Genomic DNA, 110,096 nt, shown 5'->3' on the forward strand with positions numbered 1-110,096 from the left:
TAGTTACACCAATCATATTTGTTATAACAGTAGTGTAAATATTTAAAATAAAATATTTTTTGACTGTGAATCATTGGCCTGCTAGTGCAATTGAATTGCAGTTGCCTGCCAGCCAGCGTGTGTGCCAGGCCCACTTGCCAACTGGTGCCACCAATCATATTTGTTATAACATAGGGGGAGTAACAGGGATGAAAGTGCTAAGAATAGTACTACTTAACACAACCTAGTTACCATGGGTCCATGACCGCATGTTTTGTTATTATACTTTGTCAGGGTAATCATGCAGGCCATATAGACCTCCCTTGATAGGGGGAGTAACAGGGATTACAGTTCTAACAATAGTACTACTTAACACAACCTAGTTACCATGGGTCCCACACCGCATGTTTTGTTGTTATACTTTGTCAGGGTAATCATGCAGGCCATATAGAACTCCACCGAAAGGGGGAGTAAGAGGGATTAAACTGCTAAGAAAAGTTTTACTTAACACAACCTAGTTACCATGGGTCCCAGACCGCGTGTCTTGTTGTTATACTTTGTCATGGTAATCATGCAGGCCATATAGACCTCCACCGATAGGAGGAGTTACAGGGATGAAAGTGCTAAGAATAGTACTACTTTACACAACCTAGTTACCATGGGTCCCAGACCGCATGTTTAATTATTATACTTTGTCAGGGTAATTATATATCTAACAAATCTATCTATTTTTCTTCTATCGATTCTATCTAACTATCAATCTATGTATATCTATCTATCTATCTATCCTATCTATCTATCTCGTATCTGGACTGTTTTGAGACAGCCACTTGTGTTTTTGACAAATTTGAAGTAAGAGGACAGACCAATCATCTTCTTCCATCTCCCGGTTCCAAAAATGCAGGCCATATAGACCTCCCCCGATTGGGGGAGTAACAGGTTGTAGTAACAGGTTGTAGTAAACTGCTAAGAATAGTACTAATTAACACACCACGGGTCACAGACCGCATGTCTTATTGTTATACTCTGTCAGGGAAATTATATATATTTCAAATCTATCTATTTATCTATCAAATCGATCTAACTATCAAACGTATCTATGAAATGTATATTGCATCTATTGATCGATGTAATTCGTATTTATAGAATGTATATTACATATTTTGGTTGATGTAATTCGTATCTATCAAATGTATATTGCATCTTTGGATCGATAACATTCGTATCTATCAAATGGATATTGCATCTATTGATCGATGTAATTCGTATCTATCAAATGTATATTGCATCTATTGATCTATGTAATTTGTATCGATCATATGTATATTGCATCGATTGAGCTATGTAATCTATGTATCTATCTATCCAATCTATCTATCTCGTGGTTGTGCAAATGGACTGTTTGCGGTTGTTTGTGGTGCGTTACACTTGGAGTTTGGTCTGTCACTGTGAAGCGGCCGTGTTTGGGAAACATATCATTATATCATCAGTTGGTTCAAGCATACTTTTTAAAAAAATATACAATGCCATAGGAAATGAGAGCCTTGTTTTTAACAATGTTATATTTATGTTTATCATCACCAATCCACAATGATGATCTTATTATAATTATATGTACTCAGATGATGTCTTTGGTTTTTAGTATGGTCTGCTGAGGTTTTGGTATTTGCACTGAATTATGTCAGAGCTCAAGGTTGCCATACCAACCCTGCAGCAGACAGGTGCTAACACTTAATGACCATTAAGGTATGAACAATCCGATTGGTTAATCAATAGGTTTAGGTTTGTATAAAGCAAGTGTTATCTGAATGTGTTTTAATAATGTTTTAGCCTGAGGAAACAGCTTGTTTTAGCTGAGAAACGCGTCGCTTTTTAATAAAGATTTTTACAGAAATACACTTGCTTTTTGGACACCCTTTTTTATCATTTGTATGCTGCTAACTCTCTGGCACCTGAGAGGTATTTTGTTCTCATCTGGAGGGATCAGTCTACTGGGCGACTGTTTGGTTCCAGTCTGCAGTATATGCACCTGCTGGTGCTTTGAATCTTGTAAGTAAGATTGCTCAATCTACCACTCGCTTGTCTAAACGTTACTGGGCTATGGTTTGCATTTTTTGTGTTCATTCAGGAACCTGTTAATCACCACCATCAAGGACCACAATCTGACTCATGAAGTATACCAGTGAGCTGGACCACTGAGAGGCTCCAGTCTGCTTCATAAGCACCAATGGGTGCACCTTCTTTGTGAGTATTCAATCGCTATCTTGTGGATTTTAGTTTCTGTTATCTGGCTGTACTAGGCCATGTTTGGCGCCTCTGTGTTTTATCTTGTTTCAGTAACCCTTACACTACCTGATAGATACGACATCATAACTGATGTTTAAAAGCACGTTATTGCAAACAATTTAGGAATGTTAGGTCATTTAGGCCCTTTATGGTTTAAAAGCAGACTCTGCATCAACTATGTAATTTTCCATGGGAGTTTTGACATGGATCCCCCTCCAGCATGCCACAGTCCAGGTGTTAGTCCCCTTGAAACAACTTTTCCATCACTATTGTGGCCAGAAAGAGTCCTTGTAGATTTTAAAGTTTGCCTGCCTATTGAAGTCAATGGCGGTTCGCGCGGTTCGCCGGTTCGCAAACAATACCGGAAGTTCGAGTCCGCAGTTCGCGAACTGAAATTTTTAAGTTCGCGACATCACTATTCAGGACATGAATTTGCTGTATTCATGCATAAGGCTATGCCTTATGTACTGAAAAGGAGGACCTTATCTTATGTTGATGATGTTTTAATCAAAAGTACAGACTTTGAGAAACACATCACTGAACTTAAACACATCCTCAGCCAACTTAAAAGGTCAGGTGTCAAATTATCCCTACAAAAATCTCAATGGTGCCGCACTCGAGTAAAACTTCTTGGGACATGAAGTTACTTTTGAAGGGTTAAATCCTCAGAAGAAAACGGTGGAAGCTATAATAAATTCTAAGAACCCAACTAACTTAAAGGAATTGAGATCATTCCTGGGTATGACAAATTATTCTCGCAAATTTATTGATAATTATGCAGAATTAGCTAAACCACTGCTACTTCTTCTAAAGAAGGATGTGAAATGGCACTGGAGTGAGACTCAAGAGACAGCCATCAAGGAGCTGAAGAGAAAACTCACTCAAGCACCTTGCTTAGCGTACCATGAAGGTGGTAACCCTTTCTACTTAAAAACAGGTTACACAGATAAAAGCATGAGTGCTGTTTTATACCAAAAGCATGATAATTTAAGCAAAGTCATTGTATATGCGAGCCAAAAAAAATTCCGCAGCTATATACAGGGCGAGTAAATTATTGTAGAAACGGCCCACCAGCCTTTGCTATATCTGTAAAGTGAGAGAATAAGAGATGGAAATTTGTCTAATAGCTGCATAACAGCGCGGACTCTTTCCTTACAAGGCTAGCCTTTAGAAATTCGCTATATCAAAATAAAAAGAATCCAGTCGCACAGGGACTTGCTGAGTTCCACGACTGTACAGCTAAAGATCATGGGGAAGAGTTATCAGAAGATGATTTCCTGGAGGAACAATTGCTTCCCCCATATAAAATATACAATGAGGACCAATGTCAAACATTACCTTGGGTATATGTTGATGGTTGTTCTTACCATGCCACTATTGATAATGAGCGCAGATTAGTCGCTGGCATTGGTATAACTTGGGCAAATGGATTCCCAAACATTTCTGTAAGTTTCAACATTGGACCAAGATCAAGTCAAGTTGCAGAACTAACTGCTGTTCTGAAAACCATTGAGATGGCTATTGAACAGGATATTCATGAATTTGTGATCATTACTGACTCAAATTATGTGCGTGACAGTTTTGTTGAATACCTGCCAACTTGGAAAAGAAATGGCATGCAGAAAACTAACAACAAACCAATCAAACATGGCAAGTTGTTCTGTGAGATTGATAATCTAGTGGTGTCCAATGGGTTAACCATACACTGGAAGAAGACCAAGGGTCATTCCAGTTCTAGGTCCTGATAAAGAAGGCATTGATCTTGCGGATTGATTAGACAAACAAGGAGCCATAACTCAACTAACATCAACATCAACTATGTAATTTTCCATGGGAGTTTTGACATGGATCCCCCTCCAGCATGCCACAGTCCAGGTGTTAGTCCCCTTGAAACAACTTTTCCATCACTATTGTGGCCAGAAAGAGTCCTTGTAGATTTTAAAGTTCGCCTGCCTATTGAAGTCAATGGCGGTTCGCGAATAATACCGGAAGTTCGAGTCCGCCGTTCGTGAACCAAAATTTTTACGTTCGCGACATCACTATTCAGGACATGAATTTGCTGTATTCATGCATAAGGCTATGCCTTATGCACTGGAAAGGAGGACCTTATCTTATGTTGATGATGTTTTAATCAAAAGCACAGACTTTGAAAAACACATCACTGAAGTTAAACACGTCCTCAGCCAACTTAAAAGGTCAGGTGTCAAATTATCCTTACAAAAAGCTCAATAGTGCCGCACTCGAGTAAAACTTCTTGGGACATGAAGTTACTTTTGAAGGGTTAAATCCTCAGAAGAAAAAGGTGGAAGCTATAATTAATTCTAAGAACCCAACTAACTTAAAGGAATTGAGATTATTCCTGGGTATGACAAATTATTCTCGCAAATTTATTGATAATTATGCAGAATTAGCTAAACCACTGCTACTTCTTCTAAAGAAGGATGTGAAATGGCACTGGAGTGAGACTCAAGAGACAGCCATCAAGGAGCTGAAGAGAAAACTCACTCAAGCACCTTGCTTAGCGTACCATGAAGGTGGTAACCCTTTCTACTTAAAAACAGGTTACACAGATAAAAGCATAAGTGCTGTTTTATACCAAAAGCATGATAATTTAAGCAAAGTCACTGTTTATGCGAGCAAAAAAAAATTCCGCAGCTATATACAGGGCGAGTAAATTATTGTAGAAACGGCCCACCAGCCTTTGCTATATCTGCAAAGTGAGAGAATAAGATATGGAAATTTGTCTAATAGCCCGAATAACAGCGCAGACTCTTTCCTTACAAGGCTAGCCTTTAGAAATTCGCTATATCAAAATAAAAAGAATCCAGTTGCACAGGGACTTGCTGAGTTCCACGACTGTACAGCTAAAGATCATGGGGAAGAGTTATCAGAAGATGATTTCCTGGAGGAACAATTGCTTCCCCCATATAAAATATACAATGAGGACCAATGTCAAACATTACCTTGGGTATATGTTGATGGTTGTTCTTACCATGCCACTGTTGATAATGAGCGCAGATTAGTCGCTGGCATTGGTATAACTTGAGCAAATGGATTCCCAAACATTTCTGTTGGTTTCAACATTGGACCAAGATCAAGTCAAGTTGCAGAACTAACTGCTGTTCTGAAAACCATTGAGATGGCTATTGAACAGGATATTCATGAATTTGTGATAATTACTGACTCAAATTATGTGCGTGACAGTTTTGTTAAATACTTGCCAACTTGGAAAAGAAATGGCATGCAGAAAACTAACAACAAACCAATCAAACATGGCAAGTTGTTCTGTGAGATTGATAATCTAGTGGTGTCCAATGGGTTAACCATACACTGGAAGAAGACCAAGGGTCATTCCAGTTCTAGGTCCTGATAAAGAAGGCAATGATCTTGCGGATTCATTAGACAAACAAGGAGCCCTAACTGGAGAACTCCTTAATATCGACCACTTAATGGATGCAATTCATGTAGAAGCCATTGCCAGAAACCAGGCTAAACAACAGAGTGAGCCTAACTTGGTACAATGGAGTCAGGATTCTCCTAGTGAGGACCTGATCACTAGTTAAAAAGAAGACCCCCTTTGTAGGCATCTTCTATAAACATATAAAAGATCCTGAAAGGAACCCCATCTCAAAAGATGATTGTATTGGCAAGGAAGATCTTAGAATCTGAATGAAGTCCAGATCACAATTCAAGTTACAGGATGATTTGTTAATTAGAACCTCCAAAACTGGCATCCAGCAATGGGTGGTACCCACAAAGTTCAGAGGTCTCATGCTTCAACATGCCCATGATGCTCCCACATCTGGCCATCGTGGTGCCAAATTAACGTATGAAATATTGCGTGACTACACCTTTTGGCCGCATATGTTGAAGGATGTTCAAACCTACTGTCAAGGTTGTTTAATCTGTCCACAATTCCAACACACTGCACCAACGCATAGAGCGCCATTGCAGAAAAGGAGGATGGTAATGCCATGGTCAGATATACAAATTAATTTTATTGGTCCAGTAACTAGGTCATCAAGAGGTAACAAATACATGTTGACAGTGACATGCCTATTCACCAAATGGGTAGAGTGCTTCAGTGCACCTAACAATAGTGCTGAAATATGAACAGCATTGCTCATTAACAATGTGTTTTCCAGATTTGCTTTACCCCAGAGAATCTAATCTGATCGGGGAACCCACTTCACTAGCGAAGTGATGACCAAAATATGGAAAATACTAGGTGTCAAAAGAAAGCTCCATATTGCCTATGGAGCTGCCTTAAGTGGTGGTGTAGAGCGTTACAAGCAGTCCATTGTGAAAATCCTCAAAAAGTTTGTGAATGAGACAGATAAAGACTGGAATGTAAAATTACGTCTAGTCCTAATGGCATTAAGAGCAACTCCAAGTAGTGCTACTAAGATGTCACCTTTTGAATTGATGACTGGTAGAAGAATGGTTCTACCTCAGCATCTACTGTACTGTACATCAGACCAGAACTTGATAAACACTGCTAATACGCATCAATATGTGGAGAACCTAAGGAAACACCTGCAATATGCTTTTGCATTTGCTCAAAGGAACTTAGAGAAGGCTGCAACTGCCACTAAAACCTATTATGATCTCAAAACGTCCAGAAAGGATTATGAAATAAATGATAAATTTTATCTTTATAACTTTGGAAGAGATCAGGTTAAGGAGAAGAAATCTCATCCATCATGGAAGGGTTCTTTTGTCGTTACTGACAAAATATCTCCAGTTGCCTATAAAATTAGGATACCTAAAAATGATACTTTTATGGATAAATGGGTCCATATTAATCAGCTGCAAGCATGCCATCCTAGGTCCCAACTACAAGTCATAGAGGGAGAATGAAATATCATATCCCCAAATACATTAGACATATTGTAGTTTAAAGATGCATACTAATGAGCATAAGGGCTAAAAAAAATAAAATAAGGGACTTTCTTCATAGAAGGCTTTCTATGATGCATACTGTCAATACATTCACCAAGTACCACTGACTTTAAGCCAATTCAAATACATGTGTCCTACATCTATTTAAAATTGGAAGGGGGGATTATGTCACGGTATCTGTTAGTAACATGAAATAAACTACAGATATACCACATGATTTTATATTTTATTTTAGTTAATATCAAATTTGACATGACTTGTGTGGGCTATAGCCATAACAGACCAATCCCCCTTTTTCCTGATTAACAGAACATCTGAGAACAAAGGAATTGCTTTCAAAGATTTCCTGCCTAAGGTGTGAAGTTAAAGTTCCTATCAGATCACAAGCCAGAATGTCCTAATTATCCATTTCAAAGGAGACCTGGGTAAAGAATTTTTCCCTATCTAAAAAACCAGTCACTCTGTCTGTAAGGATAATGGAATATACAACCATTCTCAAAAGATGTAGCTCATCTCATCTAAGTGTTAAGTTGTCCCTGCTGAGATCTAATACACATACTCAGTTGAGAAGACATCTGAACTAAAGTTACCTACAGACATGTGGGAAAGCGTGGAGATGAGATGTCCCAGATCCTTGGGCTGTGGACATTGTATCTCAGGGTTACAAAACAGAATTCAAAACTTTTCCTCCCGGGGCAGATTTCACCTCTCAGGATTATCTGCAGACCAGGTAAAAAGAGAGGCATTCTTGAACTGCATTCAGGACCTTTTCTCCCTGAGAGTGATTGTTCAAGTTCCAGTAAGGGAACAGGGTCTAGGATTCTATTCAAATCTGTTTGTGGTTCCAAAAAAAGAGGGAACTTTTTGACCCATTTTAGACCGAAAGTGTCTCTACAAGTTTCTCAGAGTACTGTCCTTCAAAATGGAAACCATTCATTCCATTTTTCCTTTGGTCCAAGAGGGTCAGTTCATGACGACCATAGACCTGAAGGACACTTATCTTCATGTTCCCATCCACAGGGATCATCACAAATTCCTGAGCTTCGCCATTCTAGACAAACACTTTCAGTTTGTGGTGTCAGGGTATCTGTGAGTAACATGAAATAAACTACAGCTATACCACATGATTTGATATTTCATTTTAGTTCATATCAAATTTGACATGAATTGTGTGGGCTATAGCCATAACAGACCAACCCCCCTTTTTTGTGAAGTTAAAGTTCCTATCAGATTACAAGCCAGAATGTACCAATTATTCATTTCAAAGGAGGCCTGGGTAAGGAATTTTTCCCTATCTAAAAAACCAGTCACTCCGGATGTAAGGATAATAGAATATACAACCATTCTCAAAAGATGTAGCTCATCTCATCTAAGTGTTAGGTTATCCCTGCTGAGATCTAATACACATTCTCAGTTGAGAAGACATCTGAACTCAAGCTAACTACAGACATGTGGGAATTCTGTGACTAAGTCTTCATATAAAGTTATAGAGACAACATGTATATATATATATATATATATATATGTGTATGATATATATGTATTGATCTGAATTATACTATATTGGATAAATATCTGCTGCATTAATAGATGTATAAATGTTTGACATTTTTTAACAACATTATTTCTTTCATTTCAGACCTACATCTGGTTTTTCATGCATTTAAAATGATTAGAAACGTGAAATATACTGTATTCATTTAAGATACAATACAATGCCAGGATGTTGAATGCTATGATTCTGTGAAGAAGGATGGTTAACAGTGAGCTGCTTATTAATATGATTACTAGAAGTATAATCATATTTAATATTAAAATAATCAGAGATAATGACACTATATGGTCCCATATATGTTGGCCAGATAAGTTTATTAATACTGAAATTTATAGTAAATAAAATAAACATTTTATAGGTTAGATAATTGAACTGTAGCAACATTGATGGTGATTTCTGGTTGTCTGCTGCCACCTATAGCTCAAAAATGGTATTACAACCAAAAGGCATTTGGCTACTCAGGGAGGCGTTTCCAAAAATTATCTATGAGATGTTCAGATCCGAGGGCGAATCAGAGACAAGCACCGGTAAGGACCTATCAAAATCTTGTGGGAATGATTAAAGAAAAGGAGGAGGGATTCTTTATTTTTTTTTGGATATAGACCCATACACACAGGAGACAGAGACAAACATAGGCTTTGGTGCCAAGTATATTCTCTGCCATTTGGGGACACTTTCTTGAACAAAGATTAACAATTCTTGAGGTCTATACCTTTGCACATTTTGAGTAAACCCTCCATAGATGACCCACAAGAAACTCTGGAAGCTGAAACATTGATTTGGTTACTTGGGTAAAGTATAAGAAACTGTTAAGTATATATAATATTTAAATCCAAGGCATTCTAAGGAAATAGCTAGATTACAGCTGGTAAATTTAAAGAGCACGCTTTGTATTTTAAGATCTTATTCATAATCCTGTGTAGTTTAAAACTAGTCATATTTAGGTCTAAGTAGTTTGTTTGCTAAATAAAGGCCCTTTGTGTTGCATATTTCTAAGGCAGGCTTATTATTATAAGTAAATCCCTCTGGTGTGTATTAAGTTATTTGCTATATATATATGTTTTAGAATTTGCCTTATTGTAGATAAAAATAATTTATTTGCTAGACAGGGTTTTACACTCCAGATTTATAAGTCAGTCATTATAGTGAACTCTTTCAGAACTGTACATAAACTGGTTATTGTGATTAAATCCCTGGTAGTTATTAATTAAGCATAGTAAGTTGATAATCCATATTGGGCACTGAACTAGAGTTATTGGTTAATAACAGAAGATTCTAGTATTTTATTGTGGTATTTTAATGAGATTATTGTGAATAAGGTAAATTGTAAAGGTATATTTTTATGATATTTGTATAGAATATTATAACATCATAAGGGTATATCATTTGATTCATAATCTGGTTTCTATAAATATAATTCAATGTGTTTATAACTTTAACTTATTGTAAAGAACTTAAGAATAAATATTGATTTTAATTGTTTCGTATATGCATTTTAATTGGGGGTTATTTTAAAGAATAATTATTAAATAAATTGTATGAAAACCTGGTCATATACTGACAGTGGCTTTTCTGTTTGGCCTTGTCACAGCTCCCAGAATTTTCTCAAAGGTTCTGGAGGCTCTCTTGGCAATGATCAAGTGTTGGGGAATTGCAGTAGTGCCATACCTGAATGACATATTGGTTCAGGCGCAACAAGCAAACTCTCATACAGAGATTTGTTGTCTTTTCTATGTTCCCACGGTTGGAAAGTGAATCTGGAAAAGAGTTCCCTTGTTCCAGCTACAAGGGTGGTTTTCTTAGGGACCATAATAGATTCCCTATCTATGAAAATTCTTCTGACATGGGTCAGAAAATACAAAATTCTCTCCTCTTGCCTAAACGAAATTAGGTAATATAAATAAATTGGAAACTTGTTTAAAATTACAAGAACTTTTCCAATCATGAAAGTTTGATTTTGACTTGACTGTCCCTTTAAATAATACAAAGGGAATGGCAAGTGCTCACTTACAAAATAACTAAACACATGGCCAACAGACACACAGACAAGACATCTGTAATACAAGACACACAGACACTTGTTCTTTCTGCCTCAACAAGCAGAAACAAAGATTTTGATAAAAGGACTAAGTAGGCTGTACCAACCGCAATTGCAGATAAAAATAAATAAATAACAAAAACCGGTTTGGTGAAGCTGGATCCAGGCCAGACTGTGGAATTGTTTGTCTTTTAACATAAACATACAAACAATATAAAGAAAATGAACTATATGCAATGGGAGAAATATATTAAAGCAAAGCATCACTTCCATATCACTTTAATGGAAACAGCTTATATATTAATAATATATAGATTCCTATAAACAGAAGCAAATCAAAATATGATAGAGAGAAATATCAGCTGCTGGCCATGAATTGTGATTTTGTTTTTTAAAGGGACATAAAACCCAAAATGTTATAAAATTTTCTTAGTTTTCTTGTTAAAAGGGACATTCTAGTCAAAATTAAACTGTCATGATTCAGATAGAGCATGCAATTTTAAGCAACTTTCTAATTTACTCCTATTATCATTTTTTTCCGTTCTCTTTGTATCTTTATTTGAAAAAGCAAGAATGTAAGCCTAGAAGCTGGCTCATTTTTGGTTCAGAACCTGGGTAGCGCTTGCTGATTAATGTTTAAATGTAGCAACCAATCAGCAAGCACTACCCAGGTGCTGAAGCAAAAATGGACTGGCTCCTATGCTTACATTCTTGCTTTAGGAGTAAATTAGAAAGTTGCTTAAAATGTAATGCTCTATCTGAATCATGAAAGTTTAATGTTCACTAGACTATCCCTTTAACCTTTGTTAAAAAGCAGGAATGTAAGCTCAGAGGTGTGCATGTGTCTGCAGAACTGTATGGCAGCAACTTTGCAACAACTCTGCAGAGAATTCCAAAGGTTAAAGGGACATGAAACCCCAAAATAATTTTCTTTCATGATTCAGATACATTATACATTTTTAAACAACTTTCTATTTTACGTCTGTTTTCAATTTTGCTTCATTCTCTTGGTATCTTTTATTGAAGAAGCAACATTGCCCTCCTGGGAGCTAGCTAAAAAAAAATCTAAGCCAATGAAAATGGGCATACAACTTTAGCCACCAATCAGCAGCTAGCTCCAAGCTCCTCCGTTTATCTAGATATGCTTTTAAACCCAGGATTTAAATAAAATGAAGAAAATTTGATAATTGAAGTAAACTGGAAAGTTGTTTAAAATAGTATGTTTTATCTGAATCATGAAAGAAAAAAATTGGGGTTTCATGTCCCTTTAAACTGTCTTAAAGTGACATATCTCTGTATGTTAAAAACATATCTTGTTTCATGATATATTCCCAACTAAAAAAAAAAAGTTGGGAACAATTTCCTTTCTAGCTTTTACATATTGTGGGAATTTGTGTTTTAAAAATGGCTCTGTCTAAATTGCTCCTCCTTAACATACTTGTGTTCAGGTAAATGCCTTAAAGGAATGCTTCTGTAATCTCTTAACATCCCCTCCCAGAAATACAAGTTTAAAACAGTGTGTTAGATCTTACCTGGCTGCTCCTGAGATAAGCAGAGAAATAACTGAGGGAATACAGATTATCATATCTTTAATAAGGTAAGTGACATTCAATAGGCCACCTTGTCTTTATTTTGCTCAGATACAGTAATATATCCTGCAGACCATTAAACAATATAGAAAATGAATGTCTTTGTTAAAAATATGCTCCTTATATGAAGGGCTGTCAGTCAAAGAAAAACAGTGTTTTAGTAAGCAGAGCAAAATTTCATCATCCACTTAAAAATTAGATTAAATTATTTAATAGCCCTCTTGCTGCTCTGACAAAATCTGAGGAAATTCTTAAAAGAGTTTAGGTTAAGTCACATTACATTCTGAATAATTTTATCCACCCCAGCAAACCAATTCTATGTGTATATATATATATATATATATATATATATATATATATATATATATATACATATATATATATATATATATATATATATATACATATATGTGTGTGTGTGTGTTAAATGCTGTTAACCTCACTTCTACTGTATTTTATTAATGCAAGATTATTTTTTATTTATTTTGTGGTAATTTATAGCCAATTATGTGAAGAATGTGCTTCAGAAATGTAATTAATTGTTATTAAATGTATATGACTATAAAACAGAGGAAAAAGGATCCATTTTCATATGAAAAATAAATAAAATAAAATTAACAATTACTAGGTGCTCCCAAATTCCCTTTAATGTACACATACATTATATTTGCCTTTAGGGTTTAGCAGTTCTGTTTATATTTCAAAAAGGAATTACAAGATTAGATTTATCAAAGTATTAAATAATAAATCACAAAAAGTTTAATCGATTATGGGATGAAATTATACATAATCTTTTTTTTTAATGAGTCTTTTCAATTTCCATTGTATTACACTAAGAAACAAAGAGGCAGAAATAATATCAAACATACAGATCTGTGGCATTTCTCACATTTTTTGTCTTTATAAGTAAATGAAACGCAAGTCCTAACAGATCCAAACTATTTTGCATGTCTCAGCATATGACACACTGAGGCCATCAGCTACACTTATTTATGCAAAAAGTAAATACTCTAATTCAATGTATGCATTACTATCCTTAGCCTGCTATGACCAAATTTACATTGCAAGTGGTATTAATTTTTATACAGCTGATAACCATCAAAATGGCTGCCATAAAAAGGCACTCAGTCCAGCTGTTTACCAAACTGACAGATTTTCCTTTTTGCTTTGGACAGAGAATGTCAGCAGACAGCAGAAGGTTGTTTTCATCTCCCATTGAAGTTATTGGGAGCTGGAAAATAGTAATTTGCACACAGTTTATGTTAATAGATTTCGGCTTGTTGTATATGTTGTTATAGACTAAATTTTATATGCCAGTTCCCTTGAATTAAAGGAGCAAAATGTCCTTTACAACTGGTTTTTCAAAATGTGAATGCATTTAAAACATACAAAAGACACAGATATTCTATAAAACCATATGTATAATTAAGAATGACATTTTACGTATAGAAGGTACCTATGAATATGAATATTTACTGCATTAAAGGGACATGAAACCCAAAAAAAATCTTTTGTGATTTAGAAAAAACCTGCAATTTAAAAAAAAACTTTCTAATTTACTTCTGTTATCTAATTTGCTTAATTCTCTTGATATACTTTGCTGAAAAGCATGTCTAGATAGGCCCAGTAGCTGCTAATTGGTGGCTGCACATAGATGCCTCATGCTCACCCATGTGCATCGCTATTTCTTTAACAAAGGATATCTAAAGAATGAAGCAAATTAGATAATAAAAGTAAATTGGAATGTTGTTTAAAATTGTATTCTCTACCTGAATCATGAAATAAAAATGTTGAGTTTAGTGTCGCTTTAAATACTTTACTATTATATATTAAAGGAACAGTAAACAAAAAAACGTTATAATAAAACTTAATAATTAAAATAACATATTCCAAACTTACAATCATTCATAATTATTTTCATCAAATTACAGCCCCTACACAACCTCTGTGAATCGGTCGCACTATTGCTTTATTATAGAAGTGCGACACTGAACTTCACGCACTCTTGATGATCTGAATCATGCATTTGTTCTAGTTTAGCTCTAGCTGAAAATTCAGTTTCGACATAGCAGACCATCTATTTAGTTGCATGTGCAAGCACTCCTTCAAACAGTATTGAAACCACTTCAAAATATAATTGGTTATATATTACTCTACATTGCATTATCATTATTTTAAAAAATATTTGTAAGCCTTATTGTAAAACCATTAAAGGTATTTAAACATACAGTATATATATATATATATATATATATATATATATATATATATATATACATACATACATCGTCATATTTTAGCAGCCATATTAAAGATCCATGAGGTGTATATTTTATACTAATATAATATTTATTATGGCTGAGCACATCACGATTTACAGGTCAGATAGGTGTCACAGAGGAGGGTTATGATCACGTGCGCATTCATTCTGTCTTGGATCAGACAGCCAGAACGCTCCCATAAAGGAAAACGGGCGTGACACAGTTCATGTAGGCTGGAGTGAGTTAGTATTGAAAATGCCAAGGCTAGGGGGGCTGGCTGTAAAAAAATGATTGACAGGTCTAATAACGTAATACTATATTAAAAATAAAGCGTTTGCTTGTGTTGTGAAATAAAAAGTTATATTCAGTATACATTTTACATTAGTATAACAAGTTTATATGTCACTGTTTTCATAAATGTTTACCGGCACTTTAAAAGTTATAAATAATTATATAGGCGTCTCACATAGATTTAAATCAATTTGTTCATTAGATATTTGAAGAGCAGGCTTAGTCAATGGCAAGTGAGGGTTACAAAAGCATAACCAGTCTTTTAGACATCTTGCTAGCAAAAATTGCTGGACATTAAATTGACAGTCTACTCCAGAATGTTTTTTTTTGTTTAAAGAGATAGATATTCCCTTTATTATCCCTTCCCCAGTTTTGCATAACCAACACGGTTATATTAATACACTTTTACCTCTGTCGTTAAATTGTATCAACAGCCTTTGTAGACCGTCCCCTTATTTCAGTTCTTTTGACAGACTTGCATTTTAGAAAATCAGTGCTGACTCATAAATAACTCCACGGGACAAGCATGAACTAGCACTGTCTAGCTGCGAAAAACTGTCAAAATGCACTATAATAATAGTACATGAGCCTTGATAGGTTTAGCTTTCAACAAAGAATACCCAAAGAACAAAACACATTTGATGATAAAAGAAAATTGGAAAGTTGTTTAAAATTATACATGCCCTATTTGAATCACAAAAGTTTAATTTTGACTAGACTGTCCTTTTATGCGCAACTCCATTTTTCAATTAACAACTTACAACATTTTTCATGCAGTTGCAAAACAATGAGAAAGTGAGAAAACTGTTTAAAAATTGGAAATGGATAACACTTTACAAAACCAGATGATTTAACATTTTGCATTTGAACATTTACACCACTAATGTAAACTCGCCCTATGTGCATTAAAGGAACATGAAACACAAAACTTTTCTTTCAAAATTCAGATAGAGCATTCAATTAAAAAAGTAAAAATAAACAAATAAAATGTAACACTTTTATCATATTTCCTTTAGTGAAAAGTAGCTACGTAGACTCATGAGTAGGGATGGGCGAATGTTTTACAACATTCGAAAAATGAAACGGATTTTAAAACATTCGTTCATTTGTTTCAAATTTCTAATGTTTGCATAACATTCTAACATTTGTTAAATGTAATAGTAGTTCTAACGCTATCTTTAAATGTTAAATTCCATTTGAATTTTTTTAATTTGAATATTGCATAATTCAAATTGAATTATGTAATATTCAAATTATAAAAATTCAAAACAATAAATTTTCTAAGTATTTCTAATGCTATCTTTAAATGTAATATTCAAATTATGCAATATTAAAAATAGAAAAATTTGAATCTGTATATTTGTATCATTGTATTATGTATCAATTTACTAAATTCCCTACCATATGAACTATTGAAATTCTGAATAGTAATTGTTAAATCGAATGTTACATTCAAAATTTCTAATGTAGATATTCAATCTAATTATGAACACTTGAAAACAAAAGTAACTTTCGAAAACTGGAAATAACATTCAAATACCAAATTTTAGTGGATCAACATTCAATTGTTCAAAATGAATGTTCACAGGACTATTCGTTCTACCAAGTGAATTACACTTTCACCACATTCGCCCACCCTTACTTAACAATCATGTTCTGACTGGGAACTGAAATGCATGCAGCTTCCAAGCGGGACTTTACCTGTGTGTTTAACACCTTTGCAGGGGCAACACACCTAATAAGTTTTGACCAGAAAGGCATATATATCATGCTCTATCAATTAAGAGCATTTCATATTTGCATTAGAATGTAATTTTTAAATGTAGTATATGCTGTATAAAAAAAAAGAATTATTCATAGACAAAATAACTGGTTATTAATTAAAATTTAGGATAAATAAATTGTTTAAATTGCAAAACTATTTATATATTATCAGATCCACTGTAGCTGATGAATTGCAGATTCAATATAATACTCAGCTTTTCTAGACTAAGTTGCATTAATAAAACAGTCTGTTTAATTGTTGTAATAAAGCATTGTAATATGTATTATTCATCATTTTAAAATTATTTAACCTTTTATTTATTTTTATTTTGTTTGTGCAGGGTCGATTATTTCCTGTCACAGCCCCATAAGGGGGCTGTGGTCTCAACAGGAAAGCATATATATCTTGGTGTCATAAATCTTCTATAGAAACTTAAAGGGACAGTCTAGTCAAAATTAAACTTTCATAATTCAGATAGTACATGTAATTTTAATCAACTTTCCAATTTACTTTTATCATCAAATTTACTTTTTTCTCTTGGTATTCTTAGTTTAAACTAAACCTAGGTAGGCTCATATGCTAATTTCTAAGCCTTTGAGGGCTGCCTCTTATCACATGCTTTTTAAATTTCTTTTCAACACAAAGAGACTGAAAGTACACGTGGGCCATATAAATAACACTGTGTTCAGGCACAGAAAGTTATTTAAGATTTAGCACAACACAATGCTAAATGCAAGACAATAGATAATAAATAGTCACAGTCATGTGATCAGGGGGCTGGAAGAAGATTTTTAGATACAAGGTAATCACAGAGGTAAAAAGTATAATTAATATAACAGTGTTTTCCGTGCAAAACTGGGGAATGGGTAATAAAGGGATTATCTATCTTTTAAAACAATAACAATTCTATTGTAGGCTGTCCCTTTAAAGGGACATTAAACACTTATTAAATGCTAGATAGAATGATGCATTCAAAGAAAAGATTATTCTGAGAATAACATGTAGATTAATTTTTTTACAGTTTCATTAGCTGTTTAAATATTGACAAAATAAGTGTAAAGTTTTAGTATCTATAAAACAATGGGAGCTGCCATGTTGTAATTTAGGTTACCTTCTCTGCTGTGGCCAATTAGGGTCACTAGAGTGTACAGCCAATGGCTATGTGGAATATAACAGTGTTCTGCACTTTCATTTCAAACAGGAACTGAAAAGCTCACAATTTCAGAATGGAATTACAGGAAAGGGGTACAAAATAAATACTAAAAGTATGCTGCAGACTTTAAAAAAAAAATATGATTTATCATTTTATATTACCATTTCAACACGTTTAACCCCTTAACAACCAAGGACGTACAGGGTACGTTCTACAAAAACTGTCACTTAATGACCAAGGACGTACCCCTTTCAGGGTATTGCAGCGATGCCTCGATATTGAGGCATCGTGCAACACCCTTTTTTTTAACAACCAATGCAGAGAGAGCCACTCACTGCATCGACCAGTGATGGTGCCGATCATTGGTGGGTGGGAGCCATTGCAGGGAGGCGGGTGGGCGGCCCATCGCCGGAGGATATTCGTAGAGGGGGCGGGATCGCAAGTGGGGGAGCCGGGAGTGCGCACGGGCGCGGGCGCGGGAGCGCGCATGGGGGCAGGTGTAACCACTACACTATGGAACCTGCAAAGTAAAGGAAAGGAGGGGGGGATAATTGTTATCCAAGGGATCTGGGAAGGGGAGAGGGATAGGTTATTGAGGGGAGGCAGCTGCACTACAGAATTTTGTATTTTTTTTTACAAGAAAAAGCTAATTGTTTGGCAAACTGGATACTGGCAGACAACTGCCAGTACCCAAGATATATAATAGGTAGAGGAGGGGAGGGTTAGAGAGCTGTTTGGGGGGGATCAGGGAGGTTGGGAGCTAAAGGGGGATCCTATACTGCAGAATATATATATATTTTTTAAATAAATAAATAAAAAATAAAAAATAAAATAAAAAGTCTTTTATTTTAGTACTGGCAGACTTTCTGCCAGTACTTAAGATGGCGGGGACAATTTGCCGAAGGAGGGAGGGAAGAGAGCTGTTTGAGAGGGGTCAGGGAGAGATCAAGGGGCGGGATATGTCAGGTGGGATGCTAATCTCTACACTAAAGCTAAAATTAACCCTACAGGCTACCTAATTAACCCCTTCACTAATTACCAAAAAGCAATGCCAAAGCCATATACACTGTGTGCAGAATTATTAGGCAAATTAGTATTTTGACCACATCATCCTCTTTATGCATGTTGTCTTACTCCAAGCTGTATAGGCTCGAAAGCCTGCTACCAATTAAGCATATTAGGTGATGTGAATCTCTGTAATGAGAAGGGGTGTGGTCTAATGACATCAACACCCTATATCAGGTGTGCATAATTATTAGGCAACTTCCTTTCCTTTGGCAAAATGTGTCAAAAGAAGGACTTGACAGGCTCAGAAAAGTCAAAAATAGTGAGATATCTTGCAGAGGGATGCAGCACTCTTAAAATTGCAAAGCTTCTGAAGCGTGATCATCGAACAATCAAGCGTTTCATTCAAAATAGTCAACAGGGTCGCAAGAAGCGTGTGGAAAAACCAAGGCGCAAAATAACTGCCCATGAACTGAGAAAAGTCAAGCGTGCAGCTGCCAAGATGCCACTTGCCACCAGTTTGGCCATATTTCAGAGCTGCAACATCACTGGAGTGCCCAAAAGCACAAGGTGTGCAATACTCAGAGACATGACCAAGGTAAGAAAGGCTGAAAGACGACCACCACTGAACAAGACACACAAGCTGAAACGTCAAGACTGGGCCAAGAAATATCTCAAGACTGATTTTTCTAAGGTTTTATGGACTGATGAAATGAGAGTGAGTCTTGATGGGCCAGATGGATGGGCCCGTGGCTGGATTGGTAAAGGGCAGAGAGCTCCAGTCCGACTCAGACGCCAGCAAGGTGGAGGTGGAGTACTGGTTTGGGCTGGTATCATCAAAGATGAGCTTGTGGGGCCTTTTCGGGTTGAGGATGGAGTCAAGCTCAACTCCCAGTCCTACTGCCAGTTTCTGGAAGACACCTTCTTCAAGCAGTGGTACAGGAAGAAGTCTGCATCCTTCAAGAAAAACATGATTTTCATGCAGGACAATGCTCCATCACACGAGTCCAAGTACTCCACAGCGTGGATGGCAAGAAAGGGTATAAAAGAAGAAAATCTAATGACATGGCCTCCTTGTTCACCTGATCTGAACCCCATTGAGAACCTGTGGTCCATCATCAAATGTGAGATTTACAAGGAGGGAAAACAGTACACCTCTCTGAACAGTGTCTGGGAGGCTGTGGTTGCTGCTGCACGCAATGTTGATGGTGAACAGATCAAAACACTGACAGAATCCATGGATGGCAGGCTTTTGAGTGTCCTTGCAAAGAAAGGTGGCTATATTGTCACTGATTTGTTTTTGTTTTGTTTTTGAATGTCAGAAATGTATATTTGTGAATGTTGAGATGTTATATTGGTTTCACTGGTAAAAATAAATAATTGAAATGGGTATATATTTGTTTTTTGTTAAGTTGCCTAATAATTATGCACAGTAATAGTCACCTGCACACACAGATATCCCCCTAAAATAGCTATAACTAAAAACAAACTAAAAACTACTTCCAAAACTATTCAGCTTTGATATTAATGAGTTTTTTGGGTTCATTGAGAACATGGTTGTTGTTCAATAATAAAATTAATCCTCAAAAATACAACTTGCCTAATAATTCTGCACTCCCTGTATGTCTGCTATTTCTGAACAAAGGGAATCCCAGAGAAGCATTTACAACCATTTGTGCCATAATTGCACAAGCTGTTTGTAAATAATTTCAGTGAGAAACCTAAAGTTTGTGAAAAAGTGAACAATTTTTTTTATTTGATCGCATATGGCAGTGAAATGGTGGCATGAAATATATCTATGCCTAGATCAATACCTTGGGTTGTCTACTAAAAAAATATATACATGTCAAGGGATATTCAGGGATTCCTGACAGAAATCAGTGTTACAATGTAACTATCGCTAATTTTGAGAAAAAAAAATGGTTCGGAAATAGCAAAGTGCTACTTGTATTTATTGCGATATAACTTGAAAAAAAAGCAAAGAACATGTAAACATTGGGTATTTCTAAACTCAGGACAAAATTTTGAAACTATTTAGCATGGGTGTTTTTTGGTGGTTGTAGAAGTGTAACAGATTTTGGGGTCATTTTTTTCATCATATTTTATATTTTTTTTATAGTAAATTATAAGATATGATAAAAATAATGGTATCTTTAGAAAGTCCATTTAATGGCAAGTAAAAACGGTATATAATATGTGTGGGTACAGAAAATGAGTAAGAGGAAAATTACAGCTAAACACAAACACAACAGAAATGTAAAAATAGCCCTGGTCCCAAACAGTAAGACAATTGAAAAGTGCTGTGGTCACTAAGGGGTTAATGTTGCTTTAAGGATGGCTTTCTCTAGCATTCACTAAACGGTAACAGGAAATCTATGTCTTCCCATGCTCAGTAGAGGACAGAATGCACTATAGGTAATGGCTACAATAATAAGAAAACGTTTTAATTTAGCAACTAGTCAGTTTGTTTGCTATTTCTTTTTATGTTTACTTTGATTTAACATATTTTTTTACTAAGAGAGCACAGTTTCATATTCCTTCATATCCCTCAATTTTGTTAAATATTTTAAATGAAAGGACTATTCATTTGCTCATTGTAAGCTATAGAAAAATATCATATTGTATTATAATATTAAGATAACAGTAACTTCTGCTCTATTACAATTTTCTTTTTCTGTAGTACATATTTTGGAAGAGTTGATTAAGATCTAACATGCTTATTTTTCCATACAAAGCATCCCTAGTCAAAAAGGATGTTCTTCCTGGATTCATTCTGAAGGAATAGATGACTCCAGACTAGTCATCAGAAGCCATCCTGAATTATGCCCACAGGCCGAAATATTTAAATGAGATTTAAATGAGATGACTATAAGAGTCATTCACTGTCTGTTCATGCTTGTGAAATAATCAGTAAGTCATCACCCAGAATCTTTTACTTAAAGGGACAGTTTACTCAAAAAAATTCTCCCTTTTAATTTGTTCCCAATGATCCACTTTACCTGCTGGAGTGTATTAAATTGTTTACAAGTATTTCCATTAACACTATATTGGCATTTGAATTAGTTTATTTAGCCTGTGGTATCCCCACCCATTCTGAAAGTTTGTGGCTTTAAGGCCAAGCTGTGTTAACACAGCCAGTAGAGGAAATTACACTCCCAGTGAGTTATAGAAGAGATATGGTAATACAATGTTCATTTTCCATTGTTCTCTCTAAGTATTGGTGATTGGTTTATGGACAGATATAAGATAAAGAAGTAGGTACATGTACACAATGTGATAAAGTAATGAGATCTGGATTCTACCTACAAGCTCAACCCATTTTATTAGGTTGTGGCTTCAAAACACAAAATATGCTAATTCATATACACAAGTAAACCTTAAAAAGCAAATCTCATACATTTTATACTGTGCAGCTGGTAAAAAAGTAATTGGAAACACATTAAGGGAAAAACAATTTTATAGTATACTGCCCCTTTAAGCTGATGACTTTACTGCCTGATGATGTCTGATGATGTGCAAATGACTTCTAAAGTAGTTTGATGATATTCAAATGACTCCAGGATGGTCTCTAAAGTAATCCTGTTTGTTTTGGGAATGCCGTACTTTCAGGCAATAATGAAAAATATTTTGGCAAACTGGTAAAGTTGTTGAAATTTGATGAAGAGACAAACTTGGCAATGCACAATATAAAGACAGATAATGTTAAAACATATATCAAGCATATGAAAGAGCAGCACGTGTTAAAATATTTTAATATGTTGGTTGGTTTATGTTATCAAATTTTCTTTTTTTCTCTTGGTATGCTTTATTGAAGAACCCCAACATCTACAAATGGCGTGTACTAATCTTTTTTAAGGTAATGTTTGATTCCAAGTCACAGTCGCACTGTTGTGATTGTCACTAACAGTACTTATGTCTTAAAGGGAGAGGAAAAAAAAATATTTCATGATTTGGATAGAACATACAATTTTAAACAACTTTCCAATTTGCTTCATTCTCTTGTTATCCTTTGCTGAAGGAGCCATAATGCACTACTGGCAGCTAGCTGAGCACATTTAGTTAACCAATTACAAGAGACAAATGTGTGCAGACACCAATCAGCAGTTAGCTCCCACTAGTGTAGGACATGTACATATTCTTTTTCAACAAGGGATATCAAGAGAAGGATGTACATTTGAAAATAAGAAGTGAATTTAAGTGTCTTAAAATATGCTGTATCTGAATCATGCACGTTTAATTTTGACTTTCATATCCCTTTAATAACTAGCCTTTAAATTGGGTTTGAGTTTATTGCAATCCGATTCCATCCTCACCACTGCTAAACCATCTGAATGCCATAGTTAGTTTTTTCTTTTTTTTTAAAAAAAAAGCATAGTTTCCAGGCATGATCTGAAAACAAGACCAAGACTATAAGAAGAACTTATGATATCTTCTTATACTGGATTTTAACAGTAGCCGCTCACTCGCAACACAGTATCTGCATAGAATATGTTCAAATTAGATTGTGCTTTCATGACAGGGTTTTATAGGAAAGATGCATTTATGCACGTTCATGAAAGTGTGTTTTACAGCAATTGCGCCTACATTATTGAACTCACGTTTATAAAGGCTTGATCTAATTGACACATACACAAACATACTACATCAGTTGTAAATATATTTGTAAGTTTGGGTCATTTGTGTATACTTGTGTATACGCTCTAATACATTACCATTACAGGGACATAAAACAAGTTGGGATAGAGACAAAATATAATAATCTGTACTTTAATTACCTGCAAATGTATACTGCAGTGCCTCGCCATTAACCCTTTCTTTTAAGTTCCCAAATTGTACAGCTCTAACTCCCCCACACAATTCCTTTTATGGCTGTGTATCTATATCCACCTTAGCTGTGGTAGAATGCAAGACTGTAACACTCATTATCTGATGGAACTGCCTAGAAGCAAATAAACTGCTGTAAACTCAGTTGAAATACAATGTATGTGTTTCTGATGCTAAACATTGATAAGGGTGGGTGGATCAGTCTCCTCCAGACAGCTTAGCTATGTAACTAATTTTGCTTATTTTTGAAAATGATTTTAAAATACTTTCCAGCAATTTTTAAACATTTTTTTGTATGCAGACTATTTTTACTTAATTAGCCCTTTTAGGATATGCACAGATCTCAACATGTTTTATGGCAATTTAAAGGGACAGTAAACACCTTGTAATTACAAGATATTTCTGTTGTGCTGCTAAAGAATAACATATCAGCCAAATCTTAACGTTTTTAAAACAAATTAACATCCTTTTTACTGTAATTATTTTTCAATATTCAAACTCCACCTACCATTTGTCTTATTTGTAGGAGCCAATCTGGGCTTTAGTCAGCAGACTACAAGGCTAGCCACCGTCTTAAAGTCAGTATAAAATGAATTGTTTGCAGTTGTTTTCTCATAAAGCCAGATAGGAACAGAAATGTAGCATCGCTAGCCATAAGAAGTCAGCAGGTGCATTTCAAAATAAATATTGAAAATATATGCAAAGTTGCTTCATTATGCATATTTAAACATTTTATATAAACAATCTCACCGTGTTTACTGTCCCTTTAACATAAATTACATTTTTAAATTTGGTTTGACATGGTGTTCAAAAGCAACCTCACTATGGCCTAGATTTAGAGTTCGGCGGTAGCCGTCAAAACCAGCGTTAGAGGCTCCTAACGCTGGTTTTGGGCGCCCGCTGGTATTTGGAGTCAGTGATTAAAGGGTCTAACGCTCACTTTTCAGCCGCGACTTTTCCATACCGCAGATCCCCCTACGCCATTTGCGTAGCCTATCTTTTCAATGGGATCTTTCTAACGCTGGTATTTAGAGTCGTTTCTGCAGTGAGCGTTAGAGCTCTAACGACAAGATTCCAGCCGCCTGAAAATAGCAGGAGTTAAGAGCTTTCTGGCTAACGCCGGTTTATAAAGCTCTTAACTACTGTACCCTAAAGTACACTAACACCCATAAACTACCTATGTACCCCTAAACCGAGGTCCCCCCACATCGCCGACACTCGATTAAAATTTTTAACCCCTAATCTGCCGACCGCCACCTACGTTATACTTATGTACCCCTAATCTGCTGCCCCTAACACCGCCGACCCCTGTATTATATCTATTAACCCCTAACTTGCCCCCCACAACGTCGCCGCAAGCTACTTAAAATAATTAACCCCTAATCTTCCGACCGCAAATCGCCGCCACCTACGTTATCCCTATGTACCCCTAATCTGCTACCCCTAACATCGCCGACCCCTATATTATATTTATTAACCCCTAATCTGCCCCCCACAACGTCGCCGACACCTACCTACACTTATTAACCCCTAATCTGCCGAGCGGACCTGAGCGCTACTATAATAAAGTTATTAACCCCTAATCCGCCTCACTAACCCTATCATAAATAGTATTAACCCCTAATCTGCCCTCCCTAACATCGCCGACACCTACCTTCAATTATTAACCCCTAATCTGCCGACCGGAGCTCACCGCTATTCTAATAAATGTATTAACCCCTAAAGCTAAGTCTAACCCTAACACTAACACCCCCCTAAGTTAAATATAATTTTTATCTAACGAAATAAATTAACTCTTATTAAATAAATAATTCCTATTTAAAGCTAAATACTTACCTGTAAAATACATCCTAATATAGCTACAATATAAATTATAATTATATTATAGCTATTTTAGGATTAATATTTATTTTACAGGCAACTTTGTAATTATTTTAACCAGGTACAATAGCTATTAAATAGTTAAGAACTATTTAATAGTTACCTAGTTAAAATAATTACAAATTTACCTGTAAAATAAATCCTAACCTAAGATATAATTAAACCTAACACTACCCTATCAATAAAATAATTAAATAAACTACCTACAATTACCTACAATTAACCTAACACTACACTATCAATACATTAATTAAACACAATTGCTACAAATAAATAAAATTAAATAAACTATCTAAAGTACAAAAAATAAAAAAGAACTAAGTTACAGAAAATAATAAAATATTTACAAACATAAGAAAAATATTACAACAATTTTAAACTAATTACACCTACTCTAAGCCCCCTAATAAAATAACAAAGCCCCCCAAAATAAAAAATTCCCTACCCTATTCTAAAATACAAATATTACAAGCTCTTTTACCTTACCAGCCCTGAACAGGGCCCTTTGCGGGGCATGCCCCAAGAATTTCAGCTCTTTTGCCTGTAAAAAAAAACATACTATACCCCCCCCCCAACATTACAACCCACCACCCACATACCCCTAATCTAACCCAAACCCCCCTTAAATAAACCTAACACTACCCCCCTGATGATCTTCCTACCTTGTCTTCACCATGCCAGGTTCACCGATCCGTCCTGGCTCCAAGATCTTCATCCAAGCCAAGCGGGGGCTAGACATCCACTGAAGAAGTCCAGAAGAGGGTCCAAAGTCTTCCTCCTATCCGGCAAGAAGAGGACATCCGGACCGGCAAACATCTTCTCCAAGCGGCATCTTCTATCTTCTTCCATCCGATGACGACCGGCTCCATCTTGAAGACCTCCAGCGCGGATCCATCCTCTTCTTCCGACGACTAGACGACGAATGACGGTTCCTTTAAGGGACGTCATCCAAGATGGCGTCCCTCGAATTCCGATTGGCTGATAGGATTCTATCAGCCAATCGGAATTAAGGTAGGAATTTTCTGATTGGCTGATGGAATCAGCCAATCAGAATCAAGTTCAATCCGATTGGCTGATCCAATCAGCCAATCAGATTGAGCTCGCATTCTATTGGCTGATCGGAACAGCCAATAGAATGCGAGCTCAATCTGATTGGCTGATTGGATCAGCCAATCGGATTGAACTATATTCTGATTGGCTGATTCCATCAGCCAATCAGAAAATTCCTACCTTAATTCCGATTGGCTGATAGAATCCTATCAGCCAATCGGAATTCGAGGGACGCCATCTTGGATGACGTCCCTTAAAGGAACCGTCATTCGTCGTCTAGTCGTCGGAAGAAGAGGATGGATCCGCGCTGGAGGTCTTCAAGATGGAGCCGGTCGTCATCGGATGGAAGAAGATAGAAGATGCCGCTTGGAGAAGATGTTTGCCGGTCCGGATGTCCTCTTCTTGCCGGATAGGAGGAAGACTTTGGACCCTCTTCTGGACTTCTTCAGTGGATGTCTAGCCCCCGCTTGGCTTGGATGAAGATCTTGGAGCCAGGACGGATCGGTGAACCTGGCATGGTGAAGACAAGGTAGGAAGATCATCAGGGGGGTAGTGTTAGGTTTATTTAAGGGGGGTTTGGGTTAGATTAGGGGTATGTGGGTGGTGGGTTGTAATGTTGGGGGGGGGGTATAGTATGTTTTTTTTTACAGGCAAAAGAGCTGAAATTCTTGGGGCATGCCCCGCAAAGGGCCCTGTTCAGGGCTGGTAAGGTAAAAGAGCTTGTAATATTTGTATTTTAGAATAGGGTAGGGAATTTTTTATTTTGGGGGGCTTTGTTATTTTATTAGGGGGCTTAGAGTAGGTGTAATTAGTTTAAAATTGTTGTAATATTTTTCTTATGTTTGTAAATATTTTATTATTTTCTGTAACTTAGTTCTTTTTTATTTTTTGTACTTTAGATAGTTTATTTAATTTTATTTATTTGTAGCAATTGTGTTTAATTAATTTATTGATAGTGTATTGTTAGGTTAATTGTAGGTAATTGTAGGTAGTTTATTTAATTATTTTATTGATAGGGTAGTGTTAGGTTTAATTATATCTTAGGTTAGGATTTATTTTACAGGTAAATTTGTAATTATTTTAACTAGGTAACTATTAAATAGTTCTTAACTATTTAATAGCTATTGTACCTGGTTAAAATAATTACAAAGTTGCCTGTAAAATAAATATTAATCCTAAAATAGGTATAATATAATTATAATTTATATTGTAGCTATATTAGGATTTATTTTACAGGTAAGTATTTAGCTTTAAATAGGAATTATTTATTTAATAAGAGTTAATTTATTTCGTTAGATAAAAATTATATTTAACTTAGGGGGGTGTTAGTGTTAGGGTTAGACTTAGCTTTAGGGGTTAATACATTTATTAGAATAGCGGTGAGCTCCGGTCGGAAGATTAGGGGTTAATAATTGAAGGTAGGTGTCGGCGATGTTAGGGAGGGCAGATTAGGGGTTAATACTATTTATGATAGGGTTAGTGAGGCGGATTAGGGGTTAATAACTTTATTATAGTAGCGCTCAGGTCCGCTCGGCAGATTAGGGGTTAATAAGTGTAGGTAGGTGTCGGCGACGTTGTGGGGGGCAGATTAGGGGTTAATAAATATAACATAGGGGTCGGCGATGTTAGGGCAGCAGATTAGGGGTACATAGGGATAACGTAGGTGGCGGCGGTTTACGGAGCAGCAGATTAGGGGTTAAAAGTGTAATGCAGGGGTCAGCGATAGCGGGGGCGGCAGATTAGGGGTTAATAAGTGTAAGGTTAGGGGTGTTTAGACTCGGGGTACATGTTAGGGTGTTAGGTGCAGACTTAGGAGGTGTTTCCCCATAGGAAACAATGGGGCTGCGTTAGGAGCTGAACGCTGCTTTTTTGCAGGTGTTAGGTTTTTTTTCAGCTCAAACAGCCCCATTGTTTCCTATGGGAGAATCGTGCACGAGCACGTTTTTGATGCCGGCCGCGTCCGTAAGCAACTCTGGTATCGAGAGTTGCATTTGCGGTAAAAATGCTCTACGCTCCTTTTTTGGAGCCTAACGCAGCATTTGTTTGAACTCTCGATACCAGAGTTAAATTTATGGTGCGGCCAGAAAAAAACCCGCGGAGCGTTAACAGCCCTTTTACCGCCGAACTCTAAATCTAGCCGTATGTAAATAAATGCCTAAACCCATGATTATTTTTTAAAAAACAGTTTCATCATGTAGCCATGCAAAACATTAAACGCTAACTAAATGCTAGATAGAATTATTATTATTATTCTTTATTTATTTATAAAGCGCCAACAGATTCCGCAGCGCTGTCCATGGGTAACAAAGGTAAAAGGGACAGTACAATATGAGACACCAGACAAAATTTAACAAACAAATACAGGGGGAATTGGGAGCCCTGTTCCAGTGGGAACTTACAATCTAAATAATATAAAGCATTCAAAAAAAAGATTAGTTTGAGAATAACATGTAGATATATTTTTTAAAGTTTCATTAGCGGTTTAAATACTGAGAAAATAAGTGTAAAGTTTTAGTGTCTATAAAACAATGGGAGCTGTCATGTTGTAACTTAGGTTACCTTCTCTGCTGTGGCCAATTAGAGACAGTTATAAATAGGTCACTACAGTGTGCAGGCAATGAGGCCCATTTATCAAGCTCCGTATGGAGCTTGAGGGCCAGTGTTTCTGGCGAGGCTTCAGACTCGCCAGAAACACAAGTTATGGAGCAGCGGTCTAAAGACCGCTGCTCCATAACCCTGTCCGCCTGCTCTGATGAGGCGGACAGGAATCGCCGGAATTCAATCTGATCGAGTACGATCGGGTTGATTGACACCCCCAGCCGCGAGTCTGCAGGGGGCAGCATTGCACCAGCAGCTCACAAGAACTGCTGGTGCAATGCTGAATACGGAGAGCGTATTGCTCTCCGCATTCAGCGATGTCTGTCGGACCTCATCCGCACTTTCGGATCAGGTCCGACAGACATATGATAATTCGGCCTCAATGGCTGTGTGGAATATAACAGTGTTCTGTACTTCCATTTCTACTAGGAACTGAAAAGCTCGCAATTTCAGAATGGAATTACAGGAAAAGGGGACAAAATAAATAATGAAAGTATATTACAGAGTTGTTTTTATATATACACACTGTAAAAAAAATCCCGTTGTTTTTACAGAAAAAAAACTGGCAGCTGTGGTTGCCAGAATAATTCTGTAAAAATTACATTACAGTTTAAAACTGTAAAGTTATTTATATTTTTAAACTGTACATTTCACAGTTTAAAACTGTAGTAATTTACAAAAAAATACATCTTAATCTGGTAAATCCAACATCTTTTTTCTGTTGTTTCTACAAAAAAATGTCTGCCCTGATTGCCAGAATAATTCTGTAAAAAATACATTAAAAATGTAAACAACTTTACAATTTTAAACTGTACTGTAAACAGACGCCATTCCCTCCCCCTGCATCTCAGTCGCATTACGCGGAATGCAGAAAGTGCACACTGCACGTGCACACAAGCTCCATCAGGGGGGAATCTTCTGATTGCGCTTGCATATCAGGGAGGTGCACATGCATGGTGTGCACTTTATGCATTCCTGAAATGCGTCTGAAAAGCAGGGGGAGAAACCGGTGGCAGGTAAGTATATGCTTAAACATTGTTCTATTTAATTTTTTTCATTTTAATAATCAGATGTCTCATTCAGTTATTAAACTACTGAATGAGACAGTTGTCTCAATAGGTGTTTTTAAGTGATGCATGTCCCTTTAAAGAAAAATAGTGAAAGAAAGGGCAAGAAAGAGGAAAATACTTTTCTCCAAAAGTTGTCAGAGAACAATTAAGAGGTTATAATTTTATGACTAAAAGTTAGAATTTTTAACACTCTTAAAGGGACAGTCTAGGCCAAAATAAACTTTCATGATTCAGATAGAGCATGTAATTTTAAACAATTTTCCAATTTACTTTTATCACCAATTTTGCTTTGTTCTCTTGGTATTCTTAGTTGAAAGCTTAACCTAGGAGGTTCATATGCTAATTTCTTAGACCTTGAAGGCCACCTCTTTTCAGAATGCATTTTAACAGTTTTTCACCACTAGAGGGTGTTAGTTCACATATATCATATAGATAACACTGTGCTTGTGCACATGACGTTATCTGGGAGCAGGCACTGATTGGCTAGACTGCAAGTCTGTCAAAAGAACTGAAATAAAGGGGCAGTTTGCAGAGGCTTAGATACAAGATAATCACAGAGGTTAAAAGTATATTATTATAACTGTGTTGGTTATGCAAAACTGAGGAATGGGTAATAAAGGGATTATCTATCTTTTAAAACAATAAAAATTTCTGGTGTAGACTGTCCCTTTAAAGGATTACTGCATTTCTGTATTAGAATAAATTGAACAAATGTATATTCAAACAAGCTCTTTAAATTGAGGTACAGGAATGCAAATCATGAAATATAAGAGCAATAAACTCTTATTTTGTTTTGTCTAAAACCTTTATTGGTTCTTCAGCTTGAAGAAGTAGGCAGCTAATGAGCTGAAACAAATCTTCAAGCTATGAGTGGGGCACATGTCAAATCTTACTGACTTAAGTCCATATCCACAGTAAAGTAAGGGAGGAACCGCACTCTTCCACTACCCTCCAAGGTGCATCCAAGTCCAGGACTGGCAGGGTCCCCAAATATCAATAGCAAAATAGAAAGATGTAGGTAAGATAGACATACTTATTTGGACAAACATGGAGCAACGTTTCGACTCCCAATGGAAAAAGACTCCATTGAGAGTCAAAACATTGCTGCGTGTTTGTCAAAATAAATCTACCTATCTTACCTACATCGAGTGCCTAGATCATTGTATTTTGCTATTACGTTCATTGTCAGACATCACGCCACTCATGATCTGAAAGTTCCTGAATCAAGGTAAAAACTTTAGGGTTCACATGATGATATGATTTGTTTGTTTTCTCTACTTTTGTGACCTTTTCTGGGTTGATGGAAAAAAAACACCTTGGGAAATAGAAGAAAAACAGGTGACTGTATTAATAATAAAATAGCTTCATTAACAACAACAAAAAAACTTTATATCAATCCTAAAACATTTTTTCAAACTATTATTAATTAAATATTTAAAGTGTTATTTTAATAATAATTAAAATTAATAATTAAATATTATTAACCCTTTTTCTGTAGACGAAATGTGGGGAATGTCGGCGGTTTTCTCTGTTCCGTGCAGACGACGTCCTCCACACTTCGTCCAGTATACTCATCTCATTGTTCTGCTAATCACACCAATATCAGCTGCTTCTTCCACCCTGGAATAGCCGACGGAGTGTCTGGCCAATCCGTGGGAATTCCCAGGGGGTGGACACGTCATGCTGTCGAGTATGTTTCGATCCACACACAATATAAACCATCTTGAAGAATAGCACGATTGACCTAAAAAAAAAGAAAGAAAAAAAATTGTATAAAAACATACATTACAGTAAAACAACAACAACAACAAAAACAACAACATTGTGCAACATGAATCTGTGTCCAAATGGACAGAAAATAGAGAAAGGAAGAAAAATACAAGAGAAAATAAAAAAAAGACCAATGTATGAAATTGGCGCTGATACAGCAAAATGACACATTTAAAATCCGTAACAAAGTCTCTAGCAGTAACAGAGGGTTCATGCACATTGTGAACGCAATAGAAACAAGCTTTAAAAGCTGAATACGTACAAAATGTCCGCTTGCAGCCAGCTCTAACACTTTTGAAAAAACAATGGGGTTCATTCCTATGCACATAACCCCTCAACGTCTCAAGTGTTTTGCTGGGGAAAATAAAAGGTAATCAATTTTAGCAAACTAACAAAATTGCCTGTTTTATAAGTTTTATGTTACATGGATGATCGCAAAATCCACTGCTCCACAAATGCTGAAAGAGTAAAGCAGTAAGCATGAAACCTACCAGACTAATGAATTAACCCTCAGTCAGTCAGCATTATTATTATGTCTACAAAATATGTCCTCACTCCAGTAACTGTGGAACTATACAGCTATAAACAAGGCAGACAGAAATAGTGGTTTTGTCTCTGAAAAGACTGAATGTATTGCTATGATAGCTCTTGTAGAAACTGTAAATACTACAAGAATGGAATTACAATAAGCGCATGTGCAGTATGGTGCAGCAACTTTATGCTACATAAGTCTGACATAAGAAGAAAAAGGCAGGAATTCTGGATAATCAATGTAATTAGAATGTAGGACAGTTTTAGCAAGTAATCTACTGCTTACAGTTATTAGGTTATGCAAACAGCAGGAGCTGAAGAGCTACGAACAAGATGGATGATAAGAAACACTGAGCCCTACAGGAAGCTGATTGTACTTCCTGCTCTGTCACATCTTTTATGGGAGGCTGCATTTATAACAAAAAAACACTACATCTTTTAAATAGTTCATATGTTTTTAAAAGTGACCTACTTCTATTATAGTTTTACTATAGTTTACTGATATATTGTTAGGCCTGCTCAATTCTAAACAGACACGACTGGATTTTGAAACCCTTCATATTAACATCATTTTACTGTACTTTTACACATTCTTATCTGTAAAATATAACATATAAAGTTGTCAAATGTAATACAATTTCTTTCTGTATACATATGAAAATCTGCCTAACAAAAACAATACTGTCAGATTGTAACTGTATTATTGTTGTGCTTTAGGTATTACAGTGTTTTCTCTGTTTAAACTACTGTATTCTGTAAATTCTACAAATCAATATGATTCTTTTAACATATTCTTAATGTAAAATTAACAGTTGTGTTTGGTTTTGGATTTACAAATGTATTTTTTTTTTTGTATTTTCAGAATATTTCTGTAAATTTAACAGTTTTATTGTTTTTCAATTTACCCAATTTTGATGTCATGATTTTACAGCATTTTATAGTTAATTTCACGGACATTTTTTAAAGTGCAGTTTATCATTTTATGTTACCATCTCAAAGTGTTTAATGTCCCTTTAATAACTCAAAGAGTACTAAACCCTTTTTCTTCGTTTTCAGTATTTTGTAATAACTGCAATTTCGAGGTTAACTGCCAACTTTCAGCCACATTTGCTCAGCCATTGAAAAAATAGAATGCTCATTCAAACGTATACGTACTCAAAACATTCTATCATGCATATGGAAAAGCAGCCTTTAAAAACGATGAAAATATTTTTTGCTTGAAAAAAATAAAAATAAACAAAAGTTATTATACATAAACTACACTGCATCAATAATAACATCCACATTCTTCTTTTAAAGTTGTGATGCATGTTAATGAAGCTATTTTGTGTTTCTATTTTTTTTATTTTTTTTAAAATAGATACATTAATCCAAAATGTCACTATATAGTTTTGGATCAGATCCCATTTCTTGCCACGCCTGGAACAAAGATCGATCACGTAAGTAAATAAAATTATAATAAAATTGTAATTATTATTGTCATATGCAGTAGGTTCAGTTGGACTTAAATGACCAGTATTGTGAATTTAAATAACATTTCTTATAGTGTAAGTTTAGATGCTGGCCCATTTTTGGTGAACAACCTGGGTTGTCCTTGCTGATTGGTGGATACATTCATCCAATGAATATTGTTTCTGGCCACTTTGAAATGGCTGAAAAGCTCTGCCCACCAATGACATCACAATTTGGGCTGAATAAAAGGCTCACTAGTCACAAAAGGCTCACTAGTTGGATTCAACAGACTATAACTGATACTCAGCAGAGTGCCTAGGTGCAGCGCAGATCATGATGTCATCAGTGGGTGGAGTTTGGCAACCATTTTAAAGTGGCCAGGAATAATATTCCATTTAAAATAACTGTTTTACCGTGCTTGTTGCATGATATAGAAAGGGATACAGGAGTCTATTTGCAGCTTCATCTAAGGTAAGACTTTAAAATGACTAAGCTGCAGACTGTTCTTTTAATTATTTCTCCCAAAAGGCACCAGTTAGGCACCAAAACGTTATGGGTATTGTTTTTAACCTGATGGAATAAAGGCTAAGTTAACAAACGATGCCAGAGAGTGTGATCTTTACGATTATTTTATATATATATATATGTGTGTGTGTGTGTATATTTGTGTATATATGAATAGATAAATACACATTTAATTATACACACATATATATATATGTGTGTGTGTGTGTGTATTTGTGTATATATGAATAGATAAATACACATTTAATTATACACACATATATATATGTGTGTGTGTGTGTATATTTGTGTATATATGAATAGATAAATACACATTTAATTATACACATATATATATATATATATGTGTGTGTGTGTGTATTTGTGTATATATGAATAGATAAATACACATTTAATTATACACACATATATATATGTGTGTGTGTGTGTATTTGTGTATATATGAATAGATAAATACACATTTAATTATACACACATATATATATATATATATATGTGTGTGTGTGTGTATATTTGTGTATATATGAATAGATAAATACACATTTAATTATACACACATATATATATGTGTGTGTGTGTGTATATTTGTGTATATATGAATAGATAAATACACATTTAATTATACACACACATATATATATATACACTGTATACACCCCGACATACACATATTTAGACATCTTTATATTCATTATAGACTTTTCCATCCAAACACCTTGTGATATACCATATACCTTTGAACCCTTATAAAAAATGTTATTAATATTTATATTCATAATTTTATCAGATAGTGTTTACATGAGAATAACAGTTTATTTTAGTGTTTTTATGTTATGACCTGTATAGTGTATACATGTTTACAATTTTTGTGCGCAAGTTTGTGCGGTCGCGATATTGAGATAACCTATCTGATGTGTTTATATTGCTAAAGATAATGAATATTAAACCCCAATTTTTTCTTTCATGATTCAGACAAAGCAAACAATTTTAATTAACTTTACAATTTACTTCTATTCTAACATTTGCTTCATTCTCTTGATATCATTTTTTAAGGTTAAGCAATGCACTACTGAGAGATAGCTGGACACATCGGGTGAGCCAATGAAAACAGCCATTTGTGTTCAGCCACCAATCAGCAGCTAACTCCCAGTAGTGCATTGCTGCTCCTGAGCCTACCTAGTTACATTTTTTTTAAAGGAAATTAAGAGAACAAAGCAAATTATATAAATTAGAAAATTGTTTAAATTGTATGCTCTATTTGGAGACAGGACATTAGATTTTTTGTTGTTGTATCTATCATGTTATTTAGGAAATGCATCTTTTGTAGGCGGTTGTGTAAAGATAGCCTATCACGTGCTTTGCTGCAATATCTAGTTCAGGAACAATTTGATATCGATGTTATGCTTAGAGTACCCCACTTCTTTAAGAAGAGGAAATTATTTCTGAATCATGAAATAAACATTTTGGGTTTCATGGCCCTTTAAGAACTAAACTGCTAGTTTTGAGGATTCTAGCTTTTTTGCCTATCAGTTGCTCCATTTATACAATGTAATTAGTCAGACTATCTGAATTAATCTTTAATGATCCTGCTAGAGCGTACCATTTACTTCTGTTATCAAATGTACATTTTTATCTTGGTATATCTACTTGAAACTTCCACATTAGCATACTGAGGTAGGCTCAGGGTTGAGCACGTGTCTTGAGCACTAGATGACAAAAGTGTTGGCAACATTATTTAACATTTTTACAAAACTTGCTGTCATCTAGTGCTCAAGACACTTGAGCCTACCTAGGTATGTTTTTCAACAAACGATACCAGGAGAACAAGGTCAAATTGATATTAGAAGTAAAGTGGAAATTTATTTTACATTGCATTCTCTGTCTAAATCATAAAAGTTTAATTTTGTTTTTCTTATCCCTTTCATAGAATGGCAAAATATATCAAAGTTTTAATTTTGGTGTAATAATAAAGTGAAGATTGTTTTCCCTCCAAACAGAAATTGCAATAAGTCCTAATAGTCATGTTGTCCAAATATACCAGAAAGCAGAGAACGGGTGGAAAAAAATCCATGAGCTCTCAGAACACAATGGGAGGATCACAGGTAAGAAACACAATTCTGTTTTTTTCTGACAATGGTGACTAGAAGTCATCATTTTCTACTGTTTATTTTCATTTTTCTAATTCAAATTTCCACAGCTGTCTCTCCCTTCTCTTTTTCATTTCTGAGTCTTTTCCATTTTGCCCCTATATTAACATCCCCCCTCCTGGTAAAAGATTGTATGGTGCTGCTGTTTCTGGTCAAATGATCTGAGGTATCTAAGACTAGACGCTAGCTACAAATTGAATCCATTGGTTGTGAATCCGGTGACCTCCCGAGAGTTCTGTTCTAATCAAAACCTCAGGCACCACAACCGCCTCTGGTATCCTATCCATGGGTCCCACCCCCCACAACGTGCTTTTAACAGTGGAGGCTCCTCCATTTGTGCACTGTCGCACGTGAACCCCCAGGGGGCAGAGGAGGGTGGGGAAAATGAGCCAAAAATAAAAAATGAGAAAAAAAAAATTATAAAAAATGTTATTTATATTTTTTATTTATATTATTTTATATTATTAATAATTTATTATTTTCCCCAAGTTGTGTGCTGTCCTGCTGTCTGTGTCATAGCTATGCAGCATGCTATGTATTACAATTTACAACTGATTGATTACAGTATGATACAGGCAGGAGCAGGCAGGAGCTAGGACTGGGTGGACTACTCAGTGTGCTGATGTCCGTGACGTCACACCACACCACCACGGCGCTCGTCGTACTGCCTGCTGCTGCCTGAGAGGCTGAGTCTGTCTATTGACTCCAGTCTCCACCCCCCACTCGCACGTGCGGTAAGGAGCCCTATATGCCTGCACAGTAATCTCAATGTATTCACTGTGCAGGCGTAGCTCCTCCCCAGCCTCATGCCTATAGAGGCATAATCACACAGGCTGAACTGTGTGGTCGTTTCAGCCTGTGCTCTGTCTCCTCCCCCAGCCTCTTGATCCATTGTGTGATAGGCTCCCTGGCTGCACACGTGTCACGTGATGGCCCCCACGAGACTCCTCCCGGCTCAACGGCGCGAAAATCTTTGTGGAGATAGCCATTGAGCTGAGAGGAGGCTTTTGCATAGAGCTCTGTGCAAAACTTGTTTCAAACTTCAGAAAACTTCTAAAAACTACTTTGTTTGCTGCCTGCTGGCTGCTGCTGTATATCAGAGACTTTCTGAGACAGACTGACAACATCAACAGTCAATATTTGCTGCTGCAGAGTAGACTCAGACTGCAGTGTTCAAATAGCATTATTACTTTATTAGGCTTAGCTTAGCAAATTGCAATATAGTTTAGAACTTTAGATTCACTAGTATTCTATTATCTATCTATAGAAGATACTAATATATTATATTAGTTCAGTTGTTTGACAGTTTGTGGGCAGATATTTTAATGATTTTTGCTGCAGGCCTGCAGCTTTTTATATAGAATAACTGAGTTGAGTCTTGAACTTGAACTACTAGTGTTTAAAAAAAAAAACATTTTTATTTTTCTACTTGTAATTTAAACAACAGATACAGTCTGAGTCTGAGATTGCTTTTTATATAGAGTAACTTGCAGAGCAGCAGAGCTACCTACCTACAAGTTATATATTACATAACAACCGCCAAACTATTAAACTATTACTTCAAGTTGAGTTGTATATTTTCTAACAGCTGCAGAGCTACCTACCTACAAGTTATATATTAGATAACAACCGCCAAACTATTAAACTATTACTTCAAGTTGAGTTGTATATTTTCTAACAGCTGCAGAGCTACCTACAAGCTATATGTTACATAACAAACGCCAAACTATTGAACTATTAAACAAATAGACTGGCGAACCAGTCATGAAAGAGTGGTGTCTATTGTGAATATAGCAAATAAATGCTTGTATTTGACCCAATGCTGATCGAGTTCATAACCCACAGAAATAATAACAAGCCATGATGCAGGGGTCCGCTCTGCGTATTAAACCCCTGTTGCTGTATGTTGTTTCATACAATTTTAAGGAATAAAATTACAACTGTTTTTCAACAAACTCGTTCTGGAATATCTCTTTTTTTGTATTAAACTATTACTTCAAGTTGAGTTGTATATTTTCTAACAGCTGCAGAGCAGCAGAGTTACCTACCTACAAGTTATATATTACATAACAACCGCAAAACTATTAAACTTTTAAGTTTTATATTTTCTAACAGCTGCAGAGCTACCTACCTACAAGTTATATATTAGATAACAACCGCCAAACTATTAAACTATTACTTCAAGTTGAGTTGTATATTTTCTAACAGCTGCAGAGCTACCTACCTGCTACCTACAAGTTATATATTACATAACAACCGCCAAACTATTAAACTATTACTTCAAGTTGAGTTGTATATTTTCTAAAAGCTGCAGAGCAGCAGAGCTACCTACCTACAAGTTATATATTAGATAACAACCACCAAACTATTAAACTATTACTTCAAGTTGAGTTGTATATTTTCTAACAGCTGCAGAGCAGCAGAGCTACCTACCTACAAGTTATATATTACATAACAACCGCAAAACTATTAAACTATTAAGTTGTATATTTTCTAACAGCTGCAGAGCTACCTACCTACAAGTTATATATTAGATAAGAGCAAAGGACTGTTCTTTGAGTGTAAACTAACAGTTAAGATGGCACTTAGAAAAATTAGCGTGTCTGAGCTAAAGCAATTACATTTTTCAACGTTGCCCATTGAAAGAAAAATTGAAATTAAAATGCTCAGGCCAACACCTATGCTTAACCTAACCCAGGTGACAAAATGTAAAACTAGAGATTACAAAAGAGAATTCAAACCCGAGGTATATGATAAATATCCATGGATTTGTGGCTGTGAATTATCTAACAGGCTCTTTTGTTTTTATTGTCTCCTGTTTGCAAAACAAAGTGGGGATTCAAGCTGGGTGAGTTATGGTGTCGCCAATTTATCACATATAAGTCAAAAAACAAATAAACATAATTGCTCCCAATCACATTTAAACTCCACATTAGAGTTTAATTTGCTAGGAAGGGTTGATATTCGGCAACAACTTGACAGTGCATATCGTTTGAATATTAAAAAACATAATGAGCAAGTGAAGAAAAATCGCTATGTTCTTTCCAAAATAATTAATTGTATTTTATTTTGCGGCGCATTTGAGCTTGCACTTCGAGGACATGACGAACGCGATGATTCATTAAATCCAGGCATTTTCAGAGGTCTTATAAACTTCTCAGCAGAGCTTGATGCATCTCTAAAAGAACATCTCGCTAGTGCCACTGTTTTTAAAGGAACGTCAAAAGAAATTCAAAACGATTTATTAGACTGTATGCTTACTGTTTGTCAGAACCAAATAAAGAAGGAAATCTCAAATGCAAGTTTTGTAGCAGTGATAGCAGATGAAACTACTGATGTTTCATCTGCCTTCCAATTGGTTGTTGTTTTTAGATAGATTATAGGTAAAGGACAACCGGTTGAGAGATTCTGGGAATTCACTAATCCAGCTGGACATGATGCAGAATCTATAGCTACGTGTATTCAAGCTACTTTGGAAAAAGTTCTAGACAACCCAGAGAAACTGATATTGCAGAGTTACGACGGTGCAAGCGTGATGAGTGGTCAGCATGCAGGTGTTCAGGCTATAATTAAAAGTACCTACAAGAATGCACATTTTGTGCATTGCTACGCACATCAGCTCAATTTAATTGTCAGCCAAGCAAGCAGTCAAAATCAACAAGTTCGAGTATTTTTTTCAAACCTAAGTGACATTACTAACTTTTTTAGTAACTCGCCACAAAGGATAGCTATTCTAGATGCAACTGTTAGAAGAAGGATACCTCATAGTTCAGCCACCAGGTGGAATTTCAAGAGTCGAACCGTCAATACAGTTTTTGAAAACAGGGAACAGTTAATTGAATGCATGGAAAAAATAGAGTCAACATCGAAAAAAGAAATAGCTATAAATCAAGCAGGGGCTATTTGGCGTATGTTACAAGACTCGGTATTCATGTTTTGGCTTACAGTTTTTCGCAATATTATGCCACATGTAGATGTGTTATACAACCAACTTCAGAAAACACTAACAGATGCGGCACTTATTCGAAAACATATTAACACTTTCCAGCAGACAATGGAAAATGAAAGGAATAGAATGGACACAGTGACCAATGACCATGACGATATCAGAAACAGAGGAAACATCTAGGAAAAGGAAGAGAGAAAATATTCACATTACTCAGACTGTGGCAGCTAAAGAAATATGCGATGTTATCATGAATCAAGTAAAAGATAGATTTTCTTTTATAACTCACTACTCGGCTGTTTCTCTCCTCCAAGCGGAAAAATTTGCGGATTCCGAGAAAATTTTTCCAAATCAGCTTCTTGACCAAACATCAGCTGTTTATCACACATTACAGAAAGATTGCCTGAAAACTGAACTAGGAGTAATTTACAGAAGACCAGATTTCAGAAATAGGAATGGTGCCATTAGTCTTCTACAGTTTGTAATAGAAAATAACTTGGACAGTACTTTCTCGGAGACCTACAAACTGTTACAAATTATTTAAACTATTCCCGTGATAACTGCTGAGACTGAGAGATGTTTCTCAACTTTAAAACGAGTTAAGACATTTCTAAGGAGCACCATGACTGAGGAAAGACTGACCGCTCTAGCCATGCTGACAATTGAAAAACAATTGATAAATGACATTCCTAAATTCAACGAAAATGTTATTGATTTATTTGCCTCAAAAAAAGACAGGCGGATTGACTTGATTTACAAAACTTGTACTTAAGTTATCAACATTGTTTTAATGTTTACCTTTGAAGTAAATTATTAAGCACTAGTGTAATAGAAATAATCTTCTTTTGTACTAGAAAGTAAAATGTTGGTGTATTTATCTTCATGTTGCCATGGCCTTTGGCTGCATTGCCTAATATCGAACACTGGGGGCTGGGGCAACAGTAATTGAAATGTGGTTTTATTTCTCTATAAAGTGGAAGGTTCTTTAAATCCAGGAATATATATGTTTTCATAAATGTACATTCAATATACTTATTATTTTGCAGCTTTAATTAATCATTTGGTTAATATATATGTTATTATATAATTTGACTGAGCATGTATATTTTAAGACTAGACATGGGCAGGTAGTGTAGGCTCCTCCATTTGTGCACTGTCGCACGTGAACATGGGTATATTGAAGAGTACGGATTCATGTATATTAATTTAAATATTAGACCTGGTCATAATATTAAATATTATAAATATATATATACACAATGATCAAGTAACCACAAATCGTTATGTTCTTTCCAAAATTATGAATTGTATTCTATTTTCCGGCGCATTTGAGCTTTCACTTCGAGGACATGATGAATGTGATGATTCATATGTGGATTCAGACCTTCAAAAGTATTGTTAGTCCCATCATTTGTATATCATACAAGTGATAATTACTTACTTTCCTGAAGATTCTAATCTGAGTATATCTGAACTATGTTAAATTTCATAAAAATATATTTCATATCTGAGTACATGACTTTAATACAGTTTGAGTGCATGAAATCATTTACAGTTGTATGCAAAAGTTTAGCACCCCTGACAATTTCCATGATTTTCAGTTATAAATAAATAGCTGTTTGGATCAGTAATTTCATTTTGATCTATCAAATAAATGAAGGACACAGTAAAAATTCAGTAGTGCAATGAGGTTTATTGGATTAACAGAAAATGTGCACAATGCATCAAAACAAAATTTGACAGGTGCATACATTTGGGCACCCTTGTTATTTTGTTGATTTGAATAGCTGTAACTACCTAGCACTGATTAATTGGAAGACAAAATTGGTTTGGTGAGCCCGTTAAGCCTTAAACGTCATAGACAGGTGTATCCAATCATGAGAAAAGGCTTTAAGGTGGCCAATTGCAAGTTGTTCTCTATGACTCTCCTCTGAAGAGTGGCAACATGGGGGGCCTCAAAACAACTCTCAAATGACCTAAAAACAAAGATTGTTCAACATCATGGTTTAGACAGAGGAAGGCTACAAAAAGCTATTGCAATTGCATAGATTTAAGATGTCTGTGTCCACTGTGAGGAACACAGTGAGCAATGCATGGTGAGGATATGGAAGACCACAGGCACAGTTCTTGTTAAGGCCAGAAGTGGCAGGGCAAGTAAAATATCGGAGAGGGCCAGAGGCAAAGGCAAAGGATGGTGAGAACGGTCAAAAACAGCCCACAGACCACCTCCAAAGACCTGTACTACTGGGAATATTGTTGAGGGTCTCATGGATTCCCATAGTTGCCAACATTTGAAAAAATTTTCCAGGGACACTTTGCAGCTATCAATTACCTGCATGACAAATTTTACCAAACTCCCTGTCCTAAAGCCCCGCCCACTTTGCCAAACCCACATAATGAGCATAATGTAGCTCCGCCTATTTGCTCTGCCCATTGTAATTTTACCTATGTGTTTAACCCACTGTGGCCATTAAACAGAGTCCTACAGCAAGTAGTGCAAACATGGCACACGATTATTATATTTAATTTGAATACTACTCTACACTATATATCATTAGATAACATTCTAGCTGTAAAACTGGAAGTAACAAATCTCTAAGAATGTCAATAGCAGTTGTCAAGCAAGACTTTTGATAGTTAATATTATTTCTAATTAACAAAATACTTCTTGCTTCTATCCCATAAACTATAGGTACATGTGACTTCCAAATAGCTTCAAAATAAATAGCTTTACCTTTAAAGGGACAGTAAAGCATGTGAGGCTTATCACATCATGAGTTTCTCTAACTGGAGAAAAAGCATTTAAACCTAGGTTACAACAGTCATGGCAGTGCCCATTAAACTAAAACTTTACACCTATATCTTCAGATAAACTGCAAATAATTAAAAAAACAAACGAACATGTGAGCCCATTATCCTCAAGCTTTTCTTTAGTGTGAATACATTATTACAATTTAGTAAATGGTGTTTAATGCTTGAAGCATAAATGATGTGATAAGCCTCACATGCTTTACTGTCCCTTTAAAGGTAAAGCTATTTATTTTGAAGCTATTTGGAACTGGAAGTCACATGCATCTATAGTTTATGGTTTATGGGATAGAAGCAATAAGTATTTTGTTTATTAGAAATGCTTCTCACACTAGCAGCAAAAAAGTCAAGAAAGTCACAGTTTGTTTTTTTTTCTTAAAAAAAAAAAAAATGATGCAATTCATTCCTTCACGGTCACCTGAGCAGCACATATTTTGCAGCAGAGCCGGTTCAGTAATATTGAAAGATTAGAACAACCAATGATTGTCCTACCTTGCCTCCTGGCTGGAAACACCGGCATCTGACTCTCACCTCTGGCTCGTCCACTGATCGGCTCTGAAGAGTTAGTTTAGGGTGTGTGTCCTCCTGTCGCACTTGCAGCATGTGAGAAGGGCCTGAGCGGCAACGCGGGGTCTCGTGATAGTGACGTCCGTGCTGACGTCACTGCTTGACCGTGCGACCGGATCGCAAGATAGAGGTTGTTAGATAGGGAGGAGGAGTGACACATAATCGCGCTAACTTAGCTCAGTGCAACTTCTAAAGCTAGCATGTTGTCGGATTGGGAGGAGGAGTGATACATGATTGCGTTAACTTAGCTCAGTGCAGCCTTTACAGCGAGCATGTTCATTGTCAGATTGGGAGGAGGACTGACACATGATCGCGCTAGCGCAGCTAGCTTAACTCAATGCAGCCTCTACTGCTAGTACTTCCCGGGACATTTAAATGGCCGGGACTGGGTCTCAAATTCCGGGACTGTCCCGGCAAAAACGGGACAGTTGGCAAGTATGGATTCCACTCAATATCAGCAGATACTTGAGAATAATGTTGAGGAATCAGTCACAAACTTCAGTTGAAGTTACCCCAGGCCGGGGCTGGATATTTCAAGAAGATGATGACCAAAAACACTGCTGGTTCAAATGGGTGGGGCCATTTGAGGGGCGTGACTTTTGTAAAGGGGTGTGGCTTTTAAAAATGGGTGTGGCTTGTTAAAATGGGCGTGCTTTTTCAAAGGGGCGTGGCTTTCTAATAGGGGCAGGGTCTTGTGCACCCCCATCCTAAAAATTCACCAGCCGCCATTGGCTTTTAAAGGTTCTCAGACAAACCGGACTGTTATCCGACAGACATTTGTCTGTCAGATTATTATCCATCACGCACACATTCTGACCGAGAACCTTTAAAAGCACCTTGAGGGGGGTGGGACCCATGGTTAGGTTCCCAGAGGTGGTTGCAGTGCCCGAGGCTTTGATTAGAACAGAACTCTCTGGAGCATATCTGCCCTCGGCCATTATTGCATAATCTAATTAGTCTCCGCAAGGTCACCGGATGTACAACCAATCGGATAATAGATTCAATTTGTCGCTAGCGCCTCATTATCTAAGCAGCATGGGCACTGCATATGTACAACAAGCATCTACAGCAATTGGTTGTCTCACAAACTAAAGGTTTTGCCATATTTGAGGGTTGGGGTGCTACAATAATAATATGAGGGTGGAGTTAACTACTATCAAGTTTACTAAAATTTGGCTTTCATGTCCCTTTCAATCTGTTTTCTACAGGCATTGACTGGGCTCCCAATTCAAACCGTATTGTGACGTGTGCCACAGACAGAAATGCTTACGTATGGATGCTAAAAGACGGTACTTGGAAACCCACCCTAGTGCTGCTGCGTATCAACCGTGCAGCCACCTGTGTCAAATGGTCCCCACTGGAGAATAAGATTGCAGTAGGAAGTGGCTCACAGACCATTTCAATCTGCTATTTTGAGAAGGAGAATGACTGGTTAGTAAAATCATAGTTTATTCAAATGATTGCAGGAGAAAGAATGCATACAATACCTTATGCTATATGTCAGTATATACAGTACATATAAACATGCAAATATCTGTTTTCCAATTTTTTTTATAGTGGGCTTAAATGCATTTGAGAAAACCTAATAAATGCACTCTTAAAGAGATATTAAAGGGACATTAAACCCAATTTTTTTCTTTCATGATTCAGATAAAGAATACAATTTTAAACAACTTTCTAATTTACTTCTATATCTAATCTGTTTTATTCTCTTGGTATCATTTGTTGAAGGAGCAGCCGTGCACTACTGGTTTCTAACTGAACACATGGGTGAGCCAATGACAATCAGTTTATATATGCAGCCACCAATCAACAACTAGAACCTAGGTTCTCTGCTGCACATGAACTTGCTTAGATAAACATTTCAGCAAAGGATAACAAGTGAAAGAAGCAAATTAAATAATAGAAGTAAATTGGAAAGTTGTTTGGAATTGTATTCTCTATCTGAATCATGAAAGAAAATTTTGGGGGTTTCAAGTCCCTTTAACATTAATTATGTGTAGTTAAAAATCTTTGCAATGTAACTTTTTATTATTTATTTTGTGCCCTTTTCCTGCAATTTAGCTCTAAAAATTGTTGGCTTTGTAAATTCCACTGAGTAACTATAAAGTAATGGATACCACCATTTCTGAACTTAAGTTTGTACCTTATCTCACTGTCCGGCTGCAAACAGTTAAAGGGGCACTGAACCCAAATTTTTTCTTTATTGATTCATATAGAGCATGCAATTTTAAGCAACTTTCTAATTTACTCCTATTATCAATTTTTCTTCGTTCTCTTGGTATCTTTATTTAAAAAAGAAGGCATCTAAGCTAAGGAGCCAGCCAATTGTTGTTTCAGAACCCTGGAGAGCACATGTTTATTGGTGCTGTCCAATCAGCAAGGACAACCCAGGTTGTTCACCAAAAATGGGCCGGCATCTAAACTTACATTCTTGCTTTTCAAATGAATATACCAAGAGAATGAAGGAAATTTGAAAGTAGGAGTAACTTAGAAAGTTGCTTAAAATTGCATGCTCTATCTAAATCACAAAAGAAAAAATTTGGGTACAGTATCCCTTTAAGGATAGATATAAAACAGGCAAGGTTGTGCGAGTTTCCACAAACTCCAGTTTATTAGTTGGTTTGTATATCTTTTTATCTTTCCCTAATTATTGTCAGCAGAAGACAAAGATGAATAGAAAACTAGTTTAAACATGGCGGTACCCGTTACTTTATAGAATCTAGAGAACTTTATAGAAACTACTTTTATACATCAATATTTAAACAACTAATATAATAATATAATATACAACAACAAATTATTCTTAGGCTAATCTTTGCTTTGAATTAATTGTTATATATAACGTATTTAATGTTTAATGTCCCTTTAAAGAAACAGTAAACTAATACAGCTGATAAAACCGTTCTCTTTACAGATCCTCTGTGCATGTAGAGTTAAATATATATGACTGCATCCCAGTGACTACCTGCAGTGTATTCATTAACAAACACTAATACATGCTGCAATTATACTTACAGAGCTATATAAGTAGGGGGTTTAAAAAAAAAAGGAATCAAGATTTTATGCCTTCATTTTTAAACTTTTCTAAGTCCCCTGATATTTTTAGGGCTACAATTTGTCTAAAAATAAGCTGTTCAAGGAAAAGATGCCCTTTATTCCTATTCATATTAAAAGCTATGTAAATCATAGCAAGCTTGAGTGACTTTTTGCTCATTTTTCTATGTCATTCAAATCCATTTGAAGATCCTGTGTTTGAAATAATAAAATCATGTATACAAATCTGGTTAATCATGAAAACTATAAGAAAGAGGGGTTTCCCAACATTTTTAAATGGACCTTAAATAAAAAATGTAATAATTTATTAATTAAATAATTTAAATTGTTTTTCCAATGGATGAGAATAAACCCAACTGAATCTTTTTGTCCGTTGACTATTATTTATATTTATAAATTGCTGTATTTTAACTAGAAGGAGGGTAAATTGGCTGTAGTCAAGGGAAGGGTCAACTAAAAATTCTCGTTAAAGGGACACTGAACCCAAATGTTTTCTTTCGTGATTCAGATAGAGCATGCAATTTTAAGCAACTTTCTAATTTACTCCTATTATTAAATTTTCTTCATTCTCTTGGTATGTTTATTTGAAAAGCAAGAATTTAAGTTTAGATGCTGGCCCATTTTTGGTGAACAACCTGGGTTGTCCTTGCTGATTGGACAGCACCAATAAACAAATGGTGTCCATGGTTCTGAACCACAAATGTGATGGATCCTTAGCTTAGATGCCTTCTTTTTCAAATAAAGATATAAAGAGAACGAAGAAAAATTGATAATAGAAGTAAATTATAAAGTTGCTTAAAATTGCATGCTGAATCATGAAAGAAAAAATTTGGGTTCAGTGTCCCTTTAAGTTACAGGAATACAGAAACCTAAAAGGTCTTTTCTTCACGTCTTCTAAAAGGTATCACATACTTCAATCAATTTACTTTTAGTTTTTTACTTTGCAACATATCAGAAAAACTTGAATATTAGACATTTATAGTAATTTTATACAGAATATTACTTAAAAGATCATAAAACGCATTGAAGTGAGAATATAAGTCTTTAATTATTTGTAGTAAAAAACACATTTGCATTGTACTTTTCCATGTAATTTAACATTGATAATTTTGGCTTTTCCAATTATAAGAACTAGAAGTGTACACTGTAGAATTCACAAGTCTAACCCTGCTGCATATCTGTCCCTAACTGACCACAGTAGGGATCAGATTAAATATGGCAAAACCATGAAACATTTGCAGTAGCAAGTCTGGATCGGCTTCTCCAAATGAGGCAAGTAGTTTAACTTTTAAAAACAATTTAAGGAAACAAGGTATTAATGGATTAAAGGGACAGTCAACACTAGAATTTTTGTTGTTTTAAAAGATAGATCATTTCTTTATTACCCATTCCCCAGTTTTGCATAATCAACACAGTTATAATAATACACGTTTTACCTCTGTGATTACCTTGGCCCCTATTTATGAAAGTCTGGCGGACCTGATCCGACAGTGCGGATCAGGTCCGCCAGAACTCGCTCACAAGAGCTGCTGGTGCAACGCCGCCCCCTGCTGACTCGCGACCAATGGGCCGCCAGCAGGGGGGTGTCAATCAACCCGATCGTACTCGTCTTTGTGACCGCTGCTTCATAACTGGTGTTTCTGGTGAGCCTGCAGGCTTGCCAGAAACACGGGGCATCAAGCTCCATACGGAGCTTGGTAAATATGCCCCCTTGTATCTATGCCTCTGCAAACTGCCCCCTTATTTCAGTTCTTTTGACAGACTTGCATTTTAGCCAATCATTGCTCGCTCCATGGTAACTTCACGTGCATGAGCTCAATGTTATCTATATGAAACACATGAACTAATGCCCTCTAGTGGTCAAAATGCATTCAGATTACAGGCGGCCTTCAAGGTCTAAGAAATTAGCATATGAACCTACTAGGTTTAGCTTTCAACTAAGCATACCAAGAAAACAAAGCAAACGTTTTTGAAAATTGCATGCCCTATTTGAATCATGAAAGTTTTTTTGGGACTTGACTGTCCCTTTAACAATTTTTCACGCTCGCTTAGTATGTTAAGTTATTGCAGGACTACAGAAGAATCTTGTAATTGCAAAGTGTTTTCATAACATTTAAGAGGGGAGAGAGGAATCAGTAAGGTGAAAAATTGCAAAATGGTCTAATAATAACCAATTAACTAACTGACTATTATACAATATTCATATTTAATAAAGTGTTTATCTATGTATTTACTGTAAATATTTCATATTCTAATATTGTTCACATAGGGTAATATGTTGTAAGTTTAATATATATATATTCCTATATATATCTATACCTATATATAATGATATATATATATATATATATATATATATATATATATATATATATAGAGAGAGAGAGAGAGAGGCGTCAATATCTATTTTACCAATATACCATCAGATTTATGTAGAAATATGTATTTATGAATAAATAGAACATACTCTGCTATGTGAAGAACATTGGAATGTGAAATATTCCTACTTTCATGTCGGGTTAGCGTACTTGAAAAAAACGCAATCGGGGTTGTGTGAGAAAAGGTTTTTTCACTTTTCGTGCTCCATTGACTTCTATGGGGGGAATATGTTAACGCAATTGTGATATTCCAAGTTCAGCTATTTGTGCGCTTCGGGTTAGCGCACAAGCAAAAACATTTTACTTTCAACTTGTAACACGAGCGCTACCCAATGTGCAAAAAGCTTACTTCTAGTGCAGTTAACGTGCAAGCAGGAATGATAAATGGCGCACCACTTGTAATCTAGCCCTCATTTGTTAAAATCTATCTAGACTTTCCTAGGCCATAATGCATTTCGATATAAGAAGCGGGAAAGTTTAATGCCTGTTTTTTTGTAAAACATCTTATATGCCAATAAATGCTATGGTTGTCTTACAAATCCCATCTGTCTGTAACACAGTGAACAGAGAATAGAAAATAATCTTCAACCAAATCACAACAGAGGGAACACATGTTTTAACATCCAAACAACATAAGTTAGAATGTTCTCTGTCTAGCAATACAAAAACTATATTTCATTTCCCACAACGTCTAATGAATGTTACGTTTGTCTTTTGGACAGGTGGCTGAGCAAACACATTAAAAAGTCAATCAAATCCACCATCCTCAGCTTGGCATGGCACCCAAACAATGTCTTACTTGCGTCTGGGAGCTGTGATTTCAAATGCAGGTAAAATACACCTATGAAATATGAAATATTCTATGGAGCTGCTGCAGAAGTGTCAGTTCTCTTGGTATTCACTCTGAACCTTTACTTAGGAACATCAGAACTATGGAAACCGCTGAGAGTACTTGAAACATGTTGGTAGAACATAAGTACATTTGCTACTGGAGTTAAACCACCAAACAACTTTTCAGGGGTAGTCTGAGCATTTGGGCAAATAGGATGTGGACTGATGGCCCTGCTTAAAGGGGTAACCACCAGTGGTGGTGCCAAGGGGGCCCCCAGGGAGAGGCTCCTGATTTTCTGCCTTCACTCACATTCCCAGACTGTTGATGGACCGTGAAAACTCCATTGACACTAGCAGGGGCAACCCTCAAGGAATTATCTAAAAAAAGGGGCTGTTCCTGTGAGTTACAAGATGATCACCATGGAAAGTAATGGAGCTTACTAGAAACTTTGCAGGGGGGAGCAAAGTTAGCAGCAAGCAGGGGGCGCACATAAAAAATTAAATCCTGCAGCCAATAAAAATCAGATTACTCTGCATTCAGTTTATAGTATTTTAAAATTGAGTAATTCATGTTTTGCAGGTTTTGACAATTTTCAGTTTGCAAGATAAAACTGCATGATCTGCAGGGGGAAAATGTTTAGAGAATACACTAGAACTTTCAGCTTCACCCATGGAAAGCCACTGTTCTGCCCACTAGCAGAGGCATGGAAACTCATTTTACAATTAAATAAAAATTGCTTTAGCAATTTAGTTTTATTGTGATTTCTACTGTTTACCTTAGTTTGTTCCTGCATAATGTCCAAGTATGTGCATTTTTTTGGGAATTTGTCAATCATTATAGAAACGAATGCCAAAAATAGCCGCAGACAGCAGCATTCGGTTATTTTCCGTGCCAGATTTTTACGTGGAAAAATGCAACACACAAATATCTGTGCAAATCCAGATCTCTGTGCATTGCACATTTACACCAATAAATGCACTTAATGAGATACACCGTTCCCAAGGTTAAAAAAATGCCTTTACCAAAATCCCTAATGAACCTTGTATTACTGACAAGAGATCTTACAGAATTTCACCAGACCATAGAGCTTTAGAAAATCGGGCTCAGGATATCGTAAGCGCAGAGACCTTTAGATAATCGGGTCTTATGTGTAGAAAATTAGAAATCAGTAATCTTAATAACACCATATTTATACAAAATGTGTTGAAACACCCCCCCAAAAAAAACCAAATCCACATTATTCTACCTGGAAAATCTTCTGAACTGTAGAAAAATTTGACTGAGATTTTGAAATAGGCTGTGTCTGCATTTAAGTAACTTAGCTCTGGCTATATATATCAATAGGTATTGTGTGGTAGCTTCTTTGGCAGTGAATTGGTTAAACGATTCTTGGGCTCTCTGCAATGCTCCTATCATTTAAGAAAGAATAACATCATACGCTGGAACATTTACAAGTTTCATGTCCATATAATAACAGTAAAACAACAGGGTACATTTTTTTGAAGCAGTGACAATGCGGTAGAACAGAATAATCTGGTTAAAAGTTACTGTTGGCATGCGCAAGTATTTACAATAAATGTCAATGTCTCCTCTAGAATATTTTCAGCATATGTGAAAGAAATAGAAGAAAAGCCAAGCCCGACACCCTGGGGTACAAAAATGCCATTTGGAGAGCTTCTGTATGAGGAAGGAGACAACGGGGGCTGGGTGCACAGCGTCTGCTTCTCACCAAGCGGCCAATATCTTGCATGGGTTGACCACAACAGCTGTGTGAACCTAGCTGACTCAACACAAGACAAAGTGTAAGAAGCTTGATATAATTTAATGTATGAATGAAGTGTTTTCTCTCAAATTTTCTAATATAATTTTAAAGATCAGACTTGGATTAAACTCTTGAATTAGTTATTCTTATTTAAAATATTTGTGAGAGATAGGTTATATGAATATGAAGCCTTTGACTGGAAGCCAACATTAAAATATTGGTGTGTTTATGTATATATGTTTACTCTCTCTCCCTGTCTTTCTCTCTGGCTATATATAGGAATTCATAGATGAGTTGCCAGCCAGTCCATGGGTTTATTATAAAAAATTGTTTAGGTCCACACAAAACCTTTATCAAGTCATAAAATGTAGCATGTCACCAACACAAAGCTTTACGCCCCATGATTTAATCAAATATAAATGGTGCCATGTACCAGAAAGTACAAACAAAAGATTATGATACCTAGGGGCTGATTTATCAAGGGCCGAATGGCCCCTGTTTCCGAGCGAGCCTTCAGGTTTGCAGGAAACAGCCGTTATGAAGCAGCTGTCTTAAGACCGCAGCTCCTTAACTGGTCCATTGAGTCTGAGGCTGCGGACATCAATCCGCCTGATCCTATACGATAGGGTTGATTGACACCCCCTGCTAGAGGCCTATTGGCCGCAAATCTGCAGGGGGCGGCATTGCACAAGCAGTTCACCAGAACTGCTTGTGGAATGATAAATGCCGACAGTGTATGCTGTTGGCATTCAGCAATGTCTGTCGGACATGATATGCTACATTGTATCATGTTGGACAGACATTGATAAATCGGCCCCCTAGTGTTGACTTATAGAAGTACAAATACAGAAACCTATCACAAAAATTACTGCCCAATGATTTGATTACTTAGCCTTTTAGACAGAACATCTGCAAACCTGTAGCAAAACATTTTCTCTCTTGTAATTACTCATGATCATCTCTTAAATGTAAGGGGAGTGACCATGTTTCTAAACTTACTATGAGGGGTGATCAATAAAATAGAGAGACAATGTCAATTTTTAGGTTTAGTACTTTTAATCCTTCTAGGAGTCACCACTATGTATTGGGGTCTCTTATTCAAATTATGCTATAAAATGAAACATTCAGGGCAAGATTACAAGTGGATTGCTATTTAGCGCTTTTAGGTTGCGCTTGTATTACAAGTTGAAAGTAAAAAGTTATTGCTCGCGCACTAACCCAATCCAATGAGCGCAAAAAGCTGAATTTAGAATATCGAAAATGTATTCCCCAATCGGAGTCAACTGCTAACCCAAATGCATATTCTCAAGTGCGCTAACCCAACATAAAAACATGAATATTTCACATTTCTGCTATGTGCAGAACATTGGAATGTGAAATATTTCCAGTATTCTTTTGTGATTCAGATAGAGCATGAAATTTGGTATCTTTATTTGAAATGCAAGAATGTATGTTTAGATGCTGGCCCATTTTTGGTGGTGAACAACCTGGGTTGTTCCACCAATAAAAAAGCGCTGTCCAGAGTTATGAAAAAAAAGCTTAGATGCCTTCTTTTTCAAATAAAGATAGCAAGAGAACGAAGAAAAATTGATAATAGGAGTAAATTAGAAAGTTGCTTAAAATTGCATGCTCTATCTGAACCACGAAAGAAAAAATTTGAGTTCAGTGACCCTTTAACTACAAAGGGCTCCAATGCACTTTTATATGTCTATATATGTGTACATTTTGTTTATATAACAGTATATATTCCCTTGTGCATAAACAAAATAAAAAATAAATATTTTTTCTAAAAAGATAAGGCTAAAAATGGAAAATAAATTATACAGATAAGGTGTAAAAATGATGTTATATTACATTTCAGACAATTACATGTGGAATTCACATCTCACCTACTAACATGGCCCTAATATCAGACTCTCAGTCGTTCTGAGGGCAAAATAAGTGCAAACCAAGACATGACATCCAAATTCTTTTCCTGACACAGAAGCTCTTGAAAAACTACCTTGGTACATTGACTCAAAAGCTTTTCCTGTCCTCCCAAAGTGGCTATAAATCATGCTGCCCCCTGCACCTGTTTAATGCTGTTTCCTGTCTTCTCTCTTTCAGAGTAACTGAACTGAAGACAGAGTTTCTGCCCTTCCTGAGTGTGCTATTTGTGAATGAAACTCGGATTGTGACAGCTGTAAGTTTATCTGCTTTAATCAGGATGATGTGTACTCTATTTTGAAAACACACAACACTTCTATTCTATTTTACATCCACACAGTCTCAATAAGAAAAACTCTATAATATACACCAACAATTTCCACTGCGCAATGCCATAACCTTTTTATTTAATTATATATTGCATTTGTATCTCCTACACATTTAAATTTAAGAGGGAGTCATTTTAAGCAGCCGGTCCTATATTTATCTCTGGGAACCCCCTACTGGTTTCAAGATATTTTGAGTATGGTTGTTGCTGTTACTTCTTTTAATATATTACAACTTGTACTTGTTCATGCTGGTCACAGCAGATTTGTCCTTCATTTTATTTTACTGAGCTATTGACAATAACTCCCTCAAGTGCTTTAATAACTCAGAAGTATTCTTAAAGGGATAATGAACCCAATTTTTTTTTCTTTTCTGATTCAGATAGAGCATGCCATTTTAAGCAACTTTCTAATTTACTCCTATTATCAATTTTTCTTCGTTCTCTTGCTATCTTTATTTGAAAAAGAAGGCATCTAAGCTAAGGAGCCAGACAATTTTTGGATCAGACACTAGACAGCACTTGTTTATTGGTGGGTGAATTTATCCACCAATCAGCAAGAACAACCCAGGTTGTTCACCAAAAAATGGGCCGGCATCTAAACTTACATTCTTGCTTTTCAAATAAAGATACCAAGAGAATGAAGACAATTTGATAATAGGAGTAAATTAGAAAGTTGCTTAAAATTGCATGCTCTATCTGAATCACAAAAGAAAAAAATGTGGGTTCAGTGTAAAAATGTGGGTTCAGTGTAAAAATACCTAGGTCTGTCTCTACGAGTGGTGAGATGTCTACCATAGAAAATAATAGAAAACAAAACTTGCTGGTGAGAGTGAACTTAGCAGGGAGCAGGGGGTCGCTCTTTAAATATTAAAGTCTTAGCCAATACAAATCAGCTTACTCTGATTTCAGTGTATAGTACCTTAAAGTTACCTCTATTGTCAGATACATGGGTTTTTCTATTAGGGTAATAAGTATTTTGTGCATTTTGACATAATCTTGCCACCATTTTGCAAGAAAAAACAGCAATAGCTGCAAAGGAAAACTTTAGAGAATACACCAGACCCGGTGGAGAAATTTCAGAGCTACACCCATGGAACACCCCTGTTCAGCCCAGTATTAGAAGCAGGGAAACTCATTTTACAATAAGGAGAAACATATGTCTTGAGATTTTTATATTAGAAATATGAATTTCACAGCGTTTTTTTGCATAAGCAATGTAGTTTTATTTACGATTACTACTGTGCGCATTAAAGTAAAGGTAAAGTTTTGTGTCTTTGAAAAGCCCAATTCATTCTTCTATCATTAAAATGCAGTCACTAACTTTATCTCACGGTCAAGGGTACACTTTTGATGATATATCATTTTTATTTTGTCTACCGTTTCCTTGCCGACTCCTCCCAGCTGCTACTTTTGTGTTTCTGTGTTTCATCTTAGAGAGCTATCCCACCCGCTCTCTACGTTGGCTGATTGCGTGTGCACGAACAAAATTTCCTCCGCGCATGCGCAACTTTCACTCGATACATAGGGGCCTATTTAACAAAGGTCTGTCAGACCTGATCCGACAGTGCGGATCAGGTTAGACAGACCTCGCTGAATACGGAGAGCAATACGCTCTCCGTATTCAGCATTGGTGCCACGCTGCACCCTGCAGATTCGCGGCCAATCGGCCACCAGCAGGGGGTGTCAATCAACCCGATCGTACTCGATCGGGTTGCATTGCGGCGATGTCTGTCCGCCTGATCAGAGCAGACGGACAGGTTATGGAGCAGCAGTCTTTAAACCGCTGCTTCATAACTGGTGTTTCTGGTGAGCCTGCAGGCTCGCCAGAAACATGGGGCTTCAAGCTCTGTACGGAGCTTGATAGATATGCCCCATTGTATTTCAATGATACAAAATATTCACTTGGACCGCGATCGATGTGTAAGCTGATGTTTTCAGCAGAATTGGAAGATAAGTCACATGGAGCAGGCGCGTCTCATGAACGAGCACAGTGAGGAGGTAAGATGATTCAAGTCGGACGCATGCGCTCAGGACTCGTGTGACGTATTAGTGGAGGAGCTGACCCCCAGGGGGAAAACGATAATTGGAGGACACTATATATGTCCAGTGTCAATCAAGTATTTAAAAATGGCAGGCGGAGGAAAAATAGTTGTCGTCTGCTACTTATAAGGTAGTAATCTAAGTTATGTAATAACATACAGGTGAAACTCGAAAAATTAGAATATCGTGCAAAAGTTAATTCATTTCACTAATGCAACTTAAAAGCTGAAACTAATATATGAGATAGACTCATTACATGCAAAGCAAGATAGTTCAAGCTGTGATTTGTCATAATTGTGATGATAATGGCTTACAGCTCATGAAAACCCCAAATCTACAATCTCAGAAAATTAGAATATTACATGCAATCAATAAAACAAGGATTGTACATACCTGTAGAACAATATCGGACCTCTGAAAAGTATAAGCATGCATACTGTATGTATTCAGTACTTGGTTTGGGCCCCTTTTGCAGCAATTACTGCCTAAATGTGGCGTGGCATGGAAGATATCAGCCTGTGACACTGCAGAGGTGTTATTGAAGACCAGGATGCTTCAATAGCGGCCTTCAGCTCTTCTGCATTGTTTGGTCTCATGTCTCTCATATTTCTCTTGGCAATGCCCCATAGATTCTCTATGGGGTTCAGGTCAGGTGAGTTTGCTTGCCAATCAAGCACAGTAATGCCACGGTCATTGAACCAGGTTTTGGTGCTTTTGGCAGTGTGGACAGGTGCCAAGTCCTGCTGGAAAATTAAGTCAGCATCCCCATAGAGCTCGTCTGCGGAAGGAAGCATGAAGTGCTCCAAAATCTCCTGGTAGACGGCTGCGTTGACCCTGGACTTAATGAAGCACAGTGGACCAACATCAGCAGAAGACATGGCCCCCCAAATCAACACAGACTGTGGAAACTTCACACTGGACTTCAAGCATCTTGCAGTGTGTGCCTCTCCATTCTTCCTCCATACTCTGGGTCCTTGGTTTCCAAATGAGATGCAAAATTTGCTCTCATCAGAAAAGAGGACTTTGTACCACTGAGCAACAGACCAGGTCTGTTTTTCTTTAGCCCAGGTAAGACACTTCTGACATTGTTGTTCAGGAGTGGCTTGACAAGAGGAATACGACATTTGAAGCCCATGTCCAGGATCCGTCTGTGTGTGGTGGCTCTTGTGAAAGTCCCCAACACTTTTGAATGGCCTTTTCCTGACAATCCTCTCCAGGCTGCGGTCATCCCTGCTGCTTGTGCACCTTTTTCTTCCACACTTTTCCCTTCCACATAACTTTCTATTAATGTGCTTTGATACAGCACTTTGGGAACATCCAACTTCTTTTGCAATTACCTTTTGAGGCTTTCCCTCCTTATGGAGTGGTGGTTTTCTGCACAACTGTCAGGTCAGCAGTCTTTCCCATGATTGTGATTCCTACTGAACCAGACTGAGAGACCATTTAAAGGCTCAGGAACCCTTTGCAGGTGTTATGGCTTAATTAGCTGATTAGAGTGGGGACACTTTGAGCCTAGAATATTGCACCTTTTCACAATATTCTAATTTTCTGAGATTGTGGATTTGGGGTTTTCATGAGCTGTAAGCCATAATCATCACAATTATGACAAATCATTGAACTATCTTGCTTTGCATGTAATGAGTCTATCTCATATATTAGTTTCACCTTTTAAGTTGCATTAGTGAAATAAATTAACTTTTGCACAATATTCGAATTTTTCGAGTTTCACCTGTATATAAAAAACGATGAATAAAACTAGGGCTAGTTTTAGATAAATTTGAAGAGGTCGTAAACGAGTGTGGTTAACTTTACCTTACCTTTAAATAGTATTTTACCAATTGTTTTGTGAGTCCTATTGTAATGTATGTATCCCTTCATACAATTAAAAGAAGGAAAAACCCCTTTGTGAAAAACACACTGTTTTCAAGATAAAAATTCCCTTAACAGTATAAGGACTGGGGTTTCATAGCACTGATGAGATTATGTAGAAAATCTTAAAAGCCCAGAGAGCCCAGGTGTTTAACTCCTGCAAAGACACTAAACACACAGGGGCCAATTCAATTCTTTCCATTTTTTATAGTCTGATGTTGGAAAAGTGGGAACTCCCCCCCCCTGTTAATACACAATCTTTTAAACCCTGCTTTATCAATAACACTACACTTGTAATGTAGGCCAAAATGTATAAAGAAACATGGATATATAATATGCAATACACATTTATCATTTACAGTAGTTTTCCCCATTCCTGTTATTTATCAGAGAAAATTGTGCTTTATCCACTGTCCTCAGAGAGACCGGAGGGCATCATGCTTCACTGTGATTGGTTAGACAAGTCGAGAGTTTATTTACATCTGGCTTTAATTGGCCAGAGGAGATGAGATAAACATACTCAGGAGGTTTCAAATGGACGTGTCCCTGGAGCTCTCTGAAACCATAAAATCTGTAAAATTTAGGAAAATTACATGTTGAGATATAAACTGAAAATGATTCTGCAGGGATGCAGGAAAACGATGGAGCTGACTTTGCTTTGATGGGGATGAAAAGAATTATGAACTTTGGGAGACTAAATTCTTGGGACATCTGAGGTTGCTAAAGTTTAAAGAAACCATCCTGAGTGTGCCTGCAGACAGTGAAGAGGAGGATGAAGATCACAGTAAGAATGAGGAAGCTTATGCTGAATTAATTGAGTGTTTAGATGATAAAAGTGTGTCTCTGATTATGAGAGAAGCACCTGATGATGGAAGAAATGCTTTTCAAAATTGAGAGACTATTATGCAGGTAAAGAAAAGCCCCGTATAATTAGTTTATACACTGAACTAACATCTCTTCAGAAAACTTTAAATAAGAGTGTGACAGACAGCCATTACACGTGCAGAGACAGCCATTACAGCACTGAGAAATGCTGGAGAAACAGAAAACGGAGAACATGGAGAAACGGATTGTTGATTGCAATGATTTTGAAAGGTTTGCCTGAATCATTTAAACTGTTTGCCATCCACATTACACAGGGTTATGGAAAAGTAACTTTTGCAGAGCTTAAAACACAGTTGAGAAGTTTTGAGGATACTGAAAAATATCGCAAATGAAGATATGTGTTAAAAGTGTGTAACACAACTTCAAGATTTAGGGGCATATTTATCAAAGTGTGAGCGGACATGATACGATGTAGCATATCATGTCCGTTGCACATCTATAAATGCATACAATGTCGGCAGTTATCATTGCACAAGCAGTTCACCAGATTATTTTGATGAGAATGGATTTGAACAAAATCCAGTAGACCACTGTGTATATGTAAAACAATTTGGACATGATAGAGTAATACTGTTAATATGGGTTGATGATCTAATTATCGGTGCCAATGAAGAAACAGTGACGTGAAGAAAATGCTTACAGCAAAATGTGAGATGAAAGATCTTGGAAGAATCAAAAAATTCCTAGGTATTGATTTTGAACAAAGTGATGGTTTGGTAAACATGAATCAAGAGATACATATCAAAGATTCTGGAGAAGTTTGGAATGACAGATTGTTAACCCAGATCAACACCATGTGAGCAAAAACTGGACCAAAATGATCTTGTGAGCTGCTGATGCAATGCTGAATACGGCAAGCATATTGCTCGCCGTATTCAGCGAAGTCTGGCGGACCTGATCCGCACTGTCGGATCAGGTCCGCCAGACTTTAATAAATATGCCCCAATGTCTGCAACAAAATTCAAATTAGAAAAGTTTTTGAGTTATATGTTTGGAATGTAAGTCATGTAATGTATGAATATGTTTAAAAGGGGGGAGACATGCAAAATGAAACACTTGAGAGCAAGTGGGGGTGTTGAGATATAAACTGAAAGTGCTCTTACAGTGTTGTAGCCTATATATACATTGTATGTTAACAGAAGTGTAAATAAAGTTTCTTTTATGTTGTTACCTCCCCCCTTCCTCCTGACACAGGAAGCAGAAGCAGTGTAATATAATAAAGACATAGGGGCCGATTTATGAAAGTGCGAGCGGACATGATACAATGTAGCGTATCATGTCTGCCGCACATCGATAAATTCCGACAGCATACACTGTGGGCATTTATCATTGCACAAGCAGTTCTTGTGAACTGCTTGTGCAATGCCGCCCCCTGCAGATTCGTGGTCAATCAGCAGGGGGTGTCAATCAGGTGGATTGATGTCTGCAGCCTCAGACCAGGCGGACAAGTTATGGAGCAGAGGTCTTTAAATTAGTTGCAGTTTAGTTGAATTCTTTTTGTTAAAAGCATCGAAGGAAATAATGCATACGAGTGTATTGCATAGAATAGGTTATTAATATGTTAGCATTACATTTCTTTTTGTATGCAGGGACACGACTGCTGTCCATACATCTTCTCATACTCTGGACCTGGAAAACTAGAACTGCTTGAGAAAGTAGATGCACAGAAGCAGAATTTGAAGTCTACAACATCTGCAATGCAGCACTTCCGTAACCTGGACAAGAAGGCTGCTCAGGATAATGAAACTCTGGAGATTGATACTCTTCATAGAAACAGCATCAGGTAAAAAAAATACAATAAATAAATAGTACACTGTACATAAGAAATAATTTGTAATAGTTTAATTTGTTCTATCTGAATCATTAAAGTTTAATGTTTTTTTTTACACGTTCCTTTATTAGTGACCAACCCAATGTGAGTTATTTTCTGTTCTCTTGTCTATATTTCCCTCTTTGTTTTTTGATATTTTAGTATAATAAATTTAGTTATAATTAGTAAAACAACTTTGCAGTATACGTTCATTATTTATTTTGTCCCCTTTTCGTGTAATTTAGCTCTGACCTGGAAAAGCACCCTGCAGACTTTTCTCAAGGCTAACCCTGCGCTATATATTTTTCTCTAACTGGCTTTAACAAATAACAAGTGCAAAACAATGCACTTTATAGAAACATAATGAATGTGGGTAGCCATAACAGCTTCAGACACAAGCCTGGATTGGCTCTTCCTAATAAGGCATGTGGTTGGTAACTGTATAAAAACTGTAAGCATTTGTTAAAAAATGTTTAGACTTGGCCAATATATATATAAAAAGACAACATAAATGTTCTGTAACAATGTTTTTGCATATTTATCTCAGTCCCCTACTTTATTAAATGTTACCCAAATGTTGAAACACTTGCAAATCATGCAGCATAACTGTAAAAAGCTGACTAGAAAATATCACCTGAACATCTCTATTTAAAAAGGTAAGACATTTTACCTCAAAATTCCTTAAGTATTCACACCCCACTGTAAAGAGACTTTAAGCAGCCAATCTGGATGCTAGTCCCATGACTTGCAAGGGGGCGCGCATCAGTCATGTTATTTTCCCTTTTCAGTTTAAAGGACCATGATACCCAAATGTTGAAACACTTGAAAGTGATGCAGCATAGTTGTAAAAAGCTGACTAGAAAATATCACCTGAACATCTCTATATAAAAAAGAAAGATATTTTACATGAAAAGTTCCTCAGTAGCCACATCCCATTGTAAAGGTTTTCTAAGCAGCAAATCAATATGTCTGTCCCGGGAGAGCTAAGGGAGTGAGCTTACGTGCACACTCATCATATTTCCCTATTCAGTTTAAGGAAGTTTACTATGAAATCTCATGAGAGTTAAGTCAAATCTCATGAGATCACAGTAAAAGAGTTCATGACCTCAGCACTGCTGATGCTGATTGGCTGCAGTTCATTTCTTCATTTCTTTTTTTTTTTTTACCTGCAGCTGAGTATAACTTTTTACACAGAACTTACTCTGCTGAGCGGAAATTGTGAGGTAAAATATCTTCTTTTTTTACATAGAGATGTTCAGGTGATATTTTCCTGTCAGCTTTTTACAGTTATACTGCATCAGTTTCAAGTGATTTAGCATATGAGTATTATGTCCTTTTAAGGAAGTTTTTCTATGAAATCTCATGAGATGCAGCGCTTCTCTCTGTATGCATTTGAATAATGACCCTGGGACATGAAAGCTAATTTTTTTTCACGATTCAGACAGAGAATACAATTTTAACCCCTTAGTAACCAGAACACATCAATTTTCTGATCGTTTGGGACCAAGGCTATTTTTACATTTCTGTGGTGTTTGTGTTTAGCTGTAATTTTCCTCTTAGTCATTTACTGTACCCACACATATTATATACAGTTTTTCTCACCATTAAATGGACTTTCTAAAGATACCATTATTTTTATCATATCTTATAATATACTATAATTTTTTAATAAAATATGATTTAAAAAAATGGAAAAAAACACACTTTTTCTAACTTTGACCCCCAAAATCTGTTACACATCTACAACCACCAAAAACACCCATGCTAAATAGTTTCTAAATTTTGTCCTGAGTTTAGAAATACCCAATGTTTACATGTTCTTTGCTTTTTTTTGCAAGTTATAGGGCAATAAGTACAAGTAGCACTTTGCAATTTCCAAACCATTTTTTTTCACAATTAGCGATAGTAACATTGGAGCTCTGATATCTGTCAGGAATCCCTGAATAACCAATTACATGTATATATTTTGGTTTAGTAGACAACCCAAAGTATTGATCTAGGCCCATTTTGGTATATTTCATGCCACCATTTTACCGCCAAATGCGATCAAATAAAAAAAATCGTTCACTTTTTCACAAATTTTAGGTTTATTACTGAAATTATTTACAAACAGCTTGTGCAATTATGACACAAATGATTATAAATGCTTCTCTGGGATCCCCTTCAGAAATAGCAGACCTATATGGCTTTGGCGTTGCCGTTTGGTAATTAGAAGGCCGCTAAATGCCACTGCGCACCACACTTGTATTTATGCCCAGCAGTTAAGGGGTTAATTAGGTAGCTTGTGGGGTTAATTTTAGCTTTAGTGTAGAGATCAGCCTCCCACCTAACACATCCCACCCTCTAATCCCTCAAACAGCTCTCTTCCCTCCCCCACCTCACAATTGTCACCGCCAGTCTGCCAGTATAAAAATAATAGTTTTAAAAAAAAAAATATATATATTTTTTATATATATTTTATATAAAAGTGTAGGATCCCCCATTACCCCCCCAAACAGCTCTCTAAACCTCCCCCCTCAACCTATTGGCCGCCATCTTAGGTACTGTCAGCTGTCTGCCAGTACCCATTTTACTTACAAATTTGCCTTTTGTTATTAAAATAAATATAAAATGCACATTTTCTGTACTGTAGCTTCCCCCCCTCAGTACCCTACCCCCCTCCCGGATCCCTTTCCAACCTATTTTTTCCCCCTCTCGGATCCCTTTCCCTATCCTAAACTGAGCAATTTCCCTACTTCTAACATCAGTTATGTCCGTGCGCACGCTCCCGAGCCCCACCTAACAGACCAATGGTAACTCAGATCCGGAACAAGCACCAGCGATGGGCCGCTCACCCGCCTCCCTGCAATGGCTCCCACCCTTCAACGATCGGCAGAGAGAGTGGATCTCTCTGCATCGGATGCTTAAAAAACGGTATTGCAGGATACCTCAGTATCGAGGCATCACAGCAATACCCTAAAAGCAGCTGGAAGCGATCATGATCGCTTCCAGTGCTTTAAAACCCTGAGGACGTACAGGGTACGTCCTTGGTCACTAAGTGACATTTTTGTAGGACGTACCCTGTACGTTCTTGGTCGTTAAGGGGTTAAACAACTTTCCAATTTATTTCTATTATCTAATTAGCTTTAGTCTCTTGGTATCCTATGTTGAAAAGCATATATAGATGGCTCAGGAGCTTGGATCTAGCTGCTGATTGGTGGTTGAGCTTGTATGCCCATTTTAATTGGCTTACAAATGTGTTCAGCTAGATCCCAGGTGTGCATTACTTCTTCAATAAAAGATACCAAGAGAATAAAGCAACATTGATAACGTAAATTGGAAAGTTGTTTAAAAATGTTTAATCTATCTGAATCATATAATAAAAATTTTGGGTTTCATGTCCCTTTAAAGGACCATTATAGTCGATTAGATAAGTGTCAATTTTGGCTTGGAAGCAGCAGTTATCTGTGTGTCTGAGTTTTACCCCTATCCTGGGTTAAAAAAAAAAAGAGGTGTAGGGTTGCTAGTCTTAAAATGACATGCTCTAACAAATTATGTCATTTTTTTACTATAATGGCCCTTTAATATAGAGTTATAACTTATGAATGATACATATACAGAGCTGTTTCAGGAGTTAGAAGTGACATACTTTGTATCATGAAAAATAACACATTCTATCCTCATCCCACAGCCAATTGTCTCTTTTGTTTGGTGAAGACAGTTCCAGTGTTACTACATTCAGCAGTGTTGGTATAGATGGCGCTCTGGTCATTTGGGATACAAAGGTACACTCTTTATGTCTGTTGTTTGGATCATAATGTTGTGCTTTTTTGTTCTAATATAGATTAAGGAGTTAGGCAACAAAACAGAGAAGCCGAGATACAAGTTGTACTTACAAATACATTTACTTTTATTCTGCAGGCATAAGGAGAAGCAAATACACCAGTGATCTCATTCATCAGTATGAGATGCTAGAACGGATGTAGGACAATTAGTAATTCGAGATCCAGCATTCATCTCACTTGTAGATATGTGCTTTAGATTCCAGACAGCAGCCAATTTCCGGAAGCTTCACCCAGCGGGGTCATGAAAAGCAAACAGCGTCAAGTAACTATCTGCTCTAAAAGGGGTCTGATATAATCCCGGATACGATTCATCAAAGTTGGCATCTGCATATAATTTTTGTATCAATAACATGGGATATATGTATTTACATACAATATGACACACACAAAAAACAATAAATTGTAATATGCAGCAGACGCTCTTACAATTTCTTTTATTTATATCAAAGAGCAGCTTTTAAACATTTTTGTCTGAAAAAAATATTATAAAGTAGACACTGATAAATACAAATTAAATCTAATACACCAATATCAGATGTGCACTTCCTACTAATGCTCATAGGAAGTACCTATAATTTCAATAATTTGAATGAAAAAAAAGCTGACATGATTAGGCATTGCTTTTTCATATTGATGACAGAATTGTGTTCAGTACATTCTCCTTTTAATAATATTAATATTAATTAAAGGGACAGCCTACTTGAAAATGTGTATTGCTTATAAAGATAGATAATCCCTTTTATTACCCAATCTCCAGTTTTGCATAAACAAAACAGTTATATTAATACATGTTTTACCTCTGATAACCTTCTATCTAAGCTTCTGCAGACTGCCTCCTTATTTCAGTTCTTTTGACGGACTTGCATTTTAGCCAATCAGTGCTGACTCCTAGGTAACTCCAACACACACAAATTGAGCCTGGGGAGCACTAGCACAATCCCACAGGCACTTCAGTAATGGCACAGCAGGTGAGTGGGGTCCGGCATAAACAATAAATGCTGGGGGCAGCGTTCTCGTCACAACATCCAAGGACGTATCAAAAACCACAATTGCCTCCGGTTCATCCAATAAGATAAAAAGTTTGTGTAATGTATCAAAATTAAAATCACAAGAATATACAAACTTCAATAATACAGCGTGACAGGAGAAACTGCAGGGCAGTGAACAAATGTGCAGCTGCAGGAAACGCGTATGCAGCAAAGTCTCTGTTTACCTGCTAGAAGTTTCTCTGTCACGCTGTATTATTGAAGTTTGTATCTTCTTGTGATTTTAATTTTGATATAAAAAGTTTGTTTAATGTCTTATTGGATGAACCGGCTTCTTTGTATCTTCAAGTGCGGAGCCAATTGCGGTTTACTTTCATAAATAACTCCACTGGAGTGAGTACAATGTTATCTATATTGCACACATGAAATAGCAATGTCTAATTGTGAAAAAACTGTCAAAATGCACTGAGATATGAGGCGGCCTACAAGGGTTTAGAAATCAGTTTGAGCCTACCTAGGTTTAGCATTCAAAAAAGAATAACAAGAGAACAAAGCAAATTTGATGATGAAAGTAAATTAAAAAGTTGTTTAAAATTGCATGCCCTATCTGAATCATAAAAGTTTAATTTTGACTGTCCCTTTTAATGTTCTTTCAAAAATACAAAGCTAATTAAACTGTCAAGGGTTTTTTCATATAATATAATGTTTTCTACGTTATAGCAATTATGTTATTCCAATATACGGCGCAGGATTCTGCGCAAGCGTGGAAATCTGCGCCGCCCGTAGTTTCAGCTCGCACATCAAGCTATCACATATACGGCGCCGACAGTTGCTAAAGTGCCGTAAGTCTGACAAACTAGCGATGTCCAGAAATAAGCGTAAGTACAAATTTCTGGAGTTGCCAGTGACTTACGGCACTTTACTGTCTAACACGCCTCCCAAACATCATCCCGACACGTATACCCCTGTATCCGCAATCCCCCCTCTCACTCCTAACAATAAATGTATTAACCCCTAAACTGCCGCTCCCGGACCCCACTGCCAGCTACATTAAATGTATTACCCCCTAATCTGACCCCCCCTACACCGCCGCCAGCTATATTAAATGTATTACCCCCTAATATGATTCCCCTACACCGCCGCCAGCTATATTAAATTTATTAACCCCTAATCTAATCCCCTTACACCGCCGCCACATATATTAATTATATTAACCCCTAATGTGAGCCCCCTACCCCGTCGCCACCTATTTTAACTATATTAACCCATAATATGATCCCCCTACACCGCTGCCACCTCAATATTAAATTTATTAACCCCTAATCTAATCCCCCTACACCGCTGCCACCTATATTAAATATATTAACCACTAAACCTAAGTCTAACCCTAACACCCCCTAACTTAATTATTATTGAAATAAATCTAAATAATATTAATATTATTAACTAAATTATTCCTATTTAAAACTAAATACTTACCTATAAAATAAACCCTAAAATAGCTACAATATAATTAATAATTACATTGTAGCTATTTTAGGGTTTATATTTATTTTACAGGTAACTTTGTATTTATTTTAACTAGGTACAATAGCTATTAAATAGTTAATAACTATTTAATAGCTACCTAGTTAAAATAATTACCAAATTACCTGTAAAACCTAAGTTACCATTACACCTAACACTACCCTATCAATAAATTAATTAAATAAACTACAATTATCTCAACTAAAATAAAATTAAATACACTAATCTATATTACAAAAACAAACAAACACTAAATTACAAAAAAATAAAAAAAGATTACAAGAATTTTGAGCTAATTACACCTAATCTAAGCCCCCTAATAAAATAAAAAGCCCCCCAAAATAAAAAAAATTCCCTACCCTAAACTAAATTAAAAAAGTAATCAGCTCTATTACCAGCCCTTAAAAGGGCATTGCCCCAAAGTAATCAGCTCTTTTACCTGTAAAAAAAAGAACAACCCCCCCCATTACAACCCACCACCCACACACCCCTACTCTAAAACCCACCCAATCCCCCCTTAAAAAAACCCAAGTCTAATCCCCAAGTGGTCCTTACCTGTCCTGAAGACCGGCGGAGAAGTTCCTGTTCCAGACGGTGAAGTCTTCTTCCAAGAGGCGACCTCTTCTTCTTCCAGGAACCAGCCAGCGCGGAGCGGAGGAGTTGAAGACTGATGACCGCGGAGCTGAAGACCGTCCACTCTGGAACTGAAGACCAGTGATGCTGGAACTGAAGACTGGAGCCATGGAGCGTGGAGGATCCTCTTCATACGATCTCCGCCGTACACTAATTAGGAATTCAAGGTACGCGATTAAAAATGGCGTCCCTTGAATTCCTATTGGCTGATTTGAGCCTTCAAATTCAAATCAGCCAATCGGATGAGAGCTACTTTAATTCTATTGGCTGATTAGAATAGCCAATAGAATTACAGTAGCTCTTATTCTATTGGGGGGCTTTTTTATTTTATTAAGGGGCTTAGATTAGGTGTAATTAGCATAAAATTCTTGTAAACTTTTATTTTTTTGTAATTTAGTGTGGTTTTTTTTGTAATATAGATTAGTGTATTTAATTGTATTTTAATTGAGATAATTGTAGTTTATTTAAATAATTTATTGATAGGGTAGTGTTAGGTGTAATGGTAACTTAGGTTAGAATTTATTTTACAGGTAATTTGGTAATTATTTTAACTAGGTAGCTATTAAATAGTTATTAACTATTTAATAGCTATTGTACCTAGTTAAAATAAATACAAAGTTACCTGTAAAATAAATATAAACCCTAAAATAGCTGCAATGTAATTATTAATTATATTGTAGCTATTTTAGGGTTTATTTTATAGGTAAGTATTTAGTTTTAAATAGGAATAATTTAGTTAATAATATTAATATTATTTGTTGCACTTCTCTGCCTATCCTGGTTGTTCACAGTGAATTTATGTTTCTGTCTTTATCACTGATTGACAAATACTGCTTGTATGCCTTGATTTGAACCTCAATAAAAATTATTAAAAAAAAATAAAAAAATAATATTAATATTATTTAGATTTATTTCAATAATAATTAAATTAGGGGTTGTTAGGGTTAGACTTAGGTTTAGTGGTTAATATATTTAATATAGGTGGCGGCGGTGTAGGGGGATCATATTAGGGGTTAATAAATTTAAAATAGGTGGCGGCGGTGTAAGGGGATCATATTAGGGGTTAATATAGTTAAAATAGGTGGCAGTGGGGTAGGGGGCTCAGATTAGGGGTTAATATAGTTAATGTAGGTGGCGGCGGGGTAGGGGGCTCACATTAGGGGGTAATAAATTAAATATAGCTGGCGGTGAGGTAGGGGAATCATATTAGGGGGTAATATAGTTAATGTAGGTGGCGGCGGGGTAGGGGGTCACATTAGGGGGTAAAACATATAATATAGGTGGCGGCGGTGTAGGGGGCTCAGATTAGGGGGTAATAAATTTAATGTAGCTAGCGGCGGTGTAAGGGGGTCAGATTAGGGGGTAAGACATATAATATAGCTGGCGGCGGGGTCTGGTAGCGACGGTTTAAGGGTTAAACACTTTATTAGGGATTGCGGCGGGGGATTGCGGTTGACAGGTCGATAGACATTGCGCATGCGTAAGGTGTTAGGTTTTATTTTGCAGGTAGTTTAGGGAGTTACGGGGCTCCAATACTCAGCGTAAGGCTTACTACGTCTGCATTTTGTGGCGAGGTGAAAATGGAGTAAGATTTCTCCATTTTCACCACATAAGTCCTTACACTGTATATTGGATGCCAAACTGCGCGGGTTTGGTATATCACTCTATGGGCCAAAAAACTACGTCCGAAGGGTGAAATATACGAGCGTAACTTCTATGTTACGCCGTATATGTGATACCAAACCAGCGCAAAATTTGGCGTCGCCGGCTTTTGCGGGCAAGGCTGCATATCGGATCGGGCCCTAGGCTGTTAGGCCATAATGAGGATTCTCATGTTGAAGGTGCAGCTGATCATTGTAAAAAAATAAAATATTTAACTAAGTCTTGGCATGACCTCAAGACTAATGGCAAATTACAATTTTGTGATTATTGAGAGTGGCAATATGACTAACACTCTCACTATACTTTAGTCACTGAATACACGAGACTGTAATTGTTAGAGACATAACTGAACAGCAGTAATTAAGAAAAGAATTGACATTATGAAATGAGGATAATGTGTTATAATTTAGCAACACTAAATAAACTGTATTATTCTGATAATAAATGCTGCAACATCACAGGGTCCCTTAGAAGCAAATTTGCAGAAATATATTGCTGTAAATAACCTCCACAAATTAATGTGGAATAAAGAAAACAAGTAAATTTTTTATATTACAGCGATAGTCCTATATAAGGAAACTATGTGAAATAATCAGTGGGAAGATATAAATAGTCTGTGTAATGCTGCATGGTTTGGAGTCAACTTATGTTAACCCCTTCTGGGCTGGGTGTAATTCACTTGTGTCTGAATTCTCCCTTTATCCTTTCTCTGGTCCCTCAGTGTATTGTCTGTTCCCTCATTTATGGAGAAATATATAGGTAAATGCTGGTCCCACCTTTGCAACGTGTGTTTAACTTACTGGTTCACTCTAATCCACTGGGTTTTTTTCAAACCTGTCTTCAAGCCTCCCTAACAGGTCAGAGTTTTTTTTCAGGATTACCTAGGATGAGAGCAGGTAAAATAACCGTTTACTAATCAGCTGATTATTTCACCTGTGCTTCAGTTCAGATATCCTCAAAATCTGGCCTGTTTGGGAGGCCTGAGGAGAGATTTGAAAACAGGTGATCTAATCCCATGAAATTAAATAATAATGCAATATTTTGGTGTCTGGTTCACTAATAACCACAAGGTGTCAATCTTGTACCATTGTATGAATATATAATAAATAAAAATATTCAATTCCATAAAGTCATCTTTGTTTGACACCACTGGGTGACTATGTGACATGGATTTGCCATCTTTACTAAATGTATGTTTGGTAATTAAAGGGAGAATATCGATGTACCATGTGAAGTTTGTCTTGTCTTTTATTTATCATAATGTGAATTCATGTCCAATGAGAATAACATTTTCCCTCTTAGGATCCGATTCTCTAAACATCGCCAGATCAGACGTGGTTTGATCCGGTGATGTTTAGAGCCTCGCAGGGGCTGTCGTGGTGGAATTATTGTAAAAAAAAGGGGCAGTCCCTGTGAGTGACGAGATGGCTCCTTCATAAAGTAATGGAGCTCTCTTGAAATGGGACACTTTGCTCAATAGAGCGAAGTTAACAGGGAGGACCCTTTAAAAAATAAATCCTGCAACCAATATAAATCACTTTATGCTGCTTTCTGCATACAACATCTTACAATCACTTCTATTTTCGTATGCAAGTGTTTTTCTGTTAAGGAATTAAGGTCAAGATTACAAGTGATGCGCAATGGATTTTGCGCTAGCGTAACAGCGATTTTGTGATCTATTTTTCTTCCGCAGTTGTCCTTTCCACATCAATCCATACCGCGATCTAAGAGCTCTCATAAAGTGCTTTGTGAAACTAAAGTTTCACAAAACACAACAAAAATACATTACAAAGTACACATACACCCATGAACTACACTATTAACCCCTAAACCACCAACCCCCACATCGCAAACACTAAATAAAAGTATTAACCCCTAAACCGCCATCCCCCCACAACGCACAGTAATAAACTAATAACTAAACCCCCTAACCTAACAACCCAAAACTTAACCCCAATTAAAATACCCATAAATATAAATTAAAACTATACTAACTACCTTAAAAAAAAAAAAAAAATTACCTGTAAAAAAATCTAACATTACTTAAAAAAACAAACAAACATTACAAAAAATAAAAAGCCTACGGCTAGATTTAGAGTTTTGTCGGTAACGACCCACGTAGCTAACGCTGGCTTTTTTCTGGCCGCACCTTTAAAATAACTCTGGTATTGAGAGTCCACAGAAAGGCTGCGTTAGGCTCCAAAAAAGGAGCGTAGAGCATATTTAACACAACTTCAACTCTCGATACCAGAGTTGCTTACGGACGCGGCCAGCCTCAAAAACGTGCTCATGCACGATTCCCCCATAGGAAACAATGGGGCTGTTTGAGCTGAAAAAAAACCTAACACCTGCAAAAAACCCGCGTTTAGCTCCTAACGCAGCCCCATTGTTTCCTATGGGGAAACACTTCCTACGTCTGCACCTAACACTCTAACATGTACCCCGAGTCTAAACACCCCTAGCCTTACACTTATTAACCCCTATTCTGCCGCCCCTGCTATCGCTGACCCCTGCATATTATTATTAACCCCTAATCTGCCGCTCCGTAAACCGCTGCTACTTACATTATCCCTATGTACCCCTAATCTGCTGCCCCTAACACCGCCGACCCCTATATTATATTTATTAACCCCTAATCTGCCCCCCACAACGTCGCCTCCACCTGCCTACACTTATTAACCCCTAATCTGCCGACCGGACCGCACCGCTATTATTATAAAGTTATTAACCCCTAATCCGCCTCACTAACCCTATAATAAATAGTATTAACCCCTAATCTGCCCTCCCTAACATCGCCGACACCTAACTTCAATTATTAACCCCTAAACTGCCGACTGGAGCTAACCGCTATTCTAATAAATGTATTAACACCTAAAGCTAAGTCTAACCCTAACACTAACACCCCCCTAAATTAAATATAATTTTAATCTAACGAAATTAATTAACTCTTATTAAATAAATTATTCCTATTTAAATCTAAATACTTACCTGTAAAATAAACCCTAATATAGCTACAACATAAATTATAATTATATTATAGCTATTTTAGGATTAATATTTATTTTACAGGTAACTTTGTATTTATTTTAACCAGGTACAATAGCTATTAAATAGTTAAGAACTATTTAATAGCTAAAATAGTTAAAATAATTACAAATTTACCTGTAAAATAAATCCTAACCTAAGTTACAATTAAACCTAACACTACACTATCAATACATTAATTATATAAAATACCTACAATTACCTACAATTAAACCTAACACTACACTATCAATAAATAAATTAAATACAATTCCTACAAATAAATACAATGAAATAAACTAACTAAAGTACAAAAAATAAAAAAGAACTAAGTTACAAAATATAAAAAAATATTTACAAACATTAGAAATATATTACAACAATTTTAAACTAATTACACCTACTCTAAGCCCCCTAATAAAATAACAAAGCCCCCCAAAATTAAAAAATGCCCTACCCTATTCTAAATTACTAAAGTTCAAAGCTCTTTTACCTTACCAGCCCTGAACAGGGCCCTTTGCGGGGCATGCCCCAAGAAGTTCAGCTCTTTTGCCTGTAAAAAAAAACATACAATACCCCCCCCAACATTACAACCCACCACCCACATACCCCTAATCTAACCCAAACCCCCCTTAAATAAACCTAACACTAAGCCCCTGAAGATCTCCCTACCTTGAGTCGTCTTCACCCAGCCGAGCCAAATTCTTCATCCAAGCGGAGCAAGAAGAGGTCCTCCATCCGGTAGAAGTCTTCATCCAAGCGGGGCAGAAGAGGTCTTCCATCCGATTGAAGTCTTCATCCAAGAGGCATCTTCTATCGTCATCCATCCGGAGCTGAGCGGCAGCATCCTGAAGACCTCCGACGCGGAACATCCATCCTGGCCGACGACTGAACGACGAATGACGGTTCCTTTAAATGACGTCATCCAAGATGGCGTCCCTCGAATTCCGATTGGCTGATAGGATCAGCCAATCGGAATTAAGGTAGGAAAAATCTGATTGGCTGATTGAATCAGCCAATTAGATTGAGCTCGCATTCTATTGGCTGATCGGAACAGCCAATAGAATGCGAGCTCAATCTGATTGGCTGATTGGATCAGCCAATCGGATTGAACTTGATTCTGATTGGCTGATTCCATCAGCCAATCAGAATATTCCTACCTTAATTCCGATTGGCTGATAGAATCCTATCAGCCAATCGGAATTCGAGGGACGCCATCTTGGATGACGTCATTTAAAGGAACCGTCATTCGTCGTTCAGTCGTCGGCCAGGATGGATGTTCCGCGTCGGAGGTCTTTAGGATGCTGCCGCTCCACTCCGGATGGATGACGATAGAAGATGCCTCTTGGATGAAGACTTCAATCGGATGGAAGACCTCTTCTGCCCCGCTTGGATGAAGATTTCTACCGGATGGAGGACCGCTTCTTGCTCCGCTTGGATGAAGAATTTGGCTCGGCTGGGTGAAGACGACTTAAGGTAGGGAGATCTTCAGGGGCTTAGTGTTAAGTTTATTTAAGGGGGGTTTGGGTTAGATTAGGGGTATGTGGGTGGTGGGTTGTAATGTTGGGGGGGGGGTATTGTATGTTTTTTTTTACAGGCAAAAGAGCTGAACTTCTTGGGGCATGCCCCGCAAAGGGCCCTGTTCAGGGCTGGTAAGGTAAAAGAGCTTTGAACTTTAGTAATTTAGAATAGGGTAGGGCATTTTTTTATTTTGGGGGGCTTTGTTATTTTATTAGGGGGCTTAGAGTAGGTGTAATTAGTTTAAAATTGTTGTAATATATTTCTAATGTTTGTAAATATTTTTGTATTTTTTGTAACTTAGTTCTTTTTTATTTTTTGTACTTTAGTTAGTTTATTTCATTGTATTTATTTGTAGGAATTGTATTTAATTTATTTATTGATAGTGTAGTGTTAGGTTTAATTGTAGATAATTATAGGTATTTTATTTAATTAATTTATTGATAGTGTAGTGTTAGGTTTAATTGTAACTTAGGTTAGGATTTATTTTACAGGTAAATTTGTAATTATTTTAACTATTTTAGCTATTAAATAGTTCTTAACTATTTAATAGCTATTGTACCTGGTTAAAATAATTACAAAGTTACCTGTAAAATAAATATTAATCCTAAAATAGCTATAATATAATTATAATTTATATTGTAGCTATATTAGGGTTTATTTTACAGGTAAGTATTTAGCTTTAAATAGGAATAATTTATTTAATAAGAGTTAATTCATTTCGTTAGATTAAAATTATATTTAATTTAGGGGGGTGTTAGTGTTAGGGTTAGACTTAGCTTTAGGGGTTAATACATTTATTAGAATAGCGGTGAGCTCCAGTTGGCAGATTAGGGGTTAATAATTGAAGTTAGGTGTCGGCGATGTTAGGGAGGGCAGATTAGGGGTTAATACTATTTATTATAGGGTTAGTGAGGCGGATTAGGGGTTAATAACTTTATTATAGTAGCGCTCAGGTCCGCTCGGCAGATTAGGGGTTAATAAGTGTAGGCAGGTGGAGGCGACGTTGAGGGGGGCAGATTAGGGGTTAATAAATATAATATACAGGGAGTGCAGAATTATTAGGCAAATGAGTATTTTGACCACATCATCCTCTTTATGCATGTTGTCTTACTCCAAGCTGTATAGGCTCGAAAGCCTACTACCAATTAAGCATATTAGGTGATGTGCATCTCTGTAATGAGAAGGGGCAGTGGTCTAATGACATCAACACCCTATATCAGGTGTGCATAATTATTAGGCAACTTCCTTTCCTTTGGCAAAATGGGTCAAAAGAAGGACTTGACAGGCTCAGAAAAGTCAAAAATAGTGAGATATCTTGCAGAGGGATGCAGCACTCTTAAAATTGCAAAGCTTCTGAAGCGTGATCATCGAACAATCAAGCGTTTCATTCAAAATAGTCAACAGGGTCGCAAGAAGCGTGTGGAAAAACCAAGGTGCAAAATAACTGCCCATGAACTGAGAAAAGTCAAGTGTGCAGCTGCCAAGATGCCACTTGCCACCAGTTTGGCCATATTTCAGAGCTGCAACATCACTGGAGTGCCCAAAAGCACAAGGTGTGCAATACTCAGAGACATGGCCAAGGTAAGAAAGGCTGAAAGACGACCACCACTGAACAAGACACACAAGCTGAAACGTCAAGACTGGGCCAAGAAATATCTCAAGACTGATTTTTCTAAGGTTTTATGGACTGATGAAATGAGAGTGAGTCTTGATGGGCCAGATGGATGGGCCCGTGGCTGGATTGGTAAAGGGCAGAGAGCTCCAGTCCGACTCAGACGCCAGCAAGGTGGAGGTGGAGTACTGGTTTGGGCTGGTATCATCAAAGATGAGCTTGTGGGGCCTTTTCGGGTTGAGGATGGAGTCAAGCTCAACTCCCATTCCTACTGCCAGTTTCTGGAAGACACCTTCTTCAAGCAGTGGTACAGGAAGAAGTCTGCATCCTTCAAGAAAAACATGATTTTAATGCAGGACAATGCTCCATCACACGCTTCCAAGTACTCCACAGCGTGGCTGGCAAGAAAGGGTATAAAAGAAGAAAATCTAATGACATGGCCTCCTTGTTCACCTGATCTGAACCCCATTGAGAACCTGTGGTCCATCATCAAATGTGAGATTTACAAGGAGGGAAAACAGTACACCTCTCTGAACAGTGTCTGGGAGGTTGTGGTTGCTGCTGCACGCAATGTTGATGGTGAACAGATCAAAACACTGACAGAATCCATGGATGGCAGGCTTTTGAGTGTCCTTGCAAAGAAAGGTGGCTATATTGGTCACTGATTTGTTTTTGTTTTGTTTTTGAATGTCAGAAATGTATATTTGTGAATGTTAAGATGTTATATTGGTTTCACTGGTAAAACTAAATAATTGAAATGGGTATATATTTGTTTTTTGTTAAGTTGCCTAATAATTATGCACAGTAATAGTCACCTGCACACACAGATATCCCCCTAAAATAGCTATAACTAAAAACAAACTAAAAACTACTTCCAAAACTATTCAGCTTTGATATTAATGAGTTTTTTGGGTTCATTGAGAACATGGTTGTTGTTCAATAATAAAATTAATCCTCAAAAATACAAATTGCCTAATAATTCTGCACTCCCTGTAGGGGTCGGCGGTGTTAGGGGCAGCAGATTAGGGGTACATAGCTATAATGTAGGTGGCGGCTCTTTGCGGTCGGCAGATTATGGGTTAATTATTGTAGGTAGCTGGCTGCGACGTTGTGGGGGGCAGGTTAGGGGTTAATAAATATAATATAGGGGTCGGCGGTGTTAGGGGCAGCAGATTAGGGGTACATAAGGATAACGTAGGTGGCGGTCGGCAGATTAGGGGTTAAAAAATTTTTATCGAGTGGCGGCGATGTGGGGGGGCCTCGGTTTAGGGGTACATAGGTAGTTTATGGGTGTTAGTGTACTTTAGAGTACAGTAGTTAAGAGCTTTATGAACCGGCATTAGCCCAGAAAGCTCTTAACTACTGACTTTTTTCTGCAGCTGGAGTTTTGTCGTTAGATTTCTAACGCTCACTTCAGACACGACTCTAAATACCGGCGTTAGAAAGATCCCATTGAAAAGATAGGATACGCAAATGACGTAAGGGGATCTGCGGTATGGAAAAGTCGCGGCTGAAAAGTGAGCGTTAGACCCTTTTTTTAATGACTCCAAATACCGGCGGTAGCCTAAAACCAGCGTTAGGAGCCTCTAACGCTGGTTTTCACGGCTACCGCCAAACTCCAAATCTAGGCCCTAGCCTTTATAAAAAAATAAAAAAAACAAAAAATTATTCCAATTCTAATATCCCCCATCCAAAAAAAACAAAAAAAAACCCCTATTCTACAAATAAACTACCAATAGCCCTTAAATGGGCCTCCTTTTGTATGGCATTGCCCTAAAGTTAACAGCTCTTTTGCATTAAATAAAACAATTAACCCCTAACATTACAACCCCCCCAAAATAAAAATAAAAACTGACAAAAAAAATAAACTAACTATAAAACTCTAAACTACCCATTACCCCGAAAAGGGCATTTGGATAGGCATCAGCTATTTTTCTGCCCATAAAAAAAGCCTAATCTTAAAAAAAAAGCAAAATAAATAAAAACTAAAACTAACTCTAACTCCAAAATTGGTACTCACCAATGATTATGGGTGGTGCTCCATCTTCATCCCAGCCGCAGTCTTCTATCTTCATCCCGGTGGCGGCAGTGAGGTCATTGGCAATGGTGGCGTCATCTTCTGCTCAGTGACATGGAGTTCCCTCTTCATGCGGTCACCAGCCCCACACTTAAGATTGAATGCAAGGTACCCTTTTATATAGGGGTACCCTTGCATTCCTATTGGCTGATTTGATTCTTCAAATTAAAATCAGCCAATAGGATGAAAGGAAAAAGCTTTGATGTATACTGTTTCTTTAACAATATAATTTTTTCCTGCTAATTTATTTTTGAATGGTTCAATTATTCATTTTGTATGTTTTTTCAATTTATTGTGCACTTTTGTAATGTATTCATCTCCTTCCCATATGAAAATGCAGTATACGGCCCTTTAGTGAGACACCCTGTTTTCAGATTAAAAACTTTATATAATTCCACCAGGGAAATAGAAGGGCTGGCAAGAATGCTTATATAATCTCATCAGTCCAGAGAGCTTTCGAGAATCGGCCCCTTAGTTAGAAGGAAGACAACTATGTACTCACTAGGGTTAGAGTTTTAACCCATAATGTTCATAACACTTGTGTAAAAGTATATAAATACATAAAGGGACTATAAAGTGAGGTTGGTTTGGTTTTCATTCTGTAATTTATATATACCAACCTCAGAATTCTAGGAAATACTTTTAAATTATTTTTTTTAATCATATTTCACCTTTTCATACAGTATGACCAATGTTGCGACTGCTTCATAATGCAATAGTCAGATCTCAAGATCACACCCACAAATCCCTTTAACTCCTTAACAACCAGCGTCGTACCCTGTACGTCGCTGGAGTCCTGGGCTTCTCTCTGCTGCGATCTCGCTCAAAATAGCGAGATTGCGCTATTTCTGCATAAAATAGATTTGCAGAGTTGTTGATGCAGAGAGGGCCACTCTGTGGCCCTCTCTGCATCACACAGCGGTAGTGCCGATCATTGGTGGGTAGGAGGCTAAGCAGGGGGGCGGATGGGCGGCCCATCGGTGAAGGTAGGTAGGTGGGAGTTGCGCCGACTATTGAGAAAAGCCCCCACTGAAAGCGGCAGGGAGGGGGAAGAAGGGAGTGGGATCCTGGTTATATTGGGTAGTGATTGGAATAGGAGGGTGGGAAGTCAATCTGGGAGGGGGTAGGTTATTGAGGGGGGCAGCTACATTACAGAAAAATGGCTATTTCTTTCCTAAGATATGGTGAGTCCACGGCTTGAGTAATTACTGTTGGGAATTATTACTCCTGGTCAGCAGGAGTAGGCAAAGAGCACCAGTTAAACTGTTAAGTATCACATCCTTACCCACAATCCCCAGTCATTCTCTTTGCCTTAGGTGCATGGAGGAGGTGAAGTTTAGGTGTCTGAAGAAAATTTTTGATTTAATCTACAAGCAAGTTTTGGGGTATAGCCGTATTCCAAGTCATTCCTTGCAGTCGGGTAGTGGTGGCATTAAAGCAGTTAGGAACTTGTAAAGAGGTACTTACTACGTTTTCCTAACAATTGCTGCCCTAGTTTAGAAAGCCAGAGTTGGCTACTCTGTTCTTTCTTTTTCAAAGATCTCTGTGAAGAACTGTGTCTTCTCATTACTTGCAACTGTGTACATGCCGGACAGCGGAGCAGGTAAGTGTTTTTTCTTCCAGTTAGGGAGACCATTCACTTAACAAATTAAAAGACACTGCTTTTTATTGAGACAATGGGGCCTATTTATCAAGCCGTCAACCGCAAATACGCTGGAATTCCGCAGCGGAATTGTGGAGATCTTGATCCGCCTTATTTATCAAAGGCTACAGGCCGGCAAAAGTAGAATTTTGTGACGTAACATACGATCCGCCGGTCTCAGGCCGACACAGATCAATGGTTACGTCACTACAGATGTTCCGAATGCAAATTCGGCACTCTCTGACTACTTTTGCAAGTTATCAAAAATCTACCAGATATGCCACTATTCCGGCCCAACGTACCTGGTTTTCAATCCACCGCCCTGGAGGCGGCAAATGCCATAGGAATCAATGGGAGTCTGAAAGCAGCGAAAGCTTATGTTCGCTGCTGTCCGATATCCCATTGATTTCTATGGTATAATAAAAGTAACGTTTACACCTAACACCCTAACATACACCCTGAGTCTAAACACCCCTAATCTGCCGCCCCCTACACCGCTGCCACCTACATTATACTTAGTAACCCCTAATCTGCCGCCCGACACCGCTGCCACCTATATAAAGTTATTAACCCCTATCCCGCCACTCCAGGAGCCCACCGCAACTAAATAAAGTTATTAACCTAAAGTTATTAAGCCCTAAACCCCTGGCCTCCCACATCACTACCACTTACTAAAGTTATTAACCCCTAAACCGCCAGCCCCCCACATCACCATAAACTAAATTAAACTATTAACCCCTAAACCTAACAACCTGCTAACCTTACATTAAATATTAACTCATCCCTATCTTATAATAAATTTAAATTTACCTTTAGATTTAAATTAAACTATATTAAACTATTAATTAATCTACCCTAACTGTTATACTAAAATTATATTAAACTATTAATTAATCTACCCTAACTGTTATACTAAAATTATATTAAACTATATTAAACTAATTAATTTAATCTACCCTAACTATTATACTAAAATTACAATAAACTATATTAAATTAATAATTAACCTACCCTAATTTTTAAACTAAAATTACATTAAACTACAAATTAAATTAACTATATTATATATTTAAACACCTAACCCTACTGAAATAATTTAAATCTACACTAAAAAATTACAAAGCTACAAAAAACTAACAACTTAGTTACAACAAATAACAAATACTAAGTTACACAAAAAAATAAACACTAAGTTACAAAAAATAAAAAAGAAATTATCAAAAATTTAAACTAATTACACATAATCTAAGGGCCCTATGAAAATAAAAAAGCCCCCCCAAAATAAAAAAACCCCTAACCTACGATAAACTACAAATAGCCCTTAAAAGGGCTTTTTGCGGGGCATTGCCCCAAAGTAATCAGCTCTTTTACCTGTAAATAAAAAATACAAACAACCCCCCAACAGTAAAACCCACCACCCACACAACCAACCCCCCAAATAAAATCCTTATCTAAAAAACCTAAGCTCCCCATTGCCCTGAAAAGGGCATTTGGATGGGCATTGCCCTTAAAAGGGCATTTAGCTCTATTGCAGCCCAAACCCTAATCTAAAACTAAAACCCACCCAATAAAACCTTAAAAAATCCTAACACTAACCCCAGAAGATTCACTTACAGTTTTGAAGATCCAACATCCATCCTCCAAGAAGCCGGCCGAAGTCTTCTTCCAAGCCCGCAGAAGTCTTCCCCCAGACGGCATCTTTTATCTTCATCCATCCAGCGCGGAGCGGCTCCATCTTCAAGACATCCGACGCGGAGCATCCTCTTCTGACGACGGCTTCTTTGGAATGAAGGTTCCTTTAAATGACATCATCCAAGATGGGGCCCCTTAGATTCCGATTGGCTGATAGAATTCTATCAGCCAATCGGAATTAAGGTAGAAAAAAATCCTATTGGCTGTTGCAATCAGCCAATAGGATTGAACTTCAATCCTATTGGCTGATCCAATCAGCCAATAGGATTGAGCTTGCATTCTATTGGCTGTTCCAATCAGCCAATAGAATGCCAGCTCAATCCTATTGGCTGATTGCAACAGCCAATAGGATTTTTTCAACCTTAATTCCGATTGGCTGATAGAATTCAAATCAGCCAATCGGAATCTAAGGGACGCCATCTTGGATGAGGACTTCTGCGGGCTTGGATGAAGACTTCGGCCAGCTTTTTGGAGGATGGATGTCGGATCTTCAAAACTGTAAGTGAATCTTCTGGGGTTAGTGTTAGGATTTTTTAAGGTTTTATGGGGGGGGGGGTTAGTTTTAGATTAGGGTTTGAGCTGCAATAGAGCTAAATGCCCTTTTAAGGGCAATGTCCATCCAAATGCCCTTTTCAGGGCAATGGGGATCTTAGGTTTTTTTTAGATTAGGATTTTATTTGGGGGGTTGGTTGTGTGGGTGGTGGGTTTTACTGTTGGGCAGTTGTTTGTATTTTTTTTTTTTACAGGTAAAAGAGCTGATTACTTTGGGGCAATGCCCCGCAAAGGGCCCTTTTAAGGGCTATTTGTAGTTTATTGTAGGTTAGGGTTTTTTTGTTTTAGGGGGGCTTTTTTATTTTCATAGGGCCCTTATAATAGGTGTAATTAGTTTAAATCTTTGATAATTTCTTTTTTGTAACTTAGTGTTTATTTTTTGGTGTAACTTAGTGTTTGTTATTTTTTGTAACTTAGTTTTTTGTAACTTTGTAATTTTTTAGTGTAGATTTAAATTATTTGACTAAGGTTTGGTGTTTAAATAAAATAATATAGTTAATTTAATTTGTAGTTTAATGTAGTTTTAGTATAAAAGTTAGGGTAGATTAATTATTAATTTAATATAGTTTAATGTAATTTTAAAGGTAAGTTTAAATTTATTATAAGATAGGGATGAGTTCAAATTTAATGTAAAGTTAGCGGGTTGTTAGGTATAGGGGTTAATAGTTTCATTTAGTTTATGGCGATGTGGGGGGCTGGCGGTTTAGGGGTTAATAACTTTATTTATTTGCGGCGGGTTCCAGGAGCGGAGGAATAGGGGTTAATAACTTTATTAGAGTGGCGGCGGTGTAGGGGGCAGCAGATTAGGGGTTAATAACATAATGTAGATGGCGGCGGTATAGGGGGTGGCAGATTAGGGGTTAACAAGTATAATGTAGGTGGCGGCGGTGTAGGGGGCAGCAGATTAGGAGGTATTAACATAATGTAGATGGCGGTGGGCTCCGGGAACAGAGGAATAGGGGTTAATAACTTTATTAGAGTGGCGGTGGGGTCCGGGAGCGGCAGTTTAGGGGTTAATAACTTTAGTTGCGGCGGGGTCGGGGAGCGGCGGGATAGGAGTTAATCAGTTTAGTATAGTGTGGGTGCTTAGTGACAGTATACAAATAAAGCTGGGAAAAAGCTGAAGAACAGCGAGATCGATGACTGTTAGTTAACAACAGTCCGCTGCTCATCGCCCCGTACTTGGTGCGCGGCTTTTTGACAACTTTTTTGTTAAATATGGAGAACGTATTCAGGTCTGCTGCAGCGAAATTAGGCGATGTCAGGCGAGCGTATTGGTGCCGTCGAATGCGAGTAAGTTGACGGCTTGATAAGTAGGCCTCAATGATAATCCTGTTGTATTGGTTACACTGGGGAATGAAGCAGGCACTGAAGCATGTGTGAGACTAACATTTAAACTCTTTTCAAAACAAAGGGTAAAATGTTTTTATTAGGCTTTATTTTCTGACACATATTTAATTGATAAAACAATACAAGTTTAAACTGAAAGTAAGGCTGAATTTTCCATTTCAGCAGTTTATTAATTTCCCCTTTGCTTAAAGGATTACTTTCTGTTATAATTTTTAAGCTAAACAACTAACATATTAAAGTTAATAAACATTAATTAAAACCTACTGACCTATATTTTCTCCAAAACGAAGTTTCATAACGTTCTAAAAGTTATATCTTTTATTCCCCGATGATGTCACATTATCCTGCCCACTATTTTCAGCACTGCGTGTTCAAAATACTTAAACCAATAACTTTGTGTTTAAAGCGCCATTTTGAAACCTAGGTATTGTAAACGGATTGGTACAGAGCAAAGGATACCCATGGAGTGGGTTTGGAAAACAATTAAATTTGCAGACAAGATTTCTGATATACGGTAGAGATATGTTAATGAAATGCTATTGCTAAAAAGCGTATTTGGGGTAGTTAGTTAGTAACAGGCATAGAAAATATTTACTTACAGTGGCCCTTTAAAATAAAACTATACAACATTTTAAACTGTCAGGTTTAAAAAAAGGATATTTCTGTTACTCAGTGTACCAGGAAGTGGTGCCTCTCTGTGTAGCAGCAGTAATTTGAGCTCGGTAGTTGTGGTCACATGACCGGCTTTATTTCATAACATTTCTGAGGAAAAAGTTGTTTTCTCCATTTCTGGGTGATCTGGTCTTAATTGGTAAAGGTAAGGCACCTCAGTAATTGAGGTGTGGGGTTGCCTGAGGGGTATTTTAGAAGTTTATTTGATGTTTATTAAATGTTTTTTCTTAACTTTTCTCACATAATTTTAGCTCGGGATCAATCCTAATTTGGGATAAATTTTAAAGTGTATTTTTTCCTTGGCTTATTTTAATTGAATATTAAAATCTTTGAAACTTATCTGAACAAGTTTATTTACTGTTTCACAACATGTCTGATATGTAGCAAGAGCCTGCTCTCATGAATTCATGCTTAATATATTTAAATGCACAAATTGCAGCTCCTATGTAATTTTGTTCTTCATGTGTCATGGACACCTTGCAAAATAAAGGTAACATTTTTGGAGCCTAATGTCTCTCTGGATGATGCTGTTAAAATAATACCTCAGATTTCTCCTGCTATGTCCCAAGCCTCAATGGCGTCCCATGCAATGCCCTGTGGTTCCTCTATAACCCCTAGTGCAGTTTATATAAAATCAGAAATTGCTGCCCAGGTATCTTCAGCGGTATCTGCGGCATTAGCTGCCATTCCCAGATTACAGGGAAAAAGCAAGAGGAAATCTAGAAATTCAGAAAGTAAGGTGCCTGTCCTCAGTTCTGCTTCCCAAGTTGCCCTTTCTCATAAGTCTGATGAGGAGGATACATCGGGACTTTCTGAGGGTGAAATGAAATCTCAGATTCGGACAGTATAAATTCCTTCTTCTGAGACTGAGGTGGTATCCTTCAGATTTAAGCTTGAACACCTTTGTGTATTGTTAAAGGAGGTTTTAACTACTTAAGATGACTCTGATACCCCTGTCGTTGTCACTTCTAAGAAATCTAGTAAACTTAAATTTAAAAAATCTAGTAAACTTTAACTTTAAAAACTTAAAAAATAGTTTCTTTGATGAATCTTCCACTTCAGAGGTTTTTCCTGTGCCGGACCGTGCTAGGGAGAGTATCTCACAGGAATAGGAGAAACCAGGGGTGTCTTTTTCCCCGTCTCCCATTTTTAAGAAAATGTTTCCTGTCGAGGACTCCATTAAAGACCCTTGGTATATTGTACCCAAAGTTGAAGGGGCCATTTCCACTCTGGCTAAGAGAACCACTATTCCTATTGAGGATAGCTGCTCTTTTAAAGATCCAATGGAAAAAAAGGTGGAGGCTTATTTGAAAAAGATTTCTGTTCATTAAGGTCTCCAATGGCAACCTGCGGTGTGTATTGCCACCGTGACTAGTGCGGCATCTTATTGGTTCAATGCCTTGTCTGATTCTCTTCAAGTAGAGACATCCTTGGATGAAATTCAAGATAGGATTAAAGCTCTTAAGTTGGCCAATTCCTTTATTGCAGATGCCATTTTACAGGTTGTTAGACTAGGAGCTAAAACTTCTAGTTTCGCTGTCCTAGTCCACAGGGCGTTATGGTTGAAATCCTGGTCTGCGGACATTTCCTCTACAGTCAAACTTCTGGTAATTCCTTACAAGGGCAAAACCTTGTTTGGACCCGGTTTGGTAGAAACTACCTCTGATATTACGGGTGGAAAAGGGTCTTTTCTACCTCAAGATAAGAAGAATAGGCATAAAGGACATCAGGGTAATTTTCGTTCCTTCAGAGGAAAGCCTTCCCCTTCTTCTTCCAAGCAGGAACAATCCAAGTCTTCTTGGAAACCCAATCAGTCTTGGAACAAAGGGAAACAATCAAAGAAACCCGCAGCTGATTCCAAATCAGCATGAAGGGATTGCCCCCAATCCGGGATCGGATCAGGTGGGGGCAGACTTTCTCAGTTCTCTCAAGCCTGGATACAAGATGTCCCAGATCCCTGGACTCTGGACATAGTGTCCCAGGGTTACAAATTGGAATTCAAGACTTTTTCTCCCAGAGGCAGATTCCATCTCTCAAGATTATCTGCAGACCAGATAAAGAGAGAGGCGTTCTTGAAATGTATACAACATCTTTCCTCCCTGGGAGTGATAGTTCCAGTGCAGGAACAGGGTCTCAGGTTCTACTCCAACCTATTTGTGGTTCCCAAAAAAGAGGGAACTTCCCGTCCCATTCTAGACTTGAATTGTCTAAACAAGTTTCTCAAAGTTCCATCCTTCAAGATAGAGACTATACGTTCCATTCTTCCTTTAGGACAAGAGGGTCAGTTCATGACAACCATAGACCTAAAGGATGTGTATCTTTATGTTACTATTCACAGGGACCATCACAGATTTGCCTTTCTGGACAAACATTTCCAGTACGTGGCACTTCCATTTGGTCTAGCCACGGCTCCCAGAAATTTTTCAAAGGTTCTGGGGGCTCTTTTGGCAGTAATCCGTTCTCGTGAAATTGCTGTGGCACCCTAACTGGACGACATATTGGTTCAGGCGCCATCTTTTCAACAAGCAAAATCTCACACAGAGATATTGTTGTCTTTTCTTCGTTCCCATGGATGGAATGTGAATCTGGAAAAAAGCTCCCTTTCCCCTGCTACAAGAGTAGTGTTCTTAGGGACCATAATAGATTCTCTATTGATGAAGATTTTTCTGACAGAGGTCAGGAAAAACAAAATAATTTCCTCTTCCCTCTCTCTTCAGGCTACTGCTCATCCTTCAGTGGCTCAATGTATGGAGGTAATCGGTCTGATGGTGGCTTCCATGGACATCATTCCTTTTGCTTGATTCCATTTGAGACCTCTCTAGTTGTGCATGCTCAGACAATGGAATGGCGACCATGGGGATCTATCTCAGAGAATAGTGTTAGATCAGTCATCAAGGGACTCTCTCCCATGGTGGATTTCTCAGGAACATCTGTCTCAGGGCACATATTTTCGGAGACCTTTCTGGCTGATCGTGACCACGGACGCCAGCCTGCTGGGCTGGGAAGCAGTCTGGAATTCGTTAAAAGCTCAGGGCCTTTGGACTCAGGAGGAGTCTGCTCTTCCCATCAACATCTTGGAGTTGAGGGCGATTTACAATGTTCAATTGGCTTGGCCTCAGTTGTCCTCAGCCCAGTTTATCAGGTTCCAGTCAAAATAACCTCTGTGGCTTACATCAATCACCAGTGAGTTCCTTAGCCATGAAGGAGGTTACTCGGATTCTTCAGTGGGCAGAGACCCACAATCGTTGTCTATCTGCCATCCACATTCCAGGAGTAGACAACTGGGAAGCGAATTTTCTGAGCTGTAAGGGTTGTCATCATATATTTCACTGTGTCTTTAAATTCTAATTACCACAGCAGTATTTAAGGCTCCACCTAGTGTTACCCTTTGCTTGGTAATTTAATTCAGTACCTTTGTGTATGCTGTTTGATATTGAACCAGCCATTCCTTGCTGTCTAAGTGGGGATTCCTCTTTATATTACACTTACCTGCATATCTGAATCTCTAGTATTCTGTGACATTGCAGCATCTCTCCTGAGTCTCCTCTGAAAGATTGTCACATAACTCCAATTCTGGATATCGTTTGGTTTTGCCTGCTCGCAGATCTCTACTCTCTGCACTGCAGCCTGGCCTGTGACATCACTCCCAGCTCCTCTGTATACTCAAACGGCTGCTGCAGCTCACACACTGCCTTTCATTACAGATAGCTTGCCTGTCTCTTTGGATTAGCTCACAGGACAACTGCTAGACAAGTTTCTGATGCCTTCACACAGCATACTCCGGTCTGTATAATAACAATATCACTGTGGATTCATATGTTACTCCTCTCATGCTTATACACAGCTTCTGGTAAACAAATCTGTCTGCTTGTTATTGCTGCTTGTAGAATGACTTTTACTTGATTGCAAACAACTTATCACGCTTCTCACATTTAAGCATTTAACCATAAGCTTGCTGTTTGTGCCTGAAACTAACCCTGCATATTCTCTTAAGACTTATATTGCTCATATGAAGATAAATCAATTACAGTGCTAATAGCCTGCACAATTAAGGCTGAAGATAGTGTGTCTGTATGAGAGTGTGCAAACAACTGTATATATTTTATATGTCTGGATTTGAAGTCTGAAATTTACTCTGGGAACAGATTTTCATTTATTCTGACTGTTACTTTTTCTGGAATTAGAGCAATCCTATTTCATCTGCCATATCATAGGATTGACTCATTCCTTATATTTCTCTAATAACATCTTCACACTGTTTCCTTACAGTAGTGACCCTCAGATCTATGAGCACAACAGGGTACTATAAGTTAGATCTTAATGAGCCCCAGGTAAGGTGTGAGACTGAGTGGTCCTATAAAATATCAGGATACTAGTTTATACCAGAACATTACATATTACCAAGCCTAAGAAAATTACTAGTATCCTGTACAATTTATGTTACAGAACTTTCAAACAGGGTTGGCTCCCTTGCCCAGAGCATGGACCACATGATACAGGGATTAAGGGAGATACAATTGGAAAATCAAAACATTAAGAAATGTATTAATGAACATCTTGCTAATAAACCTCCTGTAGTGGAAAACACTCCTGAACCTATAATCAGTCCTCCTGAAAAATTCTCTGGTGATAGAGCTATGTTCAGAGACTTCAAAAATTCTTGTACATTAATGTTTACTTTGAAACCTAAATCATACCCAACAGATAAGATTCTGGTACTAACTGTTATTTCATTGTTACGCGGCGAGGCCAGATATTGGGCTAACACTATTATGAGAATGAAGATCCTATTTTGAATTCTTTGGATTCATTTTTTGCTGCTATGTCTCTGCTTTATGAAGATCACAATAAACAGAACACAGCAGAAACAGCTATTAGGTCCCTGCGTCATGGAAAAAGAATGGTGGAAGAGTATATAACAGATTTCAAGCGTTGGGCACCTGATACTCAGTGGAACACGCCAGCTTTGAGGAATCAGTACCGGTTAGGTCTCAGTGAAGCTGTAAAGGATGAGCTTGCACGTGGTATAATTCCAGATGATTTAGAAGCTCTATGACACTCAGCATTGGTATTGATTGAGGATTAAGGGAGAGGAAGTCAGAGAAATCCTCTATTGATTCTAGTTTCAGGAGAATTCCTACATTCCATTCAAAACCTTCAACTATATCAACAAGGTCTTCTGATGAACCAATGGATGTGGCAATTATAAGAGGCCCTTTGAAACCTGAAGAAAAGGCCAGCCGCAAATTATTAAATCTTTGTTTATATTGCGCTGATAAAGATCATGGTGTCAAAGATTGCCCATCACTTCTTCGTCAAAAGAAGGGTAAGATACCTTCCAATAATCATATAGTAAATTTGGTACACAATTCAATTTCTCATTTATCACTTCCTTTCTCCTTACAGTGGCATCGTCGGAAGATAGACGCACAGGCCGTAGTTGACTCTGGCGCATCTGGGAATTTTTTGGATTTTTCTTTTGTTGTTAAAAATAAGATTCCACTAATAAAAAAGAGTGTTTCACTGGCTATACGTTTGGTTGATGGTTCTCTGTTTAGTTCAGGCCCTATAACGCATCACACTATTCCCATTACTTTAATATCAGCCTCTGGACATATTGAGCAGTTATCTTTTGATGTACTTCCTACTTCTGTTTATCCTATGATACTTGGCTTAAATTGGTTGATAAGACATAACCCCTCTATTTCTTGGAGTAATGGTTCAGTGACCTTTGATTCTGATTTTTGTAAACAGTCATGTTTCAATATACATCACATAAACCATATATCAGTACATACCCTGCCTGATTGTTACAAAGAATTTGTTGATGTGTTTGATAAAGTTGAGGTGGAAACTCTGCCACCTCATAGGTCTTATGACTGTCCTATTGACCTTATACCGGGCAGTACCATTCCCTATGGCCATGTATACCCACTCTCTGAGCCAGAATTAGTTTATTTGAAAGATTACTTAGACGAAAACTTAAAGAAAGGTTTTGTTAGGCCTTCCACTTCTTCAGCTGGAGCAGCTATGTTTTTTGTCAAAAATAAAGACGGTAGTTTAAGACCTATCATTGATTATAGACAACTCAATAAATGTACAAAAAAGAACAGATACCCCCTGCCTCTCATCCCTGAACTAATTGAACGTTTACGTGGTGCCACAATTTATACAAAATTAGATCTTAGAGGAGCCTACAATTTGATCAGGATGAGAGCAGGAGATGAGTGGTTGACAGCTTTCCGTTTGCGCTATAGACTTTATGAATACACTGTTATGCCGTTCGGGCTATGCAACATCCCGGCGACATTTCAGTGTTTCATAAATGATGTATTTCATGATCTTTTGGATGTCTGTATAGTCATTTATTTAGATGACATTCTCATATTTTCAGATTCCTATGAAAGACATCTGTCCCATGTTAAAGAAGTTTTATCACGCTTAAGAATCCACCGTCTTTTTGCTAAACTTGAAAAATGTATATTCAACACAGATACAATTTCATTCTTGGGTTATCACATTTCACCTCTAGGTATTTCTATGGAGTCTAATAAAGTAGATGCTGTAACAAAGTGGCCTGTCCCCAGAAACAAGAAAGAAATCCAGAGATTTTTAGGATTTGCGAATTTCTACAGGAAATTCATTAAGGGTTTTTCACATATCGTTCAACCTCTCACTTATTTAACACGTAAGCACGTAAAATATGTTTGGAATCAATCAGCTGATAATTCCTTTAAAACTCTTAAACATAAATTTATTACAGCACCAATACTGCAATTCCCAGATCCCAGTCGTCAATATACGCTTGAGGTTGATGCTTCTGAGTATGACTTAGGCGCAATTCTTTCTCAAAGAAAATCTCCTAAAGAACCTCTCCACCCAATATCTTACTACTCCAGGGTTATGAACTCTGCAGAAATAAATTATGGTATTGGTGATAAGGAACTCCTGGCTATCAAGTCTGCTTTGGAATTCTGGAGGCATCTTTTGGAAGGAACACAACATCCCATTCTTATATACACAGACCATCGGAATCTGGAGTTTTTGAAATCTAATAAGACCCTGACTTCACGCCAGGTCCGATGGAGTCTTATTTTTCCCCGATTTGATTACATTATAACATACCGTCCTAGTTCAAAGAATCTTAAAGCAGACTCTCTCTCTCAAAAGGATCCTAAACCTCTCAATGTAAACACCCCTGAGTCTATAATACCCTCAGATAGAATTATCTGTTTGACTACAGGTTTTACAACTGCTTTAAAACAACAACTAACACAGGACCCTTCTTTATCACATCTTGCTTTAAGTAAACGTACTGATGGCTTGTATTACCATGAGAATCGGTTATACATTCCAGATCCTCTCAGAAATGAAATTATTGGTACTGCACATGATTCTCTCCTTGCAGGTCATTCAGGAGTACATAAGACCTTGCATTTACTTAAAAGAAATTACTGGTGGCCTAGGATGATTGACACTGTTACACGGTATATCCAAACCTGTTCCATATGTACCACCAAGAAACATCAACACAAGCATCCCTATGGTTTCCTCCTTTCCTTTCCAATACCAGACAGACCATGGTTGGATATTGCTATGTACTATATAGTCGATTTATCTACATCAGCAAATTATAACACTATACTAGTAGTAGTTGATTTATTTTCAAAGATGACTCATTTCATTCCCCACAGGGGTTTACCAACAGCTTCAGAAACTGCCACTTTATTCCTAAATCACATAGTCAAACTAATTCAGTTACCACGGACAGAGGGTCGCAGTTTACATCTAGGTTTTGGACACATTTATGTCGCACCCTCAATATCAGTTGTAAATTGAGCTCAGCTTACCATCCTCAGACAAATGGGCAGTCAGTCAGAGAGAACTAATCAATCTCTTGAACAGTATCTCCGTTGTTATTGCACTTTGGAACAAGATAACTGGTACTCACTTTTGGCTAATGCTGAATTTGCTCATAACAATTCTCTTCATTCTTCCATGAAATCCACACCATTCTATATCAATTATGGATTTCATCCTTCTTATCATCCTACTCTTACTTCTGAGTCTACATTACCTACAGTCAATGACACTGTTAATACAATTGCTAAAGGATTTGCATCCCTAAAATCTATACTACAAGACTCCCAAGCAACTCAGAAACGTCATTATGATTTAAGACGCTCTAAGCCTCCAGATTATGTTGTTGGGGATAAGGTTTGGCTAAGTACAAAAAATCTTCGGTTAAAGATTCCCAGTAAAAAACTAGGTGCTTTGTATATAAGACCGTACGAGATCACCAAAATAATCAACTCTAATGCTGTAACGTTACAGTTACCACCTAATATGAAGATACACTCAACTTTCCATGTGTCGTTACTAAAACCTTATGGCGAGATCAGAGATGTCCCTCAAGGGTCTTTAAGTGTTCCCCAAGTATCCAATGAGGTTGAGTATGAAATTTAATCTATACTGGACTCCAGATATTTTAGGAATCGGCTTCAGTACTTTGTGAGATGGAAGGGTTTTGCCCCTGAGGAGGATTCTTGGGAACCGTCTGTTAACTTATCTGCTCCTTGTCTTCTCTCGATATATCACTGCCGAAATCCTGACCGTCCTGGTCCTTGATCCGCTGAGCGGCTCCTTAAAGGGGGAGTTCTGTAAGGGTTGTCATCATATATTTCAATGTGTCTTTAAATTCTAATTACCACAGCAGTATTTAAGGCTCCACCTAGTGTTACCCTTTGCTTGGTAATTTAATTCAGTACCTTTGTGTATGCTGTTTGATATTGACCCAGCCATTCCTTGCTGTCTAAGTGGGGATTCCTCTTTGTATTACACTTACCTGGATATCTGAATCTCTAGTATTCTGTGACATTGCAGCATCTCTCCTGAGTCTCCTCTGAAAGACTGTCACATAACTCCAATTCTGGATATCGTTTGGTTTTGCCTGCTCACAGATCTCTACTCTCTGCACTGCAGCCTGGCCTGTGACATCACTCCCAGCTCCTCTGTATACTCAAACGGCTGCTGCAGCTCACACACTGCCTTTCATTACAGATAGCTTGCCTGTCTCTCCGGATTAGCTCACAGGACAACTGCTAGACAAGTTTCTGATGCCTTCACACAGTATACTCCGGTCTGTATAATAACAATATCACTGTGGATTCATATGTTACTCCTCTCATGCTTATACACACCTTCTGGTAAACAAATCTGTCTGTTTGTTATTGCTGCTTGTTTTTTTTAAAAATATTTATTTTATTCCAATTCAGAGTTACAGCTTCATTCAGAACAAAAAATAAAATTTTAACAATGATACTTATGAAAACAGGGATTATAACATCGCAATTAATAAAGAAGCAATACAAATAACACATATTTTCCTGTATCTGAATTGGGGTTTTCCATTTTTTTTTTTAAATGTATACCCTGTATGGCCCCCGACCATACACCACAAAAGACAAAACCCAGGGAAAGAAAACGAAAAAAAGAAAAAAAAAAAGAAGAGAGAGAAGAAGGAAAAAAAAAAAAATTTAAAGGAAGATTAATAAGAATTCCCTCTCTCCCCCCCTCCAACACATCCAGAGTTACATCACCACATACCAAGCTCAACTAACTCTTTGTTTCTAAAGGGATAAATCAAATAGTCAATTTCACTAGGTGTAAGATCCTTAATAAAAAGAGACCATTGTTATTGCTGCTTGTAGAATGACTTTTACTTGATTGCAAACAACTTATCACGCTTCTCACATTTAAGCATTTAACCATAAGCTTGCTGTTTGTGCCTGAAACTAACCCTGCATATTCTCTTAAGACTTATATTGCTCATATGAAGATAAATCAATTTCAGTGCTAATAGCCTGCACAATTAAGGCTGAAGATAGTGTGTCTGTATGAGAGTGTGCAAACAACTGTATATATTTTATATGTCTGGATTTGAAGACTGAAATTTACTCTGTGAACAGATTTTCATTTATTCTGACTGTTACTTTTTCTGGAATTAGAGCAATCCTATTTCATCTGCCATATCATAGGATTGACTCATTCCTTATATTTCTCTAATAACATCTTCACACTGTATCCTTACAGTAGTGACCCTCAGATCTATGAGCACAACAGGGTACTATAAGTTAGATCTTAATGAGCCCGAGGTAAGGTGTGAGACTGAGTGGTCCTATAAAATATCAGCATACTAGTTTATACCAGAACATTACACATTCCCGGGAGTGGGAATTCCATCCGGAGGTGTTTTCCAGCTTAGTCCTCAAATGGGCGGTGCTGGAGTTAGATCTGATGGCGTCCCGTCAGAACGCCAAGCTTCCAAGGTACGGTTCAAGGTCAAGAGATCCGCAGGCCGTTCTGATAGATGCTCTGGTGGTTCCTTGGGTTTTCAGGTTGGCATACCTGTTTCCCCCCTTTGCTCTCCTTCCACAAGTCATTGCTCGTATCAAACAGGAAAGGGCATCAGTGATTCTAATAGCCCCTGCGTGGCCTCGCAGGATCTGGTTTGCAGACCTAGTAGAGATGTCATCTCTCCCACCTTGGAGACTACCTCTGAGGAAGGACCTCCTGATTCAAACAAACAAGTTAACAAATGTATTAATTTATTCTACCTTCTACAACAGCTTGTACTATCTTAAATGCAATAGCAGGAACTAGTTTCCCAATTTAGTTTAAAAAAATAAGAAAGAAAATAGTAATCACAAATCAAATTATTATCTATGAAAAAAGTATTGGAGAATATGAATTTATAACTGGGCATAATACAAGTGTGGTGCAGAGCGGCATTTAGCAACCTTCTTATTACCAAAAAGCAATGCCAAAGCCATATATGTCTGGTATTTCTGAACAAAGGGGATCCCAGAGAAGCATTTGCAAACATTTGTGCCATGATTGCACAAGCTGTTTATAAATAATTTCAGTGAGAAACCTAAAATTGTAAAAAAGTTAATAATTTTTTTTATTTGATCGCATTTCGCGGTGAAATGGTGGCATGAAATATACCAAAATGGGCCTAGATCAATACTTTAGGTTGTCTAATAAAAAAATATATATATTTGATAGGTAAATATAAAAAAGGCTCTATTTCTGTTTAAATGTAGTGATGGCAAAAATGCTCTGGTCTTTTGGGGAAGTTTTTGTCTAAAATGTCCGGTACTTAAGGGGTTAATGGGTAAACAAAAAAGAGCTGTACATTTGGATAATAGTATTTATTTATGAAGTAGGTAAGACAAAATATGAAACACTGTGAACCTTAATTCCATGGGTTACATTTATAAAGCAGCGGATGCTGCTTATTCTGCACAAGACTTCTGGCTTGCTGGAAACAGGATTTAAGAAGCAGCGGTCTTAAGACTGACACCCCCTGTTAGTGGCCGATTGGCCCAAATGTGCAGGGGGCGGCATTGCACAAGCATTTCACCAGAAATGCTTGTGCAATGTTAAATGCCGACAGATGCTGGGCAGACATGATTCGCTATAGCGAATCACGTCTGCCCGGGGTATGATAAATCTACCCCCTAATCTCTACCCTGAATTTCTTACCGAAGTGGAAACCCTGTATGCTAAAGAGAAAACAGAGGATGATAAAGGAGGTAGAATGGAGAAATAAGAAAAGTAACAGAATGGAAATGCAATATATAAATATATATATATATATATATATATATAATACACACACACATATATATATATATATATATATATATATATATATATATATATACACACACACACACACACACACACACATATATATATATATATATATATATATCCTTTTTTAATTTTTTTATTTTTGTATCTTATCACTGGCCATTCTCTGCTTATACTTGACCTGCTGGCATTACTCATAACCATTGGGTATGGGCTGCCTATAACTGTCCTGCTGTCAATGCCAAAATATATCTAAATACTGGATTGTGAGCAACCCATATATTTTTTATCCAAAACACCTCAGGAGTAATGGATATCTTGTCTTGGAGTCAGCTTTCTCACAAATGAAGACAAATGAAGGAAGGAACCTCCCAGGTGCAACACTTGGTGAGGAGAGTATTTTTGTACTATACCTTTGTACATTACAATTGCTCCTTCTTCTATGATAGTAAAACTACTTGAGCACTGTGGGATCATACACTTGAAAACAGACCTGTGATGTTTAAAAGACAAATTTGGAATCTAACACAAAATAATACAAGCAAAGCACAGCTCTGATTCAAAAGTATTTTAACACATTAAGAACAAGTGCGATAACAAATGTTCTTACTATTAAAAGAAGTTCAGGTGGGGACTTCCGGGCGGCGGCCATCTTAATGGTTGCACTGAGCCTCAGCTCCTGGCTCATCCACCACTTTTTACTTAAATTAAGGTGAAAAACTAGCGCCAAGCTATTACATAAGGTGGAGAAACTTGGCTGAGGGCACTCTGACCCAAGAAATAGGGTTTTGGTTTGTGGCGCGGCTACCTAGCCCTCAGTACCAGACTTTTTCTTCTGAGGCCTTCCCCTATACTTGAAGCCTCATTTGTCCTCACCACTGCGGCACCTATTGTGTGGCCAACGTCCTGTGCGGCAGACTACGGAGAAGCAACATTACAGCACACAGTGTATAATACCGTGGTTCAAATGGCAGACTGGGAGGATCTTCTCAGTTCCCTGCTGCAGCGTCAACTTAAATGCATTACTGAAACTTTACATCAGGCACTTAAAAAACCTATTAGCCGGTCGGCAGATCCAGCGAAAACTACAGATGTGCAGGAGACTCCTAATCCTACGACAAGCCCTTCCGAGACACCAGAAACGGCGTCTATCACAGGAGAGGATGTCAGCTTTGAAATTTCTCACAGCCAGGTAGAGCCAAATGCTACTCATCTGGACTCCGAGCTTTGGCACGAATACAGGGCTTTCCCAGAGAGCCTTGAGCCCAAAGCCACACTCACCACCCTCCGAGAGTCGCTTCCAGAGACCCTCAGATTGGATCATGACCAGCCCGCCTCCACTTTGCCTAACGAGGCCCCCCAGATCTATCAAGCTGGTACCAGGAGAAATGGTGGTAGTGCCCTACCTGTTTGTGCAAGTATCTGGCCAAATGCTTACCCGATTATACAGGAACCAGGGTCAGGTGCAGCGGAAGGCGCTTGCAGGCTGCTCACGGTGCCGCAGCGCTTATTGGCAGTGTCCCGCTCACATTCATTGTTCCGGTGTGTTGAGCAAGCGCAAACCCCACAAATACCCTTCTCATTAGACGCCCGTTTTAATGTAGGTCTGCCGAACTTTAGCTGGGATCCTGGCGGGGACCGGGCTGCTCCTTAAGACTGCTGTTACGGGAGCAATGGTGATTCAGCTCTAGTAATTGCACATGCTTGGTATGGCTAAGCGGGGACAATGACTTTCTTTCCTGCGGCTTCTGGAGAATATCGCCAAACTTAACAGCACTTTACACAGGGACTTGCTGTTTGCTCCCAGGTACTCCTTTCGCTCTCCAGACACCCGAGGTGCCGTACATACTACCCGCGCCGGCATAGGCTAATCGATGAACACTGTGAGAGAGAAGTTACCTACTCCGGTATCATCCCTTAATTCAAAGTATTGTATAAGCCGATGGCAAAGACTATCTGCCGTATGTTGGAGGACACAGTCTCAATACATCCACGACAGGGACACTTTATTGCTGGCTTCCCAGTCATTATTAGTAAACAGTAACTTCATTTAACGTTTTTTGTGAGATGGTTACGTGCCTTATAATAGAGACCCACATTTGATCTGGGGCGCAAATCTCCAAAATTCTCTAGGTGGTCTGAATAGTCAAATAGCCCTCGTTCCTTAATGTGCTTCCTACAGTATACTTAGGTCTAGAAGTGTATTTACATAGCTGAGAACATCTCATTTGTGGGTTTTTGCAAAATATGTGAAATTAGTTAAAATTCCAAACCTGGGGTCTTTATTTTAAGTGACATTTCCTTGTGTAGGCAGATAAATACTGCCAATTTGATGTGCTTATTGTCAGTAACAGGCTTTCTAAAGTGTAAACTGTAAATGTTTTGTGCTTCATAACTTTTTTGTGCCCTATCTAAGTATCATTAGACTTGTTATAAAATTTCTTACTGCTGTCTATGGCTAAATTAGGGAGTATTCCATTATGGGTATAGCGATTTTTATAACCTCACATATGTTCTAACACTTTCACAAATTTAGAAACAGTATGGTTGGGCTGCACTGATATATACTGCCATAAGTCCAAACCTATCCTAAATTGTATTCTGATTAGTGCCTGCTGAGGTATGAGAAAGGGTATTGGGGCTAAGTTCCCTTTTTTTTGGGGTACAAATACAGTTTGCATATACACTTAAAAATTAGTTTGTAATTTTCCAGCTCATCTAGTTGGAGTGCTCTCAGTGGCTGGGAGGGCTCATCCTCATCTTCACATAACCTTTGCTAACCATAAAAGATGCATAGTTAGTATTGTATTCTTTTCCCTCTTACCAAAACCGATGGTGGGTGCTGCTGGTGCTTCCTCCCCCCATAAACTGCCCCATAACTATTGGACTTCCAGCTGGGTCCACTGACTCATGAATGCCACTGTTCTCAATCATTATATTTACTTGGGGTGCTAGTCGGGTATAAAGTGGTTAAAGTACTTATTAGTGTGTAGTAACTGTCATGTTCATTTGGGCTAATACCTAGTGAGCGCAGGTTTTATGTTATAGGTCACTATAATCCATTAAATTCATATTTTTCCATATCCCTTAAGCCCTTTATAGGTCCCACTCATTATAGTAGAAGGGCTGGGAGTAATACTATTTCAATACCCCTTTAAGTCTGCTTATGTTATTGTATGTTGACTCGCTGACCTTAACACATTAATTCTGCTGTTTAGCCTTGCTGTCTTGCCACCTATATAAGTATTTATGCTAGTCACACCACATAGTTTACTTTTAGATGTGATCAAGTGGAACATAATCTGAGAATTTGGGACCTCTATATACATACCACCCCTATATACTCATCTTTATTGGTAAACGCACTTTAAGCCCTCTCTAGATATTTTAGGTGTTGATACCTCATTCTCCATGTTTTGCTGTACACATAGACAAATGTTAAAGACTAGCCTACAGCTGCATTATACAAAGCTAGTTATCTAGTGATTACATGCTTCATAATACCTGCATATTTATAACCTAACTAGTTGTTCTAATGTCTTGTTGAAGTGTTATGTATGATTTGACCTTTACATTATACCGTTAATTCTGTTCATGGCCCAAGAGTGGCCTTCGTGGTTTATTTGCCCCCCCCTTTTCTATGTCACACGAATATGTATAGGCCCAAGAGTGGTCTTTTGTCTAACGGGGGAACCTTAAAATATAAAAAACGAGGTTTAATTTAGTTTTGTTTTATATTCTTTACAGACATTGTCTTGTGTCCTGGAATACTGGAATACTTGTATTGGATGTTATTTTCTTGTATGTCATTATCATATTTTTTTCTATGATCGTCTGTATTATCTATGTTGAAACCTCAATAAAAACTTTAAAAAAAAAAAAAAAAGAAGAAGTTCAGGTATCAACATTTTTCTTTTAATGGTAAGTGCATTTGTTATTGCACTTGTTATTAATGTATTAAAATAATTTTGAATTGGAGTTGTGCTCTGCTTGTATCATTTTATGTTAGATTCCACGTGACATTAGGTGGAGGAGAGCTGGACAAAGGTTCTAGGAGCTGTATTGAACTACTTGTGTAACTACATCTCTTTGAACCTGACGGGACCAATATATACTTCTCTGGAAACATTCTGATAAGAATTATTATTACACTGGTCTTACAGTTAGATACACACATGTTATTGTTATATTGAGTCTGTTAAAGGTTTATTGTGAAATAGAAAATAACAGGAAGTGTAGATATGCAACTGATAAAATTCTATCAAGTATATGAAATACATCTATTAAATGTGTTATGAAATATTTTTTGCCGGAAAAAAGTTGTTTAACCCCTTCCCGACGTTAGGATGTTCCATGCCGTCCTAACTGTACTGGGCTTTAGCGCCATTAGGACGGCCTGGCTTTTGTACAGCCAAAAGGCTAAGACGTTCCAATGGTGTTTCCTGAATGGGATCGTGGCCAGGAGGGCGAGTCTAGCTTCATAGGCAACCCCCGACCCGATCCCATCATTGAAATCTCGCGATCGCATGCACGATAACGTGATTTCAATTTGTTCACATCAGAACACAAATTAGGCACATCATGAAAGGGTTAAATTTAAAGTGATGGTAAACTCTACATGTTTTAAAGTCAGGTCTATTTTACAGGAACTTTAATCACTTCTAATGAAGATGCGCTTTAACTTTTGAACTGTTCTACAATTGGCGCTCTAGCTACAAAATAGTGCTGTACAGCTAGAGCCCTGATTGGAAAACAGTTCAAACCGTTAGCTAACAAAAAAAGTGTGGGGTATTAGAATGCCACAACTATATTTAAAAGTAAGTTACAGCGCGTCTTCATTAGAAGTGATCAATTAAAGTCCCTGTAAAATATTGCTTTGATTCCGGACCCGATTTTAAAACATGTAAACTTTACCATCACTTTAAGATGAAACTAACAGAAAATGTCTGATTGTCAGTGAATATCTGGGTCCTGGGATTGGGACTGGCTTACAAGGAAATCCCCACATTAAAAGTTGGTTTATTCAGCACAAGAGTTTCAGTTTTCCAAAGAATGTAATACATGCTAAAATGCCAGAAGAAAGCATAACTTATACAATCTTAGTATTAGCAGCAAATTTGTGCATTAATGACCAGGACAAATAAAAATTTAATATACCCAATACATCTCTTATTTGAACTACATCATACAGTTCAGAAGAAAGCATGCCCCTTGCATTTCTTTATCTGTGGCCCCTGCTAACCCTTCTGTTGCATATCTCTGAACTACAGCTTGGGCTCTAATCGAATAGATATGCAGCATAAGTTCAAGCATGTTCACTTTAGCCCATTAACTGCGGAGCCATTTCCACCCCAGTGTGAGCTGTTTTGGAGTTTTTACATGCTGGTCACATTTAATAACCAACGAAGGCCATATTTAAGTGCGAAACTCACACATATTACATATTGATTTTTCAGCAGACCCAACAGATTCAAATAACACGTGAGAACTATGCAACGTGTAAAAATAAATATTTTTATTAAACTTTTAATAAATAGTATTGCAAACAATAGTGTGTGTGTGTGTTTTTCTCTCTAAACTCTGTAGTCAAAAGGAAGAGGGGGTTATCCTCAAATAAACAAGTGGCTTTTAGTATAGTTATGTAACTTTGATGTGCACATAGTTGCGCCCATGAGTGTCTATGCAAATAAATGGATATTTATTCATGCTAAGTGATCACTATTACCACAATGATCACCTGGTTAATAAAACTTATATAGGGGCTTTATTTTAAAGAGGGGATTCTGGGCTTTAAAACTAGAGGCCATAGATTTCTAGGCCTTTTTGATGGCCTGTTATAAGTGTCTAAAGACCCCCATATTAAAAAACTAATTATTGAATTTTTAATAAACAGGGTTGTAAACAAGTGTTTTTTTTTATCACCTGGCTATTAAAACATCTATAAGGGCTTTATTTTTAAGATGGGCTTCAAAATAAGGAGGCATGGGCTGTAATAATGTGATATGTAGGGGTTTTAACATTTTAATTATTTTAAATTTGAATTGTACTTTATACCCCCAAGAACCAGACAAGAGGAGGAAATTACCTTTCAAATGCTGGGTCTTGGGGGTCTATAGGACTTAAGGGGGGTGAGATTGAGGGGTTTAAACACGTAACCCCCATCTAGGGTTGCCACCCGCCCCGGTTTCACCGGGACAGTCCCGGTGTTCTAAAGTAACATATATACCATAGGAATGTGTATACTACGTCACTTCCGGTTTGGGGGCGCTCAATACGCATGCTCAAGAGGCCCAACCTCTTCCAAACATCTGTTTAAGGTGCTTTATTAGATAACAACGGGTCGCAGGATTCTATGTACCCTAATCTGCAATGCACATGCGCACAAGGCCCTACTCCTCAGTGATCCATTGTGCACTGCCGACTTGCCGAAAAAGGTTTCAGTTGACACCAAAACATTTTGAAACTTATGTTTGGAATAAAGGCTATATTTTTCTATGAGGTCCGGTGACTGTTCCAATATTTTATTCCGGTGGGGTAGGGAAGGTGAGGGTGTGTGGTGTGGGTATCATGACAGTAGCACTATGCTGTCACATTTGTCACTGTCTACATTATATTGAATAAAGCGACCGCAGTGCGCGCGTGCGCAGTGAAGGCTATTAGTCTCTATAAATTATGATTATGGGCCATATATTTCCTCGACCCGTTGTTTAATTTACATCAGCTGTTTGGAGGTTGTTGGGCTTCTTGCGCATGCGCATTGAGTGCAACACCCCTCCAGCAGCTGAGTCACGTGACCTAAAAGTGACGTAGTATACACATTCCTATGCGGTATACCATTTTCTTTAGAACACCGGTCTGAGGCTCTGTGTCCCGGAACTACCATCAAATTCCACGGGCTAAATGCTCCCCTAGCGCAGCAGAGAGCACAGACTTTACAAAAAATTAGCTGGCCAGAGGATCGCTTAGCCTGGGGTTACTAAAAAAACAGGTAGGTGGAGTCTGGAGGAGAGACGGAGGATGGTGTGGGACAGTGGGAGGGGGGAAGAGGGTCGAGGAGGGGAGTCGTGACGTCACATCCTGCTGAGAGCGTTGTGGATGCGTGAGCTTCTTGCTTAATCAATAGGCTACTAAGGCTGAGGCCTAGTTATACTTGTATGCACGTTACGTTGTTGCTAAGGCGTAACGCTGTTGGTTTCTGGGCGAAATGTTACGAAAATTGCGCAAATGCACCTATTTTTAAACATAACGTATGTAGTTATTATCTCAGCCTAGAGACGCTCAAACAAAACACTAGAGACCTCAAAGAACTCGCTATTAAGTAATAGTACATAATAGTTAAACTATATGGAGTGTATTCGCTATGTAAGGCAAAAGATAACCTTTTCACACTGTTAATGGGCGGCACGTATTAAACTGCAAATGTATTCATTACTGTATTTTGTGAAAGACTATGAATATATAAAGTGCACTTTTTTTTTAAATTCTTTTGAAAACATTAACAAACGTGCTTCTAGAAAAATTTGTCACATTACTGACTTTGTGTGGGCACGTGATCAGAAGAGCATATTATGGTAGGTCACATTCATTCACCAAATCACACTTGCTCACCTGACGCCTGGAACAGAATCCTGGAGCCCTTGCCCAGGCTGGCCCTAAGCCAACAAGTGCAGTGCAGCCACAGAGAAACTGTGATTAATACTTGGCTGTGTCTGCTGTTTTGTCAAATTGGTATGGCCAATTTTTTTTTTTTGGGGGGGGCTTAATTATGTGTAAATATTATATAATATATATATATTTAATATATATTTAAAAAAAAATATATATATATTCGATATATATTTATATTATATATTTTATATATTGATTTCATAATGAATTTGAGGCCGCAAGAAGCCACGTCCCAAGCCACGCCCTGAGACACACCCTCTCCACGCCCAGGAATTTTCTGGGCAAAAGGTGGCAACCCTACCCCATCTGAACCCAAATTTTTCTATCGTGATTCAGATAGAGCATGCAATTTTAAGCAACTTTCTAATTTACTCCTATTATCAAATAATTTTCATTCTCTTGGTATCTTTTTTTGAAATGCAAGAATGTAAGTTTAGATGCTGGCCCATTTTTGTGAACACACTGTGTTGTTCTTGCTGATTGGTGGGAAAATTCACCTACTAATAAACAAGTGCTTTCCATGGTTCTGAACCAAAAAATTGCTTAGATGCCTTCTTTTTCAAATAAAGAAAGCAAGAGAACGCATACAAATTGATAATAGGAGTAAATTAGAAAGTTGTTTAAAATTGCATGCTCTATCTGAATCACGAAAGAAAAAAATTGGGTTCAGTGTCCCTTTAAGTCCAGTGCAACTACTGTGCACTTCCTGGTTTCCTGAGCTTGGTGATGTCACCACTCCCATACTTAGTGATGTCACCGGCGTTGCTGGATTCCCCTGGCAATGCAGGGCCACTTGGCAACCTCGTAGACCCTGGTAAGGGCACAGGGGAGGGGAAGATTCAATTAGCCCTGAAATCAGCCCTCCCGGATGATGATACGTGAATGTCATGCGTGCTGAAAGTTAAGGGGTTAATCCTCATCATATTTGTATTTACATTTTTATTGGCTCCTCATTGTTCACATAGCTTCTCCTTGACCTCTGTTTCCGACTTTGCCTGATAGTGTTATGACTGTTTCGTTGTTACCCGACTACACTCTTGGAATGTCCCTTGTAACACCTCTAGTTTGTTGCCAATCTTGCCAGCCTCTCTTTGTGCTACAACTCTCCAGCAGTGGGTCAAGTCCTGGGCTCCATCAAACATGTTGGGTGAGTGTGTCATTATTCACTACCCAGCTTCTGGGTCTTAACCTGACATTTACGGTACTATGTATCATATCTCATGTCTTCTTCTTATTAGAGCCTTATTTTTGTATTTATTTTTTATTTTCAATAATCTTTTAATTGAGGTTCAAAACACAGCAAACAGCAAAACATGTGAATAGCAAAAGACAAAAAGGAACACTATAGAATAGATATCTACAAAGAAAATGCACAAATCCCTGTACTTTTCTTCAGAAAATTAAATAGGCCTCTAACTTCTAACAGGCCCACTGTGACCACATCAATTTTATGGGAAACCAATAAACGTTTTATGAGGGGAGAATTTATTAAACTTAAGTTTCATATTCAAAAAGTCGCATAATATTTTGTTCTTTCGATTAAATGAGCTAGGTTACCAATTTAAACTTAACACTGCAGACTCACCAATAGAATAATTACTTATATCCACACAACAAGCCCTAAAGAAGTTATTACACCAGGATAGCCAACGTAAATTTTTCTATATGAAACAAAGTTTTTTTTCCACAAGAGTAATAAAGCAATAAAGTTATTAGCAAAAGCCCTCAAGAGGAAACAACTTCAAAACTTAATATACACAGTTAATATACAACACAAAGTGATCTGAAAAACTACCGGTATCACATACTAATTTCATAAATACAACACAAAGTAATGTAATCTTCCCTCCACTGATGATCCCCTAATTTTTCAGAAGGTCTCTACTGACTATATAGCTAAACGTCACTTACCCAAACAAGAAGTAAAAGATCAATTAGATCGTCCAATATCATCCTCAGAAAATGTAAAATTGTATTAAAGATTTACCACTTGGAAAAAGCCCTGCCACCCTTTTCCCACAAATATGCTTCAGGGCATATATCACAGTTCTGCATAAGCTAGGCAAACCCCCTGATTCCCTCGCACATTTTAGACCAATCTCCTTATTGAATATCAAAATTGCATTATTCTTATCTTACCCATTCTTATACACCCCAACCAAGTAAGATTTAGAGAGACCAGGGATAACACTTGTAAGGCTCTTTACCTAATCGAATATGCTAAATTAATAACAATTCTGTGATATTTTTATCAACTGATGCAGAAAAAGCCTTAGATCGCCTAAATTGAACCTTTTTTTAAAAACTGCCCTTTCAAGTTATGGCTTTGGTGACACTATGATAACCAGAATTTATGCCCTTTATAATAACCCATCTGCTTATTTAATGGCTACTAATCATATCCTTTTCAGATTGCCAACGGCACATGTCAAGGATGTCCCCTTTCACACCTATTGTTTGTTCTGGCGATAGAGATATTAGCCCTTCTTATACATGCCAGCGATGATATACACACGATAAATGTTGGGAAATCCCAATATAAGTTATTGCTATATTTGGACGATATTTTACTTACCTTGTCTGCACACAGAAGAGCTCATTCAGCTGTCATGTCACTGACAGATAATTATGGCTATCATTCCTACTATAAAATTAATTAAACTAAATCAGAAATCCTTCCCATCTCCATTGATGACATAGACCTAAAAACCATTACAACTCTTTTTAAGTTTCAAATAAAACCTCAATCAATTAAATATTTGAGAATACTATTATCATCAGCTAACCACTTAATTATCAATGCTTGCTTAAAAAAATATTGAAATGTATCTTCTATCCTGGAACCAAATGCGTTTGCCCTGGCTGGGGCATATACAAGCTTTGAAAAATGATGATCCTCTCTCAGTGGCGTATTAAGGTTTTGTGCTGCCCTAGGTACTCAAAATTCTGCTCCCCCCCTCCCCCTCTAAGGTTTTAGGCCTTTTTTAGCTGTGATATATTTTGGTCAGGTGAATTTTTTATGGCATTTTCAAAATAAATGTTCACACAGACACAGTCACAGATACACACAGAGTTATACGCATACACACACATATAAACAAACACACACACACACACCTATCACTGCAATATACAAAAAACAAACAAAAACACAGATTTCTTGAAACAATACTTTCCCAAACACAATACTAAGTGCTGGTAGCCTACAGAACTCAAGGCAATAGTTAGCAGAATAAAAGAAAGGTTCAGGGGATGCTTCTGGGCGGCGGCCATGATGGTCGCTTATTTCAGTAGCTGAAGAGTTGAGCATATCTATCCACCGCATATCGCTTAACTATGGCTCCATCTAGGATTAAATTGCACTTATTCCAAAATAGCAACATATGCTGAATGATTTGATCTGAAGTGGGTCGCCACCTTCTGCCCTGAAATACTGGAACGGCGATGTACGCAGTGGAGGCCTTGAAGCAGGCCTGGCCTATGCCTAACCCCCCCGGATAAGATTATCCGGGTATAGCAGCTTTGAAAGCTGTCCTTTTCCTTCACCACCTTGCAGCACATATTTCTCTGAGGATATACTCTCAAACTCCCCACTATCCGTTTTCCCATTATTCGCCTTACTAACAGAAACATGGCATTTGAGGAGCGGAACCTTGCCGACATAATAGCTAACCTACTAGATATGCACTACCGGGATCTATCACATCTTATCACACACAGCTTTGGGACACTGGCACAGATGTGCACAGCCGCTGGGGAGACCCGGATGCATACAGCAGCTCCGTCGGAGCAAGAGCCTACTGAGCGGTATCTACTCCATCTTGCCCCAACAACCAGGCAGGACGATAGGTCTCCTGCAATCACAACTGGCCTAGCAGTAGGAGAATGCTTAACATCCCTGGCACCGGACTCTGCAGATGAGGTAGACAACGCGGTTGACGCTGAGACTGCTCAGGGCGATGGCTCTGGGGTTCGGCGACAGCCCTTGGTACAGCGGCTCATACTGGGCAGAGCCTGCAGTCCTGGAAACTGCTCAGGGTCCCTTGAGGAGGAATGCGGTGCTACGGAGCTGAAACAGAGGGGCCTAGAGGTCCCTGGAAGAATTGTGAGGAGGCAAAACAAAGAAAAGAAGCTGATGCAACGCTCCGCTCAGCCCCGCGATGTACGGACCCAACACACATACCCGACAGCTCACACCTCTCCTATAGTGAACTCTGGGCCTACTTGTGCGCAGCCTGGGCCTTTGAGATTACGCTCGGTTGGCCTGGGTCTTAGCATCTACTATTCTTACTATGGCATGCTCTTAGGAAACGCACACCCCTCACTCCGGTCCAGGAACAGACCGAACCTTACAAAGAGAGACAGGACTGGAGTGGGTTAAACTTTTTCCATGCAGTGGTGGGTTGTTGCTTTGGAACATTGACTCTATCACCATACTGCAGTTCCTGCAATAGATAACCTGACCCTACACTTACTGGTGTCCCCTATAAGGTTTTCTACCGAGACTTTGCACAGGTAGCCCGGAGGGTACTGGACTTAATGCTTCAGGGGCATCCCTATGCTAGTTTGTAGATCCACATCACCCTCCTACCATCCCAGTGACTTAACATATGAGGACATTGTCCGAAATTAGATGGTCACCCCTGCTTATTGAAAGGTTTTTTAACTCTGAAATTGTTGTCTGATGACAGTTAGCCAGGCTGGCCATAATTTGCTTTGTTTAACCCAATATTTCTATTTTGTTTAAAACATATAAGAATATAATAATTTACAGCAGATAGGTGTCAGGAATGTCATATGTTTAGAGAGACTGCTGCTTATTACCCACTAGTTACACCCTTCCCTTGTATATCTTGGGGACACATTCATGTTAGTATGGTTATTCCTATAGCTTTTAACATCTCCAATGCTGACCACTTCTTTGCTAATACCCTGCTAGTTCACTTAGGCTAGATGTATATGTAGCAGTATTTAATTATCACAAGTCTAATCTAAAGCAAGTGCAGACTCTCAGTAAGCAGAGTATTACCCTTGCACCTTAATAGGCATAGTGTGAATTCACATGGAGTATATAATAACTATGCTAGTCACTATTTGATAATTTATACTACTGGGTTTCATGCTTAGGTTTGCCTGTATTGGTGACTTATGAACATTTAATTGAGGTTTCCAGTCTGGTGGATAACTACTAAAAAGGCAGGTGTGTTTTAGACGGTGTATTTCCCTACTCCCATAACACTTTAGGCTAATCCAGGCCTAATGTTAAGTCATATTGCCTACGGCCGAGGCAGCATAGAAACAGTTTATATATAATACACCAAAACAAAGTTGACCTGATTATACTTCAATGCATATGCATTCCCCTATCTCAATAGGCTAATCTAAGAGACATAAGATATATACTACCCTTTATGCTGATTTTACCATACCCAATCTAATGCTAATATTGGTGAAACTACGTTAGTTATTTTTTAAAATTAAGATAATTGTCCCTGCTTGCTTATGAAGATGTATTCGCTCCTAGCACCCTAACTAAACATTAAACGTTAGCAATAACAGGGAGATATTCTACCTATAATATTGTGCTGCCAGAAATGTAGCTTTTGTTCTGCCAAGTTTTAACATTTTATTATTTCAAAGGTCCAAGAGTGACCGCTTGTATCATTTTCGTTCCTCCCCTGTGTCATTCGAACTTTCCTAAGCCCATGAGTGGCTCTATGTAGTTATGGAGGAAATTACAGTTTATATAAAATGAGGTTTCATTTACATGTTTACTAATGTTGATTACCTTGGAGTACTTTGGTTTTCAGATACACCAACATATAGGTACTGAAAATAATCTTTACATGTTTTTCGTAGCTGTAATGTAATATTTCTGGTTGTGTCTTTTCCTGATTTTGATTTATGTATATTTTTCATTCATTGTACTTGCAAAAAAACTCAATAAAAATTGAATTTAAAAAAAAAAAAAAAAAAAAAAGAAAGGTTCAGAGCTACCTCTAAACTGTAAGCTCCATGGGCAGTCTCTTATGCCCCCTAGAATGTAAGCTCTTTGGGCAAAATCTCTGTTATATATCTGTATAATACTTCTAAAATAACTGTAAGCTTCTTACAAGTATAGCCACAAAAAAGTTCTGCCCCCTCCCAATCTGCTGCCCTAGGCAAGTGCCTTGTTTGCCTAGACCAAAATACGCCCCTGTCCTCTCTAGAATTTTATATTATTTTCAGACCTTACCTATACGTTTACCCCTGAATTATCTTGCTAAATTACATTTTAGTTAGGCATAGGGACAGAGGATGTCTAGGGTTGCCTAATCTTCTAAATTACAGGAGGGCAATCTTTTTACAGCGAGTTATTGAGTGGTCTAAGCATTCCAATTCCAAGGAATTTGTTACTTTGAACATGATCTGTCCAACACTGCACAACTGTGCAGTGTATGTTGGTCACCTAGACTATCAACCCAACTAGAAAAGATATCATATTCAATCATTGCAGAAACGTTTAGTACTTGGCACTCCGTACTCAACACGCATACTACAAATTCCATCTCCCCATCCCCACCTTGAAAAATAATCCTAAATTTTTCCTCCCCCCACCTCATTTGCCTAGGAATACCTCTATGCATAATGCTATTCCATTTAAAAATCAAACTGACTAGACCACTAACACCATTCAAATCAATGTGTCACACTATGATCCTTTTGAAAGGACATGTATCTTTAATATGTAAGCTTTTACTAGACAGCTGATTGCCCCCTTATATCAATAAGTGGGAGACCGACTTGGGCCAACTCTCAGGGGAGGTAAACTGGAACCCCTATTTTACAAGATATTGCAAAATCCTCTATATCCATCAACATTGTCGAAACTAATACTAAGCTCCTTACTAGATGGTACCTAACCCCTAGTAGATTATATGTTGGAGAAGTTATAGGGATATTGGTACTTTGGCACGTATTTGGTGGTCATGCCCGCTTATTGTTTCTTTCTGGAAAGCTATCCAGGAGGAGATGGAAAAGGCACTATCTTGTAAACTGCCTTTTGATCCTTTAATATTCTTACATGCCAATTTAAAATCTGATTATCTCCTATCCTCAAAAATAGTGCAAATCAGT

The 110,096-nt window shown here is 37.5% G+C and overlaps 1 protein-coding gene across 1 annotated transcript; it reads left to right on the plus strand.

Moving 5' to 3' along the window:
• The first annotated feature begins 12,214 nt into the window (after positions 1 to 12,214).
• On the plus strand, positions 12,215 to 70,742 carry LOC128654014 (actin-related protein 2/3 complex subunit 1A-B-like). Its single transcript, XM_053707661.1, has 10 exons — positions 12,215 to 12,357; positions 33,909 to 33,987; positions 36,523 to 36,627; positions 45,202 to 45,424; positions 50,151 to 50,258; positions 51,856 to 52,062; positions 54,129 to 54,204; positions 60,660 to 60,853; positions 64,551 to 64,644; positions 64,781 to 70,742. The coding sequence occupies exons 2-10, from the start codon at positions 33,924 to 33,926 to the stop codon at positions 64,784 to 64,786; spliced, it is 1,077 nt and encodes a 358-aa protein (XP_053563636.1). The 5' UTR covers positions 12,215 to 12,357; positions 33,909 to 33,923; the 3' UTR covers positions 64,787 to 70,742.
• Positions 70,743 to 110,096: the final 39,354 nt, after the last annotated feature.

The sequence above is a fragment of the Bombina bombina genome, chromosome 1, assembly GCF_027579735.1.
Source record: "Bombina bombina isolate aBomBom1 chromosome 1, aBomBom1.pri, whole genome shotgun sequence".
Lineage (NCBI taxonomy): Eukaryota > Metazoa > Chordata > Amphibia > Anura > Bombinatoridae > Bombina > Bombina bombina.

Bases quoted from the DNA above. Each gene is read 5' to 3' on its own strand.
- LOC128654014 (XM_053707661.1), top strand. From the start codon at position 33,924: ATGTCACTATATAGTTTTGGATCAGATCCCATTTCTTGCCACGCCTGG. The intron at 36,628-45,201 runs GTAAGAAACACA...TGTTTTCTACAG, and splicing joins ACACAATGGGAGGATCACAG to GCATTGACTGGGCTCCCAAT. The intron at 52,063-54,128 runs GTAAGAAGCTTG...TCTCTCTTTCAG, and splicing joins GACTCAACACAAGACAAAGT to AGTAACTGAACTGAAGACAG.